The following is a 130,193-nucleotide window of genomic DNA, read 5'->3' on the forward strand; positions in this document are numbered from 1 at the left end:
ATTGAAAACCAATGCAAACTCTTAGATTTCTGTATCTTCAGTCAGTAGATTTTGGATTGCATTTTGGAGCGGTGCATTTCTGAAATGACAAAACTCACTCCCTTGATAGTGTCCTTTAAGACTAATTTTTTTTTTTTTACAAGAAATTGATGTTCTTTTATTTTCAGTTGACACATAAGTAGACAGTGGAGCTCAGGCTCCTGCCTCACTAGAGCAAGAATAGAATAGTTCTGCTGGGAGGAACTGTCAAAGATAACCTAATCTAAATGCAAGGATATCTGGTAAGTTTTAGAACATACTAGAAAAGCCCGCCTCCCAGTGATACCAGTGGGATGCCTTTGCTGATTCTTTGCTGGGAATATTATCTCAGCAAGAAAAGCTCTGAAGTATTAATGTTTGCTACTTAATGTTAAAAAGATGTAACATGGTATGTAGGTCAGGTATAGATGAATAAGATGAGACGTTCTCTTGTACTTCTATCTGACTAGGGACACTTTGCCTTTTGTTTGCCCTGAAAGAAATTTTGAAAATCAAGAAGCTTGATTTTCAACCTTCATCTTATTTTTCAGGTAGCTGTTTCCTTTCTAAATCCATTACAACTGTGCTAACTCAGTTGAGTTGTTGTAACTAATAGTCTGAAATTACCCCAGAGCTGTGATTATGCTCAGTTCTTTGTTTAGCTTCACAAATAGCCTCATATTAGAATTATCCATCTTGCTTACCTAAATAGGCAATATATGATTTATTTTGAACTAGAAATTATAGGGCATTCTACAAAATGTAATTGTTGTACTAAATAACAATAGTATTTCCTTTTATACCCATACTCAGTGTCTCCTCTTTCTCATTGCAAACTTTTTCCTGGAGCTCTTCTTCCAGTAACTTCTGATTACAGTCCACTGAAAATGGATCATTCTTCATTGACACATAACAGATGTGGTACAGCTGCCTTTGGACTGCTCTGGTTTTATGTCTCCTCTTCATCATGCCTAACTTTCTCAGTCTCACCTCCGAGGACTTAGCCAGGATTCTCTGCTGGCAATAAAAGTGCTGGCTTCGGCTAGGCTTCCCAGGGATTAATCTATCCCATTACCTCAAAGCTCTCCAAAGCACATCAGTTCTTTTTGAAGCCATCTTGATTGTCACAAAAATATCATTTGAATATCTAAAAGCCTCCTTGCCAGATTCTTGAACAGCAAGCGGTGACATAGACCTCCAAGGTCATCCACTGGTTGTTGCCAGAATCCAGCACCCAAATATCTTGATGAACTGTGCCTAGCTGATGTCCACCGACAGAATTAGTGGCTGCTATAGCACACTAAAAATCAGAATTAATCTTTTCTTCTTCCTCAGAAGTACAAATAGCTTAGAACTGTAAACCTTTTTTTTAAAAATCACTAAAAATATTAAGAATTAACCAATACAGTTTTTCATTTAGAAAATGATGTTCTTTAAAAAAAAAACCTTTGTAAATCAGTTGGAGCAAATCTGTCAGTCTCATGCTTCTGCACTGCATCATTTCACTGTAGACTCTTATCACTTTCCACATCAACAGCAACAATAGCAATCACCAAGTGTGTGATCCTTAATGGAAATGAGAAATTTCTCCCTTTCAGAGTCTGACATCTGCTTATAAGGAACTGAGATGGAGTTCTCATCCACTATATTCCGTCCATTAAAATAACTAGATTTCATCTAGTTTTAGGATTAACTTATCAGGTGTGTCATCTTCAGGAGAGATAAGGTTTTGCTGTCAAAGCAGTTAGTGAGGAATCTCTCTTGCAAAACCAGCGTGCATTTCCATAACTTCAGGTTTTCCTCCATTTCTAATAAGTTTAATGTGTGCTCTTTTTTTCTCTTCCCTAAAACTTTGTATGTCTTTGTCTGCTGATGTTAATTTCTTTTTCGTCTTTTCTTCACTTTTTGTTTCTTTGAGGAAATCAATTCCCAAGCTTTTAATTAATTCTCCTAGCACTGTCATTATAATTGGCATGACCTTTGTAGTTTTACAGTTTGGGCTGATCTAATTGGCCAAGTGACATCCTCTTCATGTTTACTGAATTCCTTCTCTGACTGTAAAACCCCATTTGTTTTGTCTGGGTGACAGGCTTCTCCTAGCTGCAATCCTTGAAATTGTTTCAGTGGAGATTTTCCTGTCTTATCACTCACTTCTTTCTTTCAAAATAAATTGTATTAATTAGTTTTTAAATCAGAAGTTCAAGATTCTCTGTGTAGTCTCATTCTTATCTTTTAGTTCTCTACGCCAAGGCTGTCCTCAATTAGGCTGTGATAGCTATTTATATTGCTCCTGACTGCTCGTCTCCAATTATGAATCTGTGCAGAAGGCCAAGTCTGAATTTACGTGGAATATACTTCAGCAGCTCTTGTAATATAAATGACTAAAACATGATTAAGAAACTAAAAGAGACTTGTGAAGGCATTTCACGGTTCTGCTGAAGTCATTTAAGTTACTGAGGCTGTATTAAAATGGTGAAATCAGAATTTGATACCAGAGTGGGGATTTGTTCTCTTGCATGAGTTCCTGCAGGGGTTGGGCTGTTTTCTCCAGCACTCTTCAGTGGGTCACAGAGCCACCCTGCTGTTGTCCTGCTGAGCAGGATCATGCCAGGGCTGCTGTTGGTATTGAAGATCATTGTCAACTGCTGATAAGGTGCCACAAAGTCCCGTGGAACTCTTAAAACAGCATAACAGACTGTGAGTTCAGGTTTGCCCATAGCTATCCCAGAAATGTTTGACTTTCTGGATGGATATAACTGTGATTTATATTTTCTTTATGGCTATCTTATACAACTCAATGTGGCTGATATTGTTCACTGAATGGCAGGAAAAAAGAGCAGCTTTATGAATAACCCTCTTGTTTCTTATATTCCAGGCATACGTGTCTCATATGAGCTGTAGTCATTGAGATCACAGAGCTGTATGCAGGATCTTTGCATTTGCAGTCAGGATTGCATTGACTCTAATACCCATGTTGCAGGGGCTGATGTCCTGCCAGCAGTTAAATGCAGCTTTTCTCCTGGTTTGTGTAAACTCTTAGAAAGGAAGGCAGCCCAAAAGGAGATGTGCTTGCAAAAGGTTTAAGGACATCTGCTTCAGTGTTTGTATAAAAAATGAGTCTCCTGAAAACAGGTGAAGTGTTCACAGCCTAAACCTGAGGTCTCTGAATAGACTCAAGCCGATGAAGAAGATCTGTATTCTGATGCTAACAGTGAATTTATTGAAGGAGGCGAAAGATAAATCTTCTGGATCTGTCTGAACTACCCTGATTGCAAATGTCTATTTTGAAGGCACTACTCATATATTTTCCTTTTCTTTGTGAGGTTCTACACTTGGTTTGATTTAATATGATTTGCGAAGCAGAAAAGAGCAACACACTGAGTTCTCTTGCAAGCTTTTCAGAACTTTTCATCCCATTCTTAGTTTATAAATCAAGCAGGAAACTTTCATTAATAGGCTGAGTTGTGACTGACATGTGGGCAACACATGAGTGACACGTGCACTTTTTTTTTTTTTTTGCAACAGGAGGGATGCCATCCAAAGGGCTTTGAAGAAACCTCAGTACCTTCCATTAACCAGTAACCTTTCAGTGCTTAAAGGGAGCTTATAAATAAGATGACAAACCATTTTTTTACACAATCTGATAGTGATAGGACAAGGGGGAATGGTTTTAAACTAAATAGAAGAGAGATTGTCAGGAGGAAATTCTTTACTCAGAGGGCGGTGAGGCCCTGGGCACTGCTGCCAAGAGAAGATGTGGATGCCCCATCCCTGGAGGTGCCCAAGGCCAGGTTGGATTGGGCCCTAGGCAGCTTGAGCTGGTGGGGGGCAACCAGCCCATGGCAGGGGTTTGGGACTGGGTAATCTTTAAGGTCCCTTCCAACTCAAACCATTCAATGATTCCATGATTCCCTGCCATCAAATAACACAACAGAGCTGAGGGAAAGAAATCCAGTGCAGGCCATCACTGTGTCTCTCTTTCCATTATCTTTATTTCTGCCTTTAGCATAAAAAAGAAAAGACTGAGAGAAACTGAGAAGAGCTCTTCCCTTTTGCTTGACGAGGGAAAGAGAAGGTGACATGGAATGTGTATTCAGCGTACCATTAACAATTCCTGCTAAGCAGCATCCTTTAACTTAGAAGCATTTTGTACTTACACCTGCAAATGATTCACAACTCCTAGTGAGTTGTGAAAAATTTTATTTAGAAAATAAATCCTATTCTATTCCTCTAATGGAGCTTTTGATTTCTTTTCCTTTCTTTGGGCTGAGATTATTTAAAGCTTTCTGAGCACTGAATCTCTACTAAGTGAGTAACCTCAGACAGCCCAACTTATCTGGATGAACACCTCCAGATAATTTATTGTCTTTCTCAAATGACATATATGCAAAAGCAGGCTGTGAAAAATACTACAGTATAATAAGATTATACAATTAAGTTTCTCAAAGGAGAACAGCACTATATACACTTAATTGTCATTTTCTCTATAGTATCTTGGCACACAGATCTCTTTCTTTCAGCAATATTACTTGTATACTAGAACACCATTACTATAACCTCATAGCCATTTCATATGTGCAGGACTGGGGCAGGATTTCAAACAGCTTCATTTAGCCTTATGCGTTTCCCTTGGTGTAGATAACTGTGTTGATGGAAATGGGTAATACACAGTTATCAGCTGTATTTCGTCCATAGTTCATTTTTCTGCACGAACTACTCTTTGGTTTTGTGGGGGTCTACCTCTGATTGGCTCAATACAAACCTGAAAGTCAGAATTTGCAAAATATGTTGCAGCTAGAAGCTGTGTGTACCACATATTCTTCATTTTCTGTAGTATCAGCGTAGTGTGATCACTCCTCTGGCTCCAATCATTTATCTGGATCAGACAAAAAAAAAAAAAATACCCAGGAAAGATAAACTGAAAGCAAACTGTGCCACATGGGAGCCCACTGCAAACCTTTTAAAGCAAACCTTCCTTTAAAAGAAGTGCAGCAAAATTTCTCTGTCTGCATTTCCTTGAAACAGGAGGTGAGGCATCACAGTGCAAATCCCTATTGGCAAATGTTGTGTAAGTGTTCAATGCAGTGTGCTAAGCTCTAGCAGTGTACCAGTGGCAACCAACTCTAAGCCCAGCTAGAGCTTCAGGGAGCTCCTAGGAGCACCAATCCTGTGCTGTCTCTTTTCAGAACAAGAGCTGACCATTTTTGAGTGCCTCATTGCTGAACGAGCTCCTACCCTTGCTCAGAAATGATTCACTGAAGACAAGTGAGCTCTCAGAGCATATACCTTCCTGGTGGCTTTGACTCTGTAGCTGAATCCACAGTGACTCTTTCCCTCTGTTATAACTTAATAAATGAAGCTATTAAACCTTAATATCAAACCTTTACAGCTTTTATTTTGTTTTATTAGTGATCAGAAATGTGACTACATTTCTGACTTCTGCCATAGTTATTGTGTTTATTCAGTTGTTGATTCTCTCTCCTACAATGTCCTTGAGTTTTGCTCCTTTTTTTTTGGCACCACTGGATGTGAAAGGCCTAGATTGTTGATTTTTTTAAAAAACTTGACTGTAGGTAGAGAAAGATTATTTTAACATTTGGTCATTTAAAATCCATTTTTCAAAGTTTCTAATTTTCAAAGCACATCTTTTATCAAGAACTAAAAAAAAAGAATATACCCATTCCACTCACTCTTGAGTCTTAATTTATTCAGCTGGGACTAGATCTCATTAAAGTACCTCGGAGATATTGACTGTGCTTTTGTCCATAAAGAATAGTTTCCTTCCTCTTAAAATATGATAGTGTAGTGCATATTTGCAAAAGGAACTTCAATTGCACACCAAATGGATTCTTCTGGACTAACGCAGAAAGATTTTGGATTTCTGAAAATGGAATAACACTCTACCTGAAAATATATTTTAGTCTGATAACCCAAGCTGAGTAAGAAGACTATTATTTTTACAACTAATTGGAATTCAACTTTAATTAAACAAAACCAAGAAAAAATTGCTAACTGTAATACACAATATTAAATTATGAACACATCTGGTAAAGATGCATAATATTCTGGAGCATCCTTGCAGTTTACAGCTATCATTTTGTTATCAGGAGGACTCAGCAAGGTAAAGAGAAGTTATGTGGAAGCCAAAAACTCAAGGAAAAGGAAGAGAGGAGAGAAGAGAGAGAAGTGAGTTAGGCAGCAGCAAGATGGAGGCAGGGAGAAGGAGGCCCTGATCAGTTCAGCACTTCGAACAACCACATCTGAGCTGTGGAAAGCTGCCTCACGTTGGCATCATCAGTGACCCTTAAAGACAGGAGAGAAAAAGCACTGGAGCAGGTTGCCCAGAGACATGGTGGATGCCCCGTCCATGGAGACATTCAAGGTCAGGCTGGACCAGGGTCTGAGCAACCAATAGGAGCTGTAGGTGTCCCTGTTCATTGCAGGGGAGTTGGACTAGATGGCCTTTCAGGGTCCCTTCTAATTCAAACAATTCTATGACTCAGTAAAGCAGAAAAGCAGTCGGTGCTCACCCTTTGCCCTGCAGGCTGAGCAGAGGGTATCAGGGCTGAGCAGCTTCCCTTTCCCTGGCTACAATCTTACTTTCTCCAAAGTTTTACCAGGCTCATGCAGATTTTTATTACTTTTTTATTGAAGCTTACAGTGAAAATAGGTCATTCCAGGAAACACCTATTTTTTCATCTCCTACAACATTATTTTTGGATACCAAACTCTCAGAGTTTTCAAAAAGCAGCCAAGAGTAGAGCTGCTGCTGCAGTATGTGATCAGCTTTGACGTTGTCAGAGCTTTCTTCTTTATCAACGTCTTTGATGACCTTATTTACAAAGTAATAGTAAACATTAATGTTCAGAGTATAGTCTGAATTTCAGCACTGTCAAAGCATTCCTTTTTTAGCAGACTTGCGTCTACATCTCAAGTGTTAGCATCAAAGATTCAAGGAAAGCGCCTTGAATCAAACACATATCGGGGCTCTTTGTGGGCTCATTGAAAGCAAACATGGCTTCTGCTCCCACTCCAGCCAGTGAGCTCCTTTGCCCTCCCATCCCCTGCCCTGCCTGCTGTGGGGCAGTGGCTGTCCCTTACCATGTCCATCTGCTGTCCCACACCATGAAACTGCTAGAGCCTTTACTGTGATACTGCTAGCTGCAGGCATCTGGAGTTTTGGAGGGAGTCAGGATAAGTAAGTAAACTTCAGATATGTAGCAGTTTCATTTAGATGCATTATCACCTCTTATCTCTAAGCTATATTTAATCTGCAGGCCTCTCTGCCTTATCCGCTGCCAAAAAAAAAAGGGAGTCCAGATATTCTGTCAAGGTTATAGACAGGCTGGAGAATAAAATCTAAAGAAATACAGGTGAAAATAAGGCTAGAGACAGCATATTACTAGGCTCTTTTTGATTAAGATGCTTTACTGCAGAAAATGGTTTATTTTACGTCATTCTATCTTTTCTCTGCCTTTTGGAGTGCAGAGCTGCAGGTAGGCAGTTCTGGTCATAAATGCCATATTCCTGCTTCTGTTGAAATAACAGAAAGGCAGCAAGAGAAGACAAGTACAGCAGAATAAATGTAGAAGTCTACATGATTTTGAAACATCCAACATGACTGCAGAACCCCTAGCACTGACTTTCTGGAGCACTGAATTCAATATGTAGGCTTTGGTCTGCTCCTGCACACTGCCCAGGGGCAGCACCAGATCTTTGCTACACATCTGCACCCATTTCAGCAGCACTGTTGTGTCCAGAACTGGGTTTCTGAATGGGAGAGTATCCCATAGGAAGCATCAGCCATCTGAAAGAGCTGTGAGCAGGTTACTTAGTGGTCATGAGATGGTGCTGGGAAGAAACGTAATCCCCACTATTTAAATATTCAAAATACAGCCTTGCAGTTTTGATGAGAAAACAATCTTTCAATTTAGGTTGTCCTTCCATCCAGGCAGCGGCACAGCTCCAGTCACAAGGAAGGGCAGCGGTTTTGTCAGCAGAGACGCAAGCAAATTGGAAAGAAACAAACCCAAATTTTTACCACACTCCTTCTCATTGCTTTTTTAACAGGTCTCCTAGATTTGATGCAGTATAAATGCTGGAATGCATTTAGCAGTCCTATAAACTTGTTCAAGGAAACAGCAGACCAGATGTAACTCTTCATATGTTTTGCACTTAGTTGCCTGATAGTAAATAGAATTTGCCACCTATTGTTATCTGGTTGTATGAAACCAGTTTGGTAGTACGGCTAGGCACTGATTTAATGCTGAGATATTCAAGGTCACTAATCCACCACTTACTTACACAGCTGTCAAGTATTGAGGCATATTTATGAGAATGTGTGGGAGGAAGTTTGTGCTTTTCCAGTGACTCTCTCAGACTGCTGGTCAAAGAGCTTTGAACACAAAAATAATCTGATTTTATTTTTAATCTCATTAATTTCTGCGATTGCAGAAATGCTTTTTCCCAGATAAGCTTTTGAAACAAGCAGTCATACAAAGGGGAAAACATGAGGGGCTTGCAGCAGTTTGTGGCCACGGTCCTCCCAGGATCCCTTCATTCACACCAATGGAACTGTGAAAGGAATTAACCTTGGTTCAAATTTCTGTCATACTTTTAGGCCTCTTGGTTTTCTTTTTTTTTTTTTTCTTCTTTTTTCCCTTTTTCCCTTTTTCCTTTTTTTTTTTTCTTCTTCCTTTTTTCTTTCTTTCTTCTTTTTTTTTTCTCTTTTCTTTTGAAACAAGACCTGGAAGTTGCTTAGCCACAAACATCTTCATGCTCTGGAAACAATAAATGCACCTTCTTACTGATTCTGGATAAAACGTTATGATAAGCATCTCTGTTGGTTTTTATTTTTATTTTTTTCAAGAAAATGATTGATGGTCACCTTCTAAATGGAAAAAGCTTGCTGAGTCAGACAAGCCTTGATGCCAAGTTCTGTAATGGAAGTAGGAGATACTATCATTTCCGAAGTATTACAAGTTATTCCTTAATTGACACATGGGTGAAATCTACATTTCCCGACGGGACTATATAATAAGAGTCAGGACCTGATTCTGTCAGGACAATGGAATAGGGTTTATGGCAGCAAAATGGCTCTTTGGTACTTGAAGCAAGATGGAAATATCCAATTGACCTAAAGCAAAGCAGGTTACTTTTTCATCCTGCAAAGCACGTTCACTCCAGGAAAAGAAACACAGTAGAATTGATTTCATTTTGACTAAAAACATTTAACTAACAGTTAATTTTGTTCTACCTAAAACATTGTAGGTGGCATTAGAGTAAAATGACATTTAACTGTGTCTGGTAAACAGTGACCTAATACAGAATCCTTCAGCTGTATACAGTATCCCACTGCATATTGGGATTATTTTAATTTCACCGTGCAATTTGGAGGGAGAGGAGGGCAACAATTCCAGCAAAGTAATCTCCCTCTCATTATTTGATCTTTTTGTATATATTTTTTCAGTTGCTATCTTGTCTTAAACACACATGAACAAGTATTGGGACCAGCTCCAAAATGCCTCTCTGCAATTAGCAGCAGTTTTGAGTGCCAGACATCATTTATTTGGGAGCACCCGGGTATGATCAGCACTAGCACTTTTGGACTCAGCTACAGGCACTGTCATGCAAGAGCAGCTAGTTCATTTCTGGACCCAGTTCTGATATTGTAAAAATCAGCTGTGGGCTTTGACTGTGAAAAACTTATTTTTGAGTCCAAGTTGGAGCAGAGTATCAATCCTGCGATATTCATTTGGTGTTTTTTCCTAAAAATGGGAGTGGAGCTGGGCCAACAGCAGCAAAACACATTGAAGAAGGTGCTGTAAATAGAGGAGTAAAGTTCTGTGCATACACATTTCTAAATAGTTAATGATGTGTGCTTGTATGATGGTGTCTCAACAGCAGGTGAGAAGAGTCCTTGGTAGATGCCAAATATTATTCTCACTGTGCCTAAGCAGCTCCAAAGAGAAATTCAGCTTGGAGGTTTAGGCAAGCTCCTGTCCTGACCACATTGTTCCCTCCTACCTACTCAGACAGAAAGAAGATGGACGCTGTGAGCATTAGTGGCTGGCACCATGTTTTTATCATACAGCTACTGCCAAGGCAAACTTGTTACTCATCCGTAAACTGTAATTCAGGGGGTCTGCATCCCCTTAGACCATTTAAGCTTCTTGCTGAAAGTAGTCTGTTCAGACACAGGAATGTATGACTGACTGGTGATACCAAGTCTTCAGAGATAAACACCATGCAAGCAGATGGTAGCTGCTTTCAGTTGCCATTAACCAGGAAATGAAGGGACCAGCTGGAGTCTTACTAGCACTCAAAAAGCAAAAGCAGTCACTCATTGACATTTCCATGAGCCACCCTGTTACCAGCAAAAGGAGTTGTAATGTCTGTTTTGCAGCACAGGCTTCTAGCAAGGTGCAACAGCCCAGCCTGAAAAATGGGAAAAGCTCTCATCAGAAAGAGCAGTAGACTGCCATACAGTTATATGAGAAAGAGAAGTCTAATTCAGGAATTAATTCTTAGCTAGGCACCCCACTTAACAACTGCAAAGCAGTTCTACATTGAAATATGCAGTAGCCCAAAAGTAGCCAGCATGTTCTAATCCAAATTCTCCTAGTGTAGTGTATCTTTTTTCCAGACTGGAAGTTGCAGCCTAATATCTTTGTAAGTTACTCAGGAGAGGAATACCCTTGTTGCTAGTCTGATAGGTTAGTGCTGTTTGCAGATTGTTACACTGCATGTGAATGACTATTTCCAATAGGAAAAAAAACTGCATGGAAACTGGGATTTTTTGGAACCCAAGCACAGAGGATATTTCAGTCATATTCTTTTCTTTTTTTTTTTTTTTTAAAAAAAAAGAGGTTTCCTCTTTTAATTTGGAATGCTCCCTCTCTTCACCAAGCACCAAGTATGCCAAGGCCAGCCTAGGAGCAGATCCTGTCGCTTCCCTTTCTGCTCACAGCCCTGCTCACAGTGACTACAGGCAGCATTTTGGCCCCCTTTGATGTACAGATCTGTAAAGCAATGGAACTGATCGTTTTGGCAAATGGCCAGCAGAGGTTCCCGTGTACTCATGCAGGGGCACAGCACAGATGCCACCAGCTTGGGAGCAGTGCCAGCATCTGCTCAAGAGCTGCCTGGAGAGCAGGCTGCTGCTGTTCTTTTGGAAGCCTTGGTGCAGGGGCTGGCAGAGCTGTGCTGCAGAGCTGTGCCCTTCCAGGCTGCCTATCCAGCATGTGCTCATTGCCCCTCACAAAGCCAGTGCACAGCTGACCAGCAGACGGCCCTCAAAGGAGCAAGGAGATAAGGTCAAGAGTTTTCTGTCCAATTTGTAGGTAAGCGCTGCTTCCAGACCTGCATAATCAGATTCTCTGTTCACCATCTGACTTCCTAAGGCATAATGTAATTGATGAGTAGAAAATTGCTTACGTGATTATCCTCAAAGCACTACAAAGGTAAGCAGCCATCCTCAGTGTCTCTGCTGTACAGAGACAGAATAGACACAAACTGTTATGCACAGAGTCTCTGCATTCCCTCCTATCAGGCAGCAGTGTCTCCAGCCACCTCAGGTGGTCTTAGTGACAGGGCAGAGCACCCACCCACAGCATGCAGTAAAGCAGGCTGCAGAAGCTGAATGAGTCAGAGAGCAGGGACTTCAAGCTGAGATTCATGCAGCAGCAGCAGCAGCAGAACGACTGTCTCAACAGGAGCTTACATAGAGAATTTCTAGCTGAGGGATGCCTGCACTGTTCTGTTGTTGCCTCCCAAATGGTAGGAGCAGGAGTAAAATTCAGCTCATTTACATCATTCCCCAATCCCTTTGGGGAAGAGTTTCAGCTTCCCAGCTGCAGACGTAGGTTAAAGCGTCAGACTTTATGCCATTGAGCACTGTCATTTGCCTGCAAGCAGAAAGCTACAGGTCAGACTCTCCCAAGGCAGTTGTGCATGCTGGCCCCATTAAATATGTCCCCCAAAGGCTGTGGGGGCAAAGGGCTACATAGGAGCAACCACTGGTTCCCTGTAGAACAAGAAAGAGAGCAGGAAATCTGGGCATCTCACAGCCAGGGTACCGCCATCACAGCAAAGGAAAGGCTTGTTTGTGGTGTATCTCCACAGGAGGCTTTTTACAATGTTCCTTGCTGCACAGGATGAGAATTCAAAACCAAAGCATGACTATTACATGAATAAAAGCAGAGCTTCTGAACAGGAGTTTTGGCAATGGCTGGAGTCGGGGGTCAAAGCTGCTTAATTCTGGGCCACCTCCAAACGTTGCCTCATGAAGTACAGTCAGGTTTTGGGTGGATAAAAAATAGGATCTTTAATTAAGTGTTGCTTTTTTGCAAGGCAACAGGTCAAAAGCTTAATAGGTATTTGCGTATTTTTTCAGCTCAACCTAGAGCCGTATTTTGGCACAAAAGCAGCATTGTCGCCCAGAGGTGAAGCCAGGCTCTCAGATATCCACTGAAAAAGGACATTCCTCATTGAGATATATGGCCAGCCAGGAAATTTCACCTTTAGTTTCTGATCTAGCCACACTTTTCCCTCATTTCTTCTTCCTCTCTGAGCCAAGTTTCAGCTAGTGCATCATGGGCAGTGACCCAGGGTGAAACCCCAGAGGGACCATTGTGCAGAGTACTCCTCGGGAGCTGGTGTGGAAGGAAGAATGGAGGAGTTTGTGCAGCTCATGTTCCCACAGGCACACAGAAGCTTGTTCTTGGTTGCAGTGGCTGCAGTTGCTCCTGCTAACAAGTCTCAGCTGTAACTGCCTGGTTTTACAGTTGACAAAGGCTGCTTGTGCAGTGTCTGATGGCTTAAACATAACAAGTTGGAGCAATGTTTTCTCCTCATCTTTAGTGTACTATATGTTTTGTGAAAGCAATCCCTTATGAATCTCCATTATGTCAGACTGTTTTAAAACAAAACAAAGCATTGTTTTAGCATATTTTAGTTACGTGATCAATTTCTTCCTTCAGCATATTTTCTCCTTTTCTTTTCCTTTTTTACATGCTACAGACCTCCCTTTCTATCCTGTTATCTTCATAGGAGGATGAAAAAAGTGCTATTTACTGCTCCCGGATTATGGTCCTATAAATAAGCATATATTGAGAATTATCAGGTCTAAATAGGATTAGCATGATTTTTCTACTTATTCTTTTGGTGGATTATTTTTATATAATTTATATATAATTTATTCTCACACACCCTTTCTTTAGAGCAAATCAGCTTTTAGCTTCTCAGCTTTTTCTCTGCTTCCCCTGCCTGCTGAATGTTGTCTTGACGCAGAAGCTCTGTATAAAGCCAAAGACCAGGTTGTATGTGAAATGGGATCTGAGCCTTTTGTTCTTTATCTGAAACCACTGTCCAAGAAAGAGAACAGAGGGAGCAGACTCCTTGTCTTGGCCCCAGTATTGGGGTAGGTGCTTTATGGAGCACAGCTGGAATCTTTCACCACATTTAAAAGTCAGGCTGATAGGAATTTATCTGGGTTGCTCCAAGCTGGAACCTCTCTTAGAACCAAGTTCTGCCTCACCAAACTGAAGCAAGTAGCTCTGAGGAGCAGCCTCTGCCTTCTCAGCTCCCTCTCTGTGCTTTGTGAAAGATCTGAATGAAAGAGGATTTTAGAAGATGCTCCTCTGGAGCATGCTTGTTTGAGCAGGACTTGCCAGTACGGTAGATGAGCAAAACTGCTGATTTGGTTGTTCTGAGGAGGTTAGTACCACTATTACAGATACCATGGAGATAGCACTGCTTCCAGGGGCAGGTGGCAGCCCAAGCAATCTTGAGGGTGCCTCCACAAAGTGTAGAGCATCACGGGTGCTTCCATTAGAGTGGCACTGTGTCCCCAGACATCCTAGGGGCATTTTAGAGAAAAGCTTTGTTAAAGATTTCTGTTAAAGCGAGAGAAATAAACTGGCTCTCGCAAGACCCAGGAGTTTTAAATGAGCTGTTGGGGAGCTTGGTGTTTCAAAGACTGATTTTAAATAACTCTTTAGACAAAGGGGAATCTTTGGAGCGGTGCCAGTACTTACGAACAGAAGATGGCATGCTCCAGATGCTTTCAAGTGCTATTTCTCATTCTGACATTAATTCTGGGTAAAATATTTTAAGTGGAATGCAATAAAACAAATGGAGGGGGGAATTAATGAGTTTATAATTATTACTTATTACTATTTATTAAAAGGCTTCAGTGGGTGCTTTTGCATTTGTAATAGATTGCTAGATACAGTATCGTCTTGGAGAGCACTGATGATATATTGTACTTAGACATCTGGTAGGGATTTCACTGCATCTTACACAGTATTGCGAAGAATAAGAATGCTATGAAATTACCATAGCTCATGCTAAAAGTAAGATAGCTGACAGCTCTGTAATCATGGCCATGAGCTAGGTGGCCATGAGCTAGGTAACCATGAGCAAGGATGTGTGTCCCCGGAGTGGCCAGTGGTGAGTGCTTCTTAGCCACATACACATATGCTAACCATCGGCAACCCAGAAATATGGCACCAATAACAATTACAATGACAGCAATGTTGGGCTTAAAAAAAAAAAAAAGCCCCACAGAACGTTCTGATTCTCTGGATAAAATAGGGAGAAGCTAAACAACGTAGATCTTAACCTGAAGTTTATTACACAGATATATATTCTGTGTACAATCTAGAGAGAAAAAAAGCACGAGGGAAGAAATCTTCCTGCTTCCCAGGCAGCAGCATCTCCATAAAGGATTGGAAGCAGCGGTGGGTTCTCGTAGACAGGCAGTCCATAGTGCAGCCCTTGGACGTAATGCAGCTCCAACAACAAAGGTGTGAGGATGTTATCCTTATGTCTGCCACTGGAGACAGAGTAATGGAAAACTGTGTCCGGTTCTCCCATTCACAGTTCGAGAAGGACAATGGCAATCTGAAACAGGTTCAGAGAGAAGTTATGAGAAAAACCAGGAAGCTGGAAAATATTTATTATGCGCAAAAAATATGGAATGTAGGAGCTAACATCTGCCTTACCAAATGGAAGTTAAAGGGTAAGTTACTTGCAGTTTACAAGAGCCTACTCAGGAGGAAAGCTTTAGTAATGGTTCTCTGCAGTCTTGAAGCCAAAAAAATGAGACTAGAAATAAGAAATCGAATTTAATAGTAAGGCTAGGCTCTCATTGAAGTTTATGGTATAGCAATTTGTAAAACAAGGATTTTTAAATTTTATTTTGTTTTTCTTCTAGCTGCACTTAAATGAAAACTAATATGGGGGAGTACTGCTCAAGAGTCGTGCATGCTGACCTCGGAAGCTATGCATCTGTGAAAACTGCTGATGGTATCGCAAACAGTACGTGAGTCAAAACTGCAGGATCATTCATACACTGATAAAGATAGGCATGGGGTCAGAGTCTTACTTAAATCAATTCTTTACACTGCTTTGAATGTTGAGAAAATTGTTCTATGCTTCTCATGTGTGTATAGAAAATAAGCACCTTTCCAACACGCTGTTTTGTAAGATACAAGAATGTTCCACTGACTGAAAATAAAATGAAAAAGAAAGTGGGAAGTGTTGGTTAGGCAGACAGCATGGGTAGGACTTGGAGCAACAAGAGCAGCAGAGAAGCTGAATAACTTCCTGCTACCCAAAGAGTTCTGAGAGGAGTGAGGTTTTTTCAGAAATATGTGAGGATGAAATGAATCCTATAGGAAAATGGATGAGGAAGGGATTTGTGTTGAGCTTGTTTTATTGCAGGTGTCTTCACTAATGAGAGAGTGAGGGAAACTGCAGATGATGTGAATGTATAAATGACTGCCCTGGAGGAAATAGAAAAGACAAAAAAGCTGTAGAGGGTACAACATGGGTGTAGAATAACAGTGTGAGATTCACATTGAAAATATGTGAATTACTTCACTGAGACAGAGGGAAAGGAGTACTCTGGAAATAATCCAGAGGGAAGGAGAATCGTACAGAGCACGTAGGCTGAAAGATAAGATATGTGCAAAGATGGGAGCACAGAACAAGTGGAATGAGTCTGTGGTGTGATACAGCAGCATTACGGCTGGCTCTAGCTCTAGCTTTCAGATGTAGAAACACAAGCAGAGAGACTGGGCTCTACTGCTTAGAAGGTCTCCTGCCCATTCCCACATCTGCTTTTCTGTTCTGCCTTCCTGGGTGTGCTGATACCCCTCTCTGAGTGGGAATAGCAATAATACAAGGTAAACTTGGAGTGACTGAAATGGGCCTCAGCAGCACCCAGATGTAGGTTAAAGTAGATTTGGGTCAGAATTTCACTAGGGTGTTCTGATACTTCCCTGGCTTCATCCAAGCTCCTCTTTGAGCTCATTGTATGAAAAGCAATGAGGATTTGACTGAGGTACGTTGGTGGAAGTTCTGGGTTGAAACTGGGGGAAAATATGCCCTAAAGTGGTCTGGAAATCTGAGTGTTGTTTGGTTGCCAGCCAGGGGATTCCCCTAGAAGACTTCTGATAACATTTGCACCAGCCTTGATAAAGCACTAATAAAATGTGCAACAAAGGAAAATATTTCAGAGGCAGGGAGACGAGTTAGATGGCCTACTAGGTCTTTTCTGTCTTTAACTTGTGATGACTTTATGAAAGCACTTTGTCAGCTCCTCACTAAGCACTGTGTACTTAGCTCTGATCAGTCCTGTCAGACTGCAGTTTGGGAAGTTAGATTTAGCTATAAATTCCTGTCTGAGTCTCTGAAATCTAAAAATAGAATAGTGGAGAATCTGTGGTCTGAGTTATGGATCAAATGTGTCACTGCAGGAACCAAGGACAAAAAGTGTGACATTAAAACTGATGTCAAAGAAAAATTTGCTACTTGACTATTTCTCTTCTCCCAGAGTACATTTTTCAAGCACAGAGCTCTGTCAACACATTAGCTAATTAATCTTCACAGGACATCAGTAGATCATTACTTACACCTCCATTTTCTGGACAGAAGCAGCAAATGTAGAGAATCTTTCTGGGTTACCACTGGAATTAGGAACATGAGTATCTTTCCTATTGCCCCACCCTGACGTCTCCAGCCCACACTGCCACCTAATGCCTATCTGGTATATGTCAGGAAATGCAGCAGGTGTTTTGTTTGAAAAAGAAACTAAGCAGATATTTTCAAACTATTCACAATGTGTAATAGTTCAAAAATATTATATGATACATAGAAAAGAACAGAAGAAAAAGAAAAGAAGGAAAAGCAAGAGAAGTGGTGATACAAGGCTGAAGGTATTTGCATGGGAGGCATTTCTTCCATTGCGTTTGTGGGAGGCTGCAGACAGCCTCCCCATGCTGGCTTGGTGCAGGTGTGGTCCCAGCAGCACAGGACACAGCCCTGGCTCTTTCTTGACTTTCTGAACATCACTGACGTATCACTTGGTACACACTGACTGGGGCTAGCAGAGATTCACAAGGGTTTCCTCACCACTCGAGAGGCTGCACAACTGATGTTTCCCACCATGGCCAAGGTGAGCACTGGTGCATGGCCTCCTCCTTCCTGCCAGAGGGGAACTAGGCCAGCCTGTAACTCTCAGGTCTTCCCAGAGGCCTCGGGAGCCTGTGCACCCCAATACATCATTTTTACAGCAGCTGCTTTGCCTGGCATGCTAATGAGGCCACAAACTTGTCATGGGACTGCAACACCAAAATGCTGCTCCCTCCATCACGGTAACTTCTACCATGCCATCAGTCACCATTACATCAGTTTTCAAACCTGCCACAAATAGTTCTGGTATCTGTTATTCACAGATTCAGCTTTAGCATGGCAAAATTCATAGCTGCTCAGTCCAGGTATTGCCTCTAGACCGCGTGCTGCTGGTGAAGCAGATGGATGCATCCATACTGGTGTCAGACCAGAAGCAGAGAGCTGACACAGCCATCAGATGGTCATCTGCAAGGTGCATGTGTCCTTGAGATAAAAAGCTGTGGCATACTTGTTGCACAGAACTACTATTACAGCTCACCAGCATTGTGTACCTACCCTCTAGACTAGCTAAGGAAATGTGCTTGGAACTACAGGATGCAATTAGCATTTACCCAGAGGCAGTAAAAAGCAATCATACCTCTTTTTTTCCTCAAATTCTATAGCAGCTAGAGTATTCCATTAACAGTAATATTTGCATGTTCTTGCTACTCACTGAGCAATTTTCCTGTAATGGTTAGATTTTATTAGTATTAGGTTAATAAATCTTTGTAGTTTATTGTCCAGGGAGTGCTAGCAGCTTTGCCACTGAAAGAAAATAACAAGGGAAAATAAATGATTTGTCGCCACTGTTATGGAGGTGAAATACTATTTTCCTGTGATTGATTAACCTTTAATGGTGGGAAAATCAGTTGAATACAAGAACTACATTTTGAAATGCAATGTGCTACAGTAGCAGCCTGCTGACAAGCTGGGGAGCCTTTCCGACTGAAAGCGAGGCTTTTACCACTGGAGAATACTTCTGATTGCCTTCCTGGGTATCACTAATAAAACCCTATCAGTGTGATTAGGGATTCATCCGAAACTAGAAATCTATGCAGATAAATGCAATGGAGATTTCACAGTTTGTTTTTGCCTTAATTCCCAAGGAAAACTAAAGCATTCTGAGTCCTTTCTGTCAGCGCTGAAAACATTCTTACCCTTGGCTAACATAGGCTGTGCAGCAAGCTCTGCTGTAGCCTTCAGACCTGGAAGTCCCCAGAACTCCTGCCTGCCAGGGATCTGTTGGCCAGGCAGACTACTTTCCTTGGCACCTTGTCCCCAGGGAAGAGAGCTGCCAAGTGACTGGAAGTGGGACAGGCAGGAAACCTGCCTGAGAGCTCTAGCTTTGCTTCTTTCTAAATTTCACTGGCAGAGGTGCACATTTGCAGAGCATTTCATGTTCAGTTAATTCAGCACTGTGTAGTGAAAAAGGAGTTTTCTGGTTTTCTCTCCACACGTTGGTTTTACTTTTACCAGAAAACAGCTACATTTACAGATTACAAACTTTCATTAGAAAATGTCAAAGAAAAGTTCATAGCCTAATTTTTTAAAGGTAATAACTGCAAACTTTCCCACTGGGATGCTCTTACCCCAGGAAATTAGGTTATTTTCCTGTTTCAGCATCTTTTGAAATAGGCCAAATTCAGTTCTGGAGGAGGTAACTGTATTTATTGCATGAGAACTCAGGTTTGTGGGAGGTCAGTGTTTTTTTCCAGGACAGTCTTGTTTTATTCTTCTTATTACCTCCTAACTCTGGATGGCAGTCCTACTATTGTTGATTATATAAAAGCACCTCAGTTTCTACCTAAAAAAAAAAAAAAAAATAGTTCAGCCCCCAGAAGCAAAGAGCAGAGAAAGGGTAGAGGAAAGGGAATAGAAGTTCTTAGTCAGGATGATGCATCGAGCAAGGTCACTGACGGAGCTTGGACCCATGTCTAGATTGCCTGCATCCCATGTTGGGCTGTCCCCAGGCTTTGTTGGAAAGATGTCACTCAAGGGGCAGTCAAGACACCGCAGAGCTGGGTAAGAGTGGTTTTAAATCTTTTAATTTGACCTTCACCGTCACTCAGAAATGGAAATGAGCACAGGCACTACTGTCCTCTCCTTACCGGTTGTCTCCAAATTCACCCCCTCAGTCACCTGAGTTTAAAAGGCAGATGTTTCCTTGTGGCATCCACCCACGATTCAGAGAGCCACCCGTACGGTGATGCTGTGCTGCTGTTCTGCAGCTGCTTTCCAAGTGTGCTCCCAATGAGCCAATTAAAGCAGACAAGATACCAAAAGAAAAAAATAAATAGTCTTTGGCTGCCACTTCATTAAGGAATTCAAGCGCCTGTCTCCTGTCAGAACCACTGGCAGGTTTTTGTAAATGTGTAAGTGCATAAATTATGTCTGCGTGATTGCAGCTACCTGTGCTCCTGGAGCAACGCTGAGCATCCTGCCAGCTTGCTCTGTATGTGTAATAATTAAAGACATAAGTGATGGCTCTGTGAAATTCAATGATGCTGAAACAAAAGCATGGACTTTTCACAACCTTAAGAGTGCTACTGTCCTCTGTGCTTTCTTGGCTGACATCCTCCTTTGCCAATTATTTCCATTCAGTTGTTTACTGCTACACCCAAGACAGGCTGAATTCAGGAAGAAACAAAGTCCTGTCTCCACCTAGGAGCACAGGCCTCATTCCTTGCTTGCACAGTCAGGTAGATGTAGGAGACACTAAAATGCTGAGACTTCACTACATCAAAAAATACAAACACCTCCCTCAGGAGAATATCTTGTACCTTTGAGGCAGTTTAGATCATGTCTGAGGTGTCAGTCAGAGCTAATATGATGGTTACATACTGGGTTTTAACATGTTATTTCAAGTTATGTTGATACTGTATTTGTATAATAAGGTTACTATGTTTTTTTCATTTGTTTCTTGCAATTGCTAAAAACAGTATGTAATACTGTGATTTGTATGGAAAGGGCAAAATTGGTGTGAGACCCTTCCACTCCCCACCAAGCAGAAGGTTGGGCAGGAGGTATTTTGTTCTGTAATTCCTTCCAAGGCCTGTCATTGCTGCTGTTTTGTGCTTAGATGGAGGCTAGAAAGAATTGGTATGTATGATAAAAGAAACTGAGATCAAATGGTTGATCTTCCTTTAGTGATGCTGTTGCAACTATGTTACCTAGGAATGCCAAGATAATAGGTACAGAAATAGATTGAAAAATTTCCCAGAATGCCTTAATGAAATTATAAACAAAATAGGCATTATAGAGACACAAGGGTTGTCCTTTGCAAAGCCACTCAGCATGACCAGTGCAGAGTACTCAGGGAGGACTCAGGGCAGTGACCAGCTCCCACTAAGGAAATACTGACCAATTCCAACAGGGTCCATCCATGAAGGAAATGGAAAACACATTTGCTTACCTTGGCATGTAATGGAATTTAGGTGCTCATTAAAGTTATTCCTTGCTAAGCTCCTACGTTCAGTGGAGAACAAGGTTTTACCTGCAGGCCCGGCACCTCCAGCAGCAAAACCCTGCTGGCTGAAATCCAGGCTGCTGTTCTGCAGGCAAAGCTGAGGAAGTTGTCTGTGTGAGATCACTGTATTGCTCAGCTTGCCAGGGAAGATGCCAGGATGATCACCGATGTGCTCCAGTGCACATCTCACAAATTACAGCTGTACCTGCTCATGGCTATAATTAGGTGTGTACAGAGGAATTGAAACATTTCAGCACTGTCTCTGCTAGTACCTATTCCCAGCACTCTGACATGGAGAGAATGAATAAAAGGGCTCATTTTCATAAGAGGAAGCAGGTAAGCCAGAAAGGCCACCTACAGCAAAAGCTGGTCAGTGCTTCCCATTGTATTGACAGTGCAGGTTAAAGCTCGAAGGTACTAGTGGGGACAGGAGATGTGTGCAGGTGCTGGGAAAGGCAGAGAGTGGTGCTGGCAGCAGCACAGGAAGCCCAGGGCAGGCGGGATGGTATCCAGCCTCATAACTGGGTTCACCTGGACTCGTGGCTCAGATTCCTTTAGACTGAATGCTCTACTACATTTAGCTGCATTTACTAACAAAATTTCACCAAGCCTTGCCTAATTAGGATCACCTGGTAGCAGAATCATTGGAATACTCTATGGAAGAGCTAACAGTGTGCTTAGAATCTATGAAGCAGGGGTTGACCTTGAAGTGTCTTCTGCAGTTAAAGTCAGTATTCTGCTTTGAATTGTGAAGTATCTAAATAAATGAGTTATCAACCAACAGATGATGGCTTCAGTTCCCTAACATCTGACTGAGGTCACCGTTTGTCAGCCAGGCTCTGAAAATGTGAAGAGTGAAATAACAAATGCTGGAGCAAGGTGGTGATTACAATGGCCAGCAGGAGGACAGAGGCTAAAGATATGCTAGGAAAGTCAGAAACCTACATTTCCGTAATCATAATGTACTTTGACTCACTCTTCCCTGCAGCTTGAGCTACTGCACGGCACTTTGTAAAGAGGGTTTTTCCTGCTAGGAAAACAGAGTGGTGACCTTCCAGGCTGAAAATGCAGGTGAATGCATTTGAAACTCAGTAGCAAATCTGCCCTTAGTTTCAGCTGCATGTCTATGGTAAATCATGGTATATATTTACACGTAAATACACCACTGAATTAATCTCTGATGCTCCTTCGTCTCAGTGCTACAAACAGGACACAAGAGGCAAAATACTATTTGATTGCATGCTACACTGTATTTAACAAAATACATAAGAGGTACATTATATTAAAGGTAAATGTTGTTTACCTTTAGAAATGTGTGTGGTAAACTAAGATGCATATTTGTTTACATGCATAGAAATTAATTTGATTTTTTTCCATCGAGTATTTCTACACAAAAACAATGCTGACAAATGTAAATGAATATAGTTGTTCAAATAGTCTTCCAAGAAAAATTTCTCTTTTCCTTTGGTTTCCTTTCTCTCCTCCCTTAATGGATCTTCAGTAACTGCATAGGTCTCTCCACGGAGAGAATACTTTAATTTCATTTCAGATCATCACTGTGGCCATCAGTGCACAAGAATGAGGGCTGAAAGAGAAAATCAGGAGGCTTCATTCTATATGCAGTCGGGTACACTATTTCCAGAGATTCACCTGGGCAATACAAGTCAAAAGTGCAGTCTCATGGCCATTTAAATTACTTTGCCTGAAACTGAGAACGATGAGAAACTACTACGTTTGTAGTAGTGTCAATCCCAAAAAGTACATTAGGCCTTTGAGGTTGAATGTAGCCCCTGTGAAAGCCAGGCGTTAATGTCACTGGAGTTGCATCAAGGATGTATTTAGGCTGACATGCTCACAAAAATTTGTAGTGCAGAAGTACAAAATGCCAAGCATAGTTGAAAGGTTCTGGGGCATGCGTGTGCAGATGGGTAGAAAGATCTGATTTCTTTCTGCTCTGTTTGGTATTTATGTTTTTGGTTTTTTTTAATGTTTTGGAGCAATAATTTATTCTATATAGTATAATTCTGTTTGTTGTCTTTATTTCCTAACAGTTCCAATATTGAGGTTTGCTGATTTGAAGAAAATGGAGAGGTGACAGGTGTCAGATCAACAAATCTGAACGGAAAGGGAGTGAAATGGAACTGAAATGTCTAGAGAGAAAAAAATTCTAGAAATTGTTACTGTCTGAGGACAAAGGTACAAATAAGAAAAATTTATTTCTGTTTCCTATTTATCTAAGTGAATCTTAGCAATTATGACCTGCATAAGGTCTGATAAGCTACAAGATCTGTTTACCTAGACAGCATGGAAGAGATAGCACAGCCTTGTCTGTGGCAAGTCAGTCTGGAAGCTTTCACTTGTGTTGGAATGCTACTAGTGCAACAAATATGGGAGGATGTTCCAGTATCAACCTGCAATTGAATCAACGTCTGTGCATGGATCATATTAATTCTGAATGTGCATGGAATGGATTTTTGCTAAAGAGGAATATCCTCTTCAAGATGTTAAACTTTTTTAAGGTAAATTCAAAGTGATCCACGCTCCTTCTTGTGAGAGCAGAAAGTAGTCCCACCATGCACATTATGGGTGTTGATAATGGCAACTCAGAGAATAAGCCAGTAACACACATTTTATTATTAGTTCTGGCCTCTGGGAGGTCTTTGCAAAACCCTCTAATGAAAACATGACTTGGCATTATTGCAGTGGATGGGAAGTTGAAGTAGAGTCCAAACCTGTCTGCCAGGGGCAACCTGGCTGCAGTAAGTACTCTTGTCTGCTCATGTCCTGCTGCCTGGCCATTTCCCAGCTCAGGCTGGGCTGAGCTGCCTTGGCAGGGCCAGACTCAGGCTGGGGAGCAGAGCTGTGTGACCAGCTGGGGCCTCAGCACTGCCCACCCTGTTGGTCTAGGACAAGTTCTGGGCCTGGCTCACACTATGGCACCCACATGGCAGGCTCCAGCAGAGGGCACAGCCAGACAGCACAAGTGGGCTGCTCCCAGCATGCAGCAAGCAGCAGGGTGCTGTGGGAGCAGGTGTCCCGTGGCTGGGTCCTAAAAGGATCCTCTCCCTGAAAGCCACACGAGTCCCTGCCGCTTTAAAAGGAATCACAGCATTTTGCCGCAAGAGCACGTGGTCATTGTTCTTTATTTATAAACAACTTCCAACAATTCTGGGGCAGCCTGATGACCCATCTGCCTTAACAATTAATTGTGTTTTTTTTTTTTTCTGCAAAAAACAAAAGAAAACAAAACACAGAAAAACCATCAACTTCAACTTGCAGACCAGTTTTTTGTAGGGAATGGGGGCTTTTCCCTGGGGAAATTCCTTGGTAGAGTTCATCCAGCAGGGCACACAGCCGGCTCGGGCCCTTCTCCATCCATGCAAGTCCAAGCAGAGGAAGGGGATCCCTCTTTCTGAGCCAGCTTGTGCAGAGAAAGTGATACACAGCCTTTGGGGAGCCACAAATCAGGAGACCGCTCAGGGAGCCATCCTTCCGGCAGTGCCTCCTGATGAGTGCTTTAGCTCTGCGTTCTCCCCAGTCAGGGCTCTGCCTCTGCGGCATAATTAACAGCCACTTGAGTTGTCTCTGTGTGTCTCAGTAGATCATCATGACAAGTGCAACACTGGCATTTTACAACATGGTAGTAATTGATACCTAGATACAGCACGCTGGCATCCAGATCTTTCTTAACTGATGACCAGAATCACAGACAAGCATTTATACTATTAACAGTATGAGTATGACACATTTTAATTTTGTGGATAACGTATGTAGCAGATAAGCAACATAATAACTATGCTTTTTATATAACATAACACTTTCCTTTCAAGGCTTTCCAAACTTTTGAAACTCGGCAGTGCGTTTAGTCTCACCGTATCTGTTGCAATGGGAGAATGGTTTGTTTCCAGAAACACTGAAGCAAAGAAGTGTTTTGGAAATTTTAGCATTAGCTCACTTAGGGTCAATGAACAAAAATCTTCTGGTTCTCAATCTTGCGGTGTAAGCGTAAATTGTGTTTGTACTTGCCTGAAGCCTGGCTGAAGTCCAACAAATATTCTGTTGATTTCAGTAATTAATCATTTTACCTTTGGAACTCAGACCTTGAGCTTCTGGTGACAAAATTTATGATCGTACAAACCAGGTGATAAAACAGTCATTGTTCTTTTCTATAGGGTATTGTTTTAAACAAGTGAGGTGCTCAAATAAGAAATGCATGAATTCACCATCCTTTCCTATGGGAGCTAGGGAAAAGCCCTGGGCAGAAATCGGAACACTTCCTTTGATCAGTGTCTGACCTCTGCATATTCAAGTCATGATGATTATCAGAGTGATAATTTGGTAATTACGATCATGCTGGAAAACTCTTCTGTCATCTTTGGATTGTCCTGGAAAGGACTGAAGGAAATGGTTGGGGAAATGAGTATAGGATTAAAGACAGTGGTGTATTTCTGTAGGAAGGTAGTTCTTATCTCTGGAAAGATTTTTTCCCAGTATCTGCACTTAAACTGTGGGAGAAAATCAGCATTTGCACACATTATCTTTTTTTTCATACTCAGTAATAATTAAACAGCTGTGTTCACATCTTACCTTATGCCCATGTGATAATTTATGGCTCAAACTGCATTACAGAACTCTGAAAAGTCTAATTTCCAAATCAGGATCACTTGAAGCAGGGTTCTCTCCCACATTTAGCTCAAGTCAGCCAAGCCAACTCAACTTAATTCCTCCTTTTGGCTAGGATAGCCAGCCCATAGCTAACCTGTGTTAGCATTCCACTCTTACCAGTGGGAAGTTGTTTCTGCTGTAAGTTTGCATTACAGCAACATCCTTGGTCAGCACCTGGCCAATGCAAATCACAACACAAGCTATTTACTTTTTTTTTTTTTTGTAGGTGACTTATCCCCTTTAATGGTCTGAATCAGTTCACAAAGGGTTTAGGGGAGTGCCGGAGGTGGGGACCAACAGGAGAGCAGGCAGGGGAAACTCCCCTTCTGTGGCAATGGGGTTGGCTCAGCCCTTCTACTCAGGCAGTCTTCCCCTGCCAGCATGGCAATCCACTGAAGCAGAGACCAGAATGACCTATCATTTGGGAACGCTTCCCAAACAGCATTTATCCTCCACATGATCAGCAGCCTCCAGTGGAGTCATTTCTATGGCCTCTTTGGCGGAACAAGAATAACTTCGGCACACAGGCATTGCTCATGTAGATGTCTGCTTCCACGGGTAGGTGGGCTAGGTCACCCAGTACATCCCTGGGACTGGCAGATAGGACACGGGATAAGGGAAACAGATGCTGGAGGCTGCGTGGGACACTGGAGGACATCTCAGAAGGCACTATGAAACACCCACATCCTTGCAAATGCCTTGAACCCAAAATGAGTAATGCCAGAGTCCTCAGCTCTGACACAACGCAGCTCCATCTATACTGATAAAACTGCCTGGGAGACCAGGTAGTATGAGGCTAGGTCAATGACTGCCTACCCACAGACTTCTCTATGCCTCTGATACAGTAACAACATACCAAATGTACAACTGGGTACAAACGCTTCCTCTCGACCCTACTGACTTCCTGCAAAACCCTGGCAGTTTAACTGTCATTTTGTTGTCCACTTATTTCTTCAAGCCTTCTTTCAATCTAATGCTAACACAGAGCTTTTTATGTTAACACCAACAACAGAAAGGATTTCTGAGGCCAAAAAATACCTGCATAGTCCAGAAGATGTTCAAAGATATACTCAAAAATTAAAGGCAGCCTTTTAAAAAGACATTCTTTCTGCAACTACTTTTCTGTACAACCACTTTATTGCATGACTTTTCTTTCCTGTACTCTAAAGAGCACATAACTCTAAATTGCAAAGTAAAGTTCTTTTATAGACTATTTTTGCACAGATTCCAGATGGCACAGAGCAAGTGACTTTGCTATGTAAAGCTAAAGATTTCAGAGGAGGTGACTATAAAGATATACTCAGCTTTTGTATCCCCTTCATCACTGACTGCAGGATTAGTCCAGCCAATGAAGTAGTAGAACAAGAGAAAATCCTAGCAATCACTTCCCATTTTTGGTTTTGAAGCTAGACATCTTTTTTTTTTTTTCCTAATCCTCCAATATGGAATATAATCAATATTTATAAAGTTAAACATGACATTCTTAAATATTCTTATATAGCAGAGCAAGACCTTCTTTTTCTCCTTTTAAATCAGTGGGCCACTGCATGCATGTATGCATACCTGTATGGTCTCATCAGCACCATCAGAGAGATCATGCAGCATGACTGATGATTGAGTCCTATCCTTCATTATAACAGCCCCTCCATGGGATTTGTGTAGCACATATTTTATTTAATAACAGTGATAAGTAATAGTAATATTAATCATAATAGATAAGTGGTAATTAACAGAAATTAATCCTATTATTGCTTTCCTGCTGAGGGATTCCAAGTGATGGCTCTCATCTTCTAATGGACAGTGAGTGGGCTGAGCATGGCTTCCAAATGCCATCATTGCTTCTGTTGCCTCAGGAGATCAAGCACTGCAACACTGCTCAATCCCTCCTGAGTTCAGCAGGACTTTCCAGGGCGATTGCAAGCTGGCCTCTCAAAAACCTGTAGCAAACTGAGGATCTGTAGGTACTGCAGGCTGTAACAGTTGGGATGGAGCCTGTGAGCAGTTTGGCAGTACCACTGTTACATATTAAGATCTTTAGGCAAGAGAGAGTAGTGAACTCGTTTGTTCAGGAGAGAGTGATATCAGTTTTACTGGCTCTGGAAGCTGATAAACCTGCACAGAGCAAAAGCAGGTGAAAAGCCTAAGCCTGCCTAATTACACTTTTTTAACCACTGCTGGCAGATAAGCTCTGTCCATGAGGGTGAAACCACAAAGACAAAAATCCAACCACAAGACTCTCAGGATGCCCAGTATTTTTGTATGCAGCCTCTTTATTAAAGCAACAGTCAGGCTTTTGCTCTCTTTCAAGGATCATGAAGTACATAGAAACAGGCTTTCAAGAAACGTGAAAAAGTATGGAGAGTTAAGGCTGATGTATACATGCTCTTTAGTGCCTTATCTCTCCACATGCATCACCTAAAATACACACATACCACAAATGCACACCTGAAATAACAGCACTGATCACTTGAAGCAGCAGCTTCTGCTCCTGTGATTCTTTCATACTGCTATATAAGAGCAAATATTTAGCATGTGGTTGCACAGACCCCATTATTTCAACCACACTTCCTGTTCTTAGCCTAATAGATTTAAAAAGTAATATGTAGGAATGTCAAGCAAATATACATATTAACATCCAGCACCAAGTACCACAAAGCCTGTCTCATCTTCCAAGTTCTGCCGTAGATCTGTGGTGTAACCTCAGTATGCAGGCTTGGGTGGCCAGTGTAGGTGTCCAGCTCGTGTGCCTGTGTTTGAGCTTTTTGCCTTTCACTTCTTCCTCTTGCCTCCTTCCCTTAAAAAAAATAGATCATTTTGTTGACCTCTCAGCAGGGAAAATGAGTTTATTTTCTCTCTGTTTTACTGATGGGATCAAACCCAAGAGTCTAGTGAAGAAAATAAGCCTTCAGTGGTGTTCTCTCCCTGCTTGCAGGGATGAAACCCTCTACATATCTGTAGATGTACTTCCAGAAAATGTATGTAGGAAGAGAAATTCTGCCTTTTGCCTATGAATGGATACCATCTGGGGCACACTTAGAACCGCTACTAGAGTATAGAAAAATGGGAAATACAATTTTTTTTATATGGAAATGGCTGTAATGAGGGAGGTTTTGCTGTCGAACTGTATTTTATGCACAAGACTTTGTGTACTTCAGAACCACAAAAGATTCTCCGCTTCTTGACCCAGAACCACGGCCTCAAGCTTAAGCACAAATTGAGAAATGCTTATGGCTGTGAAGAAAATACTGAAGGTAGGGAGTGATGAAACAAACCATGTGAAGGCAATGCTCTTATCATCCCACTTGTAAACAGGCTGAGCTGTTATCTAACCCATCTAAGCCATAGCCCCAGTGATGAGGAGGAGCAGGTTTCTGTCTGAGCTGCCCACAGGAGCTGCAACCTTACACTGCATTTCACTCCTGTCACATTGTCATTTTCCTTGTAACTGGTGTGACCTGTGCTAAGAATAATACAGGTGAGCTTAGAGATGGGTGGTTTCAGAGCACTCTGTTGGTTTTTAAGCACGTGATCAACTTGAAGTCTTTGGCTACTGTAGTGCAACGGAATAGGATTATGTTGAGACGTGGCTTATTTTACAGATCTGAAAGATGACACAGTAATTCAGCTTTAAATGCCTTTACAACATTTTAATTCTGATTAGTGCTGACTAAGGATTTATTACCAGCTGGCTGCCCAGGCTCAGCAGTTTGTTTGTGGGATTTGCTCTGCCCCACCGCAGCAGCTGCTCAGGCTGTGGCTGAGTCCCAGTGCAGCACGGTGGCACAGACTGACCCCGTTGTGGGCCTTCACTGATAGGCTTGGGCTGACAGTAAATGGTCCTTAGCCATCTTGTTATTTATTCCCTGGTACCTGATGAAAACTTTCTCTTTGGAAGGACAGGTCAGGACCAGCTAGTAGTCCCAGAGATGCCCACCTTCTTCATTCTGCTGTTAGCACCATCCAAGGGCACCACTGAATTGTTTCCAGATTACAGAGTATATAGGAATCCCCAGTTTTCTCTGGCTTCCATTATTTGTGTGTTGTTTTGCTTTCAAGCAAGGCAAAATTGTAGAGAGAAATTAAATCCTTTAATACATCAATTGATGCAGATGGAAAAAAAGCTTTCAACACACAGGCCTCCTTCAAGTTTTTGTTTGTTTTAGTAATTGATGCTATGTTTAAATTACGATGTCGTCTCTCGTTGCCACTTACTATACCTTATGTTGACATGTCAGCAATATAGCGTCTCATTTCCCAGCAGCTGCTAAGAGTTTAGTCAACATCCAACTATGCATCAGAATGCCAAACTATTCAAAATCACTCCTCACAGCAATGAAGCCTAATGGTTTTTGTAGTAATTTAACACTGTGACAAGGGAGGAAAAAGTATTTGCTTAGTAGCGGGAATGATGATGGTGAGGTGCTCAACCTGATTAGACAGCTCTTTGCAAACCCTGAATGAACCTGCTCACATTATTCAACCAAAGGTTCTTGGGTAAAATGTAAATGGCATTACTGTCTATCTGGTATAAAATACAGTGTTTAGCTGCTACACATTCTGTACAGCCTTAGGAGGCATCCTGGATAAAGGAAATAAACATTAATGCTTGATAACTAGCCACTTACTGAATGAGACAAGGAGCTCATAGAAAAAAATATGAAGGTATGCGCATGAATGCAGGCAGAAGGACTTGCTAAGGTTGTGCTCCCTGTCTTTTGAAGACTTAATTTTGAAACCTTATCATTCTCGCCCCATCCCTCCTCATGAAAGTTTATTTACAACTTTCACTGCTTTCATGTGAGAATTAATCAAATTACTTTTTAAATGGTTATATAACAGTTATTTTCCCTTAGAAGAGGCTATATATTTTTGTTTAGTGTTCTCAAATGCAACTTATATAAGCATCTAGAAACAAGGCTTACAAACTCCTTAAGGCTGTAGAGGTGTTATACACTCTTTCAGTGTCCACGCAGGTTTTTGTATGTGCTGCAAGTGGAGGTGTTACCATCCAGAAAGCCATGTGGTGGGAGGAATGCTCAGGTAGCCTACGTGGGACCAGGACAGCAGAGGAGGAAGGACTGGCTTCACCTAAATATAAGTATAGAACTCTCAAAGCTGGGGTCCAGATTTACTTGTTTAAGAGTAATGCTCGACAAAAGCAAGCTAATGTACAACAGTGTTTGCTGAATTATGAATGGATTTCTCCACATCCCTGTATTAAAAATAGTATTGAGACGCATGAGTAGTGCCCGCTCTTGGAGCGAGCCCAGGCACACACTGCCATGAGGGCACTGCCAGGTGACATTTCAGCTGGAGTAGCATAGCTGGGGCTAACCTACAGGAAGCCAGGCTGGCACAGGAGCCAGGCATGCAAGCAGAGAGCTGCCATGGGGAAGCATTGCTCCTGGAACGATGGTGGGGAGCCTTCCCATTGCTCAGACCCTGAGTAGCTTCAGGGGCAGTCACCTGGAGTAGGAGAGCAAAGGAAGGCGGCTGTGCCCAAACCCTTCCCCACCTGCAATCTGGTGGCTGCAGGAAGCAATTTTGAAAAGCTTTGAGCTGCCCTTCTCTGTGTGGAAAGCAGGGAGAGGAGTGTTCCTAAGCTACTGCATCGTGTCCATGCAGACAGCAATCTCTTTGAGGAAGGACTGCTGGACCTGGATCTGCTGAAGGCCTCTGGTACAGTAGGAGTAAACAATAATTCAGCACTGTCTTGCAATTTCAGTATGAGCAGCTGAAAAACATGATGCTGCAGAGCATGGCTGTCAAAATGCAGATAGGAACACCAAACACGTTAGCTGTTGGTATCCCACAACCTGAGGGCTCCAAGTTGTGTTTTTTTTCTGTGCTTGGACAATGTTAAACACTTCCATGTCAAGGAGAACTAAAATCCACAAGTGTCAATAGCGTACTGACCTACGCCAGCTCTGCTTACTTATGGCTGGCATCCATGAAAGTGGGAACCCCACTGCCTTCAGAACACAAAGCCAGCAGGGGCTGGGCCCTGCATTCAGCCTGAGTTGCTGGGAGAAGCATGGCCAGGGTGCTGGCCCTGCTGGAGCCGAAGGAACTCAGCTGGTGACAACAGCACAGGGCAGATGAGCCAGGAAAGATGAAATGAAGGATACATCAACACACCCCAAGAGGGTGACGGCCCTGCGTCAGGTCTCTGCCCTAGGTGTGGGTGAAGGTCCGTGCTCCAGCGGCCCCACGGACGCACCGACCCCAAAGCGGGGCTATCCTCCCGCAGGCCGGTGCCCCCGCAGAGTGCTGGGCCGTGCCGTGCCGGGCGGTGAGACGCGGGGACCGCGCAGCTGCGGGGCCCGCCGCCTCAGCAGGTGCACGCTGAATGAAGATGCAGAAAGGCCGGGGGGCCGAGAGGCGTTTTGGGGTGTGCAGTGCTGCCTGAGCCTCACCCCGTGCTTCTTTACCTCGGGGCTGCCATCACGGACGGGGGCTCCCCTTTCCCCAGCTGGCCGGGGGGCGGCGGGGGCCGGGTGTCCCGGGCGGCGGCGGCGGCGGCGGCGGGCGGGCACTAAGACCGCGCCGCCCCCGGGCGCTGCGCGGCGCGGCGGCTGCAGAAGAGGAGGAGACCGGCGGGCCCGGGAGGAGAGGCGCGGAGGGGAGCGGAGCTATGCTAAACCCGGGGTACCGCTGAGGCGGGGCGGCCAGGCCGGAGGCGGGAGCTCTCCGGCTCCCGAGGCGGCAGGCGGCATTTCGGCGCGGGGAGCGGCTCCGCAGCCACCGGGCCAATGAACATGTCCGTGTTGACTTTGCAGGAATACGAATTCGAGAAGCAGTTCAACGAGCATGAGGCCATCCAGTGGATGCAGGAGAACTGGTGAGTGCCGGCGCTGAGCCCAGCCGGCTGCGCGGCCCCGCGGCGCCGTGCGCGGGCACGGGGCTCCGCCGCTACCTGCCTGGCCCCGAAGCTCCCCGGCCCCGCTCCCCCCGCCCCGGCTCCCCATCAAACTTCATTTCCAGCCGCGCCGCTATCAACTTTGCGGGCTGCGCGGGGAGCGCTGGGGCCGGGGGCCGGGATCCCCCTCCCCGTCACGGCCGCTCGCCCACGCCGCCCTCCGCGTCCTGGTGCCGCGCCGCCCGCCTGGGCCTCGCCGGGCGCGCCTCGCCCGCGCTGCGCCGCGCTGCCGCCCTCCTTCGCCCGGGGCCCGGTCTCGCCCTGCGCGGCCCCTCGGTCCCCTCAGCCCGGGGAGCTGCGGGGGGGCGGCGGGCAGCGCTGCCCCTGCCCGTGGAGGCGGGAAGGTGCCAGGTACCTGGCAGGGCTCGGGCAGGGGCTTGCGGCATCCTCCCGCGTCTCATCTGGGCTTTTTCTGAGGGCAGGATGAGCAAAATGACCAGCTGGGGTTTTGTGTATCCCTGTTCTCCTGCAGATGAGCTGTGTGGGTACCCTGTATCACTCACTACTCGTGTGGGCACTCCGTATCGTGGCTCATGTGGGTAACTTGTGTTGGTACCCTGTGCCGCTCATCTCTCTGGAGAAACGAGAACATATAGGTGCTCTTCGTCTGAGTGTTGGGTGCTTCCCTTTTTTGTGCATGTTCTGGAGGAAAGCTGCCATCAGAATAGGGCAAACTGGTAGAGAAGTCAGAGGGGGTGATGTCTGAGATGTGCATTAGCTGGATGAGCCACAGGAGAAGCAGTTCAGATTAAAGAACATGACTGGGAACCAGGACTCCTGCGTTGTCCTCACGGTTCTCCTGCTCTTCATTATGTGACCTTGAGACAATTACATAACCTCTCCTGGACCTCAGTTTCCCCAGCTGGCAGAGACCCGGGGTAATAATGCTGGGGTGCTTTGGTGGCTGAGATGCTGTTTGCTGAGGGCCTGAGGGACATCAATCACTGTATAAATGCTAAGCAGCATTACTGAAGTCTCCCTGGCTGTCTGCTTGCTGCAGTTAGCTAGCTGGGACTCAGCCTGCTGTCCGGGCTCAATAGGGGAAGACATCAACTCTGTGCTTTGCCATGGAGCCCCAGGGGTGGGCTGCTCCATGTGCATGGGGTCTCGGTGTAGTTTTGCCCTCTATAAAAGAGCTGATGCATTCATAAGTTTGATTCATACAGAAGTAAAGGAGAAGAGCAGTCTGGCCTAGGGACATTTCAGGGAATTAGATGGAGCTATGCCTGCTGCGATCTCTCTTCTAGCAAGCTTCTCTTGAAAATAATGGTGAAACTTCTCCCAAATTTCAAGCTAGCTTATGCATCTTTGTCTGATGGAAGTTTACTCACTTAATGAAACAGGTCCTGTTCCAGCACGTGAAATGTTGGCAGAAAACTAACAAATAAAACACAGCAGCTAAGGGCTGTACAAGGAGGCTTCCCCTCTTCCCATCAGGATGACTCTGTATGTTTGTCTGCAGTGACACTGGTGGCAGTGCTTGCCTTCCCAGCTTAGTAGGCAGAACTTGGATGCACACACCATGACCATGAGATGAGGTTATTAAGGAGGGATAAATACTGTTGTTTCCTCCTCAACAGGAGCATGGACCAAGGAGTCTGGCTTCCTAGAAGTCCGTGGCAAGAATTTATGCTCTTAATAGTCATTATATCTTGGTAAACAAGTCCCGGAGGTGTGGCATTTGTTATTTTACTTCCATTTCAGAAATAGTTCTTGATGCCTTACAAGGCCAAAAAATAATAATAAATAAGATCTGTAGCATGTAAGATGCAAAGAAGTGGCTCTAGGTGTTGAGCGTGTCTTCTGGGTTTGGTGGAACATCTGTGGAGTCCGACTTGATTGCATATGAAGACAGACCAGATTTAGGCAGCACATGAATCCCTTTACATACCCTCTGGGTTCTGGGCTGTTTAAATAGTAACGAGCCCTTTTAATTAAAACTTTTCCAGCCAAGAGCTGGAAAAGCTTGAACACAAAGTCCTGGGATAGTAGCATGCCCCTGGGTACCAGTGTGGTTGGTCTGTATGTGTGATGGTGCAAGGGACAACGTGGCTGCTTCTCTTTTGCAAGGACTGAGCCTTTTTTGTCTCCATCCTCACTCTCCAAGCTGCTCCTCAGGGCTAAGGAATGTCACAGGGTGCTTGACACATCACCCATTGCGAATACCCTTGCTTGCCTTCAGCGCACGTGCAAGCTGCGGTTGTTCTCCTCACTCCCACATCTGCCTCTGGAAGTGTTCCCTGTGAGGCTGATGTGGATGGAGCCTTCCTGATGGCTGAGAGCTCTTACAGCAGTGAGTGAGGGCCTCCTTGCCTCATCTCAGGTGTTCCTCTTTCAGTTTATGGAGAAGGCTGTTTGGAGCGTGGGCCTACATTAGCTGTGCTGTACAAGGGCTGCTGTTGGGATGCAGAGGGAAAATGAATGGTCCATTCCCAGTACTTCCGAGCCCATGGACTTCATGCCTCCCTGATGTGCCGTCCCACTGCCCTACTGCGTGGCGGCAGGGCGGATGCGAGGCCACCAGTGGCAGGGGCAAAGAGCTGGTTCCCTACCCCATGCCAGTAACAGCAGATTTGGGAGATGCTAAAGTGCTACTAGGTCCATTGGGTTCCATGGAGCTCCTTGCACTTGTATTGTGGGAAGGCTGTTGTTTACCGCCATCTGCCATCAGATAGCTGGATTTTCATGTAAGATGTAGCATGCCACTGATCTTATCGTGCTTGTGTTGCGGGAATTGGGATTTCGGCAAGATAAGAATTAAGCCAGGAGTTTATTAAAACAATTGCTTAAAACGAATTCTCGGATCAAGCTGTCCTACCACCTCCTCCCAAACTCCCTTGAAGAGAGATGAAGCAAATAATCTGCGGAATATTATTGTTTTTAATCAAGCTGCTCCATGAGAGTGGGTGCTGCTCTAGCCCTTCATTTCTTGGAATCGATAAATTCTTGATTTTGCAGGGGACTCGGGGCTCAGGCAGGCATGCAGCAAAGGGGCCAGCAGCGTTGCGATCCTGCCTGCAGGCACTGCAGCGGCAGAAAGCGGCCAGAGCAGAAGTGGCAGGGATGGGTGACGGGAGTGCTGGCAGCTGGGTGCCGCCGCGCCGCAGAGCGCCAGGTTGGGGCATCGGCACCGAGTGACAGTTGTTCCTGTTATAATTGTCTGGCCAATAATAATTATCTTCAGATGTCTGCTGACGAGGGGCTCGCCAATGGGGAGGCAGGAGGCCTGTGCTGACTGTGCTGAGATTATCTGCCTGGGGTGACGTCACGCGAGGGCTTGCCGAAAATCGCAGAAACTTTTCCTGTGCTGCTCCGCCGTCAGCGGCAGAGCCCCGGGAACCCATCCCGAGCAATTGGTGCCCCGGGACCTCCGCGCTGGAGGGTGCTGCTCTCCCCATCCCTCTCCATGTCTCTCTGTTTCTTTTAACCCTTGGCAGGCAGCAGCGAGCTCTCAGGTGGCAGCAGGAGGATGAAAGCAGAGCTGGTTGCTCCCCGAGGATGCTGTGGGGCTGTGCTGTAGTAAGTGGCCATTTTTGTTAATGAAGCTGTAGGACAGAACAAAGCCCTGTGGAAAGTCAGAAGCACTTCATTTTCCTCTTTAAAGGCTCTGGCAACTCAAATATGACTGTGGAATTAACTCCGTGAGCCCTAGATTAGTGTAAATGCTTGTGTACTTAAAAAGTTGGTTTTAACCTTTTGTTATCTGAAATTCCTATGTGGCAGAAGACAGAGAGTGCCCCTGATTCCGGGAGAAATTCATGCCCCGCTGTAATTCTCTTTTCAGTCCAGATTGAAAATAGATGTGGAAAGGCAGAAGGTGAGCCAATTTGGGTTTCGAAATGTGCTTGCCTTTTAATAATTCATGCAGGCACCATCGTTCTGGACAGGTTTGTTTCCTAAATGCAGAACAAGCTTCTCTAATCCACTTAAGTACTCTTACCTCATGCAAAAATCAAGAATGAGAGGCTGTGCCTGTCTCTCCAGGCATATGTGCGTGGCAGCCAAAGACTGATGTAAATTACTTATTTATTTATTTATTTATTTTTAAACTGAGTGCTTGCAAAATGCCAGGGGAACATAAAGAGGGATACTGCAGTCACCCTGTCCTTTTCCTGAGTGCCACGGCAAGGACACAAAGTGCAGCATTGGTGCTGCTCTTCACCACGGAGGCTGTTTTATTTGACCAAGTTCAGAGAATGCAGGTTACCTTTACATTTATTCCAGTGCACAGAAGGCCTTTCTGCTGTTCTCTGGTGCAGACTGGCCAGAAAGCTGAAAGGCTGAAGGTACAGAGTGGTGTTGGTTCCACAGAAATTAGCAAATAGCAACTCCTTTGTATTTCCTCCATCCTTTTCTGAGCAAAAGGCTGATGTACTGCAGCGTCACAGAACCCTGCCTCTCTGAAAGTGCAAGGCCGAGTGCAAGTGGGGAGCAGCAGCACTTGTCATTTCAGAGTTCAGATGATCAGGTATTTTCTGTCTCTGTGTGTGCTTGAGGAAAACAACAGAAAAGATGGTGGCACAGAAATATCATCCTGAAGATAAAAGTGTTGGTGACTTCTAGATTCAGCCTGCCTCTGAAACACAGTCACTGGCCTTTCTCTCATCCTATCCCCAGAGTTTGAGCACATCTCTTGTCCTGGAGCTTCATGAATTTTTAAGCCTCTGAGAGTGAAGACATTTCTTCTGCTTTGTGTGTGAAACACAGTGTGCTCGTGGGAGTAGCAACCTAGTAAGAATGGCCAGCGTGAACTCATTTAGGAGATTGCAGTTATTTTTATTTCAAATGCAAATTTGAATAATGAGGAGAGTTTTCGTTTGGGAAGAGCTGTAGAATGCTGAATTACTTCGGCACTTTTGAAAACACAGCTAACATCCTCAGCTATGCTTGTCTCGTGAGAGCAGAATGCAACTAGCGCAGTTAGGACTTTTGATCCCTCCATTTGCTACTCTACCTAATGTAACTGCCCTCCCTGATCACTGAAAATGCAGTCAGCCTTTGTGACCAGAGCATCTATTGCTCCCTAAGGAGTAAAGCCTGGTCCTGTTCCTGTTGGCCTCTGCAGAGAAAGGTCTGGCCAGTGATCGAACCCTCAAATTTTTGCTTTGTGTTTGGAATTGATGTCTTCTCCTCCGCTCCCTGTAGTGGCACTGGGGATAAAGGGACGTTTGTACTTATTTCTTCTTTTAAATCGTTACACAGTCTCTGCCCCTTGCTCAAGAGCCTAGCCCAAGCGCTTCTCAGCTGACTTTCATCTGAGGACTCTCTTATCTGAGGATAAATGCAGAGATTAAAAGGGGTGACATCTTGTGAGGGAAAGGCTGTAATGTTGCTGTTTTCCTAACAGTGTTAGCACTGGACCGGTTCCCCAAGTGCCTTTGGGGTGCGGGCAGTTGTGATGGGCTGATGGGTGAACACAGAGACTCTGCTCTGCTTCAGAGTTTGTTGATGTGCAGGAGAATACAGAGCTGAGATTTCCCTTTTTGCTTCAAGGGTAAACTTTATGAGTGCTTACGGAGCTTTCTGTAGCTTTGAGAGTGATTTTGTAGTGCAGGGTCCCCTGGGGATGCACGAAGCAAGATGACAGAAAGCACTCTTTTGAAAGCTTAATCAAGAGAAAGTCTAGATGCTTTTTTTTTCTAATGGAAATGATCAGAGGTTAACATATATTATTATTTTTAAATGTAAGTTGGCATTGGCTAAAATGAAAAATAAACCTTTTACTGACTCAGACTGTATTGACATGTGTGCTATTAGTACAGCCATGTTACCTGTGTACAGCTATACAATTTTTTTTTTTGTAAACTGTTTTATCGGCCCACTTGAATCTTGTCCTTGGCTGAAGCAGAAAAAATTTGCCTTTACTTTGTGCTGTCACAGTGCCTTGCAACATGATGTTCCATCCTTGAGTGAAGCCCCCAGCACTGCTGGCACTGTGAGCCCTGTTGTTCTCGCTTTCATATATGTGTGTCACAGTGTAGCATTCCCTGGGCTTTCTATGGGATGCCAGTGCAGTCTGGTGGGGTACTCTGCAGGGACACTCAGGTTAGGCATCCTGGCCAGCTGCAATGTGGGTAGCAACATGGCTGTGCTTGCCCCTGGGCTAATTCAAGGAAGCAGCTCTATCACTTCATTAAGATTGGAAAAGACCTCTAAGATCATCTAGTCCAACCCATCCCTACCATGCCCACTAACAATGTCCTTCAGTGCCGCGTCTCCGTGTTTCTTGAACATCTCCAGGTATGGTGACCCTAACCACCTCCCTGGGTAGCCTGTGCCTGACCACTCTTTCTGAGAAAAAGAATTCCTAATATCCAATCTGACCCTCCCCTTATGCAACTTGAGACCATTACTTCTCATCCTAAAGGGCAAAGCCAAAGAGGCAATGTGTATTGCTTTCCCATCTGAAGCAGCAATTGCATGTGATAGCAACTTTCCCTGTGCTCTTTGTACTGTGCTCCATTACACATCTTCAACTGCAAGCCTTATTGACTCCTGTGGGGGCAACAGTCTTACCTTTGATTGCCACGAGGCTTACTTGTGCTAATTATGGACTCAGGAGCAGGTGGAAATGCTCCAAAAGTAACATGACCTGATCTGCCGGGGTAAGTGGCCAGGATGTTGCAGAGGAGATATGCCATAAAGTGATGAAATGATGGGCAGATCTTGTATCTGCCAAGCAATCTTTGACCCTGTGTAGGGAGAGTGGTTATTTGGAGTGATGAAGAAGAGGAGATAACAACCCATGTCAATGGTTTACCTTGTGCCAGAGATCCTGGGGCTTTGCAGAGGTTGTGCAGTAGTTTGTGCAATGCACAGCATGCAGGGAAATGATGATCAGTGCATCCATCCCTGAGCGTGGGGGAAACCTGGCTTCAAACTGAACATAGCCATAGCCCAAACCCACATAGCCCGCAGTCCAAACCCACATCCATCCTCCAGGAATAGTACTTCAAAATGTGCTCAAGTCCCATGGTTTCAATGAAAGCTGGGGGCTTATGTCATCTCTGAAAATTGCTCCTTGTGTCTCAGTTTCTTAGCTGGAAAATATGAAGCAATTTCTTTCTGAGGTATTAAATTTGGTTTGTTTGTTTGTTTTAACCATGTCACAGAGGTTATTTTGAGGTGGTAAGACCTATATGAGTAGTTACATTACAAGAATTCAGAAAACATAGCTTTTATACTAATACCATGCAGCTTCACATTTGTGTAGCACTGAAGAAGGCATCATTCTTGACAAGGATGTGGGTCAAAGTCTGTCTCCATGAATGTGGTAACCAGAGAGTAAGAATCTGCTCTAATTTTGCAGAGAAGGCAGTTTATTGTTGTTAACATGGGATTAAACTGCAAAAGTCCAGGCCGTTCTTAATTGCAAATTTATGGAAGGAATTGTCCTTCAAGTAGTCCAATAAAGCTTCAGATATCTTCTGAAGATAACTTTTAAGTAGAAATTTTAAAACTTACTGGTAATTAGTTCCAGCATATGAAGCTTGGAAATTGAGTGAAAAATAAGTTGATCATCATCCACGATCATGAGCTCCTCCATTTGAACGCAATGATTATGGCATCTGATGGCTTCATTTACCCCTGGACATGAAATTTATGGTCAGTCTCGAGTATTATTAAGGATGAATATCTACCCTGTATGTCTCAAGCCATCAGTCATATAAACACACCTAGAAAGAACAGTCCCAGGGTTTGCCAATTAACATTTTAAGAGAAAGAAACAGTGGGCCAAGTTCATCTCAGTAAGAACACCAACGTGGTATTATTGAGGAATCTGATCCTCTGACTAATAAAGTTGTCTGGTTTTCTTTTTTTCTTTCTCATTTAGAGCTCTTAAGAGGTACTTAAGATGGTAGTAAATTCCCCTAAGTATAAACAAAAGCAGGATGCCGAAGTTGTCGCGCTGTCCCTTTCAGCTAGTGGTTTTATTAAGAAATCTTTACAAAGTCTGGCTTTCCTCTTACTTTAGCTTTAATAGGGAATTTTCCCAGTTCTCCTGTGCATCTGCTGAATGCAGGACTTCTGTAAACATTAATGGGAGTTTCGTGGTTTCAAACATACAACATATGCAGGCAGCTGAAAGTCTTGGGTTTTCTCCCTTTCTTGCGCTCTGTGGAGGGTCTGGTTTTCCAACTCGTTTTTCATGTCTTTGCAGATCACAATCAAGGGAAGTGTTTGTTCGTAACTAAGAACTTTCTGATCAGCTTAGGTTTAGATTCCTTGCTTGCTTGTTGTTTCTTTGTCATCCTTGGTTGACAGCTGGTGATTTCACTGTGTTTCCTAGGTAGAAGTTGAAATCACAGAGTTGCATTAACAACACAACAATGTGCAATGTACACAACATTGATTGTGGAACCATGATGGAACAAGTTATTCAAGAAACAGAAAGTGTTTTGAGATGCAGAACGTCTTCATTATTTTGTGAAGGCATTGCCCCATTACATTTTTGCTGTTGGCTGCTGTCTGAAACAAGCTAATGACCTCGTTCAACTTTTCACCTCACTTGGTCACTCCTGTTTGCTTAAATACTGTTTTTTTAATCTGATGCCTGATGAAGAAAACACTATTTTTGGTACCACTCACCAGAAGTCTGGTAGTGACCTTCTGTTTCGCAATGGCTCTGTGTACACAGAGCATCAGTTTGGTTTTTTACATCATTATTTGTTGTTTCAGAACCCTGCAAGTACTTTGGAGCTAAATCCTTTATTTTTAAATCTTACTCGGATTGGTGATTCATGCCAATCATACTGGCTTCATACCACTGCATTTCTGTGGGTCTGATACTGCACAAGATGCCCTTGTTCAAGACACTGCCCATGTATGTTGCCTTTGATGTAGTTGCATGGTCCTTGATTTCTGGAATAGAGCAACAACAAAAGAAGACTGCTGGTTTGTAGCTTTGCTCAGCCTATGTCGTATCTTATTATGAAAGGCGCCTCTCTTCTAAAAAGTACATAGCAGCAACTAGCTGGGAAAATCCTGGATAAAATCTATAGTAAATTTTCTGCTGACTTAATATGGGAGAGAAAGTTTCTAAACTTGTATGTGTTAGATAAATGTAATGTAGCATCTGGTATGTAGAATGTTTGTGACCACACGCATATTTTGAAATGGTCATTACTGTAAGTGGAATAATTGGAAAAGATGCAAGAAGAATATGAAGAGAAAGGAGATTGTGTCTACAGTTAGGAAAAATGCACACCAGGCTGATAAAACGGGCAATCCAGGGAGAAAGAGTAATTATAAGAGCTAACACATTCTTTTAGTGCCTGGTGAGTGAGCAGTGCTCTTCTCTGTGCTTTTTCTGCTAGTGTGCCCTGATTGAGAAGAAAAATGGACTAGATTAAGAAAATAGGTCCATTAGCATCTATTGTGTATCAGCATTAAAGCTGGGAGCACAGATTTCAACCTCAGGCTTTCCAAATTCTCTTCTTGCCTTAGCAGTCCTCATGATTTCAGCAGCTTTCATGTCAGGAAGGCCAATGGGTAGTCCTGCAAGGTATGTAAGATCCTGAGGGTGGTCCTTGGCTCTCTAAACTTTTATGAGTAAGGTGAGCAGTTTTAAACTACATAAGTTTAAATGGTATATGTAATTGAGAGAGCCTCTTGACAGATCATATGTATTTTGGTACATTTTCCTTTTACAATTTTTTCCAGCCTTTTTGTCTTTTGTCCAGACTGTCTCCTGATGACCTTACTACTTAGAATCCAAATTTATTGCTGGCAAAGAGTAGGTCCAGTTCCATTAAGCTAGATCACGTTGCATCTGCTTAAAGGGGACATGAATTAGGCTTCAGACGTCTTTAGTCCAATTTCCTTGCTTGAATTTTCAAGAATGAGTCTTCGTGGAATTTCAAGAAGCTCTTGTGTTGTTAAAATAGAGACACTTGTGTTCACTGTATTACTGTGGAGAGTTACTGTTTTTCAATATCCTTTTGCCCTTCACTAAGATCTAGACAGAATACTACAGTCATGTGCTAGGTGAGTTATATGCTTTAATGACAGAAAGCTAGGTAACATCTCTAATGATAGGAGGGATGCCTTGCAAGTAGTGGTTCTACACTGCTACTGGGGCTGATCTGAGGGCTACTCAAAGCCACTGTGGCTGGAAATCTCACCAGGCTAGCTTGACTACTTCTTTGACTTTCACCTGAGGTCTCTTCTCAGCTCCAAAGTCCTATATGACATTAAAGGAAAGTAAGATTTTGATTTCCAGCAATTTTGGTAGCCTCACTTGGTGCATACAGTAGGCTGAAGCACATCAAGTGTAAGCTTCGTACCAACATGTGTTTTCCTTGGCCCTGCCCCTTGAATGTCAGCCATCCAGTGGGGCAACAGTGGCAGACTCCCTTTTGCTCCTTGCTCACAGAGGTGATGTCAAAGTGGGTTAGCCTGCTGGTTTTTGCTGGATCTGGAGCACACAACCACAGCTGCAATCAGATGGCCAGGGCCACCTGACATGGCTTCGCCTGGGGCCGTGACCTCCTGTGGAGCCTCACAAAGGCCTGATGAAGGCAGTGAGCTGTCTGACTGTTCCAGCTGGCTGTGTGACTTTCCCAAAAGCAAGCCCACAGGAGATGGAGATGATGTGTCCATTGGTACTAAGTACCCATGGAAGCACACATGTGGCTTGTGGCTCACACACACTGAGCAGTCTCCTGGCTGCATGAGCGGGCACAAAAGCTGTAAATTGTAATTTAATACAACCCCTGACTCCACATAGGCCCACTCAGAATCCAAACCCTATACCCGAGAGTGCTGTCCAAAGGCTCCTTGAACTCTGGCAGCTTGGGGCCACGGCCACTGCCCTGGGTAGCCTGTTCTATGTCCACCGCCCTCTTGGTGAAGAATCTTTCCCTGACTCTTGCTTGACACAGCTCCATGACGTTCCTTCAGGCCGTGTCATTGTCATCAGACAGTGGAGCTCCCTGAGGAGCTGCAGCCGCCATGAGGCCTCCCCTCAGCTCCTCTGCTCTGGGCAGAGCAAACCCAGGGATGTCAGCTGCTCCTCATACCTCTTGCCCTAGGAGGGGTAAGGCACCCTTTTGGAGAACTGTGGGCTTTTGAAATCCCTCACTATGAAAACTGATGTTTGGGATTTATTCCAGTCTGTGGGAGTATGTATGGTGGCGATGATGTTAGATATAGCTTTCGTTCAGATGGCGATCTGAGTGCTGCTAAGTCGAGCTCAGCTGCCATTCCATGGGCTTCCTGCAGGACTGCTGTGGAGAGGAGGGACAACACATGGGTGAAGTACATATGTGGTAAATGGGGTTATGTGGTAGATCACGGGCCTGTTTCCCAGAAATGCTGGCTAGTGATGGTTTGTGTGTGCCGTATCAGAAAAAACTGGCAGCTGGCTGTAAGTTTGCTGGTGACTTGAAACCCAGTGAGTTTTGCAAGACTTCCCGGCCCTGTCCCTTGCTGCCTTGTCCTACCACCGCTTTCTGCAGCAGCAGCCAGCAAGTGTGGGGCGGCCGTGTGTGATTCCTTGGCCGAAGGCAAAAGGTCAGTGACTTAGTTTGCAGAACTTGTGGGAGGATGAGCCAGGACACAGGCTAATTTGTAAACAGGTTCAGTGGAGCGTTTTCTGGCCTACAATGCCCATGAGCTAATTGTGAGACCAGGCAGACTTCGCGGTGACAAGTGACTAGATCTCCACCATCACCCTTCCGTCTCTAAACATGGTATGGATTTTTTTTTTCCTAGACAAGGGGAGAAATGGAAGAAATCTGCAGCAAAACCTTCCCCAAAGCTACATGAAAATGCATTGTCCTCCTTGCAAACGGGACCCTTTGCACAGGGATGGTGTGTCACCAGGTTGATACAGAGATACAGCTTCCTATCTGACTTTGCCTGCAGTGCTTCCAGCAAGGCTGCCCGACTAAGGCGCGCTGCCCACATCTGCTGACTCACGCTTGTGCTGCCTTTTTCCCTTGTATTTCCTGGTGTGTTGATTTTTATCTCTGCTCCCAGGGCTGTGCCTTGGACGCTCTACGATCAGAGTGCACTTGTTTGCCTGCAGTTGGGGTGGGAGGTATCTACGTTTCAGGACAAATGTTAACATTGCTCACATACCAGTGAGCAACAGCAACAAAATAAAGGGGATGAAGGGCCTCCACAGGAGAGACTGCTGTGCCTCTGTCCCTTGCTGCAATGCTGTCCCCATGTGAAAGCACTTCCAAGCTGGGCAGTGCAAGGGCTGGCTGTGGGCATGGCTTAGGATCATGGAGGAGCTTTAGGGCTGCTGGAGCCCCACTGGTCTGCTTCTGCCATCTCTGCATGGGAAATCAAAGACTGGCAGGATGCTCCCAGATGAGGTTCACCCAGCTCCAGTCTCCCTGGGTGATCTGCTCCCTTGCAGCTCTGCTTGTTTTCCCACTTTGATCTTCCACCCAGAGCCAGTGAGTGACTGAGTCTCTTGCCACTTGAAAGGATGACTGCTCTTGATGTACAATGCTTAGGTGCATCTGGAAGTACAGCTCATTTCCTGCTTATCTGCCCAAATACCATCAGTACCAGTCTTAAGCAAAACTCCCTAAAATCTTTGAGGATTGAGTTTGGTATGCAAAGACAATTACATCTTCAATTCTTTTCACTTTACAGTTGAGGCTCCTAAATCTTGTCTGTGGGTATCCCATCTGGTTGTGTCTATCTTGTCTTCTCAGTCTCTTTTGATCAAGTCACCATTTATTTTTTTTGTCCATGTGTAGATTTTAGGGCCCGCTTGCCTAAGGCTAATTTGAAGCCTGTCTCATGAAGTTGCCCTCACATAATGCTCTTTTCTCTTTTTTTTTTTTTTGTTAGATGATGTACAATGTTTTACCAGCAATCCTCATGCAAGAAATGACATTGCATGGTCAATTACCAGGAAGCTAATTAGCAGACAACTTCTTCCCTCATGGATCAAAGACTGTTATATACCCATTCCCAGGAGCTTGTACCACGCAGGATAACCTCACAGCAGCACTACTGTAAATGAAGCACACTTTTTCTGTTTGCTTTTTCCTGCTCATCAGTTTGTGTCACAGCAGGAGTGGGCAGCCAGCACTCCCCAACATCACTGAGTGTAATCCAGCACTAAAGACACCTTTGAAATCCTGTCTGTTTTGAAGTGATGACCTCTGCACACCAGTTCTTTTTTTTTATTATACCAACCTGTATTTATGGTACTGCTTATTGTAGGTGTTGGTATTGCAGGTTTAGTCACACCAAGGATATCTGGCATTTGCAAACAGAAATTCAAGACTTGGAAGTCTTGGTATTTTTGATTTGGGACTTCTGCAAGTACTGGATGGCATTAAACACACAGCTCCTCTGGTGTTTTCTTAAGTTAAATGTTTCTCTGTAGCAGCAATGACTGTCGGCTTCTTGAACTGAGCACTGAAGGCCCTCCAGGCATTCCAGTGACAATACTAAGGACTTGTGACCAGCTTTGCTTAGGTTTGGATTTACATTTTTGTCATTGATTCTGAATATGTACTGTACCAAATATGTTTGCAAACAGTACAAAGAGGGTGCGTGTACTCTCTGCGCTTACTCTTACTGATTCTCAAAAGCAGTGCCTGGCACTGTGGCCCCATTCAGCGAGGAATAAATGATGACCAGAGCTGCACGTCCTCCATTAAATTAGTCCTCCTCTACTTCAGCTTCCTCTGTTTTTTGTTCTGCTTACTGGCAAAGAAAATCTGGCATCAGCCATTTGTAAATGATAAATTTATATTCGTTTTACCCAACCAAACAGAAACCAATCCTGCAACAGACAGTAGTATGAGAGCTTTAGAAAAGGTGCCTCATCTTTATCAATTGGTGGTATTGCATACTCTGAGATCTGCTCTAGAGAAATATTTCTTTGTTTCTCTGACCTTTGTGAACCAGTGGGCTTTGTCTTCAGCGTGACACTGTGTCTCAGGACAGGGTGAGCAGTGGCACTGCAGCAGAGGATCTCTCCTCCACCCCAGCAGCAGCAGCTGCTTCCGGTGTTTTGATGTTCCCTTGTTCAGCCGCACAATAAGTTTAGGGGATAAATGGCTGCTTCAATGCAGAACTCAGGAGTGAAAATGGGAACCAGGACTCTATATCCATTCCCTGGCCCAAATCAGGCCGTCCAGCCTTTTGTTTAAGATACAGGGAGGTGATTGGTACCTGCTGTGGGCAGAGACAGGGAAACATCCATATATTAGTTCTCTCTTAGGCCAGATTTTCCAGCTGTTCATTTTACAGGCATGTTGAGTCATCTTAACGCAGTGCATTGTTATTAAGGCTAAGGTGTTAATTTTAATGACTTTAATAGACCTTTAGCATTCATGTTTAATCCAGTACTATTTACTGGCCTACATGGTATGTTGATACCTTTTAAAGCTTCAGACTTGGCAGCTCTCTGCAAGAGTACTTGTTTTTCCCATATCCTTGGATGAATTTCTTTCTGCTGTTGTTAACCAGTGTAGACTTCAGCGCTGCATTTGGGCTAAAAATTAAAACCATTTTCACAAGACAGACTGATGTAGTTGTAGGAATTGTCGCTGGCTGGCTTTGCACAGAGTACCTGCATCTGCCCAGCAGAGGTGGAGAGAGAGGGGAACAGATTTGGACTGATTCAAATGAGGTGTAAAACAGTGTGCTAGCCAAGGAGGTGTAAGAAGCTGTCCAACAGACCATACAGCCTTGTTCACCAAGATGAAACCCAGCTCTGGGTGTTTCCAGCCCACTTCAGGTTCCCAGGGAGAAACATCCTGCTGGTTACAGCACTAGAATAAATATCAGCCGCTGCTTTTTTCTGTTTCATTTGAACTTCTTTTGGCATAAGAGTGCTTCTCCAGCAATTCAATCGTAAGTTCCAGAGTTTCTGAACTATATTAAAGTTTAATCTGCCCTCTAGTAGCTGACAGTTTCTATCCTGATTTGCAGTGATTAAAAATGAATCTAGCTTGGATTTAGTGGTACTCCAGGATACGGACATTTAGATCTTGTAAGTAAGGTTTTAAACTAAATGCGTATTACATATACACCTCCTTTATTTAAAAAATAGAGTCAGCATACCAGCTTTAAAGTGAAAATTATTCATGATTTCCTGGCTTATTGAGAATTGCTGCTGTATCACTGTAGCTAAGCTATCAGAGAGCATCTTTCAGTTGACAGTTCATCTCTTACAAGGAATACCTTTAATGATTGGTATCAGATATGTGTATAAAAGGAGCTTTAATGTCCACACCTGTGGCTGCCATGTTTCTGATATAGTGTTTGAGCTTGCAAACCCAGCCCTGCCACACTTGGCTAAGCAAAGCTTCTGCTAATGCCATAGGACAAGTTTTCTTCTCTACTGTGAGCCACAAAATAGCATGCTAATTTTACAAAATGGATTCAAATGCATATCTAGATTTGATTCTCTTACGGATGTAATCCTCCTGTGATTTTTCTGCACGTTTTGTCAGGCTTTTCCGTCTCTAGTTTGACATTAAATGCGTGCTAACCTTCCTTGGATCAGCTTTCGTTGTCTAATAACTTGTGGCAATGTGTACAAATCCTGGGATTTATATATTTAACTGATTTATAAGTAAGTATCTTTCAGTCTTTGTTTAAATCTTTGCTTGAGTTGAAAGAGGTGCTGAGGTATTGCAGTCATTTTGCGGTTACTTGCATCTGACAGATTTTCTCCACTGACTGTTCCCTGGACATGACAAATACTTTTGCACCAAGTGGAAGCACCACTTGGGATACTTTCCATCAGATCTGTGCAGTTTTCACAGAAGTTGCACTAGACCTATTCTTCTGCAGGTATTTACACCATTTTATTTCAATGCAAGTCAAGAAGAATTCATTATGCCTCCAGATTCCTCCTGGTGGTTTATTAGTTCACAGTGGGCTACGGCATTTTCACTGCTTAAATTCAGCAGCTAAGATGTGTATGATGAAACCCATCTGGCTGAACCTGAAGTATTTTATTCCCATTGTCACTGTTGCATCTCTATGACATTCATTGCTTGCTCCTTGCCTTTTTCAGGTTTTGATTGTTCAGCTTAAAAAGTCTTTTGATGTTTCTTTTGTAAACAAAGCTGACAAACGCTTTTGTAATGCATCTAGTACTTTGTGGAGAGAGGACTGATGAGTCAGGACAAGGTTCTAAGCCAAGTAGGTAGGAAGTGAAGCATGAAGTACAGACTTCCAGGAGCAAAAGGTACAAGACCATTTCAGCTTTTAGTGATATGTGAAATGTTCTCATCTTGTGGAAGAAAGCTCTCCAAAATCACAATTGTCTTTAGGTTATTCTATGTGTGTGGTCATGCAGTCTCTACTAACAGCTAATGTCTGATGCAGTTACTCTTCAACTATGAAATTATCATTTCACTTGAGACACCAGGGCTTTTTGTCCTTATTTAGTGCTTTTCTTTCTTTTTGCTCTCCATAGATGCGAGCATAGTATCTGCCTTAACTGTACATAGCATAGCAGAGCAAAGCAAATGTAGGTGCAACAGTCTTTCCTAAGGCAAAGGCTTTCCTACAGACAGAACGTAAAATCAGATAACCAGGTCCCTGAGAGCATAGAAACTTCAGCACATGGTGTGTATGTATCTGGATGTCTTGCATGGGATTTTGCACGAGAGTCAAGTGTAGAGGCAGACTTAGCTCTGGATTCAAATGGAAACCTTTTAGCAGGTGATAAAATCGTACCTCCAAGTTTACACAAGCGGTCCCTCAGCAGTAACGGGTGATCAGGCACAGTTTAGAGTGCCCAATACAGAATTACGATAACACTGTTGTTGTAGAATGGTGGACGACTCTTGCTGTAAATCAAATGGGCACTGGTCATCCTTCCCCCTAGTTCCACACCTGCAGAACTGCAGAGAGATCAATCTTTTTGTGATGTATTTAGAGCCAGTTGCCTTTTTCACAAGAGACAAATTATGAAGTTGTTTTATAAGAATGAATGGATCAGCTGGCTCTGTACATTTTAGTTGTTGTTAGAATGATTGCATATTTGTTTATTAGAATTAGTTCAAACCAATATTGTTTAGGCAGTATAAATAGCTGGGAAATAAGTGGGAAATCTGGAGGATGTGTCTCAGGAGATGGCGGCGGGGAAACACCGACCCCTTTGTTTAGCATCTCAAAAGTTTAGAAAATCAGCTCCGTTTCAAGGGACTTGAGACTGTCATTTTCTGCAAGACCAGGAGGAATTTGCTGTATTCTGGGTCATCTTTTTAACTCTCTCTTCACAAGTCTTCTGAAGTGTAAATACTGCCAAACCTAAGTGTACTTAATGGCAAGTAGTGAAGGGGATTGCATATTGGAACCTCTTCCTTTCAGGCAAGGACGGGGGGAATTTGAAAGAGGACAGCCTTTGAGGCATGGTGAACTTCTCTGCAAAATTTAATTAAACTGTGCAGTGCTTAGCTACTGTGGTGATTGCTGTGATTGGATTCCTTCAATGCTGAGTTTTGTATAAACAGGAAATAATTACAGAAGAAACGTATTGCTGTACTTCCATTGCATTTCCTGTGCAAATCTGTAGGCTGAGCTGTTTGGGAATTTTCCCCTTAATTGTACCCTTGGTTGTATAAGTGATGTTGATCAACTTTACGCGATGCCCCCACGCACACCTGATTGGAACTGATTCAGGCAATGTACCTTCTGTAATGAAAGGTGTTTCAGCTCTGTTTGCTACCTAAAAGTACCAAGGGCTGAATTCAGCCCTACATTACGCAAGAGCAGTTTCAGAAAGATTGCACCCGTGGGATGCTACAGGCTTGGCTCCATCCTCCTTTCAGACATCCCTGGAGCAGGATGCACAGGGACCATAGGTTTTGCAGTAGTAACAGCGTAGCTCAAAACAGAGGAAAAGACCACCTGTCTTTTAAACATTAATAAGGGGCCGCAAAGTTGAACTAGGGCATCAAGACATCCATAAAGCCTTGAAAATTGAAGGAATGTGTGCATAATTAATAGCAGTTATCAAAGCTGAGTAGCAGCCAAACATCAGTCTCAACTTTCTTCTGGCAACTGCTGGGTATGTCCTTTCTATTTACTTGAAAGGAGAGGCAGGCTTAAGTACTATGAAACTGTTGTAGAGATGCCAATGGTAAATTTTGTTGCTGGTGAAGATCTCAGAATTGTATCATACTTTAATTTGGCCTCAGAGATGCGGTAGCTCTGAGGCATCTGAGAGGAGAATTCATGACTGCATACACACAAGCCAGAAAACTTCCAGAATTGTCCCAAAGGACCAGGATCTTTCCAGAAGCATGTAGTGTTGACTTAGAGCTAGACGCAGGCAGTGGTTCTCTTAAGTCTCTTGGTATATCAGCAACTAAAAGCTGTGGGTTTTCATAATACTTTCTGGATAAACAATCTGGGTTATCCAACACACATAGCTGCGATGTATGGCTGGACACATAAATGTAAACTTCTGAGTGACAATTTACGTGGAGAAAGAAATGAAATAATACAGTAGGGAAATTACTGCCAGAATGCTCTGTGAGCCACAGGAAGGGAAAGGACAAAAAATACCATGTTATAACTTAATACCCGTGTTTTTTTTTTCCTTTGAGTAGTGGTGCATTCACTCTTTTGCAAGATGGTTCTTGATATTATTGAGGTACATGTGTGCCACAAAGATGATAAAGGGCCTGGAGCATTTCCCATATGAGGAAAGGCTGAGTGACCTAAGTCTGTTCAGCCTGGGGAAAAGAAGACTGAGAGGGGATCTGATAAATGCTTATACGTATCTAAAGGGAGCTGGGGAGGCAAATGGGTGAGGCCAGGCTCTTCTTGGTGGTGTGTAGCAATGGGACAAGGAGTAATGGCCTAAAAGTTGACCATAGGAAGTTCCATTCTAACCTGTGAAAGAACTTATTTATGGTAAGGGTGATGTAGCACTGAAAAAGGTTACCCAGAGAAGTTATGGAATCTCCTTCTATGAAGATATTCAAGACCCATCTGGATGTCTATGTGTGACCTATTGTAGGGTACCTGCTTTGGCAGGGGAGTTGGACTCAGTGGTCTCTTGAGGTCCCTTCCAACCCCTATCCTGTGATTCTGTGAAGATACAGTGGTAGGGCTTAGACGTTCCTGTGTGAAGGGCCTGCCCCATACATTTTCATCAAGGAGTGTTTTTATGAAGATCCAGCTGAGATATGAAATTGGATATGTAATGTATCCAGCTATAGAAAAGGGTGCCATTCAAATCTATATGCTCACTGGAGAGCTCATCTTTTATACATAGTTGCATTGGACGGATGGTATTTAAATGACAGCCTAGAATAATTACAGGAAAGCACATAACTGCATTTATGCATGTAACATTGTAGAAATTCAGTCTCTTACATATATGTTTGCTGAATAAATGTCGTCTTGCCAGAACTTGCGCAATCAGGTGATATATTCACTTGCACAATCAAAAGAAACTCAAGAATGTAAGAGGAGAAAGGTAAAACTGCTTTTGTAATGATAAAGCCAAAGGCCTTTATTTCCGTGCAATCTGTGCAATTAAAATTTCACCTTAGAATTGCATAGTGAGTTGTTTGCACAGCATTTCCTTTGGTTTGTCTTGTCAGGTATCTTACCCTCAGAAGGATACATGGAAGACGTGGGACATATGTTCTGGGCTACAGGTTGCCCAAACCTTTGGCTTTTCCTTCCTCTGGGACCATGGTTAAGGCCTTACACTGTGCTTTTTATTGTAGCCATCTGAAGGTTTCCTTCTTTTCTTCTGAGGATAAGGATGTCTTCCAGTCAAATATTTTGGGTAGTCAGCTGTTTTTTAGTTTGTCTTGTGTCACTTAGTCTCTGAGTGCTTTGGTCTTTGATTTTTATAGCCAAGAAGGAAGAAAGCCCAGCTTTTTTTCATGTTTTCAATCTTTGGAGAAGTGCTTAGTAGAGAAAACAAGCAGGTACAGCCTGCAGTTATGGTCCCTGATTATGCGTAAAGGAGTGCTTGGTGGTGCTGACTGTGTTCACATTCAGGTGATCAGAACATCACACGATTTAGTAAACATGTGGAACAGCACACAGAGCAGTGAAAACATTTTGGCACTCTGGAAGATTTTGCCCTTTTCAGCTGTGCTTCCTGTCAGTTCTTCTGTTGAGAAGAACTCTTACAAGCCCTTAGCTAGAAACCTTTAATAGTGAGTTTCTGGATTTTTATTTTTTTTTTTTTTTTGTGAAACTAGGTAAAAAGAATCTATTAATCCACTTCCCATGCATAGTTTTTCATATGTTATCAGTGCTGATGGTGGCACTCGGGGATATAAGGCTCGTCACCACATAAATAGCTGCTTGGAATGAGTCGCGTCTCTTCCTTTGCTCTTAGTCACTGTGGTTCATGAGATCAGCTCAAGTGTTTGCTTAATCTCTTAGCTACATAGTTTTGTTACACACTGTGCATGTAGCAATGCCTGTGGGTACCTTTGCCTTGTATTTCCCATTGGATCACTGTGCTCATTCACCTATACCTTTGCCTGAATGAATCAGCCAGGAGGTGAAGATCCGAAAATGAGAAACTGAAAAATACCGCAGGCATTGTGCTTGAGATGTGGATAACAAACCATTTTTTTCATAAAGCTAAATTATAATATGATTATGATGCTCTTCAGAGCTGCCACTGAGGTTTCACAAACCAAATGCTTGGCTAAGGTAGATCTAGAGCATTGAAAAGAAGAGCATTAAACCCTAGTGAAGTAAGTTTTATCAATATGCATTTTTCTGCCTGATAGATTGAACTGAATTGAGTGTTGCCTAGCTTTCGTTTTATTTTTATTTTTATTTTGGGTTGTTTTTTTTTTCCCCAACAAGGCACCAGTTCAGAACATTGATGGTAACAATTTAAAGGCATCTGCCATCACAGGAGTGGTGAGCTGAGTTTGAGAAAATTGTTTGTTTTGGTTTTTTTTTTTCCAATTATATGCCCTCTCCTCTCAGTGCTTCCCAATATTAGTACATACTCAGCATGGAGGCGTAAAATCCTTGCCTCTTTCCTGTTTGCATAGTGCAGTAGACATTGATGGTCCAGACAGTAAATTCCACAAGCTTCTATCTCCTAAATACATCTGTTAATAAAAAGCCAGTTATTGACTCTCCTGGAGCAGACCCAGAGAAGTTTATGGCAGGTCGGCGACTGGAGTCTGCCTCTTGTGTGCCAGACATTGCCAGGGTCAGGCTGAGCTCAGGGCCAGCTCTGCAGGTGCTCTGACTGCAGCCAGTGACCTCCTGCTCTCTGCAGGGACGTGGAGACTCAGTGGCAGATACATCCCTGTAGAAGCACCAGCGGGCTGATCGGGGAGCAGTCAGGCACCACAGCCAACGGGGATTTGAACATGGGGACTGCTCTTGATGAAGCAAATCAGCGGCCAAGGGAATAAAACACCTCAAAAACACCTCAAATTGTTAGGAATTAAAAAACAAGCAAAAACAAAAGAACAAACCCCTAACACACAACAATCTTAGCGCAATACTGGTTTGCTTCTTAAGATGAAGTCTGTGACTTTCAATGTGAAAGGTTTCTAGTAATGTTATTCACTGTTGTTTGGCAAGTCTGATTTTGACTTTCTGAAAGACTGGGATTTATTTTGTAATAAGAAAATAACCAAATTGCTGTTAATTGGTCAATTGTTTTGGAAGCAGGCTGTTTATTTTAGTTTATTGTAGGAGTGAAATGTGCAGTTAGGTCAGCAGAGACTAGCTAAGCCTTGTAAAGCTGCTTACGTTGTATTAGAGAACCTGTAAAGTAATGAGAGGCTCATTATTTCTTCTTCAAAGTTATTTCAGGAACGTCATTGTGAAGTGCAGAAGATCCCACTTTAGAAGAAGCCCAAATACTAAAAATAAAGAAACTATTGCTGCAAACAGCAACAGGATCTGTCAATAGGGAGGTAGTGCCATTGCTTGTTGTTACAGCAAAATATGAATACAGAACAAAACGCCCCATTTCTAGAGAATCAAAGCGTAGTGTTCCAACAGTGCTATTAAAAGAGCTCTTTTTCCTCTCGAGTGTCTGCATGAAGACAAATAGAGTTTTGCTCCACTGAGGTAATCCTTCTGTCACCCTTGCCTGCTAATATCAATATGCATGCAATCTGTTTGGATTAAGTATTAGAGTTGATCGACAAGCTATGTGAATGTGTTTGTGCTTAAAATGACAGCACTGGTTGGCAGTATGCCTTCCTGGCTAAAAGTACCAGCCAGCTGATGCGATATAGCACTTGTTGGCAGAGTAACACATGGGGACACGGCTGCTGTGGTCTGGTGAAAGCATTGGGCCAGTGCCAAGCTCCCCTCCAGGCAGTGGATCAGGAGTATAACGGGGAAATCCACAGTTCTTTGTGTTGATGTGGGGTTTGGAGGATTCGTAATGAATGAACGAGTTGTTTCTTTAGGTCTTCTGTGAAAGACTCATGCTCTGCTGGACTCGTTTGTAGTAAAGCTGGAAATGGAAGAAAAAGGCTGCTTATGAGTGCAGAAGGAGTTGGAGTTAACGCTGCAGGATGTAGTGTGAATGTCTGCCTTTGGAAGGAACGTGGAGTGAGACACTAACCCTACTGCTATCTGAGGTTTTGAAGATGACTAGTGGTTAGGGTGCCTCCCCAGTGGGTTCCTTCTAATAAACACCTTATAAAAGTCTGGTTTGCAAAAGGTACCTGGCAGCAGATACGCTGCAGGGATGCTGCCATCTGAAAACTTCAGGCATGTACAGTCCCTGCCTCCTGTGAAGTCTAAGACAATGCTAATAAAGTGCTAATAAATGCTAAGGCAGTGCTAATAAATTCCTCTTGGACTTTGATATGTTGTGTATTGCTAAGAAAAGCCCAATCACATACATGCACGTATGCGTATGTAAAGAAGTGACAGCAGCCTGGTTAGTAGTTCAGTGACTGATTGTTACCTTCCAAGAAAAGAATGAGCTGTCTTAATATGAGGTTTACCGTCCCTGGAGGTGTTCAAGAAGTGGGTAGATGTGGTACTAAGGGACATGGTTTAGTGGGGAAATGTGGCGGTAGGTGGATGGTTGGACTGGATGATCTTGGAGGTCTTTTCCAACCTTGGTGATTCTGTGATTCTATGACTTTCAAAAAAAAAAAAGGAAAAAAAAAAGTGCAAAACTGGAACCTAAGCCTTGATCGTTATGTTAAAAATTTCTTGGAATAACAGCTCTCCACAACCATTTCATTTATCCTCCATCTGCACACATGGGCATTCAAAGGCTGTATCCCATAACCACATTTGAAAGAGTGCTCCTGTCATAGTGTCCAATCCACACAGGCTTGAGGCAGTTTTCATTTCATTTTCTGTAGCCGAGATGAACGGGGAGTATTTGTGTGGTCCCTTACCAGTGATCTCTTTCAGGAGATATTCCAGTCCAGGTAGAAGTACATTCTTAGGAGCCTAAAGACAGAAGGGGAAAACTAAGGGAAAAGAAAGCTAAGGTACAGTGTTTAGTTTACAGTCAGCAAAACAACAATATTCCCAAATTGCTTCATTACGTGGCCATGTCTGGAGTCAATACAGAGGCAACAGTGAGCTGACAATGCAAGGGAATATGGTACTGAAGGTATCATCCTGTTTAGTGAGGTGTGTAACCTGGACTGAGCTCCTGTACAGTCATAAGAGGAATGCCAGCTTGAGTGCAGTGCTGGAAATTCTGCTTGAGTTGTTCTGTTGTGCCTACCATACCTAAAGGCCCAGTTCTGTATGTCCTTGAACAAATAATTTTGTTGCACGTCTGTAGTGGCAATTCATAAGGCCTGCACCGTTTTGCCACCAGGGTCAATTTGCTCATTTAGGGATTTGCTTATCTATGGGCTGAATTATATCACTACTCAAACAGAAAAGCATCGTTTTTTGAATCCTGTGGGTGCAGTGTCTTTTGGCCACTGTTGGGCATCCTGTGTAAACTTTTGGTTTTGCTCTCGTGGTGACAGCAAACAGTGTACCAGGAATAACACTGTTCGCCTCTGAAATGTTTTGTCTGAACTAATGAGTGACTGGCTGATCTTTTGTGGGTTTAACTATTTATTTATTTTCCAGTTTTCTTTAGAAGCATGCTAGGAGGTAAAAGCCAACAATCTGTGGCAGTGAGTCAGAGAGGCTAATTGTGTCTTGCACAAAAAATCCACAAGCTTTTTCAGCTCAAATTATTTCTTTTCTGCTTTCATTGAATTTATTGCTGGTGAAAGGTTCTGGGTAAACAGTCCTAAGGACCGAATTTTTCTGACCACAGCTATATAAAAGTAGCATGCTACAGTGACCTTTCTCCATTTTGCTTTTCTGCTGAAAGCAAATTGTTAGGCTGTTCCACACTAAGCACAGGCTTAATGCAACCAACTCATCTCATACAGATTATCAAGTAGTCTTCAGGTAGTAAATGACCTTCGGTCATGGTGGACATGGGCCAGATCTGAACTAACAAACTGTGGAGGTAAAAGGATCTATATCCCATTACAAAACCACTATCCGGTCTTACTCATTAACATTTTAGTGGCGAAAGTTCAAATGAGTTATTTCATTAATAGTCATGAAACTAATTACATTGAAGTGCATATGTCAGTAGTAAAGGCAGCTGACTTCTGTGCTTCTGAATAAATTCAGTCTGCATTAGGAAATGTTATTCTGCCTCTAAATGAGAGAAATGCATTGCAAATCATGAAGAGGTATTAAAAGGGAGAATGCAGATGTGTCCTAAATGTGATATGCTTGATGCTGCAGTTCCCTAATGCAATCAATTAATGAAATGAATAATTAGAAGTGCGTTTGAGTAGGGGAAGAAGGTCTTGGGTGATATTTTGTACCTTATTTCTTACCTCAGACACCGAAAAGTCAGCAAGATAAAAAAGGTTGTAGGGCGGGAGGGTTGTCATTGACCTGGATAAAATCAAACTCAACTCAGCATCAGGATTAGTTCGGATATATAGAAATGAGACATGCATGTACTGAGGAGATCTGAGCAGAGCCCAAAAGGTATTTATTCAAATGACTTCCACGGGCTTATGGCACCTGCCTATGTCTGACGATGTAGTTAGGTTTCTTTGCTCAGGAGCACAGGAAACTCATGATGGAGCAACTCAAGTTCCCCAAGCACTAATTCCACAGCCCAACACTGCAATGACTACAGTTTGCTGAGTGTGAGAATGTGTCCCCCACATCTCTCCCATACCCAGTATAGTGTATCAGTTCACGTCTGCTCTCAGTGTCACTCACCACCAGGACTGCTGTTTGCCTTTGTTGTCATCATGTGATGCAAGGTCTCCCTACTTTCCCATGTTTTCCTGAACCTGCATGTGCCTCACTGATGCCACTGGAGGCATGCTCTTGGAGGTACCTGCTGCCTTTGAAAATAGAAGGCAATACCATCTGCGTTGTGTGGTCAGTTTTAGAACAAGAAGTGTTCAGTCGGTCTGGTGAGGTGGCCTGTCCCTCCATGTGTGCATGCAGGTCATTGGGGAAGCAGCTCCATGCTTATTCCCAGGAATAAGTGGTATAACTTTTAGCCTCCACTAGACAGTTCTCAAGGGTTTCTAAGCCACTTAGCAGTTGCTTACAGTCACAGACTGGATTTACTTCTAAAAAAATATCATCTGAGGGTATCCTATGCAAAATTATTTGCTTTATACACTGAGTCAGATATTTTCATCTGTTTTCTGAGATGAGCAGGTGAAAGATTACAGAGAGAAGGAGAAAGAAGCCGTAAGACATTTTCTGCCAATTCTAATTCCAATTTCCTAACCAACTGTTGGTTAGGAAAAGTACTCCATATAAGTGTACAATATGTGCATGTGAGTATATAGTAAGAGAAACTGCTAGTTATGACTGTAAATCTATCTGTATTTAAATGTCTTCCTATGTTTTATAATGGTGTGGCATTTTGCTCAGGTATGGTTAGGAGAAAAATTAGATTGCCCCCTACTATTTTTGTGTTGTTAACAGGCTCTAGCAAACACATTTGTGTTACAGACACATTGCAGGAGACAACGTCTCCTAAGTTTAAGAAGACAAGACAGAGGTTGAAAGTATTATGTATTTGTTTCATATTTCCGCAGCTAAACTGAGATACTTCAAGGGACCTACAATGAAGTTGATGAGGTGGTAAATGTGTATGTAATGCACGTGTTGTATCCAATGAGCTGTTGTTGGAAAGTATGGTGAAGCTTGGTCCCTTTTGCTCCTAGTAAGTTCTGCTTCTTCAGACATCTAGAGTGTGGATGTCCAACCTTTTGGCTTGTCTGGACTGCACTGAGTGAAGACGAATAGTCTTGACCTGCATATAAAATACATAATATAGTTAATATATATAAGTATATATAATTTTTTTTAATTAAAACATTAAAAAAGAGAGCAACAAAACCATAAAATGAGTGGGATATTTGACCGTGTTTTTGTGAAACGAACACATCAGACTGGTTTGATGGAAGTGGCTGCAATTCTTGGTGAGCTTTCAGGGTGTTTGTCACAGATTTTTAATGAAATTTTACTCTTCCTGTGCTTCATCCTTGAAAATAGTTATTCACAAATGTATGTACTGCCAAAAACGATTGCGTTGTTGAAGGCTAAATCTAAACAAACTGGGCTACCATTGTATTAGGTATCAGAAGAATAAATACTTAGTTTCCTTAACCAGGGACTTCCCAGAGCCAGAAGGCCTTGAAGGGAAAATTAATCGGGATATTTTGGGGACATTGCCAACTTGGCAAGAAAACCCAAAGTCCTTATAGTGGTATGAAAGTTACTAGCAGCCATCGTGAGGAAAGCAGATTGGAAAATGACTAACTTTGTAACTTTTGTATTAAGTGTTGTGTGGATAGTTTCATGCAGCGCTTGATCTGTGGGGAACCACCGAGCACCCAGTGGCGTGCAATCCTGAAATAAGTAAGCAGTGCCTCTCATGAGTGCGCGATGATGGCACACTGGGCAACAAATCCGCTTTTCAGACAGCAACACGAATAAGTGTGATTATGAAGCAAGGGGTATTTTTCTCTGGTAAGGCAGGTCTTATATATAAGTCTGGTAGAGAGACATGATCAGATTTTTGAGTATCTGATTGCAACTCTGAATCTTCCATTTGAGAATTGGCAGATCATGTATTTATGTCAACTGAAATTGAAGTTGGAAATATACAAAAAAAATTTCTTTTCGGCAATCTTGAAACATTTTCTCGAATTCCTTATCACAATGGAAAGCACAGCCGTATGCTTTTTGCTGTTCTGACCACTGTGTTTAGCCAGTGTATCACAATGCATTAGCTAATTTGCCATCACTTGAGTGAGCACTGCGCTGCATCCTCTCCATGCCCTGGTTTCAGCCCAGATAGGGTTAATAGCACACTAAGGTTTGATTGGTGTTGAGCGATGGGTACGTGCCCAGAGCCAGGCCAGGCCGCTCGGTGGGGCAGAGCTGCTGCCATGATGGCAGGGCAGGGGTGGCCGCAGGATAGGCTGAGCCAGTCTGTATGCTGGCCTTGAGTTGGACTTGCCTGCTATAGAGTCTTGTTGCAAGAGAAACTTAAGCTAGAGTAACTGTAACGAAGGAGTTGCCCAATGCACACTCACAATGCCAGCAACCTGACATCAGCACAAACGTGGTTTTGTGTTGTTGCCAGTGAAACAAACCGTAACGAGTCTAGCTATAGTGGGCAGGCAGAAAATGAAAGAGACATCATTTTTTTTTTCCTTTGGTAGAGAGCACCTTGCTCTTGCTTCACTTGCAGTGCTTCTCAGCAGCCTTGGATCCTCTCAGCTCTCTTGAGCTGTAGGAGGACCAGGGGCACACCTGCACGTGGGCAGTGGGAGCTGTACATCATGATTTCCAGAGGGGAGGAAGGCCAGGCTGCAGTGATAACCCCGTCTCCCTATCTGCAAATGGCTGTCGTAAGCATCCATAGTTTGTAGAGGACTTACACTAACTTCTTTGGTTGACCAAAACACTGATGCGGTCAGATGCATAGTTCCCTTCTTCAGATACCTTTGTATAATTGGCCCTTGCAGAAAGGAGCCACGTGGGGTTTTTAGATGAGGGATAGCTTTTTCAAATGTTTCTTTTTTACTTAGTAAGCAGTATAAAACCAACACACCCACTCAGGGAGGGGCAGCCTTGCTAACCAAGTCAGAAGAGAACAGTGTTGAACACATCAGAAGTATCACAAGGAACCTCAGGGAAGGGAACAGACCCATTTTCCTGATGGCTGCCCATGAAGGGGTCACGCAGAAGGAGAGATCATTTTATGTCGATCTGTCCACTTAGAAAGGTTGTTTAAGGACAGGTATGGGGAGAGGGACTGGAGGGAGTAAGAAATAAAGTATGGTTGTTAAAGCTATCAAGTTTGGCTATCAGAGTTATGGTAGCAAATGCTGAAAACAACATTCACTGACATGCAGCTTTCCCAGAGTACTCTGAACTGGAAGGGAATTTTCCACTAATGCTCCGGAGCTGTGGACCAGACCTAAGCACGTCTCTGGCAGTGGGAGTTGCTGCAGTTTCACCGTGGCTGTGTTTGGCTTCCTTGGTCTATTATTTCCCACTAGTCCAATGCAGATAAGAAGATAGATAATAGACAGTTTGTTATTTGATAGGCAGTAGAGCTGCTTTGCCTGCAGCATTTGAGTTTGGCTTGGAGTTGCTGAGCTGTATTTCCCAGCTGTGGAGATAGATGCTTATGCCCTAAGCAAGGGTTGTTCCCTGCTTCCCCACCCAATAAGCTGCAGCTACCCGTGCTACTTCTATTTTGTCTTGATATATTTATGGCCAGAGATAGAGAGCTATGTGGAAAAGCACAGAGTGTGTTTTACCTACGTGTGAATTTATGGCTGGAAGCTGACAATGGCTTGGCAGCCCATTGGCTTCTCTTGCACAGGCTGAGCAATGCAGGTTTCTTTGCAGCACCTCAGCCCTGACCTGGACTGACCTGACCTGGAATGACAGTGATGCTTTTCATTCCTCCTTGCTCCTCTTGGTGGCTGCTGTGGAGGGGGCCATGTGCCATCAGGGCAGCTCTGGGAGGTCCCTTAGTGGGTGAAACCACCAAAGTCTTGTCAGCCTCACCTAGTCAAAACTTGGAGGTATGAATACTTCCAGCCTAGATAGGTGCTGATGTCTGTAATGTAGTAGCCAGGCTCCCTTTCTCACTCCTCTCCACACATATGTGGTGAACCAAACCCTGAACTCTTAACCCTGATCTTGTTCCGTGACAGTGCATAACCAGGGCCCCTGATGCAAACCAAGCTAACACGTCCCTGCTCTTATTACAAATGTCATATTTACTTGCAATAGGCTAGCAAATACTTCACTGTTTCATTACCAGAAACACACTGTTGTCAGCCAAACCAGTGCAGTGGTGCAGCAAAGTGTTTCAGCAAAAGAAATGAAGTGATGAGGAATCCAAGCACGGGCACAGCTCAGGCAGGTTTCTCCCCAGAGAGGTGTTTCAACACTGCGCTCCATGTCTCCGTCCAAAGTGGGGCCCTTTGAACCGTGTGAGAGCAAAGCCATGTTGGACAGTGCAGGGAGGCTGCTCTCAGGCAGACATGGGTGCTTAGGCCCCACAAAGGGATGTGAACCGACGAGTGTGGGAGGCACAGTCCATGTAAAGAATACACTGCTTTTGTGAGTCAGCTCCAGAGGAATGCAGTTTTAATTTTATCTGCGTTTTCTGAGCTGCCAGCCTTTATCCATACAGGCCCTCAGCCTGTGCCGGTGGCAGCCTGGCTACCTGGCCCAGGGCTGCCTGGGGATCCCTGCTGCTGCCACAGCAGCAGTGGCCTCTCCAGCCCCTCTCAGGGTCCGGGGCAGTTGTAGGGGTCTCAGGGCTCAACCCTGCTGTTCCAGGATCCTGAGAGGCCCTGGGGGCAGAGCCCCACCGGCAAGTGTGCAAAGGGGCACAGCCCTTGGATGGCCCTATTCTCTTCCTGCCTGATAACTGCAGCCCTCCTTGAGATGTGGCTGGCTGTAAGATGGCTGTACATATCTGTTGGTACGTTGTGGTAAGACACACGAGTCTCAGTCAGAATTTCTCTGTGTGCATTTGGCCCCATCTCTACCTGCAGCTGCTGGACAGGGGGCTGCAGCAAGGAGAGTGCTGGTCTCTTCTCTCAGGTGATGAGTGAATCATAGAATCATTGGAGTGGAAGGGACCCTTGAAAGGCCATCTAGTCCCACTGCCCTGCAATGAACGGGGATACCTACCGCTCCATCAGGTGCTCAGAGCATCTCCAGCCTGACCTTGGGTGTCTCCAGGGACGGGGCATCCACCACCTCTCTGGGCAACCTATGCCAGTGCCTCACCACCTGTATAGTAAAAAACTTCTTATTTATATCCAATCTAAATCTCCCCTCTTTTAGTTTGAAGCCATTTCCCCTTGTCCTATCACAACAGACCCTGCTGAAGAGACTGTCCTCTTACAGTGCCCCGTTATATACTGAGAGGATAGGATGTGAGGTGACAGCCTCAAGTTGTGCCAGGGGAGGTTTAGATGGGTGTTAGGAAAAACTTCTTCACAAAGAGACCACCTCTGAGAGAGGGGCACAAGCATTAGAATGTGCTGCCCAGGGCAGTGGTGGAGTTTTCGTCCCTGGAGATGTTTAAGAGCTATGTGGGCAAAGGGAACATGACTTAGTGGTGGAACTCTGTAGGTCAGGTTAATAGTTGGACTTAGTGGTACTGAATGTCTTTTCCAACCTAGATGATTCTGTGATGTTAATCAACAAATTCTAGCCCTGAATCCTGTGAGGTTTGCGTTGGCACCACTTACTCAGCAGTGAGGAAACTGCTGGAAACTGAAGAAGCATTTGCAAAGTGAAGCTGCTGGATTTGTGTGCTTTGGGCCTGTGACGTGAGAGAGGTGAAACACTGCTACTACCTCATGGATTCTTTCCTCTTCTGGTCAGTGCTCCCAGACTGCTTTCAGCACAGTCATCCTGCAGATATGACTTGGTTGCAGGCAGGCACATCCAGATCCTGGAGCAGCATCATTCAGTAAGGAACCTGCAAGGTCATGCAGCCCCTCAGCTGGCCCTTAATATTTCTTACAAGCTTTCCAGTCCCTATCTTTGATGCTGGCAAATGCTTTTGCACTTAGAAAACAGAATCTCATGGAACTTGGGTGTCCCGATGGCTGGGAATTGTCTTCCAGCTTACTTGCAGTCCAGGATGGTGTCTGTGGGTTTGCTCTCTGCCAGGGAACATACACACACCTCCTCACCTTCCTCCTTGTGTGAGAGTGAGAGCAACCTGCCAGGCTGTTTGAACAGACACCTAGCAGAGAAGTGCTGTGAGAGCCTATGTAAGGCACTGAGAGATCTTTTTATTTATTTATTTTTTATTTAAAGCATCTGTGGTTAGCACATGGTGAGCTTCAAGATAGTCTTTCAGAACTAGTGAGATGAACCACCCGCTGTGTTTGTTGTGATAGCTTTGTCCCAGCCTGTGTGCTAGAGACTGTCTCTCTGCTTTTTTTGTTAGTTTATCATTGAATATGAATGCAAAAATCCTCAATCTTTTAAAACACTAGCTTGTTCCCCATCTCCCTCCCAAATTAACCAAAATGTGAAAAAAATAGCACAGTGCTTAAGTAGAGACAGCAAAGCCTTTTTCCATCCCAAGAAGTTGAAATCATAGAATCATAGAATTAGCTAGGTTGGAAAAGACCTACAAGATCGTCCAGTCCAACCATCCACCTACCATCAATAACCCCACTAAACCACATCTCTCAACACTATATCTAAACATTTCTTGAACACCTCCAGGGACGATGATTCAACCACCTCCCTGGGCAGCCCGTTCCAGCGCCTGACCACTCTCAGAAAAGTAGTATTTCCTAATGTCCAACCTAAATCTCCCCTGGCGCAATTTGAGGCCATTCCCCCTCGTCCTGTCACTAGTTATAAGAGAGAAGAGGCCGACCCCCAGCTCACTACAACCTCCCTTCAGGTAGTTATAGAGAATGATATGGTCTCCCCCGAGCCTCCTTTTCTCCAGACTGAACAATCCCAGCTCCCTCAGCCGCTCCTCATAAGGCCTGTGCTCCAGACCCCTCACCAGCTTCGTCGCCCTCCTCTGAACACGCTCCAGGGCCTCAATGTCTTTCTTGCAGTGAGGGGCCCAAAACTGGACACAGTACTTGAGCTGCGGCCTCACCAGTGCTGAGGACAGAGGGACAATGACTTCCCTCCTCCTACTGGCAACACTATTTCTGATACAAGCCAGGATGCCATTGGCCTTTTGGTCACCTGGGCACACGGCTGGCTCATGCTCAGCCGAGCATCAACCAGCACCCCCAGGTCCGTTTCCTCCACACAACCTCCCAGCCACTCTGCCCCAAGCCTGTAGCATTGCCTGGGGTTGTTGCAGCCAAAGTGCAGGACCCGGCACTTGGTCTTGTTGAACCTCATCCCATTGGCTTCAGCCCAGAGATCCAGCCTGTCCAGATCTCTCTGTAGCGCCTCTCTACCCCCAGCCAGATCGACACTTCCTGCCAGCTTGGTCTCATCTGCAAACTTACTGAGGGTGCTCTCAATGCCCTCATCCAGGTCATCAGTATTGAAGAGGACAGGCCCCAGCATTGACCCCTGGGGAACACCACTCGTGTGGTGGATTTAACTCCATTAACCACCACTCTCTGGGCCTGGCCCTCCAGCCAGCTCCTTACCCAGCAAAGGGTGTACCTGTCCAAGCCATGGGCTGCCAGTTTCTCCAGGAGAATACTGTGGGAGACAGTGTCAAAGGCTTTGCTGAAGTCTAGATAGACCACATCAACAGCCTTTCCCTCATCCATCAGGCGGGTCACTCGATCATAGAAGGAGATCAGGTTGGTCAAGCAGGACCTGCCCTTCACAAACCCATGCTGGCTGGGCCTGATCCCCTGGCTGTCCTGCCAATGCCTCATGATCTCCTTCAGGACAATCTGCTCCATAACCTTCCCTGGCACCGAGGTCAGGCTGACAGGCCTGTAGTTCTCTGACTTGTGTAAGGCTTGTGTAAGGCAGCCATGGTATTTTTTTTTAATGCAGGGAGGCATGCTTCCTTTTCATTTGTTAATTATAAAAGAAAATTAGTCAAGGAGAGCCTCGTTAAACAAGTCTGGCATTGAAGGAGAGGAAGAAAGAGAAGGCCCTGCCTTTACTCTGTAGCTGGCTGACCTGACTCACAGCCACAACCTGAATTTGATTTCCTTCAGATTTGTGTTTCCACATTTTTCTTCTGTTTTTTTCTCAGTCTAGCCCTGGCAGCTTCAGAAGGGATGGCAGAGCCCTGCCTTGTGCCCCCAGGCACACTGTGGAGAAGACAGCTTAGAAACTAGGTGCCAGGCATCGACTTATCACAGGCAATGCTCATGGAGTAACTTGTGTTTCCTCTCTGGCAAGTGGCTGCTGTGGCTTCCGTTTCTCCTCTACCCCAGTCCCATCAGAGGCAAGTGTTTCCCTAGCCTAGTTTCTGTCTTTGCTAGATATTTCTCTGGGGAGAAGCAGAGATTCTTTTCAGGTGTTTGCTGCATGGTCTATCCTTGCAGGAGACTTGAAGAGATGAACAGTTTCATGCTGGGCTTTAATGTGCTTGGGGGAAGAGCTGCAGGTTTACTCTCAGATTGTGTCTGGAGAGGAACCATTTGGTAAATTTTGCTGGGGAAAAAACAAAACAGCTTCACTGGTCGAGGTGTCCTGGTGCCTGCATTCTTTAGGGCTGTCTCTACTGCAGCACTCCGGTTTGCTTGGATTTGGTGAGCTGTGGATTTAGGGAGTTACCCAGGAGATTTCACACTGTCCAGCATAGCAGGATAAGTCATGCCAGCATCTCTTGGGCTGTATTCTGGCACCTTTCAGTTATATTAGCTGCAGGATGATTAAGTTTCCTACTGGGACATTTCCTTTTTGGCTACAGGATGTATACCACCTCTAAAGTGATTTAAAATACCTCTGTACACCATGGTGGGTAAGAGAAGCTTGAGATCGCTTTCTCCGTTGCTCTATTGGATGGTTGCAGACACTAGATTCAGATAGTCCCATCATTGCTGGCTCTTTTTATTATTATTAATTACAGTAGAAATTCCTTGGTCCCCAAGAACTCCCAAGCTCTCTCTTTGCCTCTTGTCATCTGCAGAGTTTAGAAGGGCTGACAAAACCATTTCATTTCTTGAGACTACTCAGAAGGGTGTGAGCCAAGCCCACAATGTAAGCTCCAAGTTTAGCCAAATTATTTGAATATAATTCTACTCAAAAAAAAAAGTTTACAGTCTCCCTTTGAGTGCAAACATAGTAGTGCGTTTGGTTAAATCTCTACTACATAAAGCCAGATTCTAGCACACTGATCCATTTGGTTCATGAGACCATTTTCTTTAATTAATATTTAACATGATAATTTAGCATGTTCCTGGTAGTATTATTAGCAGCATTATTTGGTTATGGATACACTTGGCACTAATTAAGGGAATGAGTGGGAAGTAGAAGTGGGACTCATTCTTCCTGCCATCCAAGCAAAGATGAGCACCGAAGAGATGCTGTGGGGTGTTGAGTGTATACTTGCACATTCTTTAAATGCACATCAGAAGAAAGGACTGTCCACAGACTTAAGCAGTACAATCTGGTAGGGCTGTGACTGAAGTCGCGTTAGCCCTGTCGCCTGGCTGCTGGCCCTATAACTCCCTTGTTTTTTGTAGGGCAAAAGCTCCTGGGGTGGGGCGGGATGGGTGGAGCGCAGGTTGCAGCCTGGATCTGACACTCTTCAGAAATGTGGGTGAGAAGCTCAGCCACAGGAACTCAGCCTTCATTGCAAGGCCTTTCTCTTCCATGTCTCCTTCTACAATGCTCAGTCCATTGCCCAGACCCCTCTGCACACCCAGTCACTAGCTAGAACCATGGCAGCAGCCAATTACTTTTTGCTTTTGAACATGGAAGGGGTGAGATACAGGAACATATGTGTGTGTTTGTAAGTCGCTGTGGATACAGGAGGCAGGGAAGAAAAGTAAAGTGAAAAAACCCTAAGATGGGGAGGGAAGGGAATTGCTGGCATGGATTCTTAGAGAAGGAGTAGCTTCTTTCCCTTTGGTGTTTTGAGCTTGAGACTGGAACACATACAGTAGTGAAAGCTTGGTCCGAACAGAGTAACTGTGAAACTCTCTGACCTGCATTTATACTGCTCTTAGACTTAATAATCTCAAAGGAGGCTACAGCTGAAGGGGAAAACAGAAAGGAGAGCAGTAAACATTAGCAAACTGCCGTTTGCTCTAGGGTATCAGGAAAGCGGAAAAACTTGTTGAGTGCACGTTGTTGCTCATTTTTCTCTGGATGCTTGTGTTAGCTCCACGGCAAACATGCAGTTGCGTTGATCATTACCATCCTGAAAGAGATAGCATTTGCCTTTCCCAGGGAGAGAAACTTGTAAAAGCGTGCTAGTGTTAATGTGTGTGGAGAGCACTTGCACAGAAACTGGAGCACCTGGTTGGCGCAGGCTGGAAGGCACTGGGATGGTGCTGCTTTGGGCAAGGGAAGGTTGTAATGCCCCCCAGATCCTGCACACAGCTGCCAAGGGAGCATCAGAGCATCCCTGCAAGAGGCTCTAAAGAAAATGGGTTTGTGTGACGTTACCACAGCTGCTCATGGCTTGACAGGAATGGTGGGCAGGTGCAGGAGGCACAGGTTTACTGGTGTCTTGTAAAAGCCATCTGGAAGAAAGTGGTAAGGAATGGTGATGAGAATAAATGGGTATATCGCACCCTCTGTGCGATATAAAAATTAATTTTGGTGCACTTTACTTGTTCTTTACTGAACAAGACTTGTCTTTGCTTCTGTATAAGCCCTAAGTTAGAAAGCCTGCCTTGGAGAGAAACCCAACAGTTACAGAGGAAATCAGTGGTAGACAATTCAGTTAAGAAAAGTGATAGCAAAAGGAATATCTATGGAGATGTAAAACAAATTTTGGTTATGCAACCTTTGGGAAAAAAGCAAAGGTTGGATCACTTATTTATTTCCCTAATTTGTGGGAGACTGCTTTCTATTTTAAAACACCTGAGGTGGTATCACTGACACAGTGGCAGGCTTTCTTGTTCGTTTACAGTAATTGGTTGGTTTTGCCCCTTAGTCACCTAAGTCATTACGTTCTGAAGGTGGTATTTGAATTGCTTAAAAGCGTTTTTATTTCCTTCCTTTGGAGCTGTGTGCCAGTCACTGCTCCCTCCTGGTCATGCTGATTTTCCTTTGTGCAGTGTCACGTGTGCAACCACTTCCACCCTGGTCCAGATTCCTTTCCTTTTGGCACTTCCTATGTTTCTACAGGTCCCTTGCGACCAGGATTTGGCAGAAACCAGCATTTGAACCTCTCCATGTGTACATAACACTTTAATGTTATGCTTGTTAATCCTTTAGTAACCTGGGCTCTTTGTACTGCGATGGAAAGTGAAATACTGCTAAGCAGTTTAGGATCCCATCTAATTAGGTGAGGCGGCAGCTAAGGGCAGGGAACAGCCATGCTCTCATGGTTGGCAGTGAAAAGAAAGACCTCAACTCATCAGCTGGGCCAAGCTGGCACGTCCTATCACCTCTAATGTGAGACGTGGGTGCCTGCCTCAGGCATGAAGGTTTAGGCAGGGGTGAAAAGCCCAAATGAGCTGTCATCAACTTATTGCTGACAGGATATAGATAAGCCACATTAATACTGTGTACTTTGTACTGCCTTGTGCCACTCCTGCTGGTTTATGCCTATTGCTGCAGACTGGTTCAGGACTGTGAACAGGATGTTTGCCAAAAACGCCTGGAAAAACAGCCTGGCTGTGGGAGTAATTGAGGAAGGGATGCTGGGGATCACACACGTTTACTATGTTCCTGCCCTGTCTTCATTTCTGATGCAGGTTTTTGGAGTGTCATCCGGCCTGTTATTGTCTGAGCTGGCTTCTGAGAAGTGTGACCATAAGGAGAAAATTACTTCCACTGGTTTACCATTGGCAGTATTTCTCAGGGTGTTGTACCTTGTCTTCTCAAATAAGTTTAGCTGGATTCAGGCTAGCTTGCCTCTGTAATGCTCTGTTTTAAAGGTACTGATTTCAGGTAGAACAATTCTGGATTTAAGGAGGAAGCTATAGGTCATGGCCGATGACACGGGAGTTGCAACAGATTAAAAGTACTCAGAAATGTATTAACTTATTAGTCTGAGGATAGAAGCCTCTGCTAGGAATAAAAAGCATAAAATTCTTACATATGTAGTGAAGAAGTTTAGTTCCTGAAAATGTCACTCGGTAATTATTACTTAGCCAGCTAATACATTCTCTGCTGGGGGACATGTTGAACAAGAGGCAGAACATCATGTCATAAGAAGGCAGCAACATGGAAACCTGCCTTGTGGCGGCTCTGAACTTCTTCCTCCTGCTGGAAAACCCTTACATTTTTCCATCCTGCTACCCAGCTGGTAAAAGAGGGAGTGGCTGTTTGGAAGGGCTCTCTCTTTTAGAGACGTGGTTGAAAAGATGCAAGATTGCACCATTTCTTTTTGTGGATTCTGTTGGTTTCCTGTCAGTTAAGAATTAGGCCCAGGTTCACTGCAGCTTTTCCATTGGCTTCCTTTGTCACTTGATCGCACAGCAGCAGACGAAGGTCAGATATCCTGAGATTTTATTAGATACTTCAAGCAATCTTTGCCATCAGGCATCAAAAGCTACCGCAGGACTGGTCAGAGCGGGTAGTTGTTCTCCAGATGGCCTGATTTTTCTTCACTGGTGGATGATGGAAAAGATTCCTTCATTTCCTTCTCAGCTCAGTTATATTTTTTTGTGAGCTCTGTTGTCCCCCTCCTCCTCCACAGAGCAATGAGCATTTATAGGATTTGAAAGCAAGTCATTTTACTCAGCAGCTCTGCTGCAGAGATGTCACTGGCACCAGTGTCCCCTTTTAATCAGACCTAAGCCACAAAATGGCATTGCTGGCTTGCTCAGATCCATCTCTCTGGGTCTCAGTCTTTAGATGAGGAGAAGAGTAGTGAGGTCATTCTAATTTGTTGTGCTTTTCAGGCATCCCTTCAGTTTGGTTTCCTCAAGGGTAGTTTAATTTTTGCCAGCACTGGAAGAGTTACAAAGTGATCCTGTCCATAAGGTGGTCACCAAGCCTGACATATAAGGGCTTATTTGTACACTGCTCGTGGCTGCCCTGTTTCCAGGTTACTCTCTGTTCCAGAGGAGAATCCTGTATGTCTCTTTTGGCTGGGAACCCGCTCAGAAAGATGAAAACTTGTTTTGTTTGTGTTTTGCAATCCAGTAGCAGTTGTGGCAACATCATTTTGAGGCAGTATTGCAGAAGGCTGAAAGGGAGCAACGTCTGCTGGAATGTCTTTTAGGACAGACTGAAGAACAGCATGCTACTTGCTTGCGATCACTGCATTTTTTATATTTCTTTTTTCTCTTTTTCCCTTTTTAACGACTGCTTTTTTAAATTATTATTTTTATTGCCAGTATTTTTGAGGATCCAACAGTCACTGTTTCCAAGAGTACTTACAAGCTGCATTTGCAGTGGTAGAGATAGCTGACCTGCAAAGGTGTACCTGCAGATGCAGAGGTATAGGTAGTGTTAGCAAAGTGTTCTTGCTGATGTGTTATTTCCAGTGTTGCATTGTGTCCTGTCAAATAAATAAATATCTGTCCTCAAAGCACTGACTGAAGCAGCACTTGTCTATATAAATAACACTCAAAAATTGCTTCAAGGGGTCTTGCTGGATCTGTAGGTCTTATGTTGATGTAATACTTAAATATAAACTCATTAAATGTCGTAATCATTGATTGTTTTGATCAGATGAAGCAGATCAAAGGAGTGAGGCAATAGGAGATCTAGTTATTTTCAAGCTGTGTCTCTATGACATAACTCCACTTGTATCACCATTAATCACTTCCAGTTGACACCTGGGTACAAATAGAGCAGCTTTAACCGGGAGAGATGTAGGTCAGTAGTCCCCAAGTTCACTTGCTGTTGAGCTTGTTTACTAGCTCTAGGTTTTTATTGTGGAAGCCAGAGGTTTAAATTTGCATTGATGAAATTAAGAGTGAAAGTACTGTAGCTTTTCATCACAGCTGCAGTGCTCTGACATACATTGGCTTTTCTATTCTCTGCCATCTCTCCAGCATCTGCCTGAAAGGCCTCGCAAAGCCTGGAGAAACCCATGGTGGGCCGAGGGGGACACTGCTTCTTATAACCAGTGTAACTCTTAGCATTAAGTAGGTATGTATCAAAGTGATACCGATGAGTTTAGCCTAGGCTCCCATTGGAGGGGAAGTCTTTCTGACTACATCAGCAGCCATGAAGACTCTTAACAGGACCAGGGATGGTCATCATTTTAGCTGGTACATTACTATGAGTCAACTTGTAGTTCTGATGCTGTAAATTTTGGGCCATTGTAGTAGTTATTTATGATCAGCATCAGCAGTGAGGTCATATTCTGGCCTGTCCCTAAGGAAGAATGGAGACGTTGGAGATGGACACTCAGGCTTTAGCAGAGGCTGAATGCTGTCACATGTGACACCAGCAGAGTGTGAGGCCATCCAGCCTGCCAGGCTGGGATTTCTATTGCTGTGCTAGGTAAAGACGCTCAGAAGACTGCCATCACTGCAAGCACGCTGTCACCTCCATCTTCGTTAGGAGGATCCCTGTTCAAAGCACAACTTAGAAGTGGAGGAAGCCTGGGACAGAGCTGAAGATAAAGCTGATTTGCCTTCAGGGATAATAAACTTTTGGCAGCTGGTTTCAATACCCACAGTTCTGGAGATTGTTTTGTTTTGCTTTCTGCAGTGCTTTCCACTTCAGGAGTAATTTTTCTTTCATGATATTGCAGATATTTGGGATTGTAGCTTGCAAGTTTTTAAGGGTTTGTAGTTTGTTTCATTAAGCTTAGAAGATTATAAAGACCAATGAATTTCATATTCTTCAGAGCTGAGTTTGACTCTTCCATCTAAAAAAATTGTCCCTGAATTTTATCTTTGTTTTAGCACTTTTACACCTCTCTAACATTTCCCCTACCCAGGGAAAGCAAATTATAAAGTTTCCTGTTGTTGTTTTCTTCCCTAGCTGCATTCACTTTAGTTTATGGCTAACAAGGAGGGTGTGGCCCCTCGCTCCCTTACCTTACCTCCCCAGGGGCAATGCCCATGAAGGCTAGTGATGGGGAATGGGGACTATCTCTAGGCAGCTACCCAGCTGGATCACAGGGGCTTGTGATTTTGTGGTAAGCTACAAAAAATAATTCAATTCCCTTTAAGCTGCTTTTCCATGGATTTGAGCCTGTGGGTTGAGGATGCAGCTTCTGTATGTTGATCATGCCTTAAATGTGATGATGGATGTAATACCCCAGTGAAAAGGTAGCTGTGGGGATAGTAGACCCCACCCAGGACTTGTTCTCTGACTCCTTTCCCCTTGCTGCTGGCAGAGGGGTACATGGGGAGCTGCCCTGGCTGCTGGGAAGGACAGCCCCTGCATATCCAGCAGTGCCCCTCACAAGGGAGTTAGAGGTCTGAGCACTCCTTGAGAGGCAAGTTTTGGAAATCAGCGGATTGTTCTGACATGTATCCCTGTTTACTCTCTAGTAGCCTGTGATGTCAGAGAGCGTCATTGGTGAGTCAGCTACCTATGTGTCTGACTCGTCCTGGCTGCTCTAAATATAAATGTCAAAAGATGGTTAGGCTGTAGGAGTAAATCGGTCTGCGTTGGCATGTGCATTTTGGGCTAGTCTTCCTCTTCTGCATTTTGCTCTTTCTCCATTATGAGGGCTAGCGTGGTCAATAGAAAACAAAGGCAGCAGTGCAGATCAAAGCCAGGCTCTCAGACTGTGTTTTCATGCACACATCTGATACATCGCATCTCTTTGTGCTGGCTCTGTAAGGGCTGAATCTGAGAAGAGGGAGAGAAAGGGTTGCTTTGACAGCATTCCTGAAGTAGACACCCTGAGAGACTGTGAAGCATTTTCACACCCTTTTTTTGTACATGCAGAATGTGTGATATTTAAACAAGCATCCAAGAGAAAGCTCCTTTGCCAAGGCTGCCAGCCTCTGCTGGTGGACTCCAGTCCTCAAGGTGCTGCATGATTTATGTTGCTGTAGCAGAAATGCTAAGTCACAGCCTGAACCAGTGATTGAGCACCTGATGGGAAGGCAGGGCCTACCCAGGGGAGCTCAGGTGCATGCAGTGCACCTGAGTGACCGGAAGGGCTGGAGCCAGGATCCACCCCTTCCCAGACCTAATTTAAGGGTTGGCAGTGGAAACAAGGGTACCTTGCTGAAGATCTCTGCTTATCTGAGGCCTTCCAGAGGTAAGCAGCTCTTTTCACTTGTTTCTGCATCCACAGCTGCTGCATTTGGGCTTGTCTGTGTTTGCGGTAGCCAAAGACTTTGCCACCCCACTATTGTTGCTGTATTTTCCTTTCCATTATAGCATTACAGCTGCTTTGGGCTGAAGCGCTGCAATTAGGCTCTTAAGTTTGGAGTTTCAGTAATAAACACAATTATTTTTTGTTGGAAACTGGGAGAAACAGGTAAGAAAACTGTCCTGTCTTTCATCTTACCAAGCATCCTGCATTTTTCTTTTTTTGTTTTAGTAAAATACATATTTTTTGTAAGGTAAACAAAATCTTGATGAAGAATGCCACAAGAAAAGCATCAGGAGCCTGAAACTGCCTGTTTCTTTACCAGAAGCACTCTGCTCTGGCAATTGTGGTGGTGGTTTTTTTTTTGTTTGTTTTTTTTGACTTGTGCTCCCTTTAACAGCTTATGCAGAGGCGATAATGAATTTAAGAATGAGCTCTGCCTGTGGAAAGTAAATACATCTTTATAAAAAAAAAAAACTCTAAATCCTATAGAAGGTAAACAGAAGTGGATAACCATGCTTCACTTTACTGTGCCCCTGCTGAGTGCTATTACGGGGTTAATCCTGTGTTACGTTACAGGGAGTTGTTAAAAGGTCAGCAAAGGTTGTCCTCTGTGTGTTTCTGTATGGATTTCCTTAACCATTAAAGAAAATCTTTTGGAGATATTACATTTTATATCATATATGTATATCAGTTTACTCATTAGCATCAGAAAGCTCTACAACAATGACTCAGGCTGCTATTTTCAGAATAAAAAGTGACAACAGTGCGTCTGGGCTGCAAACACCTTGTCGGAGGCGCTACAGTGTTTTGGGCTATCTTGCTTCGCATCACAGATGCCACAATGGCTCGTGCTGCTGCACGTGAGACTCATCTCAAGGCCTCAGGCCATTATTTTTGAATGCTGTGTCATTTCTTCTCTTCTTGGTATTTTAAAAATCACTTATTTCTGCCTCCCTCTTCTCCATTATGCTTTTCCTTCTTTCCTGTCTTCATTGCTCTAACAGGCGGCAAATCTAATGAAGGATGTGAGCCTCTGAAAAGCACATAAGTACCCAAACGTTCTATAAAACACAAAACTTCTCCCTGATTTAAACAGTGCAGGGGTCAGTCAAGCACCGTGGGCTGTGTTCCAGGTGAAGGTAGCGCTGCCTGTCCCTGCTTTAGGATTTGTCTAAGACAGTGACTGAAGCGCTCTGTGCAGTGTGGGCAGTCTGAGTGTATTAGTATGTGTCTAGGTGCAGGTGGCATCCCTCACGTTTTCAGTCTTCCCCTTTTCACAGGAACCTCCGGACCGAGCAGAGCGTCTTACAGCTTCTCTAGAAAATTCCTCTGCCTCCCTTTTGGGGGAACAAGCTGGCAACTTTCTACAGCAAGATACGGAGTTCTATTCAGTATAGATAGTACTTAGTTCCTGAAGTCTGAAAATGTAGGAAGGTGGGAGACAACTGTGAGAAACAGAAATGCCAGAAAAACGTGGAGGATTTGGCAGGCTTGTCTTTATGTCTACTGTGTTACCCTGCAGAACAGTGTTGATGACAAACACATGAACATGCTAGCATTGAAGCTACTGGATGCGAGTCTGCCATGGAGTTACTTTGGGGGGATTTTTTCTAAGCTTCAAGGTTTTTGTTGTTGTTGTTCTGTTTTACTTAGTGTCTCTACAGATACTAGCAATGATAGTTGCAGTGCTGTAGAATGACTCCGAACTCTGTCTTTAAAAAGCCTCATTTGGTGTGAGTCTCCTTTGGCTAAAAGCACATCAGATATAATTGAATGCTGCCAAATTGCTGTTGCTTTGTCTCTAGTCCAGGAACCAGACTGTAGTCATGAACTTCTCGTGAATATGTATCACGAAATTATTGCTAGGAGGCTGGGTAATACCACTCTAATGCTGTTAAACAGATTAATAAGAGTGCAAACTTCTCCAACTCCTTTGTAACTGTATCACCTGGGTTGCCGAGTCCTTTATCCACTATTATGCTGCAAAGAGTAGAAAATTCAAAGACCTTTGGCTGGCAAAAATAGAAGTTATCAGAAGTCATCAAGAGTCATTTAAAAAAAAAAAAAGCATTCAAAGTCAGACTAATCTTTGTTCAGTATTGTTCATCCCTCTGTAGGAGTTAGGTGTTGCCTCACTCCATGTCTGAAACAGTTTCCAGCTGCTCTCTGCAGTCACCCCTCATGTCTGGCACTGCCAGCACAGAGCTGTGTGCAATGGGAATGCCGTTTGCCATCACTGCAGACAATGCTGAACTCATTATAAAGCTGGTAAAAGTGACCTAAAATTTATCCGTTCTAATTAGCGTAATCTGGCTGCTGACCTCATTCAGCTGACTGAACTCACAAGAAATAATGTCATAATAAGGACCAAAATGAAATATCACCTAGTGTGAATTATTGTGGTCTGTATTGCTGAAGAGGAAAGGAGTCCAGTGCAGTTATGAGACTGCAGTACTCACTTCAGAAGCCTGTAGTGCTCCATGCCCTGAGCATAGGTCAGTCTGGTGCTGCATCCTTTCAGGCTTCCTGTGTCAGAAGGGACATGAGATCTTGTCGCTTGCTGTCACCTTTCTTGAGATATTGATAAAATAGTTGCCTTTCTTGAAAGTGCGTGTGTCTTTCTTTTTGGAATCCAGAAAGAACCAACACCTCCCGGCACAAAGACATATTCCACTTATATTTTTGTATGTAATCATTTCTTTTATAGAGAAAAATCTGCTCCTAAATATAGCCACCCAGTCAGGCCACCATTAGAGCTGTACATGAATGGTGTTTTACTCAGTGTGATGTAGCAATGTGTGGGAAGGAATCCCAAACTGAGTCTAATTTTGACATCCAGTGGTTTTTTTACAATGAGTTATAGTACCGGAGTTCAAATGCTTGCTGATTATTGCTGAGCTGGGCTACTGTCAGGCGTTTTTAAAAATAAGGCTTGCAATTTTACCAGTATCATTGGAGTTCCTCAGCAGAGCCCTGCATGACCTTTCAGCACATTCACTGGAGTTCCCACAATGGCAATTGTAAGCAGGGCTTGCAGCAGGGCATGACACGACATCGCTGCAGCTTAACAGGGCTATTGACCTCTTGCAGCTCACCCTCATGGGTCTCTTCCTACTGCCCGGCAATGCTCAAGATCTTTAAGTATCTTTTTTGGAAGAAACTGTGGGAAACAAAATTGCCAAGTAGCACCAAACGGGATATGAAAATATCATGTCACAAAACCTCGTGAAGCATTCACCTCATTGTGCTTGTAGAAGGTGGAGGACCACCTGGGCTCTCTAGCATCTGTTCTGGTCTTCACAGAAGATCAGTCCTCATAAACCGAGAAAGACGTAGAGCCAAATTTGGCTGTCCTTTTGGGGGAGAACTACCCCAGGGTCAGTTTTGCTTGCAGTAATACCTGGACTTATGTGCAGGCATGTAGGTTCATACAGGAACAGAAATCTACACTGAGCTGCAGGAATGTCTTCTACAGAGTTTCCTTTCAAGGAAGCACACAAGCACTTGGCAGTTATGTCCAGCTGTGACTCTGCTATCTGATACTAATTTGATTCTTGACAGGTGTTTTTTTTGTTTTGTTTTGCAGGAAGAAATCTTTTCTATTTTCAGCCCTGTACGCTGCCTTCATATTTGGTGGTCGGCACCTAATGAACAAACGAGCAAAATTTGAACTGAGGAAACCACTAGTGCTCTGGTCCCTGAGCCTTGCCGTCTTCAGGTAGGCATTCCTTCTCATCAACTGCTTTTGACGGTAGTCTCTGAAAAGTGTTTTGGTTTCTTAAGGTTTAACAGCAGTGCTAGTATGGCAACAAGCTTGCCCAGAAGTGGCCTTTCTTTAGCACTGCTCTACAGGGTTATGTCCTGATCAGCCTTCCCTGTTGAAATGGTCCCCTTTGACTTGCCAGATCATACAGCGTTCAAAGAGAGGAGAAATCAGTAAGACTCTTGGAGAGCAAAGGTGAAAAAGAAAGTGAGGACAGGAGAAAAAGCATGAATTATTGCAATAAATTTACCATGCAAACTACAAACAGAAATAGACCAGTTAAGAATGCTAGTCTTGTTCTCATTTTCTAGTTGGTATTACATTTATTTGGGTGCATATACAGCATATTTAGTTGAGACTCTGACCTCTATTACAGTGAGGTAAACCTGGGTCACTGTGACTGAGATCAGAATTTGTTTCCTGATTATTCCATCAGAAGCAAAGAGCTTACAAATAGAACAAATGGGTGGCTCCACAGCAAAAAGGCTCTGTTTTAGTGATGGACATATCTAGTTGTGTGTTGCTCTGTATTACTGAGTATGGGGAAATCAGGTTCACATTCTTGATAGTTCACTCTACAGTATAGAAACCATTTGTAAACAAATATCTAACACTGATACCTGGATCTTTTTCTAATATCAGTATAAAAATTACTGATTTTATTAGTTTATGAGTACAGAAAGCATGTTTGCATACTGAGCAGCTGTGAACATTGAATTATTTTTCACAAGATAAGAGTATTTTAAGCTGAGAGTTTCTACAGAGTAAATCAAAGTAGGAATAGAGAAGTCTGATTATTTTCCCTTCTTGTATTTATTTACTTTCTTCTCCAGAATCGTCCTATCACTGGCACTTCCTAAAACTCTGGCAACGAAAAATAAATTATATTTTTCCTTATTTAGTTAGAACATGCTACCTGTAGAACTTTAAACTATATTTGCTTGATTTTAATCACTCAGAGATTTCTAAAATAATAGTGATAATAAGATAAAAACTGAGCATTCTGGGATAACTTTGAGAGCAAGTTCTAACACTGAAAATTTACTATTTTCCTTTTATGGTATTTGGAGCTGTGCCTCTGGCTATGTGTCTAACGTCTTTTTGTTGTTACTGTCCTATACACAATTGTAATCTCATGATGAATTTCAGCAAGTGTTGAATTGCTTCCTAGGTGACACGTCATTTGTGAATCAGTTTGTAAAGTGATTTGTAGCCAGCTGGATCCCTAAGTACATATTCCAATTACACTTTGTTACTGAGCACAGTCCGTAGAAAGCAGCTGACGTATGCAGAGCAGTTGTAGTTTATTTCCCGATCTGCAGGCAGGAAGTACAGCTTCAGAACTGTGCTTTGAAGAGGGTCACTGGGATGATTTTTAAAATCACATTGCTTTGAGGTGGCTCTGTGGCTGACATGCACAGCATGGGGCTTGTGTAAGCAATTTCACTGATTAGTTACTTCTCAAAGACAAAGCAATGTGGTAATCAATAAATAGCAGTAATATGCACTATGTTGTGAAAGTGCCGTGTAGGTGGACTGAGAACGTTCAGACTTTGAAATCAACATGTTCATTACTTGATAGCTGGAGTTTTTCATTGTAGGCGTATGAAATAGCTAATGCACAGCCTACCGTAGCTGCTGGGGAAGTCTGGGTGAAATCTAAAATGTGCTCTTCACCTTTGTGAAGCATCAAGTTGCCAGAATGAACACGCCAGAGTCAGTCCCAACTTTATTGACTCTGTAGCCAGCTGTACTAGACTTTGACTGCTATAAACTTTACAAGGAACTTGAATTTTACTTTCCAAGAGACTTTTTTTCTGGCTCCTTGCATGACTAGGTGTTTCATTTGCATATACTTGGTCTGAAAAATATTTCTACTTCCTCTGAAGATAAACTTGGATAGATTTAGATGCTGTTGTTTTACTTGTAAACTTACTACAGATCCAGGAAAATACTCCTCAATTTTAAAAAGTCTTCCTCATTAGCTTTATGGGCTGTTGAAGTTCTATGATTTTAACAGTACCTTTTGGAAATGCTAAGTAATGTACGTCTGTTGTGAGCGGTTGCTGTGAGGAAGAAAAACCTGCATAGAGAGCCCTCGGTGTTGTCCTCAGCCTCAAGGTCAGAGTGAGACTTTTTCCAGAGTCCTTGTTTATCTCTCTGTTAGCACTCCTACCATTTTACCTACTTCAGATATCCTCAGAAATAGTAACACTTAGCAGAGGCTAGAAAAATTGTGTTCTGAACTTTTTTTTTTTTAAAAAAAAAAAAGGGAAATTGCTTGCCAGGCAATGACACGGCCCTCTTTCATGATGTATCCTGCCTGCCTTGCTCTTGCCAAGATCATTTAAATGTGGTAGCAGCTACTGTAGGAAACTTGCCACGCTTATAAATAAACAAAACAGCTACAACACCCTACTGAGCTTGCTGAGCATTCAGGGAGTTTGGTCAAAAGTGAGTTTTGTGTCAACACTGGCAGCCAACAGGATCTGCAAGACAGAAAAGCAGCTTTATTCCCCTTTGGAAGCATCAACTAGTTTCGAACATTTTGTCTCTGGGATAAAGTTACTGCTTCTCTGTGAATACCCCTGTAAAGGCAGTGACAATAAATCTCGCTTTTCACTTTGAAACCACTGTGAAAACATGATCTTCTGAAGTCTTTTGCTGATAAATTAGTTTGGGATGTTTTTCTTGGGTTGTTTTCTTTTTCCTGCTAGCAGACTTGTTGAGCTGTTTCAAGCACAGAAGATGTTGTTGTGTGACATGACATGGTTTCAGTCTTATGTTTTTCCTTCCATTTTATGCACTTTAATTGTTTGCAGCCAGTTTGTTGTACGCTGAGGTCCTGTGGGAGCAGCTCTGCACTGTTCCTTGTCAACAGGAGCCTACTGTTTGTTTTTCAGACTTGTAAGACCCCAAAGAAACTGTTGCTGATTCACCTGCATGTCAAAGTGACAGTCAGCCATGTATTTATGAATATTTCCAAGAGCGAAAAACCTGCAAAAACACGAGTTTGAATTGCCAGTTCTATGTTTGTGCTCCTTTGAACATGAAGTTAGGGTCATTCATTGGCACCAAAATATTTTTTAGTGTATATCAAAAATGCCACGTTGGCATCCTAGAAATTAGCAAAGCTGAGACCAGGAGTCTCACAGGAGGGCATGTAGTCGTTAATTCATGGTTTCATTACATCTCAGCTGGATTTTTATAGTTCCTTTTATGGGCCTTAGAGTCTGTGTGTGGGTAGCAGTGCTATCGAGGAGCTCACACAAGGGTTTGATTGCCTTGTCTTCACACAAGACAGTGGTATGGTACTGTTTTCAGTCACCCTCTATCCTTAAACGGCTGCCAGCAGAAGAATCCGGGACAGGATGCTAGCTAATAATAGCAAAATGTTGTTTTCTCTGAGGAATACAATCACACTGATAGAAGAGAGGAGGAAGCTAAAGCATCCATCGTGGTGCAGTTGTCTGCAGGAAGAAAGAGAGAAGCTAAATCTGATTGTGGCTGGTGCCATGAGAGGCATAATTTGCCTTTGTGTGGCCAAACCACACATTCATAATGTTGCTATCATCATCTGAGGTCATGCAGATTCTAATCCAGCTTCAGCTGTGTTTTGTAGCAGAGGCTGATGTCAGTATAGGGTGACTGCATGTCATTCTTCCTGGGAAGCACTTTCTCTTGAAGAGGTGGAAATGGTGTGAATGGCCACTAGCTGCTTACCACAAAGCCTCAGAAGTGGAATATTCCAGTTGCAACTTATTTTGTATTTGAAAGACAAAGACAAAATGTCTCACTGCAAGAAGGTAACTCATTTTTCTTTTATGAGTCTGCTGTAATGGATTTGTTTCCACAAGCATAGCAGCATTTTGTAGGAAGGTATGTACTTGTTCTGCAGATTGCTCCCAACAAGATAACCCAAAATAAATCATTATATGAGCAGCTCAGTCCTGAGATGAGCTGAACAGAAAAGACTGAACATAACTTCAAAAACAGGAGTCCAATTGCTTGGATCTGGGACTCTGAAATACCTTCTAGTTATCATGCCTATGTGTAAGACAGTTGATGAAAAGCCATTCAGATTTCCATCCAGACTCAAGGTCTGCCATTCACCCCGAGGATTAAAACACATCTTCATTTCCTGTGTTGCTGAGCAGCCCATTAAAATCTTAAAATACTCTGAAATTTTATATAGGTTCTGAAAATGCATTCAAAGAGAACATGAATTAATAAAGAAAAGAGCAATGTTTGCCAAATAGCGTTGAAGTTAATAAGTAGCATTTAAGGTGAATTAATTATCTTCTTTCTTTTAAACTTGAAAGCAAGGGAATTATATTTGAGAAGCATTGATATTCTCAATGTGAGATTGTTCAGAACCCAAATATATACTTAGTGATTTATTTCAACTGAGCTATGCTCACCTATGTAAACTTAACTGATTTTCTTATATAACAGATATTGGGAACATCTTTTTAATTACCCTTTTGGAACCAAAGTTGAAAGCTGGGTGAAAAGCAGGAATTCAGAATGGTTGTAAAAATGACAAAAATCCCTTGAATGAGATGTAACAGTTGAAGAAGAAAACATTATTTTCTGTAAGCTAAGCTGTAATCCCAAGAGGGAAATGCAAACAGTGCTATGCAGGGTGCGTTTATAAATTGCAGAACAAATGCAGGCTGGCATTAAAATAACAGCATGGAGGTAGTAGAAATATGTGGACTAGGAGCAATAAAGTCCTGTCAGGAAGATATATGCTTCTAAATAAGAAGAGCATCTCATGACAAACATCTTTATTCCCAGAACTGTGTTTGATGCCACATGAGACCTGGCTAATGCAACTTTACAGGAGATGCAGATAGCGTGGGGTAAACAATTCCTGTTAAAATCTCTTTCTTTAGAGACTCAGAATCATAGAATCACCAAGCTTGGAAAAAACCTCTAAGATCATCCAGTCCAACCGTCCACCTGTCACCAATATTGATTCCACCATCTCCCTTGTCAGCCACTAAATTAAGTGCTAAACTGGGCTTCCTTTCTTTAAAAAGTGGTTAGTTTTTTTTTCTGTTTGTTTTTGTGACTGGAAAACCAAACTCAGAGTGAATGCAGTACCTTATTTGGAAACAACTTGTTGCACCTATTCAGCCTTGTTGTCCCCACTCAAAATCAGTGAGAGCGTTGATCCTCTGTAACTCTGAATTACACCTTTCTCATGCAGTCACCCTGCCCCAGCCCATGGAAGCTGACTTCTCTCAACACTGAATGACGAGCAGACTGAGCACTGTGTATGGGGAGTTTAAAGAACTGAGCCTGCCTATGCCACACATGTGTGGTGAGCCACAGTTTAGCAAAGCTACCACCAGATGACAAGTGTAAAATGTTCTTTCTAAGGTGCTCTTCTAAGCAGGTGAGCTTCCTCGTGCCTGTGTCACTCCACACCTTCCCTAGATCGCTGCTCCATCCCTGGAAGATTTGCTGTTCACCAGCTGCAGGCAGCCCCCTGGGCTGGTCCGCCCAAGGGAGCGCTGAGCCAAAAGGGGAGATCAGTGACTCCAGACCTGTAGCTGCCATTTAATTTATGGCTCTGAGCATCCTATTACAGCTGTATTATAACTTTTAGCTTCTTTAAGCCTTCTTTATTCAGTCAAATGCTAGTCTTTATCTGTAACTTAGATTTTGCTTGAGTTGTTACCTGCCTGTTTTACAGCTTTAGTGACTCCTGATTCTATTGGGTGGCTTGATTCTCTGCTAAATCTTCTACTATATTGTATTTTGGCTTTATTTGCCCAGGATAATTTCAAACTCCTGAATACATACATTTCAGTGCTATACATGGCGGTTATTTTGCCAACTTAATACATTTGATCTTGTAAGTATCTTTAAATTATCCTGCAGAAATAGATGTATCGCTTTTTTCGGATTATCATTTAAATCACTGGAATATTAGTTATTCTAAAATTTTCTTGAGATAACGTTGGATGCTGAGAATAATTTCAGTGATGACAGGGGAACAAGTGCAAATGTCCCTAAAGCATTCATTAAAGATCACTGAAGAGGTATACTATGCTTATGAATCCTCGTGGGCTGCTATAGAAATGCTTAGATGGATTCCTTAATTCTTACGAGATTTTGTACCAAATACAGGGCTTAAGTAGAAAATTGATTTTTTTTTTCTTAGCAGTTTAGCCACAGTCTAAACTTACTGAAATAGATATCTAAGAACTCAGAAATTGTTCTTGACAGAAAACTGCCTCACTGTATAAACAGCCTTCGCAGGGTGCTGGGGCTCTTCAGCTGCAGCCAGAATCCACTTATTATTTAGCGACGGAAGAGTGAGTTATTGCTTGAGAAATGATAGCTTTCATCAAGAAATAGTGTTCCTGCAAGTCTGGTGTGCAAGACCGGGGACCTGCGTCAGGTAACAGCACATTGAGGAGCAAAGAATAGATAATGGGTAATTACTATTGGGTTGTAACCGACTGTTCGGAAGTCAGATGAAATACAGTGGGTAGAGCTGGAAAACTACTACTCCTTTGCAAGAATGCAGTTAAATGTTTTTCAGCGTGGTATGGTGTCTTTGTAAGCAAATTCTGCTGTTCTCTCTTGTTTCTGGGCGATGACCAAGCACAACTGCTGTAAAAACTACTCACAAGAATCTGATGCTGGCATTTGTTTTTCTATGGCTGTCTGTGAGCAGCATAGGCTCCTCCACCAGCCCACAGTATAGGATTGCCTGAGTATGGCTAATTCCAGTCGTAAAGAAGGCAGGAGTGGGATCAAACTACTTTTTCTGGAGGGAGAATTCAGGTTTGGTGAGGAGGCATCAGAAAGCAGTAGCTGTTGCAGATTGTTTTTTAAATAACCTTTTCTAAGTAGTAGCTGCAGCAATTGGTAGAGGTGTTGATCTTGCTGCTTTAGCAAGAGAGGATCCGATGGATTTTACTCTGCTGTAGTGTTAACAAGATTAAAATTTCTCAATGACAGCATCCATTGATCCGGAGCCCTGCAGGGATGTTGCTGTTTGGGATGCTCAATGAGGTCTCTGGGGAGGAATGGAAATAAGCCTGTTTGTTTTTTTGTTTTGTTTTCCTCCAATTTTGTCAATAAAAAGGGCAAAGAAATGGCTTTGGGAACCAGGTGAATTGTGGCTGGGAAATCTTATGACAAGAGGGAAAGGCTGAAGGGAGTGGCCCCACGTAGAAGTATTTATTGCAGAGGAGAGAAAGAGATTGATGCGAGGAGCACAGTATCTGCCCTCACTTGAAGCCACAGAGTGAGCTGTCACTTTAACATACCTCCAATTCCTCCATTCCTTCCCAATAATTCATCACGTGGGAAAGTCATAACCACCCGGGCATGAATGCATATGCTTATGGGTATATAAACCTGCACAAATGATATATTATTTCTTAGAGCCATGTAAAATATTTGCACAATTTTTAAATCACTCTGAGCTGGCCTGGCTTCAAGTTTGGTCCCCACTGAAAACTCAAATGATTTGCATTGAAAAGCTTCCTGGAGAAACATCTGGGTCAGATACAGCAAACAGGTCTGAAATGCAAGGTTTATGCATTGGATGGGTAGAGTTGGAAGGGGAATTCTCTAAATTTTGCTTTGGGGTTTTGATAGGACTGAGCCCAAACCTCAAAGTATGCGTGAATTTATGCAAAGAAAATTCTTTGGGCTAAACCAGGGATAAAAACTGCAAAGATCAGCAGAACTTTTGCTTGCACATATGGTACTTAGAGCTAGAGCACCCCATCGTAATGCACCTTCAGTACTGCTGACTGCTAGGTTTTAGGGTGAGCGTCACACTGATATGAGCGTATGTTATTCCTCAACTCCTCCTTTTCTTCCCTTTTTTTCTTTTTCTGTTTTTTTTTTTTTTTTTTTTTTCCTGTTAAACAATACTGTGGCTTTGATTCCACCCTGAATGGGACTCCATCAGCTTCAAAGGGGGCCGGCCATGAGCTCCATCTGTTCTGCCTGGTCAGGGGGTGGGAGAGGGGAGATGCTGAGCAGCAATGGGGCAGTAGGGCTTTAGAAGGAAGGTTTCTCTGCAGGGGGCTTGCCCAATTCTTTGTGTTCTTGCTCCCTTGCAGAGGGGGTAACTATATGCCTCCGTGTGTTTTGGAGGCACCACAACAGAGACAGTCCATCTCTAGTTAGCAAATACACCTTCTGGAAGAAAATAAATGTTTCCAAATGATGTGAGCCCTCAGCTGCATAAGTGAAATTACAGGTTGGAACAAAGGCATCATTTCAAGCTTTCAGGGAGTTCAGGAAGTTAAAGATACTTATTACCTCAAATCATGTGTGAAAATTGTGCTCTTAATTACAATAGTTCAGTCATTATGAAGACTATGGTACCTTATAGCCTTTCGGATCCGTGGACTGAAAAAAAAATGAGTTCTATGTTCTTTCTAAAGTATGAGATTAACAGAAGCGCTCTTCAAAACTGGTTTCATAACCTAAAATGTGCTTTCTAAAGGTGTTCAGATTTCATAGGCAAAAGGGACATCATGGAACCAAGTTGGTTTTTTCCATACTTTTTTCTTGTTCTGACAATTGCAAGAGAATAATTAATGGTCCCAAATAATTTTAGCAACCAGCTAAGCCTTGGAGAACACAGGTGCACCAGTTACTGTGTTTTAAATTGTCTGTTGGAAACTGAGCACAAGGATGTCTAAACTCTTGTGAAAGGATAAAGTATTGTAGCATAAACTTCCTTCTTGAATAGCATAGTTTTATATTAAAATTCAGTTTTACACTAAAAGTGCTATAGACAGAATGAGGATATAAATTATTATTGTGGTTCAGCGGCACTGGCGAAGAGTTGCTAATGTTTTCATACCAGTGCCCAAAGTTTGTTTAGTTAAAATATGGGGAAATTATAGCTAGCATAATTTTTTTCAATGAAGCAGAAACAATATAGAGCAGAAAGGAATTCTATGTAGGTGCACAGTAACATCATGATAGTTGCAAATCCCACCATTGCAGTCTTCTGCAAAATCCTCAGGCTGACTTTAAAGTAATGAGATTTTCTTTTTACTGTGCGAGTTCAGGATCCTGTTTTTGTCCGTGAGAGTTGCTGCACCTGTGGCCGAGCTGGCTTGGTTATGTCTTCAGGCTTCTTCTTCCTAGACTTGGATAGAAGCCTGTTGAAATGAACTTCCCACAGAATCACTTGCTGTTGAATGGCATTAAATACTCACATTTTCTGCCATTTTATCAAATGAGGTCATTAGCAAAGGAGTTTTTAAGAACATTGACACAGAATTTTCCACCTCGCTGGTGTGGTTGTTGTATCTGCCTCTGTCACAAGGAGTTGGGCATGGATCAGGATCCACTGCAGGAAGGTGGTTTTAAATGCCTGGTTTTCTTCTGGAGTTCACTGGTGCGAGTAAAGGGATCAGCAAGGAGCATTCATACAAAGCAACCATGATAATTAGAACAGCAGCAAAAAATCCATGAGGAAAAAGAATTCAAATATTTTCTCCTACCATAGAATGAACTGCTGGGATCTGGTCCTACACAAATTTGGGGGGCAAGACAAAGTGAAATATAAGCAGGGATGCTCTTAAAACTCATTACATAGGCTCTTGTTATTTGTGACTTTTGTCCAGCTGTGTCAGATCAAATCCGTGATTGAATTAGCCTGATATGTTGGGGAAAATAGGAGTACAACAAAGTCTGGGGCAGGCATGCATTGCTCTTATCTGGTCTTCTAGCTAAGCAAGTTTTCAGCTATTTGTGTTTCTTGGATAGCAGGGCTTGCTAACTTGCACTGTGTCTCCCTGTGCATTACTCTGTATTTTGAGGTCCTGAGAGTATGCAGCCAACATATCAGAGGTGCCCATGGTAAAAAGGTGATGTTAAGAAGCATGTGTCTATAGACTATTTATCTTTTTTATTTATGGTCTGTAAACTATTTAAAGATACAGATATGCCTGGGGTAATCAAGACAGAGAATTTGAGACTTGGAAGTTTAGCAAGAAGCATTAGAAAGTGGTAGGTCAGAAAATGCTTTGTATGAGGGTCTCCTCTCTGAAAGTGCCTCAAAGCAGAGCATTTGATGTGGATTCACTAATACTGTTTGCAGTGATAGAGTGAGGTCAGATGTCCTTCTGCTTAATTCAAGGGCAAGGTGTTGAGCCACATACAATTAATGATGTTGCGCAACATTGCTCATCCTGGCTCAGGCACGGATTTTTTGACAGGACACTTAAATTTCAGTTTGCCTCCCCTCTCAGTCTTTGAAATGGATCAATGCTTAGCCACTTTACAAGGCTGTTGCAAAAGTAAACGCCATTAAGTACTGAAATATTCACAAATACAATGCTGATAGCCTTGGAGATGCCAACGCAGAGAGATGCCTGAAGGAAGCTAGGTCTGAACCTGAATGGAACCCAGCTGAAAAACAAGTTTGTCCTTGGCAGATCTTTATACATGGACATCTGAGCTAAAGCAATTGCTGGCCTGGATATTTTTGGGGCACTGGTATCTGTGGGACAACCCAAGCTGGCAGTGGTAGATCACTTGACTGTTGGAAAGCAGATGAGACCAAAATTTTGGTACAGCAAGAAGGAGGGTCTACTCTGCGGAGAGAATGGAGATGTCCTTTTCATCACAAGCAGATTCGATGAGGGTATGGGGTTTTTCTGTGAGGTACTTGGGCCAGTTCTGGGAGGTAAAGCAGGCAGGTGGTTTGCACGTGTTTGCCAAGAATAGTCTCTCTGCAGGGCTAGGTCTCTCTCTTTCCATTTCTAACCTTGACGTTGCTCAAAAGCACCTCAGAAATGTTGAAAGATGGTGAAACAACAGCCTGTTTATGTTAATTTTCTTTGCCATTTCTTATAAAGATAACAGTTGGGCTAAGTTTATTTGCTGTAATTTGAACAAGTGTGTCTCTAGGATTTCAAAGTAACTCACTATTAAGAAGTCTTCCCTTTTAAATGCTTGTAAAATGCCTCATAAATGTTACTAGTCAGTATTATTTTTTCCAAAGTTTTTAATAATTTAGTGAATACATTGTCACCATATGTCCTTCACTGCCCAAGAGGCTGATGCATTTAATTGAAAAATGTAACCCTCAGTTCAACAAACCAAGCAAAATATTTTTAAACTCCAGCTGCAGACATATGAAGATGCCTCTTCTAGTCAGTCATATTAATATATTAAAATAAATTAAAAAATATTTCATATGTGCTGTCCTTGTGCCACATTGGCCATTTAGGATGTTGCATGCCAGATCCTTTTCAAGGCTGCTTTTGTGTGAGATTAGAGGACGTGTCCTATTGCACTGACTGAGCCACTTGAGATCCAGGTAGGATCCATCAATTCCCTGTAGGCCACTGAATGACAGCCGAAAGATCTCTCTCGGTTATTTCCCATGTTTCATCTGTAGTTAATGATTGGTTTCTTAGTTTATGGTTGCTCACTCTACTGCAAGGAGACCATGGTTTTGCAATCACAGATAGATAAGCCTAAAGCAGCCTTATAGTTTCTACACTGTATACATTCCTGCATTCATTCAATGAAGTTTAAGGGCAATTAGTCAGGAAATGTGTTTCTCGCTCAGCCCATGCTTCCATTTGTCAGGAAGCTGGTATTTAATGGCAGGTCGTGCCAGTCCCCTCCCTGCAAGGGAATGAATGTCATCTCTACAGACTCTTGAAAGGTTGTTGCTATGTTTTTAATTCTTCCCCAGCCTTGAAACTGTCTGGCGTGTCTACCCCAAGGGGTTTGGGAACAGTAGGCTTCAAATGGGCGCCCAGGCACATGTAAAAACCAGCAGACTCAACCCCAGACATAATATCCTGTCCTCATTTTGCACCACCCAAGTAACTGCTTTAACCTGGACATTCCCTTTGATTTCAACTCAGCTATAAGTCATTACCCTCACTCCAGCCAGAAACTGGCGGAACTGGAAGAAATGCAATTTCATATTTTGTTTTACAGATTGAAGGCGGGCTGCCATAAACCTGTTGTAACTACTAAAACTTTGTATGAGGGTCTTCTCCTTGCTAACACAAAAGCTTGTAGTCTCCCAGAACACTTCTCCTGCAGGGCCTGATGCCACTGGAGTGCATAAACACAAACAGGAAAAGAGGGAATGGCTTTAAACTAAAAGAGGGAAGATTTAGGTTAGGTTTAGGAAGAAATTCTTTACTCAGAGGGCGGCGAAGTCCTGCCCTTCTCTGGGCACTGCTGCCCAGAGAAACTGTGGATGTCCCATCCCTGGAGGTGTTCAACGCCAGCCTGGATGGGGCTCTGGGCAGCCTGTCCTGGTGGAGGGAACCAGCCCATGGCAGGGGGGTCAGAACTAGGTGATCTTTAAGGTCCCTTCCAATTGAAGCCATTCTATGATTGATTTTAGGTTTGGAGGAGGCAAACAGCTCCATAAAATTACTCCTCCTTTCCCACTGGTTAGTACTACCATCACCCCAGCCATAGCAAGGCAGCAAGTACACTGTGATCTGACTGCTTTGCCTGTCCACACTGGTCTTAGTTTACCACTTTTTATTTCAGGAGGTTCTGAGTTTCTTGGCCATGTCAGATACAAGGGTAGCCATCCAGTGGGGAGCCAAGAGCTTTTCTAATGAAGGTAGCTTCAGCTGTATTTCTGTTCAAGAAACTTAGTCCAGAGAGTTACTTCTCATACAGATGTTTCCTCAGTATGTTTTCCCAGTATCTGCTTATATTTTGTGTTTCCAGGCTGCCCTGCGCTGCCAGCCCAAGGGGTGCCCGTGTACCCTGCGCTCGCCCCGCACACCACCCCTCCACAGCCTCTTGCTCCCACATCAGGATGGCAGGTCTCGGGCAGTAGGGCATAGAAAGGCCATTTGATTTTGTTAAGAGACCAAGCAGAAAGCAGAAAGGAAACTTGATCTGGCGAGCAAAGCACTTGCCGAACAGGCCTGAAAGGTGAATGCAGCCTGATTTATCACAAAGGAGGTTTAGAAAGCGCCGCATTCTTTGGCGGGACTGACCTTTGAACATCTCTTTCTAGCTCAGATTCCTTCCTCTATAAATATTTTGCATGCTGAAATGAAAAAAAGCTGCCTCCTTTTTTCTCACTGTTGCAGTGTGACAAGGGAAGGGCTGCGAGGCTGTGCAAGTGCCGGTGTTGGCGAGGAACATCTGCTCTCCTGGGCCCTGATTCTCCTCAATTTGGGTGTCCCGGGACAATGCTTGGAGGAATCCCATTTGCGGGGATTCTGTGAGTTGTCCCCTGGATACATAGGGACAGAATTTGGGTTTTGCTTTCCCCCAGCCAGGCAGTGAGGCTCTGGGTGCTAGACCAGCCTGGCCATGTGCCTGTGCTGAGCAGTCCCTGCTAAGTCCCCATGGTAATTCTGTAGTACCGGGCAGTGCAGCATGGGCTCCCTGCTGCTCCCTGCTGGTGCCACGTCTGCACAGATTACAGCTCACGGGGACATGCTTTAGAAAATAAAAGCGCTCTTGCTTTTGACACCTCTAGCTAATGTATTTTACACTCACTCTGGTCACTGTCTCTGCAGAGACCTGGCCAATGGGCATGGGGTGTTGGATCAGCTTGTGTGGTTCTTTTTAGGGCACAAATCCAGAGAAAGGGATTTCCTCTGTGTGGCTCTCACAGCACTAAAATTCTTTCGGGGTATGTTGCTGCATTTTGTGCTGAACTATGTGCTGAAAAGTCAGGGTGTAGGCTTGTTACTAGATAGGAAAACAGCATATCAGAATGAGTAAGAAGTCTGAGTGGGACATTATAGAATGCAGTAATGCCATTTCTGTGGGATAAATGTAAGCCTGGATTTCTTTAGCTTTTTAAATGTATTTTTTTAAATGCAGCAGCCACATTCCCTGCTCAGTCCTGCAGTGTTGGTCCTGGGCTGGGATGTGCTCTGAGCTGTGCAAGCTGCAGGGAGGTAGTGGGAGGAACTGGGCCTGCCACAGTGGCAGCTGGGCCAAATGGGGGTCTCAGGTGCCTGCTGCCCTCTCTGGATTTTGGAAACCATGCTTCTGACAGCAGGGTGGAGGAAATATGGAGCAGTGAGCAGCCTTTGGCCGCTGGTGCCTGCTTTGTCTTCTGTCACATCAGGGAGCTCCTGGCCCTCCACTTTCCTTCAAAAATGCTGTCCTGACCCATGCATGCGATGGCTTTTGAGGCCTTCATTTGAAACCAAGTTTATGAAGGAAAAATTTTAGATTTCATTTTACTCATGGATGCATTTTGCTCATGTTATAGCCAGCAAAATATCAGCTGGGCATTTGTTAGCCTAGCGGAGCAGCCACTGCCTGGAGGAAGGCAAATGTAGGACATTTTGAGTCTGAATAGATGAGAAAGCTGCATTAGCTGGTGCAGTTTGTTTCTGATCAGTCTCTCTCGTTGCAAAAGGCTGTAATTGTAGAGTAATTCACTGCTACCTTATTTCTGAAATCCCTGCGGATGATTCGCGCTAGACAGACTGCTTTGGTAAGCAGTTCACTTCAATACCTCACAAAAGCTACAGCACAGAGCAGGGCGAGGACAAAATGAAACAGAAGTGATTTACTGAGCAAGCAGTGTCATCACTCTGTTGCACATCATGTCTTTGCAAGATAGAAATGTGTTGGTTGATCTTACCTCACAGAACAGACAAGATTAAGTGGAAGAAGCACAAAAAGCTCTCTGGATCCAGGGCATATTTGCAGGCATGCACTAGATCTTTTTCTGTCTCCGGTGGTGTGTGCTTGTTGGCAAGTGTTTTGGCACAAACAGCGACCTGGCCATGCCATGTATTTAGGATCAGCTGGACCAGTTACTTCCAGTTTGCCTCTTCCTTATTTATGAAGCCTTCCTTTGTGAATTATACTAAAATCTAGTTCGTTCTTCACTGATACTGATTTCAGGTCAGTCTGACACACCATGTAAAGCCACTGTCACTTCTTCTGGAGTCATGAACCTCTCTTTAGGGAAGCCACTGTACCACGAAATTACTCCTGCTGCAATTAAGAATGTGTGTGTGTGTGCCTGTGCGCACCCGCTCCCAGGAGAGAGCTCTGCGGTTGTTGCTGAACAGAAAGATAGGAAGAATCGCATCCATGCAGTCCCTAGGACAGCAAAATGTGACTGTGCCATCCCCACAAGGCAAATACTCTTCTGCTCTCTTATCAGTCCAGATTAAGTCTATGGGCATCCATTCTGAGTCACCTGCAGTTAAATCAGCATCTGCCTGTTGCTTGAGCCAATCATACTCTTATCTCAGTATGTGCTCGTGAGTTCTCCTTGGCTTTAAAACTTCAGTAACGTTTGATATTTTAGAAGAGCAGTAGAATTTCTTTGCAAACAAAGGCCCGTAGTTGCAGCTGTTTGATTTCCTAATTTAAGATTTCCTCCTTTTTTTGCCATTGTAATGTCAGCTCTGAAGTATTTGCTAATGGGAGAAGTAGGTAACTGGCTGTGTATTGTTAGCTGTTCTGCCCGATCTTCCTCCACCCAGTTTTACCACCACCCGAAACACAGGAGGCAAGCAGCAGCCTGCCCTGGCCAAGTTGAGGAGTTCAGTGCGTTGGGAAGTGATTTGATCACATTAATGTGAAGATCTCCTGTCGTCTTGAGAACAAGAAATGCAGCTCCTGGGAAAACAGAGCACTTGTGAAACACTGGAGAGAAGACATGGAGCAAGTTGCACCCAGTTTCAAAACTCCTTCAGCAGGCTTGGGCACTCTCTGCCAGGTGGAAGGGACCGATGCCAGAAAGACATGAGAAAAGCGTGCACAGGCAGGACTTCTGGAAGGGAAAATCCCTCTGTGGAGGAGCTGCGCTACTGGCTGCGGGGATGCCTGAAGTGCTGCACTTTCCCTTCTCTGTGAAGGGATGGATGAGTCCAAAATCTGTATGTGAGGGACTGCCACTTGCTGTCTTGCCTAATCGTGGGAATATGTGCATAACTTTGGGTGGTTCTGCTGGGAAACCTAGGCTTACCTAAATTCCTTCTGTAAACCCGTACCACAGCAGGATGGTGTTTTTGTTTGCATGCAGAACAGGAGGACTTGTCTGGCAGTAGAGCTCATGAGCAAATACCACTATACAAATAGCAGCTAATAATAGTAGCTTCTAAGGAGAACAGAGCATTGTTGACTGTTGTCTGAATTTTCTGACGGCACAGTCAAACCTCACACAACAAAATGGAACAGGACAGGAGCATAACATGCAGTGGGCAGGGGTGGGCAGAGAGCAGCACTGCTGCTAACAGCAGGCAAGTTGGACTGGTTACATTAATGCTGCAGATTTGGAAATCTAAATACTTAATGCAAATAATATAAAAATGTTTATCAAGAGCTGAGCAGGCTTACTTGAATCATCCAGTCTGACCAAGTAAGACAGGTAGGACAGGGCCACAGGGAAGCTAGAGGGGAGATAAGGTGCACCTGGGTAGAAGCACAGGGGCGTGTGATATAAAGTAAGATGTACTCAGCCCCAGAAGAATTTGGGTCTTTCTTTTCTTCAGTTTTCTGAAAGGTGCTTGTTTCACTCCATATTCATCATGGTTTTTGAAGGCCCACCAAGCTACGGTGTTAAACAACGGGCAAGCATGTTCTTGTGAGGCAGTTACTTCTGTAAAGTGCCTCACTGCTAAGACAGAAGCTCCTTCCATCAGTTGGATGTCTTCTGTTATCTGAACCTATCATCTTCTCTGTAATTGCACTAATTAGTATAATTTCAAATCTCATGATGTTTCTCATTTACAGAACACTGTTACCTTGCACCTCACTGATGACATGAGGGTGAATCCATGCTGTTTACAACAATTCAACCAGTCAGTTCTTCTGTTAGCAGTGACCTGTTAAGAGATGAAATCAGCATGTCCACCAAACCACCAGCCCTGACCACAACATCCCACTACAATCTGTGCACCCTGCCTGTTTTTTTCACTGCTCAGAACTCCTGTGGATGTAACACGTGCAGGGAGAGGCAAGAGGAAACTCAGGAAATCAGAAGATGGAGTTGGTCCTGAGTGTACTGGTAGCAGCCCTTCATTAACTCATGTCTTATAATATTCTAGCCATCAGCATCAAAACTCTGCGTGTTGTTTTCAATGGAAGTAAGGGTCTCCAACTGTTCCTGAAAACAGAAGGCTCCTTCCTGTAGTAATGAAATAAAAACCATTGATGTTACTTTTCCAGACTTTCACCAGGGAATACTACTGCAGTCCACTTTGCAAAAATGAGTTCAGAATACCTTCCTAGAAGCCAGAAGAGTTACTCCAACTTTAAGGCTGTCTCAAGCTCATTTTTTTTTCAGCACATCTATGGCATTTTTTCTCCTAATGAATTTAAGTGACTGCATGTAGATGCCAAGTATCTACTCAACTTTCTTCATTTTCTCTTTTTGTTTTAAAGTATATTCGGTGCTGTTCGAACTGCTCCTTACATGCTGTACATTTTGATGACCAAAGGCCTGAAGCAGTCAGTGTGTGACCAGAGTTTTTACATTGGACCTGTCAGCAAATTCTGGGCATATGCATTTGTGCTAAGCAAAGCACCTGAACTAGGTGAGTACCCTGTCTCCCTTTTTCTCGCTATACCTATTTAGAGCAGAATGATGAGAGCATTCTCTCTAGATGCCATCAAGCTCAATGCTGTTCTTTCTCCTCTGCCTCTCTGCCAGTCTTTCCGAAAAATAGCTGGGCCTTTGTCATTGTTTCAAAACTTTTTTTTTGCAATTAGTTTGGCAGAGTGTAAAGCCCCTAGATTGGCTGCTCTAGCCATATGGGAGAGTCTCGTGTATTTATATACACCTCATGTTGTCCAGATGGAGGCCTCCAAAGTTTGCCTCATTTAGACACATCTTCAAAGCTGAAATTACAGCTCAGCTTTCTGAGCTTTCTCATAGCCTTTGTCAGGACACCTATAATGACTCTGGTTGCAGGTAGCAGAACAGGTAGGTCCAAGTCCTCAACTAAGCTCCAGTGTATTTCAGGAACTGGAGTCTGCCTCATCACCAACCTGTCCATTAATTAATGTATCCTGTCTGCCAGCCATGGACTTCAGCTATCTAACAAGAGCTGGACATCAGCCATGGATTCACAGTTATGAGGCATCCTGTATGTGGCAAAAGTTTTTCCTGTTCCTCCTTAGAGCTCCTGCTGTTACACATTGTCTTCATCTGCAAGTGGCCACTACTTGAGGGTATTTGGCATCCTGACAGAGTAAGAGCTGTAGGCAGAATGAAAACCAGGAAAAGCTAATAAGAAATCTCTATCAGGAAATGTTAGTTAGAGTTGTAGTTCCAGAGATGTTTTTGTTCAAGTCCACAAAGTTTGCCAGGAACACACTGCCACCCTTCTAATATCTGAGCTTGCCAGTCAAGCGCGCTTCATGTGCTTTGTGTTTTTGTGTTGGTTATCCCACCTCTTCCAGCAGCAGGAGATACAAGTCCATTATTGCTCTTAGCTGGGGTCTCATGCTTTGCAAGTTCAGGCACTAGATCTGTATGTAGGTCCAGGTTCAGCCCTGAGGGACCAGTAAACCTCTTGATCACGATGCAGATGTTGAGAAAACATCACATCCCTTTTGCTCCTCATGAAACTTTTGTGAGGACAAAGGGTGGTCCCCTTGCTATTCCCTTCAGCATTACTAGGTCTCACCAATCACTTCTGAAGCAGTCATTGATTGCAGACAAATCTGAGTAGCATCATTGGTAGCTGCCCACCCTTTGGATGTTGGTGCAAAGGCTGGGCTAGAGCTGTTGTATTGGCAAGAAGCTACCTCCATTCTGTAGCGTTCATTCTTAAATATACATGTGGGCATACAGTTATGAACAGTAATGTGCTTCCTCCCTGAATGCTGAAAGCTATCTTTAGATAGAAGCCAGTTTCCCACAACATCCCTGGCTTTTTAAATCCCAAATCCAGTGTGATGCGGCTTTTTATAAACGGCTGTCTCTCCAGCGATTTATTTGTAATGATACTTATGATATGCATGCCAAAGCCAACTTAACATCCCATCTGTGTGTGTTCTGATCCCACAGCTTATTAGTGTAAGAGAGGATTGTTTTAATAGGAAGGAGACAGTGATTCAGCAGCCCTCCATCTTTCCTTTTAGAGGATGCCTTTACCAAACCTCAAAGGGCTGCAGAATTCACTGTGTACAGGTGCGCAGCAAAATAAGTCTTTACTTTTCAGCACAGAATTTGATTCAGCAAATTACAGGATAGCAGTTCATCAGCATAAACACTGGAAGGGACAGACACCAATTGTTTTGCTGTGTCAGAATCCTTTGGTTTCCTGCTGCTTAAATTACTGCAAAACCACTGAAATCTTGTTTGGTTAAAACTGGAGGACGTCAGCTCAAACTGCGCATCAACAATAAATTGGTCATATGATTACTTATTAAAATGCGAGTCAACATCTTGCAGCTCATGAGATAAATGGAAGTATTATGGATTATTGGAGACCTAGTGCAGACAGTGCAGTTTCAGTTCCAGCCCTCACTGATACTCTTATTTGGATTTTCAGGGATATATATATGCATATGTAGAAATAAGGCCCCTGATTCAAATCTCAAGGTACCTGTTTGGAAGCACTGTCTATAACAATAGCACATAAGTAGCATACATATATATTCATTATATCTAATAATATATAGGTTATATCTAATTCAGATGCTCAGTGCAATCACAAGAAGCAGAAGAAAGAAAAAGGCAGGAACGAGGAATAAAATTTGCTTTTCTAAAACAGTAACATGAATTTGCAGAGCAAATATTCATTTCAACGTAAACCAAATTTCCTTCTAAAAGCATTTTTTTCTGACAGTTACGTACTTTCAATAACGTAGGTTATATACGCAATAGCTTTTTGCGTTATAACATTTAATTAGAGTCAGTTGCAGGTAGGCATTCAAACCACAGTGCTGCTTCCTCTGTAGATTTTCTGCTCTCTGGTTTTCTCTTGTCCTTGCAGTACACGATGGACAGCCTGACAGTTGGAGGTCACGCACGTACATCCACCTGCCTCACTTCAGACTTTTACAGATTATGTTTACAGCAAATTTCCTATGGAGTTTTCAAACAGGGGCTATGCACTCAGCAAAAAGGGGATTTGTGGGTTTTCCAAAAAGACCCAAGCTCAGATCTGACAAGCTCTGAGTTCAGTTGCTGAGGTGTTCTTTCGTGCTCCAAAACCATATACTGCAGCAACAGCAATGGGAAGAGAGCACTGCAGAATTCAGTAACTGCGGAGTTGTTTGATGTGTTTCTCATTTCCTCCCCTCCCTTTTTTTTCTTTTCCGTTTTTTGTTTTTGTTACAGGAGATACAATATTCATTATTCTTAGGAAACAGAAGCTCATCTTCTTACACTGGTACCATCACATTACTGTGTTACTTTATTCTTGGTATTCCTACAAGGACATGGTGGCTGGCGGTGGCTGGTTTATGACCATGAACTATGGAGTGCACGCCGTTATGTACTCTTACTATGCCTTGAGGGCTGCTGGCTTCAGAGTCTCACGCAAGTTTGCGATGTTCATCACCTTGTCGCAGATCACCCAGATGTTGGTTGGCTGTGTAATCAACTACCTGGTCTTCTCCTGGATGCAGCATGGCCAGTGCCATTCCCACGTGCAGAACATCATCTGGTCCTCTCTCATGTACCTCAGCTACTTTGTGCTCTTCTGCCATTTTTTCTTTGAGGCCTATATCGGCAAAACCACAAAAGCAAGGAAGGTTGACTAGTGGTAGAAATGAGACAGAAGCCATAGCTCAGGGTCATCAAGAAAATAAAATTACAAGAAAAGAAAATGGCACAAGGAAACACATATATGTATGGTGCAGCTAAAACTTGGCAGCTTAGGGAAAGTTAGCTTGGTTTAACCCAGTAAGTTTATGATCCTATCGTGGTGAGGACTCACTGAAATCTACTCTAACTCAAAGGACTGCTGACGAAAGACTTCTTCATTCTTGTACCTGTCTGCTCCAGAAAAGAAAGGAGAAAAGGAGAAAGAGAAAAAAGTGAGAAGAAAAGAGAAGAAAAGCAGAAAGGAATAATACTGAGGGAAAAAAAAAAGAAGTACATTAAATAAACAGCTTGTTTCCCTGGGATGGAAGAGACTTTTATTGTGAAAAAATGTTTCTAAATTGTTTCTAATAGTTTTTTGGCATTAAACTTGAACAAAACAAAGCAGAGAGCTGACAAAAAAAAAGTCCATTTACATTAAAGATAGGATTTTGAAAGTAAAATTGTTTCTGTAAAAGGTTTATACCTTTAACCAAAATGAAACCCAGGAGGATGTCATGTACGACTATGTGGAAAGTGGTTGAACTCCATTGTGGTCATGAATGGCAGCGAGAAGAGATTGAGTGCTCTGCTCTGTCCTGTGCCAAGGGAGTAGAGCTGGGAGGCAGGCACCTCTCTGGGGTGCAGGAAGGAGCAGGACTTGTACAAGCGCCTAATGTGAAAAGATGCGCTGTTGCAATACGTATCTCAGCGAGTGCATTTTCCAAGTGCGCTTTTCAGCTAAAGGCAAGGAGTTTCTGTAGCAGGATAAGTCATGGAGGGTTAAATCAACTGATATTTGCTAAATTACCAGGGGCTAATAGCAGATGAATGTTTAGGAAGGAGAGGGAGGCAACTCCTGAAACATGATTTTTAAGAATTATCCATTAATCTCAAATTAACCCACAGCAACACGGAATGGAACAAGGGGAAATAAGAAGCCACTCTAGCCAGCGAGCAGCGAGCAACGCCTCTTCCCATTGATTCCCAAGCTGTGCACCGGGTGGACCCGGGAGGCGAGGGGAAGAGGCGCAGAACTGGCAGCGCTGGGTGGCTCCGTGCCTCTGCACGCACCTGCCAGGCTGGGTGAAGTTGTGCCAAGAGCCCTCCTCTGGTCACATGGAGATACTACTGCAAAACGTGCCCGGAATAGGATTTTCTTGGGATTGGTATAGGAAATTAGTCTGAGCGGAGTGATTTTGCTGCAACGGCTTAGCTCTAATGTCCAGAGAGAATTGTTCTTCATTAAACATGTATCTCTCTCTCTGCAGAGTCTGTACTGTAACATCAGACTGACCACTAAAGAAGACATTCTTCTCCGAAGTCAGCTGCAGAAATAAGGAGAAACATATTTCACTCTGAACCTTAGAGAGCTAGTTGATAACAGCCATATTCTCTCAAAGACAAATAGATTGCATTATCTGTGATATTCCAGTCCTTACAAAGCCAAATAAAATGTGTAAAAGTTCCTAGTATTTCAAAGACGCAAGTATGTAAACTTGATGTTAAATGTGTTAATGTAGTATTCTAAATTGTAACAGTTAGGTAGCTTAACTAAACAATTAGAACTAGATCAACAAAATAGGGACTGCTGTTCTGCGTAGAATACACACACCTATAACTACACCCATATACACGTTCTGTGAATTGTCAACAAGAAAAAAGCCCAGCGGCAGAGAATTGCATTTCCTGGCTAATGCAAAAGATTGTCATTATCTTTCTTGTTTTAATTTGAGATTGTACAGTGCAAAGGGTTTTTTTTTTTAAATTATGATTTTTTAGCTTTAATTGTGCTGTCATTCATGAAACAGAGCTGCTTTAGTATCCTGTTAAGAGATGACAAGGGCTTTTGGTGTCTCATTATATACAAAAGAAAAACAAATAAAGTTACATTCCATGTTACGTGAATGGTCTTACAAATCAAAAAGCCTCTGTAGGCCGAAATCATAATTATAACAAGCAGAAAAGACGTTTACATTTGTGTTATTTAAGTTTTTGATGTGCTGACGTTATTTTATGGTACACAACAAACAGCAAAATGTGATATCCAGTAATGAAGCTATGATATTCATTAATAGGACTACTGTATACATGGAAACAATAGACAAAACCAATTAAATGTGTAAACCATTTTTCTTTTACAGCTTGGGATTAGATAACTAATGCTGAGTAAGCCTTTATCCTCACGCTTAATTTTGCCGTGGCTAAGAACCAGATTATGAAGACTGAGTAAAGGGAAAATCCCAAAATTCGAGTCCCTTACCCCTAGATGGGAAGTGCTGCTAGAAGCCCCATCGTGCCACGCAAGGAGCTGCACACAACCCCTGGTAGCTGGAGGCTTGCAGGTAGAGGCTTAAAACACCAAGAAGCTTTACAAGTAGGAAGTGATACCACAGCTAGGTGAAGACCTGTGGCCCAGGTTTTACACAGATGGAAAACAGGGTGGGTTGCTAACAAAGCATGCAAAGAATCCGCTGTTTTATATACTGTGTTCCTTAATTGCATAAGGAAAAAAAAAAAAGCATTCCATGTGTGGCAGATGGAAATGCTGGCAATGCCAACTCTGAGGTGAGCAGAGTGAGCATTTTACCCCCCTTCTCTGAAAGCCCTCGTGGGTGCTGTTTGCTCCCAACCTTCCTGCATCCCTGTGGGCACTCAAGTTAGACCTGGAGGTGTCCCCAGCCATCCCAAGGGCTAGGTCCCTCCTCTGCTGCCCACACAGCAGCTCCAGAGCAGGGGCTGGCCTCCAGGCCTCCTTCACATGCAATACAGGTGTGCCCCAGATGTGCAGAGGAAACCGGGGAGCATCCAGTGGGAGGATAAGTTTGCAGGCGAGCATGTGTGTAGGGAAGGGACAGCAAGATTGGACACGTAAGGAACAAATGAGGATACATCTGCCATCAGAAGTTGGGTGTCTCACTGCTGTTTGCTTCAGGAGCCGGCATGTCACAGAGGCATTTCTACAGGTCATATGGCCGTAGGGCTTTTCCTCTGAGATTTTATGCTGGAGGAAAATGTAGGAACTAACATTAAAGAAGTTGAGGATAAGACCAAAGTCAACATATACTGTTTTTCTTTTTTGGTGTTGTTTTTTTTTTTTTTCCTAAAAAAAATGTGTACTCAATATTCAGACATTACTTTTAACCCAGACACATGTACTTAAACAGTGAGGCAGTCATCCCCAAGTTAATGACACCTCCAATATTCTAGCTGTACCAACCCAAACACAGCTAATTGGGTCCTACTTATTTGCCCTGTTTGAGCCTTGGGGCCGCACTTGCACACTTCTGTCACTACGAGAACCCTTTTTTTTTTTTTTGGCAGTAACTTCTTTAAGTAAAGCTGCAGTTCTGCTGTATTCACACATACTTCGGGGGACTCCAGCTTGCACAGTGCTCCAAACATTATGGGACCTGTGACAGTGACTACAATGCTGTCAGGGGATTCACTGAAATCAGGCAAGTTACACTGATGATAAGGTCAGTCTGCCAGGGCTGGGGTCTGTGCTTCGTGTCTGACACATTCATCCAGTGTACTGAAATAAAAACAGTAGGGTTGTGCAGGTTTACCCATAGGCAACTGTGAGCAGGATTTGGTAGGGAAACACCAAGAAGGTGGATAATTGCAAAGCCTCTTCAAGCCGTGCCTGTGAGGAGAAGGAAAGCCCTCACCCTGACAAGCCTCCTGTAAGTCAGAGTCACAAATGTTGTGTCTCAGCTCACTGATAACACATAAGTGGCTGCTTCCCAAGGACATCTTTCACCACAATTTCAGAGGAAACTAATGAAGGCATTGTCTTACCATAAGGGTTTAAGCATGCGAAAGGAATCACTTGGAGAGGTCCAGGCGAGCAGCAGGGATAAATAAAACCTCTTTTGTAGGGAAGCGTGAGCTGCAGGCAAAGTGGCAGTGGAGACCGGTTGGTGCCTGGGTAGGGAGGAAGCATTGAGACCAGGGCTGAGCCACTCGCTGGGCTGACTCATGCCCACTGGCCTGCTTGCTATGAGGTGGGCCAAGCCCAGGGTGGGCTGTGATGGAAGGAGGCTGCAGCCAAAGGCCTCTCTGTGGTCTGCTGGTCTGTGCTTTAACAGCCAGCCAGCTGCTGGGCCTGTCATTTTTCTCTCCTAAAAAGAAAAGCGTAGGAGAATGGATTAACTGAGAGCAACAACACCTGGGGGATCAATATCAGGTTTTCAGGTAACAGCCAGTGTAAGGCACCAATTCCCATGGCCGTGACACAGCAGCCTCTGTAAGCATGTGCCATATTGCCTCCAGTATTTGTATTGTATCTGTACTTCAGAACAAGTAACAGAGCTATATCAATAGCAACACAAAAGTGGTTCTACCTTTATGACTTAAGTAACAGAAGTGGCTTTGGTTGAGGAAGAAAGCTCAGCAGAGTGCAGACCATGCCACGTAAGTTCAGCACATGGCCGAATACCTGCAGAAAATGAGATTGCTGGTGAGGTGTCTGGAGAAGTCCACCAGCTTTGCTTTGGCCCGCCACAGCACAGTGGGTTCAGAGAGCAGTGACACGAACTGCCCAGGCCCTGGCGTTAGTCCTCAGTCCTGTTTCCCAGTCTTGCCTGAATGAGCCTTCTAAAAGAGAAGAAATACAACTCAGTATTGTCAGTGTGTTTCTACTCTTTTATTTCCATACATTTTCATGGAATCCCAGAGAATGGCGGGGGTTGGAAGGGACCTCTACAGACCATCAAGTCCAACCCCCCTGCTGAAGCAGGTTAAATATAGCAGAGGATGGTTGTCCATTCCATTTATTTATTAAAACCAAGCTAAGAGTCCCTGGTCCTGCTATCACAAACGCTGTACATGGTCAGTGTACATGGGCACAGAAACCCTTTGCTTACAGGGGCAAGGACAGGATCAGTGCCTTGTTACAGAATTATTTTCTAGCAGAGCAACAACCACACACAGGGTAGAATTAATTTGATTTCTTCAACACAAATAAGGTGAGATCTGCACAAGAGCCCTACAGGGAGGGGAGACCAGGGACCTCCCAGTGCATCATAAAGCTCAATAAAATGCTGCATGAAGTGGGGTCAGAGGGTATTTCCCAGTGGGTATGAAATGATATTCCCCTGAAATAGCAGCCTTCCTGAGAAGTCTCACGTCTGTCCGGCCCTGGGCAGCTTCAGACAGGGCTGTCTGCTGGAAAAACACAGCTCTGACTGACTTATCTGCTTTCTCTAAAGAGCCACTACATGCTTTAGGCTTTCAGGAGCCTTAAAGCTCGAGCTAGATTTCTATTCAGAAAAAAAAAAAAAAAAAAAAAAGAAAAAAAACAAGGGAAAACAATACGTGTACAATAGCTAGGAGAGAATAGTATGAGAAATATCTTTATTTTACCATTTTCAAATGGCTATTTCACTACATAAAAGGAAGTTTTTATTTTTTTTTTTTTTTTTTGGTATATTGATATTCCAAATAAAATTTTAACTTTTGGTTCAAAATAAAATGTATCTCCGTGTTTTATTAATCTCTAGTACCCCATCAGTTCTCTACAGTGCCATCAAGTCCAGCTGTTGAAAAACAGTTCTCTGGCCATCAGGCTACAGCGTGGTTGCTCTGCCTTTCGCTTCCCAGCAAATCTCTGCCATGTTCCTATTTCCACGTGCCACGTAGAAGCACTATACGTGTTTTCTTTGTGAGTGCACATGTGCATCTGTATGACTGGAGTGCAGCACAATTGATGCTCGCATGTCCTCTTTATTCACATTTGCCCTTTGGCAATCCTGATCTCTGCAACTCGGGAGTGAAACAAAACCTGTAGCCTTGTGTGTCCTTTTATTCCCTGGGTTTTGGAATATGCTATATAAAATAATGTATTTCTGTTTATAAAAGCTTTGCATGTCACAGGTAAAGGATTTTGGGGGGCAAAATCAGTATCTTTTTTCCTTGGGAATTTTGCTAAAGGTACCAGGATTGGTCAGGCCCATTTTTGGACTGGCTGGGGGGACATAGGGGGACATACAGTGACATTGACAGCCCAGTGGTGGCACAGGAACTGCCAAGGGCACTGAAAGGCTTTTCCCCACGCATTCACCAGGCAGACAGCAGAACCCAGCTAACAAGGGCTTTGCTGTTCACCTCTTGGCTTTTGACATGGCTTTATCTACAGAAGATAAACGACGCACATGTTGGCTGATGGAAACTCAGGGCATGTCTGCAAGATACCTAAGGCCTTGGCTTTTGAGGGGAGCACTGTTTACTCGGGAACACTTGTACAAGCTAGGCTGGGTTTAGGGAGATAAAAACATTTCAGGCCTGCTATCTCTTACGGGAATGAACATAACACTGTGTCATTTCTGACTATAACTCACAGCTACTCCCGCCCATTGAGATTTAGGCTGGAAGGATGTAAAATATTGATCCGCAGGTAAACATCGCCTCACATCTGGTAACTGGCACAACACAAGCATGGGTCTGGAGATACAGGCAAGAGCTGGAGAGGAGGAGATGCTCTGGTCTAGTACACCATGGGTGCAAGGAATCCTTGTCCTGAGAGTCCCTGGGTCTGTGACCGCACCCCAGAGGCTGACCCAGGCGGCCTGGAGAAGGCTTCGGGAAATGGGGTGGCCATGAGGTACCATCTGAGGGATGTTCTTGATGGGATTACTGCTCCTGGGCTCAGCCCACACTGCTAATACCAGCAGTGCGCTGGGGGTGGTAGAGATGGTCAGACTGCTAGCAGGGCTCATTTAAAAAAAAAACAGTAAGGGTATGCTGAGACAGCTGGCTTCTCGGAAATGTCTATTGAGTCTGGCTAACCGAGTGATCACGAGAAAACTGAACAGCTATGAAGACACCAGGTTAAGCTCTTGCTTCTGGCTGAGGGCCTTACAGCACTCCCATCCTACCCTTCACTAGAGCAGCAAGCTTTGTCAGGGCACAACAAACCATGTGGGGAAGGAGCAAAATCTGTGCAAGCTACCCATTCTTAAATATCACTATACTGAGGAAACAAAACTCAGGATATCTGCTCCTACTGTAATATACGTCTCTCTGTGTGGACACCTTTGAGTGTCCACACAGAGAGATATTTTCTCTGTGTGATCTTGGAATGATAGAGTCACCAAGGTTGGAAAAGATCACTAAGATCATCTAGTCCAACCATTCATCTACCACAAATATTGCCCATTAACCGTGTCCACAAGTACCGCATCTCCATGTTTCTTGGACACCTCCAGGGATGGTGACTCCATCACCTCCCTGGACAGCCTGTTCCAATGCATTACCACTCTTTCAGAGAAGAAATTTTTCCTAATATCCAATCTGAACCTCCCCTGGCGCAACTTAAAACCATTACCTCATCCTGTCGCTGTTACCTGAGAGAAGATCTTGGGCTTGTTTGAATTAAATGAGGCAAAACCTGTTCCTTCAAGCAGAAGAAAAAGACTTAAAATGAGATGTGGCAGTGTGCCAGGATCATTGCATACAGCAGGTAATTTTGGTGGGCTGTATGGATTTGCACGCGGAAGCTAGGAACACCTACCTTGCTCAGAGGGTGCAGGTCAGAGAGAAATCCCTTACAGACAGCTGCCAAGTGCTGACAGGGAAGAATAAGGCTCCTCTCCTTTCTGTAGCACAGCAAGTCTAAGGAGCCTGGGGGTCTTATTCTGGAAATAAAAGCACCAAATTGCTGAAAAAATTAAAATGACTACAGGTGCAAGAAAAGAAAAAAAATAAAGGAGTTGCTGGTAGCAGAACGTTGAAGATAAAAACCAGGTGGTTTCTATTACCCAGGTAGCTACTCCTAAGCCTGCCATTTTGTAACTGTGGATACAGCAAATCTGACCAAAAGTCTCTATCACAGCTTGGAGAAACAACATGTGCTGCAGTGCCTCGTGGAAGCTTTCGCTTTTGGCAGGGTCCTGATCCAGGGTGGTACCTCTGGAATATGGTAGCAAACACCAAACCTCCCATCGCAAGATCTCCTTGACAAGGTAAATTGTGAAATTCTGAGTGGAAAGCTGTGAGAGATATCTGAGGGCTGGTTTTTGGAGGTCGGAATGTTAGTTAGAGAGGTTTTCTGTCTTTTGGAGGAGAGAACTTCAAATGTACATGGCTTAAGGAAGCTTGACATGTATGAGGGTCACACAGGTGTCTCCTTCACTCTTAATTGCATGGAGAGATGTCTTTCTCTCCTTCTCATCTATCCCCTCTCTCTTCTTCCTTTTTTTTAAAAAAAAAAAAACAAAACTTTCCCATACGCTCTGTGTAAGATAGTGACAGAATATTGCTCCAGGAGCTAACTTTACTTCTCAGATTCTGAAGAGATCAAGAAAAGGCACCAAAAATACATGAACACTTCTATATGAAAACACCAGTATTTTAATTACCAAGGTCCCTCAGGTGAATATTTGAGATACAAAAGTTTTTGGAGTTGTTTTCCTAAAAGGTTGCAAGTGAGTTTTAAAATCAGGAGGCTTTTAAAGGAACAGTTAAGTGGCATTTAGAATTACTGTCCACTGTCTGCAAGTATCTTAGGCAAGCACTGGATCTGTGTTGCAGGCAGAGCTGTGAAATAGCAACCAAATCATAAAGTTTACAGAACTCGGTTTTGCTCGGGGTGCTGCCTTCAAATTGTACCTTGTGAACATTCTCTCCCAATGGGAAAAAAATCTCTGCAGCAGAAAAACCCTGAGTGGTGGCCAGCTGTCTACAGCACCAAGGGTGCTCTCCAGACATGAACGATTTGGTTCTGTGCAGGTGTCACTCTTCTTTTTTTTAATGAATGAACAAAACAACAAAGGCAATTTAAAAGTCCACACTATTGCTTTAAGTAAACTGTTCCTCAGCCCTACTGACAAGCTCAATGCCACAGGATGGCACTCTGCAGTTTGAAAAGCTGTAGTGCGGTTCCAAAGACCTTTCTGCGCAAATGTAACAGAGAAAGGAAACTGCTCAGGAGAATAAACAGATAAATAGCAAAGACTTTGTGCATGCAGTAGCCTACAGGGCCAAGACCAGGAAAGAATCATAGAATCCTTAGAGTTGGAAGGGACCTTTAAAGGACACCTAGCCCGACTCCCCTGCAATGAACAGGGACATTGAAATATCTCTCTTTTACTCTTTTTTTTTTTTTTTAAAGTCATTTAGATGTCTTCCACTTATGCAAAAATGTAAGGAAGTAATATCCACCTACTTCCGTAACTCTTTGCAAGGGCTCCAAGCATGAAACTTCCAGTCCTGTTTTCAACTTAGCTGAACTATTCCTAGTCACGCTTGCCTATATCTGTTCACTTCTGTGGCAGCAGTCATGCATTGTGCAAGAGTAGTACAAGCAGGCTATCCTGAATTCATACAGGCTGTTTATTCTGTCAAGTAATGTATCCATTATAGTGATTATAACTCTGCAGAGGGAGGAATAATTAAAATAATAAAGTCAAGATGAACCATAAAACTTGAAGATGTAGCACTCATTAGAGAGCGACTCATCTTTAAGCATTTTCCTCAGTTGCAGCTGGAGCCAAGTACTGCTATAATTATCACCAAAAAGGAACATTTCAAAAGTCAATATATAGAAAGACTCAAAAGAAAATACTTTGGGATTTTAGCTAAAGCTGATCTCTCCATTGGCCATTTAAATGGTAAGAAGGGAACAAATTTCCTCCACAAAAAAAAAAGGTATGTCGCTAGCAGGACTTCTTAACACATCCTAAGCTTTAGAGTAACTGCAGCACTGACAGTTCTTAAACTTGTTTTCAAAGACTCAAACTGAAAATCTCTATGTCATAATTAGAGGGCAGTACATAATTACAGAGTTTGCATGATCTCATCCTCTAATCATGACCCCTCTCCTCCCACAGCTCCTGCTGCTCACTGCCAGCTGACTGCACCTGTGCAGAGGTCATCCATCGAGGAGCCACTGCCGGGTGGTGACAGCCTGTGATGGTACCACCAGTCCCTGCTCTGCAGCACAAAACAACCACGGATGCATGGTGCCTGTGCGGCTCTCTACCTCCCTATGTTGCAGCAGGAGCAGCTCGCAGTGTGGCCAGGCTGACCAGTGCTTCTCTTTTCTGGGAATGCTTGGCTTGCTAAGCCCTTTGCTGGGAGCAGATCCTAAAAGCAGAGCTCACCTCGGGTTCTGCCGTCGCACTTTCCAAAGACAGAGGTCAGTGCTGCAGTCAATGTCTCCCAAGGTGGCTGCCTAAGGAGTTTCTCTGAGGTCTAGATTCTGAAAGGTGAAAATACTATTTTTTTTTTTAACTCTAAATTAGATGCAAGGTGTTTTTTGGCAAAGCTGTGGGGAAGAGACCTTTTCCCACATGAGATTCACAGAGGGAAGTACTGCTTTTTCCTTTCTGAGCAGAGAAAGCAAAACCAACTGCCCGTGCAGATGTAGGATGTATGACCCACTGCCTCACCAAAGACATTCAGCTTCAATGCCACAATCAAATGCTGTGAGCGCGTGAGCCCCATCAAGGTTTTCTGGGCAGAATTTAAAGGAGGAAGAAAAGCAGCAAGTTTCCCTAGGGAGCACCATGCTGTGAGGAACCAGCAGCGTGGGGGCACGGATGATATATAATTCAGATCATGCTTCCTCTGTGTTCCATGGCACTCAGAACCATGAGCAGCGAATGGCAAATGAGGAAATAAGAGGTAGCATCCCAACACAAGTGTCACCATCAGAAGAAAGTGAACGTCTCTGTGGCTTCTCTACCTGCCTGCCTTGTCCCTTCCCCGAACACTTCTCTGTTCTGATTTCTTTTTAACTGGCTGCTTCCTGCTGGATCGTTAACATCATTAATATGAGACCACAGAGCATTTGCAACGGAGCAAACCCCTCAGTGGCCTGCTGGATCTGCCCTATGGTGCTGATGGCCACAGTTCTAGTTCCTGCTGCCACACATGTATTGGGCATCCAAAGGGAAGGACTGTAGATGCAGAAGCGGCAAAGGAAGTCTCTTCTGCTTGCTCTCTCTTCAACTGCTAACAGGGAGGATTATCAGATCGACGAGTAACTCCTGTTTTACCGAGCCTGATATCAGTCAAAGGCAGCAGCATTTCCCACACCTCTAGGAAAGAGAAGCACAGGTGGCGTGCTGTACTGGTAGGTTGTTTGGTGCCAAGATACCAAGCTCCTGTAATGTTTCTACAGGTTTATATTTTCCCACTAGAAGAGCTGCCAAAATCGAATTTCCTTGCTTCAACGCCTAATGAAGCAGGAGATTTCTCAGCATCCTTTCCTTCTCTTTCAGCTTTTTCTCCTTTCTAAGAAGTCTTTGTCTTATAGCACAGCTTGCAGAGTTACTGAGGCTGGGACAAGGGAGTGCCAATAAATCATTTCTCCATCTTTAATGAAGTTATCAGAGAAAGAATGAACATACACAATCAAAGAGAACTGGAAGCTTGAAACAAGACAGAGTCTTGCTTGGGAATAGAAATCACTACTTTTCTTTCATATGATGCATTTATTTATTTTCCTAGGATCTGACATAAAACAGACCGAGGCAAATCTGTCTCTGCTATTAGCTTGACAACCACATGGAATTTCAGCAGCAACTACTTCAAAAAAGCTGAATAGTTCATTCAAATAGTAGTTTAAAATGACAAAGATATGAAATGAAGGAAGAAGACATCACTGAGTTACTGTTAAGTCTATAAAGATCTTGTAAATAGAGGAAGATTAGAGAGCATCACTAGAATTAAAATCATAGCACTGACCACAATACCTGTGCATCAAGCACAGCAAATTAGATGAGCGTTATTTGGCCGTACCCCAAAAGCCTTTAATAAACAGCATTGCTTATCCTTCTATTTTCAATCCAGAGAAGAAGAGTTAGAACATAGTTCTATAGCAGGCATGCTTAGAAAGCATTTGTTTTGCCCCAACGGTGCAGCAAGCCACAACACAGGCCAAGTTCTGTTGATTCACTGCACCACTATTTTTACACTTAGACTTCCAAACGACAAAAACTGTTAACAGAAAGTCACAGCAAAAATTACTCTCATTCATCCAAGCAAATTGAAACCATTCAGTATGAGAAAGAACAAAAATCAGTGATCTGCTGCTGTTCCTGTGTTACAGATAGCAATTCAGTCACTACCTATTTATGTGTCAGCTAAGATTGGAAGTTTTTTCCTAATCCTATCTTCTTCCTCTGCCTAAGTGGGGGTTTAATTTAATTCCTTACAAACATGTCCTGCAGGTAGGTGGAAATTTTGCAGAGGCACAATGTTTTTTAAAAATATATTACAGTGGCTTTCAGTCAGAATGATTTAATGCGATGGGACTTCTTGTTCTCTGCTGTTGAGTAATTTCAAAACTTGATGAAATATCTCACATGGAGCTTCTTCTGAATCATGCCAACCACAGAGCAGCTCCATCTCTGGAGACGAATAGAAAACTAATTCTGTTTTGAATCATACACATGCACTGTAGACATGCAATCTGCAACATTATTGTTCATTTCATGGATGCACAAAGGCTTTTTTGGGGGAAGAATTCTTCACTACCCGCAGTCACTTTCTTATTTGCTAAAACAAAATCATGTTTCTTGATGATAATCTTTATTATTCTGAAAACAGAAAGTCTCAAAAACATCAGTGGATAAGGTTTTTGAAAAACTGCCATTCCGAAGAAGGCCATTCAGAAAGTCTTGTTCTGAAGCAGATAGCTGGTTTGACCTTCTCAGCCTCATCTTCTGTACTTCAAAGCATCCATGGAGGATTTATAGCACCCGCGTAGGCAAAGGATAGTGGTGGGAGGAGAGGAGTGCTGCAGTGGCCTGTATGGCAAGGCTGTGGTGCTGCATTTCCATCACTGGAAGTACTGAAGAACATATTAGGAAGATACAGTATTATAGGAGAACATGGTATTGTTATGAAGATAGTTGGCCTTTATCCCAGAGCAGAAAGAACGAGGTGATCTATTGGATTGCCTCTCAGTCCTGTGCTCCTTCCTACAATTATAATTATAACCCTTAATGGTTTTTTTTAGCATACTAGAGCCAGATAAAGCATTTTCTAAGAAATATAAAGCTTATTATTACTGAGCTGTATGCTTGGTAATAACGGTACAACATTTCATTTTCTAAAAATGACTGAGCAGGTTTTACTCCAGTCGATCAGATATGGCCAGGAAAGTATACTTAACTTGTGGAAAATGACTGAAAAAAGCCCTCAAGCAGCTACTGGCAGAACAGTTTTAAAAGCACGATCAGTCTATGTATGAAATTGATGGAAAATTATGGTAGAAAAGCAATAAATCCGAGAAGCAACTACTGCTTTCCTAAGAGTCACCTTGAGCCACTGATGGCAACAGAATTTCTATGGAGTTTCAATGGCAAGTGTTAATGTATGCTGTCCTAAGTATTTCATAGAATCATAGAATCAACCAAGGTTGGAAAAGTCCTCTAAGATCATCTAGTCCAACCATCCACCTACCACCATGCCCACTAACCCATGTCTCTCAGTGCCACATCTCCATGGCTCCATGACACCTCCAGGGACAGTGACCCCACCACCTCCCTGGGCAGCCTGTGGGAGTGCTGACTACTCTTTTGGAGAAGTTTTTAATATCCAATTGGAACTTCCCTTGGTGCAGCTTAAGGCCATTCTCTCTCCTCCTAATTTGTCTTCTTAAAATCAGATGTTTAACAAGAAAAGCTTTCCACCAGGTTTTGTGCTTCCTGGTTGAAATCTTTGCTGAAGCAATAATAGGCAGTATGCACAGAAGTGTTCAGGAAAGAACCAATGTCTCTGAAAGTGAGCTGTGGGGGGAGATCCTCATGAAATACAGATTTCTCTTTCTTACCAGCCCTTCCACTGCAGCTGCCATTCTTACAGTGCTCTCTGCAAGGCACTGAGTCTCTCTCACATCTTTCTCCTTCCTAACCCCCTATTTCCTTGCTGGAATTCATTTTCCTGTACACTTGCTTGTTAAACAATACCTGCCCCTTGCTGAATGTTATTTGACAATATCTGATGAAGCAGTGTGAAGAAATAGGCAAGTCACAAACTAGCTCAAAACAAACAAACAAACAAACAAACAAAAAAACAGCAAGTACAAACAAAAAAAAAAAGGACAATTAAGATGTTGAGACGTGTCTGCGCCGGTCCCGAATGCTTACAGCTGTACGTGTAGCAGTATATAAAGACTGCTGAAGATGAACAACTTGCAGGCAGCAGCAGCTTAAAATACACATTGCACAGGGGCATGCAAAGCCAGTGGGAATCCTGCCTGGATCTCTGTAACCAGGGTATCCCTGCAGCAGAGCCCGTCTTAATTGAGCTATCATTTCTCACACTGCACCAAAACTTGGATCATGCTGGGAATATCCGAAGATAGATATTTTTTGTTGTAACTCTGCATGCAACGGAACACCTTGGTTGTTAACTCACTTACCTGTGGGCTATAGCCAAGTCACAGTGGGGGAGAGCCCGCCTATGGCTCTGTATGGAGGCTGCCCGAGCAGGGGGGGTGGTCAGAACTGCCCTAGAGCCCAGGCTTTAGTATTTGCAAATCTGGCAAATGCTTTGGGGACATACAAGTAAAACCTGAGAGGACAACATGCCTGCACAGTGGGACCGGCTGCAAGGAGCAGGATCTGAGCAGGCAAAGCACAGCTGCAAGCTGCTTTTCAGCACTGGGGACCTGTTTGCACAAATGACCAAATTCCATTTCATGGAGCTTTAGTTTTCAGTATGTAGACCACTAACTCAAAAAATCAAACACGGCATTTCAGAGTAACAAGTGACGCTTGTTCTGTGTTACAGAGGGTCAGATCCAGGTGTCACGCAAATTCAATTCAAACACCTTTTGAGGCTTTAGATAATTATTTCCACTGAGACCATATCTTACAGCACTTACAGAAACATCCTCTGATTGGGAAAGCGGAGAGGCAAAGAGGGAAGGCTTTGTTTTCAGGCATAACAACTCTGCGTCAGCTGCCTCGAGAAACGCCGAATGCCTCCCGCATCATAAAATTAAGCCAAGAAACCCATCATCTCGTTTACTTACCAAGCGCTCGAAGCGGATCCCGAGCAGACTTGCTCCCCGACGCCTGTAGCCGCAACCCTGCCGCCTCTCCTGTGCCAAAGCCCCCTCTGCTGGACGGCAGCGCCAGAGCCCTCCGCAGCCTCCGAGCGGTGAGCGAGCGGGGGCAGCGATCCTCCGTCCGCTGCCCCTGCTGAGCCGAACCCGACAGGGCTACCTCAAGGCACAGGTGAGCAGAAGGCCTTTCCTCCTGCTGCCAGAGCGCCTGATTTGCCAGCAAACCACCTGCTGCACTGTTGGTGTGTTTTTCTGTCAGGCACTTATCTGTGGTCCAAAAATACGAGTTCACTGTGTAGCCCGATCATAACAAAGTTATCCATCAAACCTATGTGAGATTCTTCCCAATGGCCAGGGACAGAGGTCTCTTGTTTCAACACTAACCAAATGGGTTACCTCCACAATGTTGTGTTTTGTACCGTACTGAAAATGATGTTCTCTGCAGGCACGTATGTGAGAGGCAGTAATGCAGCCATTCACTCTGACTCAGACAGAGACTAAACACAACAGCAACCCAAAAAAACACAGGGGATGTGGTTAGTTTGCAATAAATCTCTCCTAAATACGGCTTGCTGGAGTGGTGTGACAGCTTCTCACTAAGATGGAAGGGGAAGAGTCCCTAGAAAGCACAGGGATGGGTTGGAATAGAGAGGATCCCAAATCTTTTGAAGGGTGAGAATAAAAAGCGGCTGAAACACATGACTGAAAAGGCAGGAGCACCGTAATTTTGTGGAGGCTTAACTAAAAAGAATGCAGGTCAAAGGCTTACAGCTATAATTAGTTTTGCAAATGGACTCATTAGTAGAGGAAGGAATTTAACCAACATTTTCAACACAGATAAAAATGGCAGGGAGGCACCAAGCTGTAGAAATGGATGATCAGGGTAGAAGAGGTGGCACAGTCTCATGGGCAGAACTTACGAAATTGGAGACTCAGAAAGAGATGAAGGAAGAACTCAAATCCCAAAGGAAGATTTCTGTAGGAGGAGGAGCAGCCAGTACAGCTGTTCAAACTATCTGCATTGTACTGCCAGTCAACAAACTTCCCTTTTCCTGGAAAGCGATGAAGTTAAATAACGCACTTTTCCTCTGACAAACACATTGTAAATAAGCATATTACTGTGAACTCTGACTTTTTTTCTAGAATGTGTGTTCCACACGGGCAAGAACAGGTGCTCTTTCCTGCTTTTCTGTTGCAGAAGCCATCTCTCCCTACCAGTCTGACCTCAGGATCCAGGTGGAAAACAGACAGGACAGGAAAACTTTCTTTGAACTGTGCTTTTAAAACTCACTAACTTTGCCAAAATAAACCTTCACAAGCCTTGGTTAGCAATGTCATCTAACGTGCCATTTCCTGACTCCCTTCTTCACACTGGAAATTGGAATGTAACAAAAAATCAGGCAGCAGAGGGCTTGCCTGAAGTTTCCACCATAGCTCATCTCCTTGACCTCCAAAGTATTTGCTCAAAACTGCTGCCAACTTTATCCTTTTGTCTTCTCCTTCTTCCTATGCACCCTGCAAATTCAGCTCTTTCATTCCCTCCAAGCAATTACTTGCTCAGACCGAGGCTGTGTCAAAGGGATCTTGTCCTGGGTGGTTATCTCAATTCAGCCATGTGGAAATGGCTTTTCTTCTTTTTCTGAGCTTTCTCCTTCTTGAATTTAAAAACTTGCAGTTACAGCAATGTAATTTTTGACCACTTCAGATCCTGTCTTTCATCCACAGCTGGAGCTAGAACAACCCATTCTCAACAAACTGCATTCAGGGATAGATGCACCCGGTCTCTTTTCATTTGCAAGACACTGGAGACTGATTGCAATTTCCTGAAAAGTATTTCCTGTTCTGCTATTCCAGAAATAATTATTTTGTTCTCTAAACTGTAGTTGCAAACACCATTCTGCAAACAACTATGCAATCTTTAATCTACCAATTATTTTAATAAGTAGATGCATAATTATCTACCGAGTCAGCTTGTAAACAGACTTTGTTCCCAAACTGATCGTTGTTTGGCTGTGATGGGTCATGCTTGGGACCAGTTCCAGCCTCTGGCTAAGAGAGTAAAAATCATTGTGCAGCAAATGTATGTCTCTGTTTCACTGAAAACTTTTCCATCAGAGTCTGAATTTAACTCTTTTCAAATATTTGTCCCTATAAAGTTAATTACCAGAAAACAGACAAAACCAAACACAAAACTGGCTGCCAAAATTCACTCAACTGTTAATTCAGAGCATATACATTTTTGCAATATCCACTTTCAAGTGCACAGCTCTATGCTTTCAGGCAGCAACAAAGTGTCTCATTGATAGTGCTAAGGTCAAAATCCATATGATTAAATAACAGCATCTTTACCAGCCTGCTTCAGAGATGATAGGAAGGCTTGTTAACAGGTTCATAAATCCAGGCAAAAAGATTAACCCAGCTGTCCAGTCATATGTTACTACTGAATATACATGTTTTTAGAACATAGCAAATAAACAGATTGGTGTTTACTGTTACATACTGATTGGAGCCACTGTTTCACTATATATTAGGGCATATATCATATCACAGAAGCATAGCATGGCTTAGGTTGGAAGGGACCTTAAAGGTCACCCATTTGCACCCCTTTGTCATGGGCAGGCTGCCCCCCACCAGCTCAGGCTGCCCATGGCCCCATCCAACCTGGTCTTGGGCACCTCCACGGATGGGGCAGCCACAACCTCTCTGGGCAGTCAGTGCCAGGACCTCACTGCCCTCTGAGTAGAGAATTTCCTCCTAACATCTAACCTAGATCTCCCCTCTTTTAAAGCCATTCCCCCTTGTCCCATCGCTATCAAGCTAGGAAAAAATCTCTCCCAGACACCTATCAGCATTATACTTCGATGTATCTTTTGATGTATTGGCTCTGGCTGAACAGCTTCTGGACTTCTGATTATACATAATTCTAGGCAAAACTAACACTTGAAGAAACCAGTGACCTGGGCTGGCACTCTGCAGGACTTGCATTCACCCTTAGCTGAGGTAATACTCCCCCCCCCAGCCCACCCCAAAACATATGCTCATTGCTCTCCTACATTTAAATACTACTTGCTTTTGAACTGAAGGCTGAACAATATCTGATATATACCTACGTAAAGTCTCACTTTTAAAGGTTTTAATCAATAACGTGAAAGGAGATGTTAGCACTGCAGATTAATGTCCCAAACCAAACCCTAGCATACAATTCTCCTACAAATAAAACCCACCTAATACTCCTCCTACAGAATTTTGAGTCCAGTGACCTGGTTTTGCAACAAGATAAGCACACTGAAGCCCTAAGAGACACCAAATGCCCTGGCAAACTAAACAGTGAGTGTTAGACAGCTTTATCAGAGCTGTGGTTCTCTTCTAACTGCCTGTGAGCGGAGGATCCAGGCTGTGGCTCAGAGCCCTTGGCCATTGCTCAAGGTAGCACAGCACACAGCCCAGAGCTTCCTGCAGTTGCCTCTAGTGCTTTATAGACACTCTCAGTACCTTCTGACATTTCTTGACAAGGTTTTCAAAGGTAGGTTCACAAAGCTTGTGGCTAGTCCTTTTTATATGATGTGCGTTGTTTGTTTTCACTTTACACAATTATTTTTCTACCAGTCTATAAGGTTAAGAACACTTTTTGAATTTTTTGAACAAGAATCATCAAAACTTCCTGTAAGAAAAAGTTACTTATAAACCAAGCCTCCCAGATCCTCTTTTCTTTTTTTTCCACTTCACGCATTATAGTATGGGAATCAAATCAGCTCTTTCTTCACCTTCCTACATGTCACCTTTAGGTTTAATTTCTATTCTTCTTGTGTACGTTTAATGAAATTCCTTCACAGCTGATAGATTGGGGGATATAGCTACTACTGGGGATGATGAAGAACCTGTGCAGATCCTCACTTAGTCTTCACACCCTTCCAAGATCCAGTGGCACAGGGGGAATTTTGGTTGAAAGCAACCCCAAAATTTTTTGTAGGTACCTCCTGTCCTCTCTCCTCCCTCCTCCCCACAAAAAAAGGAAGAATTCTTCATGAATTCCTGAGCATGTCAAGGCTGTTGCTATGCACGTTCTCAAAGATACTTCAAATTGCCAAATCCTCGTAGCACTTTCCCAAATGTTTAATAAGAGCTTTGGGAGAAGCATTGTTTTTAAGTTAGATTAATTAGTTCACAGTTCTTTGTTTAATGGCACTGTCTGGCAGCAGTACAGGCAGGAGTTTTTAATAGTGCCTTATTTTACAGCTTCACAGAAGCTCACACCCAGTTTTTGCAATGTTAATTTGTGCATTTCAATTTGCCAGGTGTCAATAACAAGGATATTTATCACTTGGGAAAAATGAAGGAGAAAAAAAGGGAGAAAACAGTTTGTAGCATAAAGTCAACAGGAAACTCACATGGGAGGTTACCATCTGCTGCCTCCAAGCAGTCTTGGAATGCAACTCAAGTTGTATTCCAGATGCAAAAATTAGAGTGGTAATTCCATAAGCTTATAAGTCCATAAGCCTAACATCCATAAGGCTATGGGTCCCAATGAAATGCAACCCCAAGTCCTAAGGGAGTTGGCTAATGCAGTTGTCAAGCCATTCTTGATGATATCTGAAGAGTCATGGAGACCAGGTGAAGTCCTCAGTAACTGGAAAAAAAACAGTGATGAATCCATTTTTAAGAAGGGTAGAAAGGATGACCCAGGGAACCATCAAGCTTTTAGTGTCACCTCTGTGCCTGGGAAGATCGTGGAGCAGATCCTCCTGAAAGCTATGCTAAGGCACATGGAAGATAGATGGGTGTTATAACTAGCATGGCTTCACCAAGGGCAGGTTCTGCCTGATCAACCTTGTTCCTTTTTATGATGGTGTAACTGTGTCAGTGGTCAAGAGAAGAGCCACTGATGTCATCTATCTGGACTTCAGTCAGGCCTTTGACACAGTACCCCATAACATCCTTCTCTCAAGATCGGAAAAATAAAGATTGGATTGATGGACTGTTCAGTGGATGAGGAACTGGCTGCCATACAAGCTATCAGTACAATACAAGCTATCAGTACAAGCTGGGAGATGTAAAGATGGAAGACAGCCATGCCAAAAAGGACCTGGGGGTACTAGTGAATGGCAGCTGGACATGAGCCAGCAACGTGTGCCCGCAGTCCTGGAAGCCAACAGAGTTCAGGGCTGCATCAACAGAAGTGTGGCCAGCAGGGCAAGCGAGCTGATCCTGTCCCTCTACTCTGTGCTGGTGAGACCTCACCTGGAGTACTGCATTCAGATGTGGAGTCCTCAGTACAGGAGAGACACAGACCTGTTGAAGCGCATCCAGAGAAGAGCCGCAAAAATGACCCAAGGGACGGAACACCTCCCATATGAGGACAGGCTGAGAGAGCTGGGGCTGTTCAGCCTGGAGAAGAGAAGGCTCTGGGGACACCTGATAGCGGCCTTTCAGTATCTAAAGTGGGGAGTATAAGGAAGAAGAGGACAGACTCTTTAGCAGAGAATGCGGTCTCAAAACAAATGACTTCAAACTAAAAGAGCCGAGAGGCAGATCGGAGAGAACGAAAAAACGTGTCACAGGGAGGAGAGGGAGCAACAAAAACACCAGGCACAGAAGGCTGAGCAAGCCAAGGACACAAAGACCCCCAAAGCAAGGCAACACAGACACCGAGCAAAACAGAAAGCAAGAAATGTCCAAATCAAAGGCAGAGGAGTGCAAGCACATCACCTGAAAAAGTCCCAGAAAAATAAAACAATTCGAGGAGGAGAGGAACCCAAAAGAGCAACAAACCCAAAACAGATAAAGGGAACAGGCAAACCTACACCCCTACCAGGCCCCAACACCCCCACCACCCCGACTGGAAGAGAACCCAGAGAAAGCCCATCAAAAACAGCCACGCCAACCCCCTGAACCGCACAAACACCAAAAATCAAAAAAACCCCCCACTCACATCACAGATAAATCAACAAGAGGAGAAAAGAAAACCAAAGCCCTGGACACAGCAGACTCTGCTAAAGAGTCTGTCCTCTTCTTCCTTATACCCCCCACTTTAGATACTGAAAGGCCGCTATCAGGTGTCCCCAGAGCCTTCTCTTCTCCAGGCTGAACAGCCCCAGCTCTCTCAGCCTGTCCTCATATGGGAGGTGTTCCGTCCCTTGGGTCATTTTTGCGGCCCTTCTCTGGATGCACTTCAACAGGTCTGTGTCTCTCCTGTACTGAGGACTCCACATCTGAATGCAGTACTCCAGGTGAGGTCTCACCAGCACAGAGTAGAGGGACAGGATCAGCTCGCTTGCCCTGCTGGCCACACTTCTGTTGATGCAGCCCTGAACTCTGTTGGCTTCCAGGACTGCGGGCACACATTGCTGGCTCATGTCCAGCTGCCATTCACTAGTATACACATGAATTTTTTGACAGGGCTGTGCTCTCTAACAACGAAGTTTCTTCTCCTAATGTAAAATACAGTTATAAACAGGTTAAGCCAAACAAAGCTCAAGTGTCACCTCTTCTCCTCGGAGGCAAGGGGAAAGAGCAAGGCTTTCTCCCTTCTCTCTACTAACAGACGTGTTTGGGAGGCTAAGTGGGCTAATGCAAGTGGCTCAACCACTGGGACTGTCCACATGGGAAAAGTGAAGCAAAAACTTTTAGCCTAAGCCTTGTCAAATGAGGTTTGTCCTCTCAGTGAAGACTTTGACTAATGTCCCTTATTATCTTTCCTCACACCCCATTTCACTTCCAGCTGGGGCTCATTCTGAAGCATTACACAAACTCTTGATACACGTTATGGATCTCTGGCTGCCTCTCTGCACTGAATACTCCTATAGAGCTGCAAACATTTCTTTTTTAAAGATAGAAATTATTTAAATGTCTGAAATGATAACTCATTAAGATCAAGAGTCCAGTTACCTCTGATTTTAATAGGATCAGGCTTTCATGATGTAATATATATTAATCCATGATATACTCCCATGTTTTAATGATAGAGATTAGCTAAAATAGGAAGGACTTGTCTCAGATCTCTAAATATTCATTAAATAAGAGTCCCCAGATCCATCTTTTGTGGGATATCAGATCACTGCCACATTGCACCTATATCTGCTTTAATCTCTTGAGAGCTGGTGGTAGTGCAGAACTTCATTTACATTTCCTCAGAGCAACTTTTTCTGAAGGTACAAATGCATAGGCTGACTGCTTAAAAAGCAAAAGTTAACTACAGGATTTTCGTCTCATCTCCTTATTCTATCTTCTCAACCCAACGCCCTCCACTCAAGCCTGTAGCTTTTTATAGTTCAATTGTGGTTCCGTTCAACCAAAGCCTAACACTAGGTTTACCTACAAAACTATGCAAGAGCTCTTAGTTACAGGCACATACGGAATGTAACTTCTTAGTGAGACGTTTTCCCTACAAACCACTCTTATTCAGTAGCCACAAAACCTCATAGAGGCAGATATTAGGACAGCGGTCCATTCCAGTGCCACAGATCTCTGTCTGTCTGAGCCAACAAGGCACGACGCACTTACTGACAGCAGGCCCAGACCAACGCCAGGACACTCAGCCTGCCTCGCTCTGCACTTCAGTGGTCTGTAGGCACACATTATAGGCGCCTAATCCCTGATCGTGCTTATGAGATCTTCATACTTATTATTCAGTGAAATATAGAATATTCTTATCTATTCAATCTTTGCTATCTGCAACTATTCCCCTGGGCACAAAAGATAACGAGTCAGCAGGCACAGATTTAATTATCAGTTTTTACTGTAAGATGATGATGTTTATTGATATCGCTATCAGACAGACACTGAAACGAAGCAGATGTTAATCTGAGGTTAAGCTCCAGGAGGCGCCTAGCAGTCTGACCAAAGGGACTGATGCTCATCAGATAATAAAAGAGGAGAGGCTCCGTCCCTCCTTCCTGAGGCCTGCATAGAGCTCGCAGAGATACTGATGCATTTTGCAAACTCCTCTTCACACCATTTCCAACCCATTCGAAAGGCAACATGTCTGATAATGCGGAGCTTTTAGCCAGTCCTAGTAGACTGTTTAACCTAACATCCTATTTTGCTTATATAGGACTGAAGGGTTTATTTTTATTTTTCCCCAGCACATCCTAAGAGGCAACGCCAGAGAAGTAGAAAACACAAGTAAAGTAACAACACAGAGTTACTCTGCTTTCACTGTTGTGAGTAGAAAGCCTATCACTGATACCTTTAGCATCAGCACCTCACTTAGATAAATCCACTGCAAGACAGAAGACAAAATTCTGCTCTCTAATTTGAATGATAAAACATAAAGGGACAGGATCTTCACTGGGGAAGGAGAAGACAGTGAAATAACAGCAACTTTTCATGTTCCTCAGTCTGTTGTCACACTGTAGTGCTGAGAGCAGTAAAAATATATATAGACAGCTGACACACACACACATATATATTATTGTTAACAGTAGCACATACAACAGAACTAGTGAGCTGGTGCAAATGATCATTTAGGTGATTAATTTTTGTATCTATTTCAGCAGTACATATTTTTCCCCACAGAGGCTGTGTCTGCCAGCATCAGAGGAGGACGAGTGAACAAAAATCCAAAATGCTATTTCCTAGCTAACCATTCCTGCTGCATCCTGCAGCAACACCATACATAGGGAACCTGCTTTAGCAGGGGAGTTGGACTCGATAAGCTCTAGAGGTCTCTTCCAATTCCCAGTATTCTGTGATTCTGTTATAATTTTATTATTACCATGTGTGGAACAGCTAGGACAACCTCAAAGAGTAGTTACACAGCATAGCTGGGATCAGAAGAGAAAGTTGCTGGTCTACACTGGTGCAAGAAGTCGTACCTTCTCTGTTACGGTGAATGTCAGAGTTTGATAGCATGTGAGAATGCCCTCCTTGAGGTCTTGCTCTTACCTTCACCTGTGACCTGACACCTGGCAACAAGACCCTTAACAAGCTGACATCAGAGTATACTTAAAATGACTTTAAAGTGCTGCTATATACCACTTGGAGGAGAGTTTTAATATCCTTTGGAGGCTGACAGAGCTATGGGGGGAAGTATGTAATCTTTTTTTTCCAATTAAAAAAAAGAGAAAGAGAGAAAGACAAAATCTTTGGAATTTCAACATGCAAGAGCATATCATTTGCAAGTGAACCATGCTTAATCTCCACGCCTAACTGAAGGGAATTTGTGGTTTCATTTCAGGCTCTTTTGGACTGTTTTTCATGTCAAAAATTACACATTTGCTATAATTTGTCTCTCTTCCAAAATTTACTGAAACAAAGGAAACATTTGAATGAGATTTGAGACAACTTCTTTCTCACCTGTCAGCAAGGTAATCCCCAACATGCAGATAAATGTGGGCATGTGGTTTCCAGTATTCTCACTCCATATGTCTTCACAAACACCAAATAGATCTAATGCAAGAGGACGTTTTTTTTTCCCATAGATCAAAAGGTTACAGTGATGGACCTGGCCCAGGATGATCCAGACTTTCATCCATATAATGCCTTCGTCTGCACTCCCTATGGAAATATGGATCTCCTGGCACAGAAATCAGGAGACAGGTTGTAGGCAACATAATCTGTTCCAGCACCTTCCACCTCAGACGTATCAGCCGTAAAGTGGAACAAAAGCATAATGGCCGATTTAGGATTGAGATTTACAGGTGAAAACTTGGAAAATTTTGACCACCATAACTCTGAAATGAAGACACTTCATAGTGGAGGTTTGTTCTGAGACCAATTCCCAATGAAAAGCAGTGCATGCTGGTTTGGGTCAGCACTTTCCTTCCCATATTTTTGTACCTGTGGGACAGTTTTTAAGTAGCTGAGACAGAGAGACTGAGAGTTCAAATACATTATCTTAATTTTTTTTTTTTCTTTAAATAGGCAGCTGGGGAGAGGAGTGAGGGAGCTGAAGCAGAGCTGCTTTATGGGGAAGATTGCAGCCTGTGGTCAGCCCTGCTATGAGACACCAGAGAGTCTATGCTAGTAAACACCATAGGTATTAAATCTGCTGCCTACACAGCATCCAGCTTATGGGTGTGAAATCACGCATATGTTCATAGCAGCTTTGGGAAAACATCAATGAAAGCAGATGGAGCAGTTCCTGCAAAAGACTGAAAGGAGAGATGGGTAGAGAAACACAAGTTTGCGCCCTGCCTTCCCACCAGCCACAAATAAAGGAAAGTTTCATTAGTGTATACGCACTCACATGAGAACTTTTTGCCATTGCTAAACAGGGAGAAAATACGAGGCACCAAGCTCTTCTGACCTGTGGGCAACCAGAGCTCCCTGTGTGCTATATGGGACACTGGGCCTGGCACTGGCGCTGGCTGGGCAGCTGAGTTGAACAAGATTTTCCTCGAAATCCCATTGACATACTGAGGCAGCAACTAGCATGTAATACAGAAATGCCTAGATGACACACTCTACTGTTTCTTTCTGCCATCAGTGGACAGAAGTGATACATAATACACAGCCATACACACAGACAGCCTTTTGCAAGAATGTTTACCTTTCTTTTTCGTAGCTCTAAGAAATGGATCTGTAAAGATATCCCATATGAGACTGCATTTGGCCCTGAAATATTGTCCTGAGAGACAGTGTTGCTCTCTTACATCTGGTGCATTTTTCTGAGGACATCAGCGTATGGATTTGCACCTCGGCTCTGTCACGAACAAAGAATTGCTGTTGTTTAAATATGCTAACACTGGGACATTTAAATATTGATATTGTCAGGTACTACTTTACAACTCCCATTAGATTTTTTGTAAAATACATACTTATGAAATAAAGTATTGCTGTATTCACCCACAAAACTCCATGTTGTAACAGTACCAAGCATCTGGTTTTGATCAGAAGTCAGGAAACTTACAGTTTAAGCTGGAACTCCATCCTTTCCTAAAGCCATCACACTTAAATTCTGCAATGCACACACGAGCAGACTCAGCAGCCTTCATAAAGACAAAACATCACCACCCTAAACAGAAAGCTGGGCACAACAGACATGTGAGTTTGGAGTTTGGAGACACACTGGGGTCAATCCCACTTTTTGAGGCTTCCTGCTGGAGCAACTTGAACAGTGGTAATAAGGCAGGCCAAAGAGACAAAACATCATTGCTAATAGCCCACAAAATGGTGTTAGTGCTGTAAAGCACAGTTGCTAGGGACAGGATCTTGACATGAAAATCCAAGTTCTATCTGAATATAAGTTTGAATTTTTTTGAGGTTCCATTTAAATGAATTTACACTTCCTTCCTTTAACACCTCAATAGAGATTTTTCTGGTAGAATACAGTCAGGATTGAGCACCAAAATCATTTTCTAGTGTAAATCTGTTTTATATTATTTTGTTCAGGAGTGAAGCAAAAATCCAGAGGGAGAAAGAAAATAAATGAATGCAATTCATACAAAAATGGGGATTCAATTCCTGTTGAACAGACAGTTTCGAATGCCTCATTTAGTAATATTCAAGAGATCCATTTTGGTAGTAAATAACTGGACTTCCCTTGTGGGGATTTTGTGAAGGTTCTACTGTAAACCTAGCATTCAACCATTCATTTCAATCTGTGTTTTGTTGTTGTTCTTTTGTTGTTTTATTTTTTGTTCTGCCGCTACCACTGAGGCACACCCTCAGCTAGAAATTTGATTTAAAAAAACCCTCACTCTTGAGGGGGAAAAAATGGAGTTTGAAAATACAGGGAGAATTTTTTGATGAATGCAAACTCCTAAAGCCCCCCCAAAAATTCAAGTGTTCTGCAAAACCATGGGCTCCAGTGGCATTCACCAGATAGATAAAGGGAACCTTAAGAGGCTCCTTGAAGCTGAGATGCTGTACATTCCCATGTCTCTCTGAAGCTTAGCCAAACCCTCCAGTTCTGCAAGGAAAATATTCACAGAAAGTCTGGGGAGAGGCTTCACACCCTGCAGGACTGACACTGTGACTGGAAGATTTGCGTGCATCTCCCAGGCCTCTCAATTTTTGCAGAGCAGATTTTATACGTATGGCAAGACAGAGATGCTGCTGCAAACTCATCCTCACCTCTCTATCCAGCACCCACAATTATATTTACCTTTTAAAGAAAAATGTGTCCTTCAGCTCAGAGTACCACTTTCATCTACCATCTGAAACGCTGAAGCAATTCAATGGTGCAAGTGATAAATTAAGTTTTACATTTCTGGGAATACCTAAAGATCCTGTTTGAGAAACTGTCACTTAATATTGCTTCTCAGTCTTGGTGGTGAAAGCAAATAGTCTTCCTACATAAATCTGTGTGGTTCAATGATGCTATATGGTCACTCAGTGAGATGGTATATGGTAAATAACTACCATTCAGATAGGTAACCTATGAAAGAGTATCAATATTTGATCTACATCATCTATTAGCTTGAGTGCAGCAGCGGGCACACATATAAAGTACAATCCAGTGTGCATTTCAGCTGCACAGTGGCTCAATCATGGCCCTGCCCAGTGTTACTGGACTGGACCCACAGATATAATGTAGGACACATTTATCCACAGGCTGGGGCAAGAGTGAGACTCTGTACCTTTGAAGACAACATAGTTCTCTAAACAATGGCTTACACTTTTTGGTATTTCTCTGATACCTCTATTGGCCATTGGTACAAAATCATCATTTCTTCTATTAAATCCTTAAATTAACTGCACGCAAATTTAAACAGAAACACAGGAAAACACATGCATGAGATCAGCAAGGGAGGCCATGAGAGGAGGTCGTTTCCTATATAGAAACAATAGCAAGAGAAGTCTATAAAGAATTGGAGAGATGACTTAGATTTGCCATCAAGAAGTCTAGTTCTGATGAACCATTGCCTTTAACAACTAGTTATTCTTTCCCTCTTCTAGACTATTTGCAGTATAAGTAAACTCTCTATTTCATTCTTGTTTTTATGAGGAGAAGATTCAAAACCTGCAAGCCATTCTCATTTAAGATGCTTCTTCTCCTTCCAGGAATAGGTTTGGCTTTCATTTTTTTTTAAGAATCAGACTATAGATGCTTGTTATCTGCGCACAGCACGCAGGATAGATGTGGATACTTAGTATAGCACTAAATATGACCCTTTGATTTTGCAGATGGCAAGTGAAGGCATACTGCCTAGGTTACAAAGCCATGTAAACATAAGGCTGAATGATCTGTAATAGAACAATGGATGGTGAAAGAAGTAGCAAAAAACAATCCAGGAGAAAGAAAAAAGCACATTAAAATGGAAAAAGGTGAAACATGAAATCTATCCCTTTTCTATAAACACATGTGGAAAGAATAACATCTAGCTTTTTATCCCCAGCTTCTTTTCTTTTTTTTCCCCCTATACATTCCAAGGGAAGATCTGCCAACTTTTGGCTGTATCCATTTCTCTTCTGTTGTTTGCTAGTATTAGTGCTCTCTAGCACACATTCCTTTCTAAGACTTCAAAATGTGTCATTTGTTAGGTCTAACTGTTTAAAAAACCCATCCACCCCTACCTCCTTTGCTCATAGCAAGCTGGGTGGCATGCAACGTATTGGCGTAGCCCACTCACATACTATGGGTTTACTTGAAAGTTGTAACTGAAAAGACTATTAACCAGACTTCACACTGCGTGCTTTGTGTTATTGTAGATCAGAAGACCTTACACTGATATATTTGAATGCTTCTAATGCTCCCTTCATTCTAAAATATACACTGAAGCAAACATACCTGTGTTTTGCTTGTTGAAGCCTCCTGATGTAGAGCTTCAGTAGTTCTGTTATGCAAAGCATTTCTAAAATCTTAGATAAGGGTCTGCTTAGCATTACACATGTAAACTGAGGGAGAATTCACCTCTACACAAAAGGTTAGCAGTTTCAAAGCGTTAGGATTTGAATTGGAAATTATGGAGAGCAGGCTCAAGACAAAGGGCTGTTTTGACCGAGAAAGATTAGTCACCATCACTCAAAATATTGAGTGAGTTAGTGTGCTCAGGAATCACCCTCCACATATAATAATGTGAGAGAAGCATTAGAGTCAGATCTGAGTCAAAGCTAACTGTGCTAAAGCAAAGTTCACTTGAACTAGGATTTAATCTGTCTCAAGCAGCAAGAAATGCAATCCTCAGTCAGCCTGATTCCCAATCCACTGATTCAATGCTGTTTTATTTGTAAGAATTCTTAATAAGAATTCAGTTCTTATGTCTTTCTCTCCATCTCTCCTTCAGTCTCCTTTCTTTTTCTTCAAGTGGAAGAGGAGTGTGCGAAGACCCACTGAGTATTTTGCCTGATGCTACCCCATGAGCACTGGAGTGTGTAAGTGAACAAAGTGCTCCTGATTACTCACTGCCACTCTTTAACTCGGTAGAATCCTCAGCCACAGAGCTCGAAGTTCACATCTTGTGGGAATGTTACATGGGATGAAGAAGAAGGGAGCCATCGGCTGGACAAAGTCTCTAGTTTGGGTTTATTATTACATCCAGCCACAAGGCAGATTGGATCCAGTTCCAACCACATGAAGCAGTTGGTAGTGTTCAGTTCTGGGGTCACAAATCACTTGCTGTTATGAAAATGTGTTTTGATATACTTGCTTCCTTTGGTTGATAAACATTATTAAGTTTGACAGAGGAGAAAAGAACTGTTGGGATTAAAGCATACAACAAGCAATAGGGGCTGCTGTTACATAAGTAAGTCCCCTGGAGTTCATATTCAGCATATTTCTGGGTTCAGGCAAGTAAAATTCTCTTAGAGATCAAAAATCATTGTATAGCAATTAAGGATACTGCCAAATTCAAAGAATGGACAGTTAATACCATGTTTAGGCTCTCATTTAGCAGATTTTGCAGGGAAGAGTGTTACTTAAAACTGACTAATGTTGACCATTGGAGAAATGAGGAAAGATACTATAATCTTATGCAATCCCAGTTTGGGTCTGTTCCCTTGACCCGGATTAACCTTTTTCCTTTTATCTGTATTTTAATTCCAAACACCTCGCTTGAATGCGACTGTAGCTATGTCTCTGCTAAAACCTTTAATGAGCAACACTAAGGTCAGCGGAAATAAATCTGAACTCTATTATTATTTCATACAAATACTGTAGGGATTCTTGAATCTCCCATAATTATTAGCGTTTTCAATCTCCAGTGAGATGTTCAGCATCTGGCTGTGTTTAGTTTATTGATTTCTTTTTTAAATGGTTACATTTCAAGAGCCATTTAAAATACATGATTCTGCTTAACTCTTACTATTTACAACCACACACACTGCACAGAAATGGGCCCAATGCTCTTTATCAAACAAGAAACAAACACCAAAATGGTGGTTAAAATCTTAGTCTAAATAATTTTGAGGTGCGCTGTAGCAAGATTATGTGGGGTTACATTTTTTAAGCAGCATCCCTGATTACCGCCTACAGTCACGTATAGATAACCAGAACAATAACAATTTATTCACTATTTCTTTCCTGGGTGATGAAAAATGTAAATTTATGTATAGCACACTTTTGAAACTCTTACATTGTAGCTACTGTTGATAGACCGATGAAATATCAACTGTGCATTCTATCCCTTTATTACAGCACACTCAAACATACTGTTCTGTGCAATCAATATTAACAAAGATCATGTCCATTAAAATGTGCACAATGTTCTCTAGGCTGAATACAGTACATAAAACTTGTGGGCTTTAATCAATAAAAAGCCCAGAGGTGCACAAAAATTGCTGAGTCATGAAACTACAGAGCTATTAGCCTGTTTGTTGTTGTTGTTGTTGTTGTTGTTGTTTTTTAATAAATCTCTGTATGGGCATGAGTAGCTAATCTTTAATAAATTATTCAATATTTGTTTCATTGTTTGCATCATTTTAATACCTAGGGGACTTGTTAGCGTGCCAGGACTCCAACTGCTCTGTTTCCAATAGGTGATCACATCAAAGTGAGAAATTCTTCTGCATGGTGTCTTTGAGTCCTTTTCAAAACCATTCCAAACTGGTCTGGATAAGGGCTGTGTGGGTAAGGCCAATATTGCTACATGGACTGAAAAATGGCTGGTAGACAGAATCTCATAGGAGGAGTGGGTCAGACTAACAGCAGAATGGAGGTAACATGAACCATCTGTGAACCAAAGCTCCTGAAGGACATAGTTTAAGGTTGGATGTCTGGAAAGGTAACAGTGGCATGTGGCATTTGGTGCAAGCGAAAAAAAGGATCTGGGAATCAGGTATTCACCTCAAAGACATAGTCCAGCTTCTTACCTGGAAGAAAAGAAAATACTAAGCTTCAGGGTCCTGATCAACAGAGTGCAAAAGGCTTTAATTTAGCTCCTGCAACATGAAAGAATCTCAACTGTCTCTTCCAAAAAGAGAGTAGGCAGAAATCGACATATTGGTTGTAACATTGAGGCTTGAAGAGGAAGAAGTGATAGCGGCCAGGGTTCTGATACAAAAAGGATTTTGCATCTTTTAGTATGATCATTGCATCAAAATTCAAGCTCCAAAGCTTTGAAATCACAGGATGTTGAGGGCCTCTAACACTGGCTAGAAGGGACTAGGGCTTTTCACTGGTCTGAATCTAGTCCATCCCAGTATTGAGGAGTGCCTGAAAGTTAATCCCGTGATGAATGGTCTTCACAAAGTTGGGTGTTCCTTGTCCACCTCAAAACTGGCATTAAGCAGTAGTCTCAATAAAAGATCAGTGTAACATCAGCTAACTTAGGCTATCATCCTGGCAGACTATGTTTTGGATGCATTCTTGGGGCTCTGAGGGAGGCTTCTAATGCCACTAACATCTTTCCTTTTTACAAGCACAGAGATAAAGATAGCAAGTTATCAGGGTGTGAAGCAATAACACCAAGTGTGTCCTGAAGACTAACTGAACAGTGTAGGCATAACCCTGAAATAACATG

General features: G+C 43.2%; 1 protein-coding gene across 2 annotated transcripts; it reads left to right on the forward strand.

Moving 5' to 3' along the window:
* ELOVL6 (ELOVL fatty acid elongase 6) lies at positions 32,164-100,870 on the forward strand. 2 transcript variants are annotated; one of them, XM_021394700.1, is made up of 4 exons: positions 32,164-32,447; positions 77,417-77,548; positions 94,958-95,109; positions 97,866-100,870. In XM_021394700.1, the coding sequence occupies exons 1-4, from the start codon at positions 32,359-32,361 to the stop codon at positions 98,288-98,290; spliced, it is 798 nt and encodes a 265-aa protein (XP_021250375.1). In that variant the 5' UTR covers positions 32,164-32,358; the 3' UTR covers positions 98,291-100,870. The 2 variants fall into 2 exon arrangements, with proteins under 2 accessions (XP_021250375.1, XP_021250376.1); XM_021394701.1 differs by lacking the exon at positions 32,164-32,447 and adding an exon at positions 73,694-73,773.

Source organism: Numida meleagris, chromosome 4, assembly GCF_002078875.1.
Source record: "Numida meleagris isolate 19003 breed g44 Domestic line chromosome 4, NumMel1.0, whole genome shotgun sequence".
In the NCBI taxonomy this organism is placed as follows: domain Eukaryota; kingdom Metazoa; phylum Chordata; class Aves; order Galliformes; family Numididae; genus Numida; species Numida meleagris.

Excerpts from the sequence above, each read along its gene's own strand:
- ELOVL6 (XM_021394700.1), top strand. The coding sequence starts at position 32,359 with ATGAACATGTCCGTGTTGACTTTGCAGGAATACGAATTCGAGAAGCAG. Across the intron at positions 77,549-94,957 it reads CTGAGCCTTGCCGTCTTCAG|TATATTCGGTGCTGTTCGAA; the intron begins GTAGGCATTCCT and ends TTTGTTTTAAAG. Across the intron at positions 95,110-97,865 it reads AAGCAAAGCACCTGAACTAG|GAGATACAATATTCATTATT; the intron begins GTGAGTACCCTG and ends TTTTTGTTACAG.